This window comes from Peromyscus californicus, unplaced genomic scaffold (assembly GCF_007827085.1).
Source record: "Peromyscus californicus insignis strain IS unplaced genomic scaffold, ASM782708v3 Scaffold_4__1_contigs__length_199733344, whole genome shotgun sequence".
NCBI classification, from domain to species: domain Eukaryota; kingdom Metazoa; phylum Chordata; class Mammalia; order Rodentia; family Cricetidae; genus Peromyscus; species Peromyscus californicus.
Window position 1 is genome coordinate 38,732,763 of NW_026294562.1, and position 144,179 is coordinate 38,876,941.

The 144,179-nt window shown below is 41.4% G+C and overlaps 1 protein-coding gene across 1 annotated transcript; it reads left to right on the forward strand.

The window, feature by feature from the left end:
- The first annotated feature begins 3,128 nt into the window (after window positions 1-3,128).
- On the forward strand, window positions 3,129-101,004 carry Cfap95 (cilia and flagella associated protein 95). The gene is made up of 6 exons (XM_052713059.1): window positions 3,129-3,335; window positions 36,979-37,084; window positions 59,533-59,651; window positions 60,527-60,595; window positions 80,173-80,230; window positions 100,695-101,004. The coding sequence occupies exons 1-6, from the start codon at window positions 3,184-3,186 to the stop codon at window positions 100,875-100,877; spliced, it is 687 nt and encodes a 228-aa protein (XP_052569019.1). The 5' UTR covers window positions 3,129-3,183; the 3' UTR covers window positions 100,878-101,004.
- The last annotated feature ends 43,175 nt before the right edge of the window (window positions 101,005-144,179 follow it).

The window sequence follows — 144,179 nt, forward strand, 5'->3', positions numbered from 1 at the left end:
AGTAGACACTGAGGACAATATAGATTGGGAAGGTTAATATAAAGAAGAGAAAATACATGTCTGGAAAGACAGCTCAAACGGCAAGAGTGTGTACTGTCTGCATTGGATCTGATGGCTCTGGCCCCTTGAGCACTTGAACTCATGTGCACATACCTCCCCAAAGCCATGCACATAGTTAAAACTAAAATAAATCTTTATGAAAAGAGATAATAGGGGCTGGAGAGATGGCTCAGAGGTTAAGAGCACTGACTGCTCTTCCAGAGGTCCTGAGTTCAATTCCCAGCAACCACATGGTGGTTCACAACCATCTGTAATGAGATCTGGTGCCCTCTTCTGACCTGCAGTCATACATGCTGTATACATAATAAATAAATAAATCTTAAAAAAAAAAGAGATAATATAAAGCATATTCACTAACTCAAATGGGCAGTCAGCTTGGCTTAAAGAACTCCTAAATAAAACTGTGTTTGTTTTGCTGAACACTTCTATGCTGAACACCTTTTGAACCTCCAGCAGGACCCACCAGGCTTCCCTCCTCAACACCTTCCCAGTCTCTGCAGCCATCCACTGCATAAAGAGCGTGGTTCTGAGTCTCTTCCATCTTTGAGTCAAATTGTCTGCAGAAACTTGTCATGCTGGCTACATGCATATAATGTCACCTCCATTTGAAGCATAAGTAAAATGAACACAAAGCTATGATAGCAGTGAGATGTGGTGGTGTGAATAAGAATGGCCCTCGTAGGCTCACATATTTGAATGCTTAGTCACCAGTGAGTAGCACTACTTGAGAAGGATTAGGAGGCATAGTCTTTAGAGTAGGTGTGGCCTTGTTAGAGAAAGTGTGTGACTGGAGATGAGCTTTGAGGGTTCAAAAGCCTGTGCCTGGCCCAATCTCACTCTCTTTGCCTGTCTCTGAGTATGGGTCAGGATATAGAACCTCAGCTACTTCTCCAATATCATGTCTGCCTGCAGGCCACCGTGACTCCCACCATGATGATAATGGACTAACTTCTGAAACTGTAAGCAAGCCCCCCCCCAATGCTTTCTTTTATAAGAATTGTTTTGGTCATAATGTCTCTTCACAGTCATAGAACAGTGACTAAGATGCCAGGGTGTCCTGTGCTGTGTGAATTAGTCAAAGAAAAAAATCACTCCCAGATAAATGTTTACTTCTGTGTCATCTATGGTGGGTTGGAGCTCAAATAGCGTACAAAGGCATATTTATTGATTTGTTACACAAAGTTGTCTTTTAGGTAAAGTGTTTCCTCATACCAAGGCCCCTAATCTAACCTATATGTCTCTCTAAAGGAAAGCATCACATGCTTCTGCTCCTTTAGTCCTTATTGTGTACCATTTGCAGCACCCAATAATCCAAGAGCTTCAGGGGTGCCAGAAGCATCTTGTGACCAAAGTCATGCAAAGGCTCTTAAGCTCCCTCAGGAAAAAAATTCTACAAACCCTGGAAAACAATCATCGTTTTCCACAATGATTCTTCAAGGTCAAAGTGCTTCTAGAAAACAACTCTTCACTCCAAAGTTTACCCTAGACACAGTGAAAACAATTATTCACTCTACTGTTTACCCTGGATACAGTGGCTCTGCTAGATCCCTACAACACTAAGACAGAACGGGAATGTGGCTGTGTTCTTTTGTTCCCCTGCGGCAGCACTGTTCTCTGCTTTGATTGGACAGAATTGAATATGTGGTGCTCATTAACCCTTTTAAAGTCCACTTCTCTTTCTCCTTCTATCAAAAAGGAAAGGCTGAAATTGCAGCATTTGACACTTGGCTGGCACTTAGCTCATGATTGGAGACTATGCATTTGACTTCAGGTAGTATGGATTGCCATGGCTGTGAGCAAAGTAAGGATCTTAGCCTACCCCTGGTATCCACGCTATGACCAATGGTCCCAGGAAAGCACCTGGAAGATGTATGTAATCACATTTGTGAAATCAGATCCAGAAGAACTCCTCAATATAGACATCAATATAATGCATCTTTGATAAGTGAATCTATTTGTAATGTGAATTATTTCTTTATAGCTTCTTCATTAATTTTTTGCGTGTGTGATTTTTTTTTATGAAAATGGACTCATTTCAATTTTTTTTCCAGATTGTATATTTGAATCAGGAACCAAATAAGTTCTACTCTTCTTGATTGGTTCATATGAATTTTAAGCCCGTTTAAAAATATTTGTTTAGTTAGTTATTAGATGGAGCCTCACTATGTATCCCAGGTTAGTCTCAAACTTAGGCTCCCCACCTCAGCCTCCTGAACACTAGAGAAGTCTATCATGCCTCACCAGACAGGCGAACTTTCAGTACCTTCTGGGATCTGTGGAATTCTGAGTAAAGGGTAGCCAATATCATACACATTTGTCCATTTGACACTGGGAAGACACAACACAATAATGACAAGAATTAGTGTTGTTATAAAATGTCAGAAGTTATAAAGATCTTGGTAGATCTCTGGGAGTTGAATTCCAGGTCCTCAACTGCCTAGCAGTAGTTTGGTCTCCATATTCCAAAGGCACTAAGTCCCTTCTCTGCTCCTCCCCTCTCCCACACTGCACAGTTCCATCCTGGCGCTGTTTGTCATAGGAAGAAGGCGGTGCTCGGCATCTGGGACTGGAACCGAGCCTTTGGCTGCTCAAACTGTTCATCTCATTTGCTGAATGGCTCTACTGTTTGGCAGGCAATAGATCTGTACAGGGAGGTCATATTCTAGGACGGGGGTTTTCTCTTGCTCTCTTTCAGTCAAACATAATTGTGAGCCGTAACAGATGTGGCCGTAACAGATGGCCAGTCAAAACAACTGCCACTGCTATTTCACCTTAACTGATTCCCTGCACTACCTGCCCTTATCCCCTTGTTTAGGTTAGGCTAGCCAGCCAGGGCAACTACAAATCCTTAGCATGCAGCCCGCCTTCCAAAGTCTGTGCAGACTGTTACTTTCACTGCGTCCTGGGAAATGTAGTTCAATCAGTAATCAGAAGACAGGTGATCAGGTTAGTAAAGCCGGAGAAACCCCACCTTCTACTGACTCCGCCTTCTCTATTGATCCCCCCCCCTCCGCCCCCCGTTGCTTTGGAGACCAGAGACGCAGAATCTTAGTCCTTGTTACCAGAGCAGGACTGGTGCTGAGGGAAGTCTAACCCGGTCTGTTCTCAGCTTTGAGCGCAGGCATGGGGACCTTTAGAAGCGCATGTCTGGACTGTTTCGACAGTAAAGAGCACTGCTATGAGATTGGACCCACGAACTTGCTGGAGCGCAAAGGCTCCCTAACCCTCCGCTCTCAGCACAAGAAATACTCGAAGCCAGTGTTGGTGTATTCCTGGTGAGCCAAATACTCGCCGTTCATGGGTCCTAGGGAGGGAGGAGAGGAGAAGGATCCCGCAGGAGGTGGGAAAAGACTAACAGAGTAACAGGAAACAAAAATGGAGAAGAGAGAATGGGGAAGAGGAGAAGAAAAATCAAAGAAAAGGGGAGTGAAGAGATAAGGAAAACGAACAAGAGAGAAGTGGTACGGAGATGAGAGAGGGGAAACGGATCTTCCACATAGCAGGGGCCATATCAAAGTGAGCAGAACTCTCCAGGACTGCTCCCCAGCACACACCAGGACCTGCCCCAGCCAGAGTTGAGCTGTCTACACAGGGGAAAGGAGTGGGAGTCACTTAACAGGCTTGAGAGTCGCCCCCTTGACACAATGCTTACTTGTAAATGGAAGTCTTATTAGAAAGCCAGGCAGAGGAGCAGCAGCACTGCCAATGCTTGGGGAGGGGACACATTTGAAAGAAGTCGCTCAGCTTCCCGCAGGCCATCACTCATGAAGACCCTTCCAGCCAGAGGTGGCAAAGTTTAGTCTCACCTTGGGTAAGGCCAGTGCAATTTGGCGTATACTCTGCTTAATTTCTTTTTTTAATTACTTGGTTACACTTAAAATCCACATAAAGATCCAGGGTTGTTGTGTGTTCTCCTGGAAAACTGAACAGCCCAAAGGACTTTCTTCTATGTCCATCTTCTGAAGATGGTACTCTCAAGACTTCGGGAAGCATTTTAAGCATTTGGCCTTCTGTGATTTGGAGATTGTGCCTAGAATTCACTTAGGTTCTCTCTCTCTCTCTCTCTCTCTCTCTCTCTCTCTCTCTCTCTCTCTCTCTCTTCTCACTAAAGTGGCCAATAGCCACAATGCCAGCACTAGAAAAAGTGGATAGTTGTTTTTGGGGGTGTGGGCATTTGAATGTAATTGACTGTCATAGGAAAGTGGCACTGTTAGGTGTGGCTTTGTTGGAACAGGTATGGCCTTGTTAGAGGAAGTGTGTCACTGTAGGGGAGGGCTTTAAGGTCTCTTTTGCTTAAGCTTCGCTCAGTGTGACACTCAGTCAACTTCCTGTTGCCTGCAAGATGTAGAACTCCCAGCTACCTCTTCAGCACCATGTCTCCCTGCACGCCGCCATGTCCCACCATGATGATAAAGGACTGAACCTTTGAACTGTTAGCGAGCCACCCCAGTTAGATGTTTTCCTCTCTATAAGAGTTGCCGTGGTCATGGTGTCCCTTCACAGCAATGAAACCCTAACTAAGACGGTCAAGTTTCTTAGAAAAATTACTCTCGGGATATTTGTAATATTGGAGGGAAGTGAGAAGACCGAAATGGAGAGAAGTCACAACTCTTGTCTACCCTACACTGTTGCCTTTGAAGAGAGATGAACGATGTCGACTTTAGGCCTGGTTGGACACAACCATTCCTGCGCTGTTGGTGATGCTGCCATTTCTGTTCTTCAGACTTATGAAAGCCTGTCTACTCACTATAGTTCCAAAGCCCACTCCTTCCTCCTTTATTTCTCCTTCCAAAGTGTTCTCTCTGCCTACGCTAAACTCAGTGTGAGAGGTTAGATAGGCACAAATTCCAAAGCTACCCAGGGAAACAGACCCTTTCAATAATACAATTCATTATGGGAACAGACTTCTTCACATTGATGGTGTACTTGCTTACGGCAGGGGTGGAGTCCTGAGTACCATCTTTCGGCTTCATACATATCTTATTTCATGACCGTTAAGCAGAACACTTAGCTCTTCCATGGACCTGTTATGCCACAAGGATTTGGATCATAATAGACATCATCTCTATAAGTTATTGATGAGGAAAGGCTGCCTTCTGCATTACTGCTGCTTTGGAGAACTTGTAAACAGCATGGATATCAACAGCAGAGCAGCAATGTGCAAGGTGTGGGGCCTGGCAAGAAAGAAGGGTAGGAAAGGACTAGAAGTCACTTCAGCCATTCCTGAACATGCATAGAGCTCTCCTTTGGTTCAAATGGAGAAGAATTAAATTCAGCTCAGCAAGTATTTATGTGCCATACACTTTACTACATATTAGGATGCAGAAAGAGAAGCAAAGATCATTGAGATAATTTTTGTAAAGCACTTTGTCCTCCATACGCTATCTATTACTATGAGGAAAAACCATGACCAAAGAAACTTGGGGAGGAAAGGGTTTATTTGGCTTACACTTCCACATTCCACAGCTCCATCATTGAAAAAAGTTAGGACCAGAACTCAAACAGGGCAGGAACCTGGAGGCAGGGTCTGATGTTGAGGCATGGAGGGGTGCTTTTACTGAATTGCTCCTCATGGCTGCTCAGGCTGCTTTCTTATAGAACTGGGACCACCAGCCTAGGGATGGTACCACCCACAATGGGCTGGGCCCTCCCACATCAATCACTAATTAAGAAAATGCCCTACAAGCTTGTGTACAGTCTGATATTGTGGAGGAGGCCTTTTGAGGCTCCTTCCTCTCTGATGACTGTGCCTTGTGTCAAGTTGACATAAAACTAGACAGTACACATTTACATCTAGAGCAGAAAAAGTGAACAATAATACATGATAATCAACCCTATGCAGTATAGCACAAGAAAAAAAATGTGTTAGATAAATTGAGCTCTGGATTTTGATGACAGCCCTGTGGCTATGTGATATGACAAGTGATTTGACGGCTCCGGACCACTTCTGCCATTGTAGAACAGTAGTTTTAGGATTATTATATGAACATAACTCACCCTTTAACATTAAGCATGGTATATAGTTAGCACAAAATTATATATATTAAGACATTGTCAGTGTTCTCAAGGGATTTAACAGGCTAGTACAGGACTTCCTTGATTTCTTGTGTAAATTCACCTACTTGGTGATGATTACTTGCGAATTAGAATCAGTACTTGAGAGACCCCCTGTCCCCGTCTTTTTCACATGTGTAGAGAGGCAAAAAGGTTCAATTTTTTTCCCTCAACGTGCATGTTCACAAGTGAGGTCAAATAAGGCAAAACTCTGCCTTCTTTCTTCTCTCACAGATGTCGTTCTTGTAGTCTGTTTTATGCTACCTTCTCTCTTTCACATGTCTGTGCTTTTTGGTGATGTTATTGCTAGCATGCTCATAGACACCAGGATGAAGTGCTTCCTGGTGCCTCCAAGCATGAGAAGGCTGTGTGTGATGTGTCTTTTGAAGAAAACGTGTTAGACAAGTTTTGTTTGTGTGTGAAGTCTAGTTGTTGGTGGCAAGTTTAATATTGATAAAGCACCCACATATGTCAAATAAGATGTCTTTATACAGGTGGACAAAGGGGCTGGGAATGTAACTTAGTAGCAGAGTGCTTGTCTTGTAAGTGGTAGGCCCTCGCTTCCATCCCTAAAGTCACAAGAAAACAAACAGGAGCCCCTATAAAGCAAGGCTATACACTGTGGGCCAGGAGGTCACAGGAACCTGAACCTGTTTCCTCTGTGAGAGATGCTCATGAGTGTTTTGAGACCCCTCTAGAACATGCACTAAGGAGAATCTACTGTAAAGATTCAGACATAGTAGCATCTTCTGAAGTTGGCCACACCCTGCTGTCCTTTCACAAAACCAACCTGTCATTTACTATCTATGCTAGCAAGGCAGCATAAAATTGAGTGTACACTTAGGAATGAACAATGTCAGCAAACATGATCGTTAGCTTCTGATTGCCTTATTTTATGAGACAATTAAACTCTTCTTAAATTATACTTAGTAGTGTTTTTTAAATTCAGTTGTTACACACCTAAGGTCTATGATTACCATTTTGGTGACCTCTCAATGGAGAGTTTCATCAGGGACCTTTCATACTTGCAGGTACAAATGAAGTGTGCAACTAGGAGAATTTCTGATTTACTCTTCATCATTGTTTAAACATGTGGGTTTTTCCTGCATCTTTCTATCCTACATGTAATAGAAGTCTGTTTGACCTCCCTAAATATATTCAAAATAGCTGTGTATGGCAGACATGATCAAGGATTGGAGTTGAGGGATACCTCTAGTCCATGATTGGCCTATGACATTGCCTAAGACTCGCCTCCTCCTCCTCCTCGCAGCTAGAGTGGGAATATATAGAGCCCATCACCCTTGTCTCAGCCTGCTGCTTCTGAGTTAGAAATACCTTCTCTAGAAGTCATCTTTGCTCACTCCTTTCTGTAGCATTTATGGAACCATATTATAAGATGTTTCCATTAGAAGTTACAAGCTGAGAGAAAATTATCTCCTGGGATATCTTCCCACTCATTGGAAAAGTAAGAAACAGAACAAATTATACTTGCCTTTAATAATATCTCTCATGTAAGATAAGTTCATTCACTCATTCATTCACTCACTCACTCACTCACTCACTCACTCATTAATTTTCTTCTGTTCCTTGGCCAAATTGACAACTGGTAACAAATGATAATAATTTAAAGGAAAAAAATCATCCAGATCTCCATGGAGACAGATCCTGCTCCGGTCTCCATGGCAATATCTAGTTTTAAGGACTCAGATTAATTTTATGCATTTGTAATTTTAATTGTTTTTCTTTCTTGCCTAAGCTGCAGACTAAAGACCTTGAGGGTTATACTTTCCCCGTGCCATCCCCTACCTCATAAGAAGAAGAAAATGAAAATGAAAGGGCCCGGGGGAAGTCAGATATAATCTTTGTGGGGACAGGGAAGCACCTCATTATAAAGGTTTTTACAAAAGCTAATTTGGGCATCGATAATAAATTAGAGGTCAAAGGGAAATTACTATCTCTCTGAAACTCTTAGACTTTTGCAATGCTCTGTTGGCAGAGCAGGGAGTACATGTGTCCATAAAGCCCTCCCCTGAATGGGGAGAGCCATTCCAAAGCACCAGGCCATGCTTGTGTACTTAGATAGAAAGCAAAGTGCCTGGATTCTTTAATTTAATGTGTCACTCTTTTTGTGTTTAATCCATGATTTTCATGGGTGCTGACCTGGAAGGATTTAGAGTCCTCACATCACTGAGGGCCAAACTAGAGTTGCATAAAGCTCTGTTGCTAACAGTCTTTGCCCTGTGCATCTCCATATCTCCATTACACAGGAGGACAAAAAGGCAAAGAGAAAGAGCCTTCCCAACCATGTGCTCTAGCTTGGGTGTCACTGAAATTCATAAGGGCCTCTTCTTCCAGCATGCCTCCAACTTTAACAGAGACCCAGCACCCACCTCAAGAGGAAGCGTATTATTAACCCTTTCCTGCACATTTGAAAAAGATCCAGTTATATGGTTTCCACACATGAAGTACATAATTTGAATTCAAGTAAGGAGGCATTTAAGGGGGTGGGGTGGACAGACCCTGACTTTGAGCCACACCATTCCATAGCCTGGGTACAGGACTGAATGAAAAGGAAATGGGCAAAATGCTGGTAGTCCTTCCTCTGACTTCTGATTGTCGCACTATGCCTCGTTGTCCCAGCTCTTGTGGCCATGCCTTCCCCACCCTGCTGAACCATATCTTTTCATGGTAGATGGCCAAAGAAATGCTTCTTGCTTTAAGTGGCTTTTTGTCTGGTCTTTGGTCACATAGAAGAGTAAGTAATGCAGCGGAGGAGAATTAAGAACCAGGGCTGAACTTGGGCCGATCTCTGTTGCAGAACTTGACGTAATCAGGGACGGGTAGATCCTAAGGAGATTTTGAGTTAAGGTAGGGACAAGTACTTATATTGTAAAGAGCTATTTTTATTTCTTGTAAATGTTCGAATTATAATATTGCATGTGCATATATTATAATATAAAGTAGACCGAGGACATGGAAATATATTCACTATCTAGTGGGTAGCAAAATCCAAACTTTGCATACTGGTGGGTATGATGGCACACGCCTGCAATCCTCACACCTGGCATTCTGAGGCAAGAGGGTTTCTCTGTGTAGCTTTTGCGCCTTTCCTGGAACTCGCTTTGGAGACCAGACTGGCCTCGAACTCGCAGAGATCCGCCTGCCCCTGCCTCCCAAGTGCTGGGATTAGAGGCGTGCGCCACCACCGCCCAGCGGCAGGAGGATTTCTATGAGTTCCTGGTCTCTCTGGGCTACATCTAGAGACAACTGTTTCAAAAAAAAAAAAAAAAAAAAAAAGCAAAGATTTGCATATGATCCAGATGCATATGGTAAAATTTATTTTCTACAATTAATCCTCAAAACTTTTCAGCTGTTGGCTACTACAGAAGAGTCTGAACATGCCAGTTAAAGCGTGTCTCTACCTTTCTAACTTTAAATGGCTTGTTTTAGGTTAAAATAGTCAATTTCAGAACAGTGCCCGCTTTTTCCAGGTCCTTCCTCCCCTACATTCTCCTTCCTCCTGTTCCATTTGTGTGTATCAAGTCCTCCCGTTCCGTTTGTGTGGATCGAGTCCTCCTGTTCGTTTGTGTGGATCAATCAAGTCTTCCCGTTCCGTTTGTGTGGATGGAGTCCTCCCGTTCATTTGTGTGGATCAATCAAGTCTTCCCGTTCCGTTTGTGTGGATGGAGTCCTCCCGTTCATTTGTGTGGATCAGGTGCTCCCGGTCTGTTTGTGTGTATCAAGGGAGGAGAGTTAAGTGACAGTTGGTAGTGGAGGTAGGTTTGTCTTTCAGAACTGTGTAGACATCCTTTTCCTTGTTCTCTTCATTCTTGTCCCAGCCCTATGCTTGCTGCTGGTGAATTTATTCTTTTTTGAAGACTTGGTCCGTCTGCTCGCAGACACATTCCCACCTTGGCTTTTGCTGGTTCTGAAGATCTCCATGCCGGTCTCGTTCCCTCCGGCTCCTGAAATGGACCTATCACTCCATAACCACGGGTGGCCTCCTCTGTCCTTCAACGTGGTCACTGATAGCTCAGATTCCATATACGTGTACTGCATATGCTCTATTGTGTTAGCTTTTCTCAGCACGGTCACCAAATCTGTGACAGAAACAAATTAAGGAAGGAGGGGAGGATTCATTTTGGTCTGTGGTTCAGAATGTACAGTTTGCCGTGATGGCGAAGGCATAGTGGCTGCGGACTTGAGCTTGAGACACAGCTTGCTCACATTTGAGGGAGCCCCCCCACCCAACACCAACAATGATCTACTTCTCTAGCTTTGCCTCACCTAAAGTTCCCACAACTTCCTACGACTTCTCCAGCAGCTGGGGACCACCTGGTCAAAAATACAAGTCTGTGGGAGACATTTCACGTTCATGCTATAACACCTGATTTGCCCAGGCTAGCTCCCTCCTGTTGGCCTACATATATCAAAGCCTCTCATTCAATTTCTATAGTGTTCCTCTTTGGAAGACAAATTTTAAGGTCACTCTATTTGGGAACTTCCAGCTTAAAAGAAATTAGTTTTCTTTTCTCAACAATGCTGGCTTTTAAGTGTCTCATTTAGGACTAAAATTCTTAATTTATTCTGTCAGAAGTTAATCAGCAATGATTTATTGCTTATCATATTTCTGGGGAAACAATCCTGATTCATCCCACGGCAGATGTGGATGCCTCCGATTATCAGAGTAGAAGTTATTTTAAAGAGAACTCCGCAAGGCATGAAGATTGGTCCCTGGAAATCCATGGTCCTTATGAGAAAGTTTGAAAAAGACAATGTTTGGGTGGAAGTGGAGATGTCATCATGCTATGTGAACTCAATCAGACTCAAAAAATAAATTTTACATTTTCTTGTCTTTGTGGAATGTTTTTTAAATGATTAAAAAAAAAAGAACTGAAAGCAGAGGGGGCAGGAAGGAGGTCAATGGGAAGGGAAGGAATGTCCAGAGAAAGAGGTGGAGCCACAATGTGACCAAAGTACATGACATACATGGGTGAAAATGTCATGCTAAAAATCCATTATTTTTTGTACAACCAAAGTATACTAATTAAACAAAATGAACATACTTTAGAGCCTTTCTCTGTGTAACATATACATGAATCTTCGTCAGAAGGCTAGTGGTTACAAACTACAACGAAGTATGTAGTACAGACTGTTTGGCCTCGTCTTTCCCTCTCTCTGCTACTTCTCTGTTTCCCATAAATAGTACGTATTGTTTTCATAGTCAGAATCAAGTGACAGTCCTTTTAAACATTGACAGCATTTTCTAGAGCTTTCCCAGGAAAGCACACATTCTTGAAGTGATCAGAATGTAGGCATACTACTTTACCTTTTTCAGGATACAACTCACTCTAAATGGCTTATTATGACTCTTTAAAAATACCTCTTTAATTGCTGGTTTTTGCTGGGTAAGAATCATGATGCACATTCCTCTGGTTTAGCCACTCTTCCATTCTTGTCTGTGTGCTGCCTCGGTAGCTCCTACGCCACAGTTATTTTAAGTCTCATCTACGTTTTCTTCCCTCAATATACTCCTGCTGCCTCCAGTTGCCTTTTGAATGAAGTAGTTTGGGGGGGGGCAGAGTGCAAAGCGCTTTCTTTTTTTTCTTTCTTTCTTTTTTTCCTTTTCAAACAAAATTCAAGAGGTCCTGCCTTCTTCACCCTGGCTCCTGGCTCCCCACCCTGATGCTTTTCTCTTTTATGCAATTCCAATCAAATGCTTTTTCAAAAACTAGTGGTTATGGAGTTGTGATGGTGCCACCTGTGTGAAAGTATGTTTCATTAGCTGGCATTTTATGAAAACGCAACAGTTTTGCAGGAAAAATTGCTATGGTTTGAATGTGAGACTGTCTGCCCCAACCTTTGGGATCCTGGTTTAAACTCTTCTCTGCAGCATATGGTACTGTTTTGGGAGGTTTCTGGCATCCCAGGAACTAGGACCCTGATGACTGGCCTTTGGAGGCTATCTTGTTCATGCCCCCTTACTGTCTCCCTCTTTATTACCTGGCTGCAGTGAGGTCAAGAAGCCCCTTCACACATGGCTCTTCCTGCCACAGCATCTTGCCCCAGCGTTTGGGTCAAGTAACCACAGACTAGAGGTTCTGGAACTGAGCAGAACACATATTCCACCTTCCTTGAGATGTTCACGTCAGAGATTCTGCAATAGGGGTGAAAAACAACAACAGAAACTAAAACAATGTCAAACCCTAGAAAGGCAGAGTGCAGGTGTTTTGTCTTGTGGATGCACTTGAAATTAGAACCATCATTGATTGCTATGTAGAGAGACCTCTGCCTCCAGTCAGTTCCCTATCTTCATGATATCCTAGTTGAGCTGACTGTGGGATCCACTGGGGCCCCTCCTCATCATCACGCTGATGTAATCTTTCAGTCTCAAGTCTGATTTCACCAAGCTTTGCTGCCTTTTACACTGATGATCTCCTTCTAGATGAAGGTGTTGAGGCAGAGGAAGCGGTTGAGGAGAATGTGGCTATGGACACACACACACACACCTAAGTCCAGGCTCAGGCTTTTGAGACACAGTCTCACTATGGAGCTCAGTCTGCCCTAAAATGCATTCTGCAGACGGTGCTGGACTTAAACATAGGATCTACCTGCCTCTGCCTCCTGAGTGCTGGGATTGAAGACCTGTACCACTACTCCAGGCTCAGACCATTTTTCTTTTTCTTTTTCTTTTTTTTTTTTTTAAATGGCACTAGAGCTATTAAGCAATTATCTCTAAAAGTCCCCCATCCTTGGTACCGTTTCACGTGTTCACCAGCCAGATCTCTTTTGGTTATAAATGGCAAATAGCTTGCACTAGCTTAAACAAGGAGAATGGATTAACCCATGCCATCCACCACGGTTGGCTTAGGATCTTAGGAACACAGGGGCAAGGGGCGCTAGTTCCTACTCATTGCTCTACTCTTGATGCCTGTCATTTGTCTTCTCATAGAAGACTAGGAGAAGCATGACTGCTGCCGTAGCAACTGGTAATTTACATCTCTATCTCCAAAAGAGAGTCGGGCTTTAAAGGTATTTTCAGCTCCAAATTTTAAAGATCTGAAGTCAGTTGTCCGTCCCTGGATCAAGTGTCAGTTTGGGGTCATTTTTCTAAGCAAGACCAAACTGAAACTTGGTGCCTCTCCAGTCGCCATGGAGACGTGTACACAGGAGAAAGAAGATATGATGAACTTGAGATCCCAGAGACAGTTCCTGTTCCAGAAAAGGATTCCATATTCCATGCGTTCAGTTTATAGGAAATGTTTAGAACAAAACACATTAATATTTTAGATATAATGAGCAGAAAAATAAATCTTGTACATAGATTAGGTAAGAACATTTTTCTGGTGCTTTGAAAAGGTTATGAATAAATTTGAATATTGTGATATTGCTTTTGATAGACATTAATCTTCCTTTGTTCTGTTTCTTTTAATTCATTTTGAAATACAATTATGCTTTAATTGTTATTAGTCACGCTATATTTTCTTTTTTTATTTAAGCTTTGGTGCATTAACAAAGATAATTGATTGGCAGGAATACAACATGCTTCTTTGGTAACATATTAGATCTCTAATCAGATTGTTAAACCTTCAATAAAATGGAAGAATTAATATAATGCTATTTATCTCTAAATAAATTTTAATGCAAATAATTTAGGCTCCTTACGTAGAAACTATTGAGAAGATTATTTTTAAATTAAAATGTAAGAGTAAATAACCTGTCACAACTTTTTCAAAACAAATTAGGTGTAGTGGTGCAAGCCAGGGACCCTAGCATTCTGAATCAGGAAGACTGAAAGGTCAGGGCCAGCCTGGGCTACAAAGCAAGACCTTATCTGAAGCAAGCAAGCAAGCGAACATATAAAACCCACCCCGGAATAGAACAACCTCTCACCTTTCCCAACACAACCAAAGCAAAAGGCCACAGCCAAAGGCAAGACAAAGTAACTTTTAAACATCTAGGAAAACTCCAAATTGCTTACCCAGGAGCCGGAAGTGTTAAATGAACTTAAAAAAAATCAAACTTTTCTCCAACTATGTTCTCCTTAGATAAAGAGCTATTTTGTGAGTATCATTTATTTAAAATATATTTACTGGGGTTGGGGCCATAACTTGTTGGTAGAGCATTTTCCTAACATGTACAAAACCTGATGTTGGATTTGTGGCACTGAAAAAAAAGTCAAAATATATTTATTGCCATGTGTATCAAAGGCACACTGTGGGTTCCAGACCTCACATTGACCATTCTCCCTGTCCTTAGGATGCCGGGGACTATTACGATGAGACAGTGTGGTGAGGGCTAAGTTAGCAATTATAATGCCTTCAGCATGTGCTACAGTTAAGGCTAAAATAAGTGGGGTGTCCTGGTTATTAGGCACGGATCAGAGTCCAGACCCCACCCACTGAGGTTTCTAGGTGCTGTGACTCCAAACAATGAATCAGAACAGAGACAGACAGATAGTGACAGCAGCAGACAGTTTATTAAGAAAGGGAAATGGTTTTCTTGAGGGTGGAAGCCGGGCAATGAGCTGGGAAGACAGATAGATGCTCAAGAGCCAGGGCCAAATGAGTTCTTGTGCTTTATAGGTTATTTTCATAGTGCCTGCCTTGTGCTTGTATCCTGGGGCTGTTCTACCTCATCTCTGTTGTGATATAGCCCAGGTAGAGAAAGGTTTGTATCTGTGCCAGTTGGCTTCTTTTGTATGTAAGTCTCACTGCCTCTCTCTCCATATGCCTACTCTCCTCTCACATAGGGAACAACTAGGAGAAGCATGTGTCTTGGGCCTGGTGGATGAAATAAAGCTTCTCCGTGGAGATCATCTTGCCCCTACCATCTGTAGAAGAACTAATGTATGATATAGTAGTTCTCAACTTAGGTTGATATTACTTCTTCCCCAAACATTTAGAAATAGGTGCAGATATTTTTGTTGTGTTATGACTGCTATCTTATGTTATACATGATCGTAAGACTGAGGACTCTTGGTCCTAGGGATGGCTATGACATCTTAAAATTTATCCATCTATATGATACCTCATATCCTTGGACCTACAGCCTGATGGGTGGAAACAGTACAGCTAGTGTGCATCTAGGGTTATCACATTGAGGTTAACTAGTTTTTATATGGCCATTCACAGAGTGAGAATAGTAGCATTGTTAATCAATCCAGTAATTCATTCACTCATGACCAGGCAGTTCCCCTCTCCTTATTGTACAAGAATCTTTCACTTTTAGAACTCCATGGCCCCTGGCCTTCCTGTAGGGATGTATGTCATAAACAGCCAATGGGCCTCTACAGGCCTTCCCAGAGAGGGTAAATTATTATGGCCTTACATCAAGATCTTGAGAAAGATGAATGAATTATTTTAAAACTTGGGGGAGTTCATGGGGTGACTAAGCAGACAGAGGTGATTTTTTTGCCATGCTTGACATCCTGAGCTCAATTCCAGGAGCCTGTGTGCTGCTGGAGTGTGGCAATTGATTCTTCAAGGTTGTCCTCTGGCCATAGACATGTGCACTGTGGCCCATATGTATGCATACAAGATAAATGTATAATTATTAATTAGGGGCTGAAGAGATGGCTCAGTGGTATGAGTGTTTGCTGCATAATTGTGAGAAGCAGAATTTGGATCCCAGTACTCACATAAAAATCTGAGCATCCTGTGCGGGCCTGAAACTTGATCTTTGAATGGGGTAGAGATGGGAAGATCTCTTCCAGCCTAGCTGAGAAAACAAGAGTCCTGGTTTTAGGTAGAGCTTCTGCCTCAAAGAAAAAGGTAGAAAATGATAGAGGAAGGCACAAAATGCTCTTTTCTGGCCTCTGTGCACACACATAGATACACAACTGAATACCTGAATCTCTCTCTCTCTCTCTCTCTCTCTCTCTCTCTCTCTCTCTCTCTCTCTCTCCCCTCTCTCTCTCTCACAGACACACACACACACACACACACACACACACACACACAAATAAATATAAAAGAGGAAAAAATTGTCTGGAGGATGTAGAGTTCTTGCCTAGCATGCCCAAAGCCTGGCTTTGGGTTTGAGACTCCGCAAGGAATAAAATTGGGTATAGTGTCCCAAGCCAGAACTCTGGGGGTGGGGAAGGGAAGTTTCTCTGCCGCATAGCGAGTTCGGCTGCCCCGGCCTTGCCTTCCTGAACCCCAAAACATCAGTCTACATGGATGGCTTCACTTTTGAAATTGGAGATTTTCTTTGTATGTTAAACAATCCCTTAAAAAATAGAAGTGTTCTGGGGAGCTACCTTTGGTTGGCATGTACTTATGTCAAAGTCAGGGTGAATTAAGCTTGATTTACTGGCCCATTGTGCTGGCTAGTTTTATGTCAACTTGACACAGCTAGAGTTTTCTGGGAGGAGGAAACATCACTTCAGAAAATGCCTCTTTAAGATCCAGCTGTAGAGCATTCCCTTAATTAGTGATTGATGTAGGAAGGACCAGCCCACTGTGGGTGGTGTCATCTATGAGCTGGTGGTCCTGGGTTCTATAAGAAAGCAGGCTGAAGTTGGGTGATGGTGATGCACAGCTTTAATCCCAGCACTTGGGAGGCAGAGACAGGTGGATCTCTGTGAGTTCGAGGCCAGCCTGGGCTACAGAGTGAGTTCCAGGACAGGCTCCAAAGCTACACAGAGAAACCCTGTCTCGAAAAACCAAAAAAAAAAAAAAAAAAAAAAAAAAGAAAGAAAGAAAGAAAGACAAAAAGAAAAAGAAAGCAAGCTGAGAAAACCACTAGGAACAAGCCAGTGAACAGCAACCCCCATGGCCTCTGCATTAGCTCCTGCCTCCAGGTTCCCGGCCTGCTTGAGCTCCTGTAGTGTCCATCAGTGATGGCCTACAATGTGGAAGTAAGTGTAAGTCACATAAACTCTTACCTTTGCTCATGGTTTCATCAGAGCAATAGAATCTAGGGCACCCATCCTCACTGCTCCAGTTCCTGACAATGCCACTCCATAAACAGGCTGGAGACGACATGGCAGATGTCTTGTCATGTGTCGGACACAAAGTTCAAGTGTCTTACCCCTAGAGAACCTTCTGGGACTGATAATGTCCTGAAGGACAAGTATTTGCTACTTAAAAACTTTCTCTGTATCTTCCTTAGTAATCATCCATTTTGGCTTTTTGCTTCACAGGGGGAAATGTTGGTAAATTTTTTTTTTTGCAATTTCTGTGTATCATCTAGTTTTCTAATCTATGCACAGAATTATGGAAATGTAGGCTTTAAGACTTCTATTTTAAGGAATATGTATTCCATATACACGCATATATGTGTGTGTATACATATGTACATGTATATGTATCAGGCTGACCTTGAACTCCTTACATAGCTAAGGATGATCTTGCACTCCTGATCCTCTTGCCTCCATCTCCTGAGGTCTGGGATTATAGATGGACATCCCCACACACAGTTTAATGAAGTGCTGTGGATTGAACTCCGAGCCTTGTGCCTATCAGACAAGCACTTTATCATTTGAGCTATATCCCATCCCTTTAAATGATATATTCAGTCCTAAGTCCCATAGACACAGATTACTCCTTTAAAATACAAACTTCATTGAGTTTTGATATCTTCACAGAGTTGCACATCTACCACCACGACCAGTTTCCTGACTCTGTGATATGAATGTACTATGATCTTTCTGGAACCATGAAGCCACAATTAACCCTTCTTTCTGTAAGTTGGCTTGGTCATGGTATCTAATCGCAGCCACAGAAAAGTAATTAATACTCTCCCCACCTAAGCTCTTTTCCTCTTAGCCTTTTCTCCCAGACATTCCCCAGCCCTTAACCCCAAGCCCCAGCGAGCACTAAGCTATTTCCTATTTTTTACAGCTGCCTTTCACTTCATAGAAACGGAACTGCAGAATTGATGGATTTTTGTGACTTAGTATAATGTTTCTAAGGTTTGTTTCTTTTTTTCTGCTTGATTGTAATCTATAGCATGGATATTGTGCCATTCAGGTTCCAATCTCCCTGCTTTTCCTTGACTCATTAGATAGTGACCTCTGCATTTTATTTCCTACATTTTCTTGGTTCTGCTGTTCTTCCACGTTTTTTAATTTGATGTTTTATTTTGAAATTTCCCCCTGTTTATATTTAGTGATATTAGTACTTACTTAAAGCTTTGATATTTTCTCTGGGTAGATCATATGCATTCTTGTAAGTGTTGTTTTTTTGTTGTTTGTTTGTTTAATTTTTTAGGTAAGGTCTCCTGTAGCTCAGTCTTTGAACTCACTATGTAGACAAGGAGGACCTTGAATTTCTGACCCTCTTGTCTGTACCTCCCAACTGCTTGGGCTATAGTGTGCATCACTACACTTGGCTAACTCGTGATGGCTTTTACTGTCTGCATGGTCTCATGGACATATGGTTTGTTTTCTTCTACCTGAGGTGATCAAACAGCTGACTATCCTTCCTAGTCTCATCTTCCTGTCAACGCTGTATCCTGTAGATTTTTGTAACACTGTGTCTCTCCACTTCTGCTTCAGATTCCTTCTCTAGTTTAAGTTGGGATTAATATGTGATGACAATCCCCCCCATCTCAGTGGCTTATCATATAAACATTTATTTCATGCTCCCACAACAGCCTCTCTTAAGTTTTTGCTGGGGTGGGGGTAAACCACTGCTCCCTCTGAGGCCAGTTCCTTACTGGGGTTTAAAAGGCTCCTCCAAAATGCATGTTGAAATTTAAGTGCTACTGAGATGGTAATGGAAAGCTCACTGTTTTCAGGTCAGGAGACCCCTGATTGAATGGATTGGTATTATCTTGACAGTGGCTCTGTTATAGAGTAGGCATTCATTCTCCTCCTCCCTCTCCTTTTCAGACTCCCCTCCCCCTCAGTCTTTCTCTCTCCCTCCTTTCCTCCCCCTCCCAATTCTGTCCTGTGATACCCTGTGACATGTTATGACAACAAGAAATTCTTCATCTTCAGCTTCCCAACTTCTCCATGAGGAATTTCTTTTCTTTATAAATTATCCAGTCGGAGATAAACTGTTACAGCACCAGCGAGCAGGCTACTTGATCATCCAGAAAGGCATCTCTCTGTGTGACAGGAGGAGAGCTGGATTTAAACCAGAGCTTCCTTCCACTGTCTTAACCCCCAAACCGTGTAATTTCTGCTCATGGTTTTCTATTGGCCAGATCGAGTCAACTATTACCACTAAGTGTAGGGGCTCGGGCATCTTTTTAGTTCATTTATTTTTATTATGTGTGTTGATTATGCGTAATAATGGGTTTCATCATGGCATTTTCATAGGTACATGTAATGTATTTCTGTCATACCCACCCCCACTCCTGTTGATCTGCTTTGTCCTCCCCCTCCTCTTCCATGTCTTCATTATTTATTTTGATGACCCAGTGAGTTTCATAAGGGTTGCTTACTGGGCCCTGGTTGAAAGATTATTTATAGAAGCATTAAGTGACCACTGATACTCAAGGATGGGTGAGGCCTCTTGAGGAATCCTCTCCCCCATTCCCATGATCTTGGGTATAGGTCCTGGGAGTGCGGATCTCAAGGGCCTTTCTCTTTGCTGTGAGGGATGTTGACAGGTCCAGTCTTACACAGGTCTTGTGCAGTGCCCTGCCTCACTCCACTCCTTCCTCTGCCTCTTACATTCTTTCCTGTAGCTACAGTTTTCCTGCCTGGCCCACAGTCAGGACAAATCTCTCTCACTTGCCAGTCCCACAGTCGCTCAGACCCAACCAAGTAAACACAGAGACTTATATTGGTTACAAACTGTATGACTGTGGCAGGCTTCTTGCTAACTGTTCTTATATCTTAAATTAAGCCATTTCTATTAATCTATACCTTGCCACATGGCTCGTGGCTTACCGGCATCTTCACATGCTACTTGTCATGGTGGCGGCTGGCAGTGTCTCTGTGACTCAGCCTTCCACTTCCCAGAATTCTCCTTTCTCCTTGTCCCACCTTTACTTCCTGCCTGGCCACTGGCCAATCAGTGTTTTATTTATACAGAACGATATCCACAGCACTTTCTACTCCACCTTCTGTGATATTTGTTGTCCCTCGGAGTGGGCGATACAGAAATCCTATTCATGGCTGAGTTCCAGAAGTCCCAGATTCTCACACTTGAACCATTTAGGGATCTTTACAATTACCACTGAAGGCCTTGGGGTTCTGGTCTTCTGTATTCCCAGGACAGAAGGAGAAATTGTAGTGGTGAGCACCATGCCTGTCACGCACAGAAGACTGTCTTGTAAACCTCCCCTGGGGGGACTCTGGGATAGTCTTGTATCCCTGTAGCGTTGGTGTCCTTGAGCTACTCACCCATCCCCTATGCTGAAGAGCAGTGTTGGAAAACACTCTGAGGACGGGCTTGCCCAGAGGTTCTTCTTATCTCTCTGACCACAGGCTTTCATTAAAAAATCAACCTGGATTTTCAGCTCTTGAGAATTACTCGTGTGTGAGACAAAATTTAAATGTCTTCTGCCGAGCATTTTCCAATGTTTACAGTGAAAGAGTCCGTGGGCACAAATGTCTGAAGTGTGATCTGGTCCAGTCAGAACTTTGCAGGTGCCCACCTAGGCGCCACTTGATGACTGAGACCTTGTCTTAGTCAGGTTACTATGCTATGATGAAACATCACGACAGAAGGACGGTTAGGAGAAGGGTTTATTTGGCTTACACTTCCACATTGTAGTCCATTATTGAAGGGAGTCAAGACAGGGACTCAAACAGCAGGAACCTGGAGGCACAAGCCGATGCAGTTAGCTATAGAGGGTGCTGCTTGCTGGCTTGCTCCCCATGGCCTGCTCAGTTTGCTTTCTTACAGGACCCAGGACCACCACCTCAACGATGGCCCCACCCACAATGGGCTGGGCCCTCCCACGTCTATCACTGATTAAGAAAATGTCCTATAGGCTTGCCAGCAGCCTGATCTTCTGGAAGCAGTTTCTCCGTTGAGGCTCCCTCCTCTCAGAGGACTGTGGCTTACGTTAAGATAAAAGTAGCCAGCACAGAGATCTCTTTCCCACGACCTCTTCTCATCCCATCTCCTACTTGGTTTTCACTGGGTCCTGGCTCCTTTTAAGAAGCCCACTCACTCATGCCGGGCGGTGGTGGCGCACGCCTTTAATCCCAGCACTCGGGAGGCAGAGGCAGGCAGATCTTTGTGAGTTCGAGGCCAGCCTGGTCTACAGAGCGAGAGCCAGGAAAGGCGCAAAGCTACACCGAGAAACCCTGTCTCGAAAAACAAAAACAAAATAAAAAAACCAAACAAACAAAAAAAAGAAGCCCACTCACATTAAGTAGTCCACGCACATGGTGCAATCTGGGGCTGAAAGTTCCTGCTTCTGCAAAGATTTTAGTTTTGCTTTTAAGTCGCCCGCTTTTTTTCCCCTGTTTTTGAATGATTTCCCATAAGAAAATGGGAAAATGGACATTCTTTAGCTTTGTTTAAGATGAAACTGTTTTAACTCTAGATCCTATTTACACAGAAAATCTCATTTGATTTGGTTTTGAGTTTCTAATGTGTTGAGGAATCTGCGTCTCCAGGGTAATTTTCTTTTCAAGTCTTAGATAGCAGAGGATTAGAAATAAAATGAATTGAAACCAAATAACCTTATATTATCTATTCACTGTGCACAGCCCACGGAATCGCAGAAAAACACACTAAAATGGACATCAGACTCTCTTAATATGGCCGTCTGGTATTTTCTCGAATGATATTAAGATAGAGGGAGGGAGGGGAGCTTGCATAAGGAATCAGATGCCTTTTGCTTGTTTGCAGCTAGAGGGGCAACTAATTTCCATGCCCGTTAACACTCCCCAGAGCAGTGGTTCTCAACCTTCCCGATGCTTCCACCCTTCAGTATGACTCCTCACGTGTGGTGACCCCCAACCGTAAAATTATTTTCGTTGCTACTTCACAACTGTGATTTTGCTACTGTTAGGAATTGTAATGTCAATATCTGATATGCAGGATATGTGACCTCTGTGAAAGGGTCATTTGACCCCTCTGGAGGGGTCATGACCCACACAGGTTGAGAACCACTGATCTAGATGTATGTCCTGTGCACTACAGTGAACCATAGTGAGTGTGTAATCCATCTTTAAAATCTTCAAGTCTTTCTCTTGAGTCCCTTTCTTCCGCCACTCAGAATATCTTTTCATTTCGTTTTGTTTTTTGAGTCATGGTCTCTCACTATGTAGCCCCAGAGCTGGCCTCGCATTCACGAACCTCTGGTTTCCCCCTTTCAGATGCTGGGATTACAGGCCTGAACTACCACACTAGGCTCGGGGTGTCTTTGGCCAACTAATACGAGCTATTTTTTGGAGGGAAAGGTCGCAGAACCCCCGAGAAGTGTACTAGAATGTGGAGGTAACTGGGGGCTAGTTGTCTTGATTTGAGTAGGGTGGTTGTCATGTCTTCTGCTGGACGTCATATCATGAAATGTGTCCCAGGTGGTGGAATCAGTTGTACTGTCCCCTTGCCTGAGACATGTTTCTTCAGCTATCTGTAAGCCAGGTGTTTGGCAGTCAATCAGACTGACATTTCCTTAACTGTTTACGCCTCCGACTGCTGAATTCATTTCTTTCCTCACAATATCCTCTGTGGAATTTCTTGGTTTTGAAGATTTTCTATGTAGGAAATTTATAGTAGTGATGACTCTTGATTTGCATGCCAATATATGTTGAATGAAGGCAATATGGCATATTCATCTTCATCAGGTAGTTTTCTCTAGAGCATGGTTTAGGTTGCAAATTTTGGGACTGTGGTGCAGATGTGCAAATCACATACAACATAGGATACACTGAAAAGGTCCCTGTTCACTACTCTAAGATGTCGCGATTCCTCTCAAGAACACAACATTTCCTTATAATGCTGCAAATATATCTAAATGTCCTTGTTGGTTTAATGTATAAACCACTGAATAACACTAGCTTGGCCTATACATCTTTTTGCCTATGAAATCTTAAAAGGATCGTCAAATCTCTTTGCAGCATTTGCTTCTATTGGCTTTAAGTTTCTAATGTGTCAGGGAATATGGCTGACTCTCCAGGGTAATTTTCTTTTAAAGTCTTAGGTAGCTGAGGATTATGAAACTTAATAGCAGAGATCTCTCTCTTCTTATTTGCACTACATTTACATCAGAAAATACAATAGCTGACAGCATGGCTGCGAACTACATTAATAATTCTAAAGCTTAAAGTTAATGTATTCTGCCATCTGGAGTCTTAACTAAACATTTCTAACGTCTTTGAAATCTGCAAAGAAAATGTGTCTCTTGTCAAGCAACCAGAAGCTGAAATTTTATTGTTCTCATGTCAGATACTTCTCATATTCAAAACCTTGGCAATTGGTGTTATGCATATGTCTAGTGAGAGTGCTCCCATTGAGCAGGTAGATTTATAATTCCTCCGGAGACAAGCTGGTGTTGCAGAGAGCTAACTTGTCTGTATGCATGATCACTCCCTCCTGATGGGTGCTTTTGAAGACTGAGCCAGGATACTCTTTATCTTTGTGGACACGTTTGAAAGCCTTTTTCTTTCCGCATTTATATTAGGGTGACAGTAACAAAATGTAGGAAGATTCAACTCGTCCATCAATCATGAAGGAGCTAATCATTTATAACGTGTCAGACTGTGCGAGTCACCAGATCAAAAAGATGAATCAAAAATAATCTCTATGTCTAAGAAGCCCTCTGCCTCGGGAGAGCTGGATTCTATAATGATCATTACAGACAGTGCAAAATGTGCTACCGTGAAAAAAAGTTTCTTTGCAAACTTCCACTTCCTCCCCACTCCTTATAGATACAAGACCACAGAAACCCTAGAGTGCAACCTGCTCCCTTTGCTGTGAGAGGAACCCTAGGCCCTATCTCCACCCCCTTTTTTTTTTTTACTAGAAGGAATCGGGGTTCCCCTGTGGTGGGGTGGCCTGAACAGAACTGTGGCTTCCTGCTAAAGCTCTGGGATAATTTGTTGAGGCTCAAAACTCATGTGGAGTATCATACAGGCTTGCATAAGAAGGGTTTAGAGACCCACAGGAGATAGAAGATCCACAGGAGATAGAATCATAGACTGGTCATGGGCGAGTCCTCAAATTCCCATATAGTCCTGGGTAACAACTTGGCCTGGTCCTTTTGATGAGATAGTGAATTGCAACTGAGTCAGGCTCAAGATGCAGAATGGGAGGGCTGGAGGGTACAGATGATTGTCAGTGACTAGATGGATCTTCAGGGCATCATCCAGCATGGGATCTACTTACACTGGCCTTTGCCTGAGCCCTCGATCACTGACAACAAGGTCCGAATTCCTGTTGTTAGGCTGCTTTTTTATATAGCTTGTAATTTGGACTCTGTCTCAGCAGCCCTCTTTCCATTCCTAAGTCTATTTATAATGTTAAAATACAAAATTACAGCAAAATCGGTGTAAGAATCAAGTTGGCTTTACTTATAATTCTACAACTAGGCAGTATCTCATTTTAGGAAACAGTGTTCAGTCGATCCTAGTATAGAAAACTGGCTCTGTGGGGAAGAAAGAGTTGATAAAACAGAAACAGAATAAAAGATCAGAATAAAAGGTCATTTCAAAAACTTCTTTAGAACATTAAGATGGAGGGCATTTGTGACTTCATACTGACTCAGGTGGCCTGGGTTCTCCCGTGATTTGGAAAACTGACTTGTTTTAAAGCTCGGTTGGATTATATAGCTTGTGGCACGGTGATTCCATTCTTGTTTGCTCTGCTGGAGGGTGGTGCAGAAGGCTAGTCCAAAACAGTGGCCTCCTGTAAACTCTGATGCTTATCAGACAGCTTGTGGTGGGGCTTCTCTCATAGAAAGGCAGAGCCAAAACACCTCATCTACTGCTGACTAAGGATAGCTCAGATAATTCCTTTATTTATTTGTTTGTTTGTTTATTTGTCCGTTTACTTGTTTACTTGGCGTGTGTGTGTGTGCGTGCGTGCGTGTGTGTGTGTGTGTGTGTGCGCGCGCGTGTGCGTGTGCGTGTGTTGCACGTGTGTGGGTGTTGCACGTGTGTGGGTGCCCATGTGCTGTGATGTGAATGGAAGTCAGAGGCAGTCTGAGGGAGTCATTTCTCACCTTTCACCATGTGGGCTACAGGGGTGGAACTCAGATCATCAGGTTTGGCAGCAGGTGCCTTTCCTGGCCCTCACATAGGATTGCTGTGGTGAAACACCTCAGAGTCATCAAAAAAAAATTGCCGGGCAGTGGTGGCGCACGCCTTTAATCCCAGCACTCGGGAGGCAGAGCCAGGCGGATCTCTGTGAGTTCGAGGCCAGCCTGGGCTACCAAGTGAGTTCCAGGAAAGGCGCAAAGCTACACAGAGAAACCCTGTCTCGAAAAACCAAAAAAAAAAAAAAAAAAAAAAAAAATTGGGTGGAAAAGGGTTTATTTGGCTTACACTTCCACAGCACTGTTCATCATTGGAGGAAGTCAGGGCAGGAACCTGGGGGCAGGAGCTGATGCAGAGGCCATGGAGAGGCTCTGCTTACTGGCTTGCTCAGCCTACTTATAGAATCTAGGATTACTAGCCCAGGGGTGGCACTACCCACAATGGGCTGGGCCCTTCCATATCAATCACTAATTAAGAAAATGCCCTACAGGCTTATCTATAGCCCATCTTATGGAGGCATTTTCTCAACTGAGGTTCCCTCCTCTCAAATGACTTTAGTTTGTGTCAAGTTGATGTAAAACTATCCTTTACAATTAATTTCTTATAAAGAAATAGCCATAATGTGTATATTGTGGTTTCCATTTTTAATGGGATTTCTGTGTGTTCGAATATGTGTCTCTGTGACTATATGTGTTTCTTGTGATTTTTTTTGGCTCCTTTTCTTCTGTTTGTTTTGTTTTGTTTCTATTCTGGCTTGCTTGTTTTGTTTCATTTTATTATTACTTTTGGATGTCTGTTTTCCAATGAGAGAGAGAGAGAGAGTGAGAGAGTGAGAGAGAGAGAGAGAGAGAGAGAGAGAGAGAGAGAGAGAGAAGAAGAAGAAGAAGAAGAAGAAGAAGAAGAAGAAGGGTGTGGATTTGGATGGGAAAGGAGGTAGGAGGGCTTGGGGGAGGGGAAACTGTAATCAGAATATATTGTATGAAAAAAAGATCTATTTTCAATAAAAGAAAAATAGAAAAAAGTAGCCATAGCTACCAGATTTGCTCGGTAGAACATGGTCTTTTAGAAGAAACAAGCCCATTCTTTTTTATTTTTAAGCATAGTTTTTTTTTTTAACAGATTCTTTAGGAATTTTACATTAGGACCCAACACCCCATTTTCCAGTCCTCCATGTCTGTCCTCCACCCTTGTCACCTTCCCTCTAAAAAGAAAATAAAAATAAATAAACAAAACAACAGAAAACACTTCACTCTTCCCTCTTTCCCACCTCTCCATCACATGTCATTTGTTGTAGCAGCCTCGGGAGCTGTGGTGTGTCACCAAGTACACCCTCCTCCTGCCCAAACAATTCTACTTGTAAATGTCCATTGCAATGAGTTGCTGGTCAGGTCCAAGGCCTCTGGCTTCCGGTACACCATCAATACTGGGCCCTCACTGAAACTTTTCTCAGATATCCTGCTGTTGAGTCATGGAGATCCTGTGACTGTGGTTCCACAGGACCAGACCGGTCCCTTCCTGAGCTCCAGCAGATCATAGGTGGGGTAGATGCTAGGGTGGGCCAACTCAAAGCCCTGGATGTGGTCCTGGGTAGTAGTTGAATTGGTTAGTCGAGGCCTCCGCCATGACCACCCACTTCAGGAGAGGCTCACAGCCGGCTCTTCTGTGCACACATTATTAGGGTCAGTTCTTCCTCCATGCTTATGGTGAAGGTTAGGGCCAACTCTCCCATTGTGGCAGATGGTAAGTGATGAGGGCAGTTCTCCCATGCCCAGGCTACTAGGGCTAGCTCTCCACTGATGTGCAGGGCCATTTCTCCCAGGGCTGGTCAGGGGCTGGGTCATCTCTACACATCCCTCAGACATCAACATGGCTTCAAGGGGCAGTCTAGACCATATGGCATCTACATGGCCCCCAGTTGGTAACATGAGATCTCGTCACAGATCCTGGCTATAGTAGGACCATGGACCCAGACATGGCCCTTGGCTGCAGTTTGGGCCTGGACATCACCATCACCTTGAGTGGCAGCACATGCCACTCAGATTAGTATGGCCCCAGCAGCAGCATGGCCCTTGGACATCAACATATGCCCATTTTAAAATTAAATTTCATTGTGTATTTTGAATGTACATGATACTGAGTTTCATGAGGACATTTTCATCCAAATGAGGTACTTATTTAAGCATGTTCTCCACAACCCCCTTACCTTCCTCTTCATCAACTGGTCCTGATTGTCTATTAAGATTGGCTTCACTTGTTCATTAAGCAAATGCTTAATGTTCATTTGCTTATCTCCAGTTGTCTCCATCTTCCTGCAAACAGTTGAGCTTCATTCCCTATGACTGACATCCATTCCTCTGCTGCTGGACACCTAAACTGGTTCCATGACTTCACTACTGTGAATGGTGCTACTGTGAACACTGGTGAGCGCGTGTCTCTGTGATGTGTTCACTTAAGAGTCCATTGAGCAAATACCCAGGAGTGATAGAACTGGACCATGTGGCAGTTCTATTCCTAAGTTGTTGACAATGTCCACTCTGTCTTCCATAGTGACTGGATAATGAATACCCAGGGTCCGAGGGATTTCGCTACATCTGGCCCGGGATATCTGAGGGAAAAACAAATCTATGTACACTATGCTTTTATGTCTGTTAACTTTATTCCTCTAAGACAAAATTCTATCAATACAGCTATAGGTCCATCAGGCATTCAGGGCAGGAATAATTCTAGATACATCAAGCTCTTTATCCATCTACTTTATTTCTCTGGTCTGAAATCCTGTCTACTTAGCTTTAGTTCCATCTGGTTCCTTCTCATAGTCCTGTTAACGACTAAGCTCTTAAACTTCCAGCCTCATCTTTGTCCTCCGTTTCCTTGTTCTCCATCTCTACTACTTCTCTATTCCTGGTACTAATGGACACTACAAGAGTTCTGCCTTACTGTCTACAAAACTTCTGTCTTCCTCTCTCTGGCCAAGCCATTCTGTCTGCTCTACAGAAAATGCCTGTCCTTTCTTTCTCTGGCCCTTGGTTCTCTGCCTCCTCAGAAATGTTGCTCTACCTTCCACCTTTATATGTAAAAACTTCTTTTGTTCTCAGTCAGTTGCTCTGGAGAGCTGCTAGGTCTCCAGGCAGGGGGATGGTCTGAGCTTCATTTGCACAACAAGCAAAGCTATGTGTCTCCAGCCAGCTTGTCTCCTAGCCTCAGCAGGGTGAGTTAGTTACCTAGAAGTTCAGCAGGTCTGGGGAGCTGAACTGTTAGCCAAATGGTCTGTGCATGTAAGAATTTCATAGCAGAAGACAGCTGAAATATTAAGAGCTGGATAACACCAAATATTCATAATAAATGGCTTGCCTTTTGACAGACCCTTGGTCAGTCAAAGTGTAGCTTTAATACATAACTGAATCTCTATAATAAGTTCTTGTGGCTTGCCACAACTGGACTAGTTTACACCCTCTCCAGCAGTACATAAGGGCTCCGTTGTCTACATCCCTGCTAGCATTTGTGGTTATAACTGTCATTCTACTCAGATGAGACATAATACCAGTGTAGTTTTGATTTGCATTTCTATGGTGACTGGCCAAGTTGAATGCCTGTTTTGTTTTTTTTTTTTTGTTTGTTTGTTTTTTTTTTTGAGACAGAGTTTCTGTGTAGCTTTGGAGTCTTTCCTGGAACTCACTCTGTAGTCCAGGCTGGCCTCAAACTCACAGATATCCACCTGCCTCTGCCTCCTGAGTGCTGGGATTAAAGACATGCACCACCATACCTGGCTGAATGCCTTTTTTTTTTTCATGTGTTTATTGATCACTTGTTTTTCATCTTTTGATAGCTGCCTATTTCATTATGTTTTGTGGTCTGAGTTTCTGTTTAGATTTTTGAGTTCTTTGTATATGCAGTTATAATGAATAAAAGCTTCTGTGTGTTTACTTGGGTCTGAGTGGCTGCAGACTGGATGGGACACAGGAAAATTTTCAACTACAAGATAATGCTACTCCTTTGTCAGATGAATAGATGCTAAAGACATTCTCCCATTCTTCACTTGATGAACTATTTCGAATTGACAAGTGGGAATGGGATCCCATGAAATTAAAAAGCTTCAGTCTTATTTCTTGAGTGACTGGAGTCTTATTGATAAAGCCCTTCCTGTCCCAATACCATGAAGTGTTTCCTCTAATAGTTTCAGACTTTCATGTGTTATATTGAGACCTTCTATATATTTGATTTTTGTTCTGGAGAGGAATAGGAATCAAATTTCTTTCTTTCTTTCTTTCTTTCTTTCTTTCTTTCTTTCTTTCTCTCTCTCTCTCTCTCTCTCCCTCCCTCCCTCCCTTCCTTCCTTCCTTCCTTCCTTTCTTTCTTTTTTTTAAATAGTAAATACCCAGTTCTCCCAGCATCATTTGTTGAAATGATTGTCTTTCTTGCCCTAATATGTGTTTTTGCCTTCTTTGTTACAAATCGGGTGTATATCTGTGTTGTCCTACATACCTGCTTGTGCCAGCACCATGCTACCTTTTGCTGCCATGACTCTACATTAAAGCCTGAAATCACATATGGTAATGCCTGTAGCATTACTCCCTTTGCTGAGAACTACTTTGACTACACAGAGTCTTTTGTGTTTACATGACTTTTTAGTGACATATGTTGCATTATATTTCAGATTTTAAAATAGTCCAGTGTTGAAAAAAATTACTCTGTTGCTTTTCTATTCTGTGTTTTTATATTTTTATTATAAAATCCTTATAACATGTAGTGAACTAAAGCCAAAAAATTATTTATTAAATTTGAGCTTAAAAACAACATGTCCAAGAACTTTAAAAAGCTTCTTCTTTTAGAACCAGAACACCTCCCAGGTTTGGGACACTTTCCACTATTTCAAGGTGGTCTAGTCCACGAACTGTGTTGCCCTTAATTCACAACAATATCAGTGTACTTTTTCCTTAACTATAAGATGAATCAAGATTTTGTGGTGCTTATACATTTGAAGCAAAGTGGATAAGGTTTTGATAATGCTCTGATAGTTTCTGAAATACTCTTAAGAATTCAATATTTACATTGTGAATCAGTTTTATCTAAAAAGAATTTTAATCTCTTTTGTTAATTAAATTTGTTCTTTGACATTTTCATACATGTATAAAATGCATTCTAATTACTCCCCCACCCGACTCCTGTGAACTTCTTCCCTTTTTCCCAACAAATTCCTTCCCCACATTCATAACTTTTTGTTTTGTTTTGTGATCCATTGAGTTTAACTAAAGCTGCCATTACGATCATAGGTTTAGAATTATCCACTGGAGCCTGGTGGATTCACCAGTGAGCATGCAACTGAAGGAAATGATTCTCTTTGTCACATAATCTTCAGTAGGGAGAGGCAAGTTTCCATGATTGTGCTGGCTAGTTTTCTGTCAACTGGACACAACCTAGAGTCATCAGAGAGGAGGGGTCCCCAGTTGAGAAAATGCCTCCATAAGAATGGGCTGTAAGTAAGCCTGTAAGGTATTTTCTTTTTTTTTTTTTCTTTCTTTTTGTTTTGCTTTTCGAGACAGGGTTTCTCTGTGTAGCTTTGCACCTTTCCTGGATCTTGCTCTGCAGACCAGGCTGGCCTTGAACTCACAAAGATCTGCTTGCCTCTGACTCCCAAGTGCTGGGATTAAAGGCATGTGCCACCACTGCCTGGCAGTATTTTCTTACTTAGTGTTTGATGGGGAAAGGCCCAGCCCATTGTGGTTGGTGCCACGCCTGGGCTGGTGGTCCTGGGTTCTATAAGAAAGGAGGCTGAACAAGCCATGAAGAGCAAGTCAGTAAGCAGCATTCCTCCATGATCTCTACATCAACTCCTGCCTCCAGGTTCCTGCCCTGTTTGAGTTCCTGTCCTGACTTCCTTCAATGATGAGCAGTGATGTGGAAGAGTAAGTCACATAAACCCTTTTCTCCTCAAGTTATTTTTGGTCATGGTGTTTATCACAGCAATAGTAACCCTAACTAAAACAATGAGTTTCCTATCTTTTTACAGTAATTATCGACAGGGCCAGTCTTGCTCAGGCTCCGGTGTGAAGAATCATGGCAGCTATAATTCGAGATTGCAATGGCTATGCCATGCCTAGACATCCATCTCTCACACTCTTTCTGTCCTTCCCTCTGTGACGTTCCCTGAGCATTAGAATGGGTGGTATAAAATATGTCTTGTTTAGAGCTGAGCTCTTGTCTGCTCATGCAAAAAGAATGGCATTGGAATTTTGATGATGACCTCACTGAATCTTTTGATTGGTAAGATGGCCATACAATATTAACTCTCAGTTATGAGCATGGGCGCTCTTCCCATTTCCAAGTGTTTCAAAGTTTTCACAGTAGAGGTCTTCTTTCACTTTAGATTTGCTCCAAGGTAATTTTTCTTGAGGTAATTGTGAATGAGATTCCTTTTCCCAATTTCTTTTTCAATATGTTTTCATTGGTATATAAGGATACTGATTTTTTGTGTTTTGATTTTATATCCTCCCACTTTTTTTTAATCAGATCTGAGAGTTTTCTGGTAGAGTCTTCGTTGTCTCTTCTGTGCAAAGTCATATCATCTGCTCATAATGAAACACATTTCTTCCTTTCCTATTTATATTCAGCTTTTCCTTGTCACATTGCTCTAAGACCTTAAGCACTATGCTGAGTGAAAAGGGAGGAGTAAAGCCATTTCTGGAGGAGCATCCTGGCACTGTTGGCAAGAGGCTGTGTGTCCTCTTCTCAGTATGAACTTCAGTCTGTCTTCCCACCTGGCCTGGAAGAGAAAGCCCTTCTTTGTTCATTGGTATAGAATGCCTATATTCAGATGCCTTCGGCCTTGAGCTAATTGCAGGCCAGCTCTTGTCATATTCCTGTCTGGATGGGGATCTACAAAAGACCCTGGGCCTGACCAGTGCTGGCCAGTGACATTCTTCTTGGTAATTCAAGTTGCTGTGCAGGCTACAGTGACAGTGTAGAGTGCGTTTCTGATATGGTTGACTTTACTCAATTTGAAAGAATGTGATTGTTTTATTTTATGCTGATTTTTTATGTTAAAGGTCTTATTCTTAGAGTTGATAGATGACTGTTTTATTTTGAATGTTCTTTTCAAGTCAAGTACTTGGCAGCTTTGTATGGGTTCCACCCATTTCAGGGGAAGCTTGATTGCTCTAGGAAGCAGAGATTTGGGTACTAATGACCTAAGAGTCAGGGATGCATTGATTCTCCACAGCTGTCTCAACCTCAGTGCTAATGACATGTGTTACTAGATGCTTCTTTGTGGTGGGCACCTACCTGGGCTTCATAGGAGTTCGGCAGTGTCATGGGCAGCTCCTTGCTAGATCCTGGCAACATCCCAATCTACCTAGGTTCTAAGACTAGAAATCTGTTTTGTTTTGCTTTGGAGGCAGAGACGAATTCAGGATGTCTTCACACTCATCCATCCTGAGATTACAGATGAGTGCCACTATTTTGAGCTTTAGATACTATGAATGAATGAATGAATAAATAAATAAGTAAATAAATAAATAAATAAATAAATAAATAAATAAATAAATAAATAAATAAATAAAGTCTCTAAGCACCCACAAATGTTTGCATTATGTTCAGGGAGTTGGGGTGCAGTTTAAACTCGGACCCAAAGTCTACTAAAAATTGCTAGTCTAGAACAGTGATTTTGAGATCATAGTCTCAGTGTGTTAATGTGTTGTGAACTCAGTTTAGAGCATTAATATCACCAGCTCTTTAAAAGTGAAACGTGAGAAAGGTTAGTGCTTTCAGTTAAGGTGCTGGGGAAATGGGGTACGCACATCCAGAATATAAAACTAGACCTCGATCTTACCAATTACAAAAACAAACAAAAAACCAGAATAAACAAACAATCAAAAACCAACTGCAACTGGATTAAAAATCCCAGTGTGGTAGCATGTGCCCACAGTCCTAGCATACAAGAGGTTCAGTCAAGAGGACCAGGAGTTTGAGACCAGCCTTGTCTCTAAAAACAAACAAACAAACAAAACCAGTTAAAAAATTAAATTTAACTATAACACCTGAAAATTTAAACTACAAGAAGGAAAATACATCAGAAAAATGCTTCAAAACACTGAAATGGGCTGGGAACATTTTGAAACAGACACTCCCCCACCCCTGCAAAATCACAAAACCCAAAACAGACAAACCAGATTACATCATTTGAAAAGCTGCATCGCAGCAGTAGAAACAGCAGATCAAGGGGAAAAATATTAACCAACTATTCATCTGGCAGAAGGTCCACATCCAAAATATACAGGTGTAGCTAGAGTTTTCCTGCCTGACCCACAGTCAGGACAAATCTCCCTCACCTGCCAGTCCCACAGCAGCTCAAACCCAACCAAGTAAACACAGAGACTTCTATTGGTTACAAACTGTATGGCCGTGGCAGGCTTCTTGCTAACTGTTCTTACAGCTTAAATTAATCCATTTCTATTAATCTATACCTTGCCACATGGCTCGTGGCTTACCGGCATCTTCACATGCGGCTTGTCATGGTGGCGGCTGGCAGTGTCTCTCTCACCCAGCTTCCTGTTCTCTCAATTCTCCTCTCTGTTAGTCCCGCCTATACTTCCTGCCTGGCCACTGACCAATCAGTGATTTATTCATTGACCAATCAGCAACACATTTGACATACAGACCATCCCACAGCATACAGGGAACTAAAAATCTCAATCAGAAAAAACAAAATAATGCAATTTAAATAGCACTGGACCTTAACAGACATTTCTCAGTCATACAGATGGCCAACAGGTACACGAATACCCAGCATGCATCATGGCTGGATCCATACTGGCAGATCTTAGGGATCTGGGGATGCTTCTGCTGCTGAAGTGACAGCAAAGAGGAATTCTGGGTGCCATAATGCCATCAAACCCCTCATAGCTGGAAGAAATTGGCCAAATTAAGGTTTTCCCTCATAATTACTTAGGTCAATTTCTACAGAAGCAGGGAGTAGCTGAGGGTAGACTCCATTAGGTTTATTCCCCTGCAATTTTGTGCCTGTTGCAAATGTAGCCCAACGAAATGTAGCAGACACAGTACTGGTGGTTGGGTACACTAGTTATTTTCTTGGCTGCTGTGGTGGGTTGAATAGGTATGGCCCCCATAGACTCATAGGTTTGACGGCTTGGCCCATGGGGAGTGGCACTATTAGGAGGTGTGGCCTTGTTAGAGTAGGTATGGCCATGTTGCAGGAAGTGTGTCACTGCAGAGGCGGGCTTTGAGGTCTTAGAAGCTCAAGTCTGGCCATTGTAACACAGTTTTTCTTTCTGTTGCCTGTGGATCAAGATGTAAAACTCTCAGCTCCTTCTCTAGCATCATGTCTGCCTGCACACTGCCATGTTCCGCCACGGTCGTAATGAACTAAACCTCTGGAACTCTAAGTCACTCCCGTTGAAATGTTTTGCTTTGTGAGAGTTGTCATGGTCACCGTGTTTCTTCACAGCAATAGAAACCCTACATTTCAGTGACCAAAGACCTGACAAGGGGCAACTTAATGAAGAAAGTTTGTCATGTCTCACAGTTCAAGGAGATACTGTATATTATACCAGAGGAGGCATGGGGCAGGAGTGGAGGAGTTGGTTAGAACATGAACTGATGGTCATGTTATATCCTCAGACAGGAAGCAGAGAGCAGACAGGAAACAGGGCCTACATGTCAAACCTCAAGGCCAACCTGCAATGACTCACTTCCTCTAGCAAAGACCCACCTCCTAAAATGTTCTATAACTTTCCAAACAGCTGGGGACCAAGTGTTCAAACACATGAGCCTATGGGGGAATTTCATACTCAGACCACAATTCTGGGTAATGTATAAAAGAAAGCTCATAGCACCTAAGGTTGGAAGTTCAAGATCAGATGATTGCCCCTGCCAAGGACACTAGGCTTCACTGTAGCATCGTCGAACAGGAGGACCAGGAGGAGCATGTGAGTACAGAAGAGGCGAGCCAAGGGGTAGTTTTCCATAACAGTCTGCTCTCCAGGTAACTAAGCCAGTCTCTCAGGAGCAAGAATTCACCTAGTATTATGAAAACCATCTTCATTATGGTTTCTATTGCTGTGAAGAGACCATGACCATGGAAACTCCTATAAAGGAAAACATTTAATTGGGGTAGCTTCCAGTTCAGAAGTTTAAGCCATTATCGTCATGGTTGGGACATGGCAGCATACAGGCAGACATGGTGCTGGAAAAGAAGCTGAGAGTTTTACATCTGCAGGCAACAGGAAGTGAACTGAGCATGGCTTGAGCACAGGAGACTTCAAAGCCCCCCCCCCCCCCCACAGTGACACACTTCCTCCAACAAGGCCGTACCTACTCCAACAAGGCCACATCTCATAATAGTGCCATTCCCTATGAGCTTATGGGGGCCAAGTACATTCAAACTGCCACCCTAACCCAGTAAGGAAAGGCTCCATTGCATCTTAATGATCTAATTACCTCTTTTGGGGCCCACCTCCCAGCACTGCCACTGAGGAAATCTAATTTATACCAGAGTTTCAGAGGGGACACACTGTGTTCAAATCTCACCAAGCAGGGCCTTACAAGTTGTCCAACCGATGGTTGGATGTATTTTTGGGTATCCCATGCACAGCCTCTGCCTTGTGTCCCTTAGGGACCCTTCTGCAGATGCTTGGTCTCAACTTCCTTTATTTAATCTAAAAAAGCTCTGGGAAAATTTACTTCTGCGGCCAACCACAGCACTTCCTTTTCATTTCTTATCACACCAAATCGCTCTTTCTCTTCCCCCACTCCTTTTAAAATTAGCCCTAACATCTTTTAGCCAAGATGATTGGAATGCTTTTTCTTTTTCCACACATATTCTAAGAAGTGGGACTTTGGGGCTAGAGAGGTGGCTCAGCAGTTAAGAGCACTGGCTGCTCTTCCAAAGGTCCCAAGTTCAATTTCCAGGAACCACATGGTGGCTCACAACCATCTATGGTGGGATCTGATGCCCTCTGCTGGCATAAAGTCATACGTGCAGACAGAGTACTAGAACACTAATACACATAAAATAAATAGATAAATCTTAAAAAAAAAAAAAGTGGAACCTTGTTTGTTTTTTAGCTGGTGGTTATCAGTTTCTTTGCGTGCTCTTTGGAAACAGGGACTATGCAGGCTATCAGTCTTGCCTTGTTTGAAAAACAACATAATTAAAATTCATGGAAGAGAGAATTTGTAAAGTAACAAGCTGCCTTTTAAAGCTGTTCCCATATCTTATTTTTGAATTTACTGTCAATAATTAATCTACATTATTAAATAAGATCCAGTTCACTGGAGCCACTGAATAATTACTGTGTTAGTTAAGTAGTGTTTCTGTGACAGTGTAAGTTGTATTAAATATGCCAAGTTGTTTTTAGGGAGCAGTCTCCGAATTCCTTGAGAAGGGGTGAGAAACACATCATTCATCATGAATCTGACAATTTATGATTAAGATAATAGCATGGAATATAGCAAATTAAAAAATTTAAATGCAGCCGGGCGGTGGTGGCGCACGCCTTTAATCCCAGCACTTGGGAGGCAGAGGCAGGCGGATCTCTGTGAATTCGAGGCCAGCCTGGTCTACAGCACGAGATCCAGGAAAGGCGCAAAGCTACACAGAGAAACCCTGTCTCGAAAAACCAAAAAAAAAAAAAAAAAAAAAAAAAAAAAAAAAAAAAAAAAAAAAAAATTTTAAATGCAATACATGGCCAATAAGGATTATTCCTAAGGAACTTTGATTTTTTTTTCCCCTAAAGGCACCGTGACAGAGAAGCTTTTCCCAAAGATTATGACATCGAGGGTCCTGAGACAGTGAAAAAACTGTGTAATTCAACGTATTGGCGACTTGGGACTGACTGTCCAGTAAGTAGTTGCTGTTAATTTCTTTGGCCGAAAACGTAAGGTGTGGAGTATCTTTTCCAACATTGTTACTCGTTTGTGACATTAATTAGGTGACTTAGTTGCAGTGTACTTAGCAAACCTATACAATGCACCTACTTCTTAAGGTTACAGGGTGCATTAGATGCAACAAAGTGCTTAGCATGCTATCTGACTGTATTAGTTAGCTTTCTGTCGCTATAACAAGATATCTTACACAGGCTACATATGAAGTACAGCCATTTATTTTGACTCTCAGTTCTGGAGGTTTAAGTCCAAAATCAGGTCACTCCACTGGTCTAATAAGGGTGACTGGCGTGTCATTGGGGAATGCATGTCAGGGTCAGTAGCCCCATTTTAAGTCAGGATTAAGAGGGAAACTGAAACTGGGCCACCCAATTTCTTTTGAGAGTATACCCTCAAAAGAGTCTCTTACCTCTTAAAGATCCCCCATGCTTCCCAGTTCTACCACTGTGGGAGGATGTGATGCTATGCGACAGCAGCAGCATCTTGCTGGAACAGCAGCAGCTTGCTGGGTAACTTCTGTCTTCCAGACAACCCTGTGAAGCAGGTGTTTATCTCCACTTTGTAGAGGCAGGGAGAGAGACTTCCGAGAGTTGAGCAGTTCATTCAGAGTCATGTAGCCAGGGAATGGGAAAGTGAAGTTTGAATCTAGGTGTTACACGAATCTTAAAGGTTCTTATTAATAAAAACAAACCTGGAGCTGGGTAATGGGTTGAATGCTGGGAGGTCAGAGAAGCAGAACAAGCCACAGCTTCCTCACGTCGCCACTTCCTCAGCTGCTCCTGTTTCCTCAGACTGGAAGCCTCTGTGTCCTCATACAAATGGATCTCAGCTGAACTGCTGTTAAAAAGCCTAAAAGCTTAACAAAGGCTGTAGTTCCTGGTTTTCATGCCTTGTATACCTTTCTGCTTCCTGCCATCACTTCCTGGGATTAAAGGTGTGAGTCACCATGCCTGGCTGTTTCTAGTGTGGCTTTGAACTCACAGAGATCCAGATGGATCTCTGCCTCCAGAAGGCTAGGATTAAAGGTGTGAGTGCCTTTATGTCTGGCCTCTATGTCTGTCTAGTGGCTGTTCTGTTCTCTGACTCCAGATAAATTTATTAGGATGCACAATATATTGGGGGACACAATATATCACCACACCCAGGTCTCTGATTTTTTTCTTTTTCTTTTTTAAAATACTTTTCTCAAGATAGCTGTTACAAGAAATTAAACCTATTAATATGATCACAAAATTTTGGGATCCAGATACAGAAGCTTAGCAGTCTAAAAACTCCTCACTTGCACTGTACAATGGCAGTAGCTTTGGGGCTAGATAAAAGCCTGTTTTTGGGGGATGGAAGAGATGATGAGTGATTGAGAGCCCTTGTTGCATAATCATGAAGACCAGAGTTAAGATCTCAGTACACACACAACAAGCAGGACATCTGTCACTCACCTGTAACTCCAGCTCCACGGAGGACAGACACAGGATGATCAGCCTGGCCAGAAAAAAAACAAGTGAACTCCAATGTCAGGGAAAGACTTTGTCCCCACCCCCACCCCCCAAAAGCGGGAGAATGGTAGAGAGAAACATGTGCCCTCTTCTGGCCTCTGTATTGGTAATGAGATCTAAGGCATGGGCACCTGAGCATATGTGTACACACACACCATGCACTCACACACGAAAATCGTATGCACACAACTAAATTCTGAAGACCCCATCCAACCCATTTAAACCTTGGGCTGTCTTGTTGGCACTCAGCCAGCATGTGGGTGGAGCTCATGTGTCTGATGTTGAGCACAGTCAATGACGCCTCTGCTCCAATCCCTCTAACCCAGGCTTCCTTGAGCATCTCTTGACAGAGATCCTCAGGTTCTGAAGAGCAGCTTTCTTGACACACTGAGAAGCAGCGGAAGGTGAACACACTGAGAACACTGGGTAGATCTCATGCTTTGCCCCCAAAGGCTGATACTCTCAGATGGCTCTGTGAAATTGGCAGGCCTAAGAAAAGGCATGATTATACGTTGGAAATTGTTCTAGAATATTCTCTGTGCTCTATGGTAGATGGAATGAATTGACTTAGCATGGCAGTTTGGCTTCCTTAATTTCTTTTAGTTGTAATGAGTACAGGTAGGATGACCTGGGAAATATGAGATTCAGTATAAAATTACAGCTGGCTTGATGTGGAATGAGACAACTTTCAGGACCCAAAACAATGATAAAGAAGACATTTCCCTCTGCACTGTTCTCATTCATACACATGGGGTTTTCTTGACATATCTATTTCTCTGTTCATATATATATATATATATATATATATATATATATATATATATATATATATTTTACTGTTCCAGCCCAAATCACATGGGCAGTATGAGATTTCTGTTGCTTCTTGCTCTTTGCCCCTAAATGTCTCATTGACAGTCAGCCAGCACGTGGGTGGAGCTTATGTGTCTGATACTGAGCTCAGTTATCAGCACCTCTGCTACATTTCCCCCAAACCTGGGCTTTCTTGAGCAGGTGCGTGATTAGAGCAAGGAAAAACTGAGCAAGATGCACATTGGCTCTGGGTTGTAAGAGACGAACTGAAATTGAGACTACACCATACATGGTCTTAGACACTTCTTCCCTTGGCTTCTATATACTCTAGTGGTCAAGGCTTAGACTTAACGGGGATGTTTGCCTTTCCTATACATTTGGGGATGATCATGAAAACCCTGCCCTTCCTCTACCACCTTCTGAAGAAAGAAAGAAAGAAAGGAAGAAGAAAGAAAGAAAGAAAGAAAAAGAAAAAGGGAAGAAAGGACATGACTGCGCCTAGGTATGATGGAGGAGAAAGTTTATTATAGATATGTGGGAGAGCATAGCCAGAGGCAGAGATAACTGTGAGAATACTGAGTAGACATGACGCCGAGCTGGATGAGGAGAGGGGGAGGGGAAGAGGAAGAGAGAAGAGAGAGGGGAGAGAGGGGAGCCAGGTGATTCAGCCAGGAGGCCCAAAAGAGAGTACATAGTAAGACCCCATAACCAAACTGGCTGGATTATACGGGAAAGGCAGCCCAGCCTCCTGGGCTGGAGAGTTCACAGTAGGGGTGGGGTATGCAAGCCAGGAGAACACTGTAACAGGTAGGGACTGAGGCATGCTGGGAGAACCCGGTGGCCAGATCTGCTTTGATATATTAAATAAGCACCTCAGCTGTTTGTCCCTTTGAAACCCAACAGTTTCTAGTCTGTTTTTCTGATGGTTTTGTGTATAAAGTACTGATCCATCCATTTTTGGTTTTGTTTTTTACAGCAAAGCTACAAAGTTGTATTAAAAGCTACAAAGTATTAATTATTACTCTCATTCTAAACCTAACCTAATCAATCTTAACATCACTTACTCAATGTCCCAAGTGTCCAGGGAGAGGTAGACACCAGTTCAGGGCTTCCCGGCCATCATATGATGAATTCATGAGTTCCTTTTCCTGTTTTTACCGGTTTTGACAGAGGCCTAAAGTCTGGAACACTTTTTAAATTTTCTTTTTGAGCTAGCATTTTGTGTAGCCCAGGCTGGCCTCAAACTTCCTATGTAGGTAGGGGTGACCTTGAACTTCTGAACTTTCTTCCCCCACCTCCCAAGTGTTGCTATTATACCCAGCTATGAACACCCTTGATAGATGTTGAAAAGCACATTGCCTAAGAAGCTGACTTGCCTAGGCAGCACCATCTAAGACCTTCAAACCAGAGTAAAAGTATTTGCTGTTACATTTTTGGAGAGTGCTGCCCAAAGATTTGAAAGAGGATTTGTTTACCTGGGGATTGCTAGTTCCTTTTTCTCTGGTTGAGAGGGATTTCCAAGAAACTATTTAGAGAGACATGTGTCCTGGCATTTAAAAAATGTAGGGACCCCAGTCTGTGACACCAGCTTGAGAACCTTAGTGTGAGGTGCTGTGCCTGATGTGGCAGAAGAGAGGAGAGAGGGAGCAAGCTGCCCTCAGAGTGGCCAGGTTATCTTTGAATGTGCTTGCCTGGTTAAGTCACAGATAAAATCTGCTGGAGTCATTTGATTGTAGGACCGGAGCAGAGAGCCAGCAGCCCAGCACAGGAGACCTACTCAAACCCAAAGTTCAGGAGAGGAATTGCTGTTCCTGCAGTGGTAGGTCAGAGGACTGACTGTGTGGCGGTGGTGGTGGTCTGGGACCTTCCTAATAGACCACGCTGCCTCCAGAGTCCAATCAGAGACATGTGGTGATGGCAGGAAGCAGTGTGGTGTTGCTGCCCTCGGAAGGAATAGTGAGAGAGTCATCCTAAACTCTCACCAGGTACCAATGGGAACTTCGGGATTATATAGAATAAAAGGATGGGTCAGGAAGTATGCACAGTCAGTCTTGGTCAAACTGTGGTCTTGTGGATCATGATCTCAGGTCTAGTTCCATGAGGTCCTGCTGGCACAAGGGAAATCGTTATTGCATGAATGGTGGCAAGTTCACTTCCAGTCACGAAGTGACTGCTTCTGCCTGGAGGTGGGGACCAGCCTGGCTTGTCATAGCATGTAGGCAGCAGGGCTATTACTGCAGAGATTTGAGATAAACTGGAAAGGATTCATATTATAAGCTATGGCAATAAAATATAATCAGTCAAGACAATGACTGAGTCTTCCATCAGGAAAATAAATGATGAATGAGCCAGTCTCCACCGTGGGCTTGAAGGCCATCTTATAGTAAAGACAAAATAGGTGCATTGCTTTTTGTGGTTAACCCTCTGTTTCTCAAGGATTGGGCTATGTTCTACCTATCACCTTAACTACAAAGGGTTCTCTGCTGCCTATTCTGGAATGGCAATGGTGTCTTTGTTTCAAAAAGTTGTTATGACCATTTTGCAACCCTGCCTTTGTTTCCAAAGGTTATTAACCGCTTGTTGTTATGACTACTTTGTTATGTTCTGTGTCTGTAAACCTTCCTATTGGTAAACTTGCCAATCCCTCCCCCCATTTGGAAACTCCCTACTCCTGAGCTATGAAACCCTTACCTTTACCACACCAAATGCTGACCTTTTAAACCCCTCCCTGCCTTATGGGGAGGCAGCCCGTGTACATGAATAAAAAGCTTGCTTTAATTCATTCCTTGCTTTAGTTTGGCGGTGGTGATCTGGGTCAGTGGTCCTTCTCCTTGCATCTTTGGGATTGGGAGCTCCTGCTGCCTTGTTTGATCCTGGGAAGAAGTGGATAGGGAGTGTGTGGGGTGGGATGGAGCTCTGCCCGTCCCCAGCAAGCAGCAATTGGAGATCCTTAGTGAAAGAATGCCCAAAAGCAATCTCAAAAATGTCCTAGCAGAGGAGTTGGTTTTGAATGTCAGCCAAACCCATGTTCATTGGCTCATGTCAGGGGAGTAAGGGCCACATAGCATTACATCTTTCCACCCAATCTCTGCCCCTCAGCCAGACCTGGCAGGCATCTATGAGTAGAGAAGGGAGAGAAGTGCTGGTTTCACTGAACTGGGGACTTTCATAAATGGAATTAAACTCTTCTCGAGACTTGAAGGGCCCAGAAAAGCTACAATACCGTCCCAAGATGTCTATCGAACTAAAGGTGAGAATGCACTGGGAGTGGGGAACTGAAGGGGCAGTTTGGCTAAGATAGTTTTGTGACTTGTCCTATCAGTGTTCAGTGTCACAGCTCAGTTCACTACGAAAAGCACCTGGTTTTGCCCTCTGCATGACTTAGGCAGGTACCATCTGGGACCTGTAGTATACAGAGAAGGAAACTGAGACCGTGTGAAATCAATCACTTGTTCAAGGTCAAATAACTTGACAGTATATTCAAGTTGGCACTGAAGTCTAATGTCTGAAATATTGCTGCTGTAAGGACCAGGCTTCAGCAGCTCAGGGATCGGGGATCCACAGAGTGGGCGAACTAATCACTCACTTGACTTTCCTATCTGACAGAGTAAAACTTGATTCCCTGGGGCTGGCAGAAAAAGGGAAACACACACACACACATCTCCAACATGTCAGGACCTCACCTAGGGTGCTGATGACTGGCAAGCCTTCAGCAGGTCAGAGAAATTGAAGAGGAGATGCAGAGCAGGCGAACTACTGGACAAACAGACACAGGAAGGTTTTTCTGAGGGCCAGAGCTTAGTTCTTCATTTTATTCTTCTTTCTGTTGCTTATTCTACTCTGTTCTTTTTCTGTCCTGTTCTTCTACCCTGATGTTTCCCTTCTGTCTCTCTTAATGTCCTTTTTCTAGCTACTTCCTGATACCTTCCTTCTACAGCTTTCCTGGTGTTTTCCTTCTCCCGTGTCTTTATTTTTTTCCCTTACAGCTTATATACCCCAGCAGAATCTTTCAAGCAGTATAAAAAAATTGCCATGTGGTTACATTCTATTTTTTAAGTGAATGATTGAAATGAATACAAATAAAACACAGCATGTTTTCCATCTGCCTTACACGATTAAACATTTTACATATTATAGGTGAAAAACAAGTTGTCCCAAGAACCCACATACATTCATACCCAAGTAACTTGCTTTAGATTAACAGAGTGTAAGCAAGCAGGGTATTTTTATCAGCCAGTTCTTTTGCTGGCAGGCTGCATTTTGCAGTTACAAATAAAGGACCAATTTTTTATTATTTGTCTCAAAAGGTAATCTTATAAAAATTCTTAAAGGAATCATAAATCTAAACTTTTATATATGAAAAAGAACCAGTCAGCTCTATTTTAAATCCTCAGGGTGCATACCCACTCACCAATAGTTTTTTATATCAGGAAGTTGAGGGCAGAAATGGGTACAAAGGATTAATCATCACCTTTGATCACCAACCCATCCTAGCAAGAAAAGTATGTCAGCCAGCTATAGCCAGGCTGTCATTGTCCTTGTTTCTTGACCTCAAGGATTCCCTCACTCAACTATGTGCCTTTTTAAACTTTAAATTGTTCCCCAAGATTTTCTACCTCAAAGCCATCAACAGAAACACCCTAACCTAACCTTACTAACAATTCTACATATCTAAATTCTTTCTGAAGGTGGTGGTTGAATCATTAATTTGTTTCAGCAGCAATGCTTGGAAGAAGTCGATCACTATTATCATAAGTACCAGTAACACTGCCCAGTGAAGGGCCAGAAACCCCTGAGAGTTTTCACACAACCCATAGATTATGAGGGATATGATAACCATGAAGGCAGCAATCAGAGCTATGCTCAATAACATCATGATGTCCTCAGGACATGTAGTCCTTGGCTCTTTGCCTCTCCAAGGCTCACTCAGGCGTGGCTTTGCCAACCACCCAGCCATGTTCCATGAGTTCCAATGCTGCCTGTTAGTCTCCTTGCATGGCTCCCAACACTAAGATACTCTTCCAGTGTAGCTGAAATTTTCCAGTGTCCCGGCCTGCCGGCAGTCAGGACAAATCTCTCGCACTCGCGTTCCCCAAGTAAACACACAGAGACTTATATTACTTATAACCTGTATGGCCATGGCAGGCTTTTTGCTATCTGTTCTTATATCTTAAATTAACCCATTTCTATAAATCTATACCTTGCCATATGGCTCGTGGCTTACTGGTATCTTACATCATGCTTCTCCTCGTGGTGGCTAGCAGCATCTCCCTCACTTCGCCTTCTTCCTCCCAGAATTCTCCTCTCTCTTGTCCTGCCTACACTATACTCCCTGCCTGGCTACTGGCCAATCAAGATTTTATTTATCCATCAATCAGAACAACACATTCACAGCATCCCCAGCACTTCCAGGCTGCCACTTGCATTTGCCACACTGCTCCACAATGAGTCCATTAGCTTGTTGATCCCCATACAATGCATCCTGCATTCTGTAGTCTTGCTTGAAATAATACACATTTCACTGTATATGTCTCTCTCTCTCTTTCTTTCTTCCTATCTATCATCTATCTATCTATCTATCTATCTATCTATCTATCTATCTATCTATCTATCATATATAATGTATCATTATATGTTAGGACTTTGATGTCCTGCATCTGAGCTTCAGCTTTGTCCCCGTCCCTCAAGTTATGTGTATGAACATGCTGGCTAGCTCTTTCCCATCTGTTCCCCCTCCCCCAGAATGCTTTCTTAGCATTTTCCTTTTTTTGCAAGATTTCTGCTGAGTGGTTGCTTCTTATGTCCAACAATATTTCTGTTTAGCTAGTTAAAAGTCTGTATGCTTGAATTCCCTGGCTGTAGGGATTACTGTGGGCATCATTTATTTGTAGGAGTATCCAACAGGACTCTGTCTATATTTTGGCTAAGGCTCTAAGAACAAAACAAGTTTCACAAACTGAAGTGAAGCATGAACATACATGTACAAGGCTCTCATATAAGTTGGTACCATTAGGCCCCCATTCACATGAATGGTACAAGAAGCTTGGGATCCAAGATGCCCAAAGAGGAGTTTGAGAGTTTGGATAAGTTTGTGCTCTAGGTTACATCTGTAAAACTCCTTGGATGGTGTGGAATTACAGACACAAGGCTCTGATGATCTCCCCAAAGAAGCAGAAGAGAAGGAGAGAGCCGGCTACATGACTGCCAGGGGTGGAGCAAGGATGTCCTCGGGCAGGAAGTGGCTTTTGTGAATCAAATGTGTGCCACAGGAAGGGAAAAATGACATGTGATCATTTCAGAGCCTGTCCTCAGGTGGGATGGGAGGAAGAACACCTGAATTTCCAGGGATTGAAGTAGGATATTACTTCATTTACATTTTTTTTACAGGATTTTTGCACAGGAGTACTGCATTGGCATGATTTCCATCCCCTCTAACTCCTGTTTCCTCCCCACCTCAAATTCATGACCTTTGGAGCAGCCTTTTAAAATCCAGCCAGAGTCATCCTGCATCATGAGATATACCTTTTATTCTTCCCAGAAAGGATCTCAAAGCTACCAGAGCATTCCAAAGAAGGTCATCTTTGAATATTCATAAATGTCAGTAATGGATGGTGAAACATAGACATTCCAGATTGCATCCTGCCCTTCTTCTGTCTGCCTCTCTTCTGCCCCACATCCCGATACCCTTCCATCAGCACCTCTCACCCCCACTCAGACAAGAGGGGTCCGGAGAGTAGAGACCAGTTCCAAGAGTGCAGTAAGACAATTGTGCCTCCTGTTTCCACTGAAGTAGATCAGGCCAAAGCGAGCCCAAGAAAAAAGGTTCTTCAATTTTAAACGAAATGTGACCTTTTATAAGGGACTGAGCATTCAGTCTACCCAGCAAGATGCTTCTTGGGAAAGAAACAGCCAGAGCAGGTAACCAGAAAAGTCCTGGGGCTAGTTTTATATTTCATCAAGCACAAGAAAGGACTAGCCCCTCCAAATGACTGAGCAGGGGCAGCGGCTGGAGGAGGAAGGACGTTTGATTTCTAGTTGTTCCCAGGAAGAAGTCCTGTTTTCTCAATGACCAGTTACAGATTTGCCTGTAAAAGGGCGGCTCAGGCTCTGAACCCCTCTATTCTCTGTCCTCACTTTGGGTTTCTTTGCAGATCACTAGCCACATTTCAGACTTAGCTTTTGTCTGTTTCTACTAGAGTACAAGCTCTATACATGTAGGGTCATTGGTCTGTTTGGGCTCCTGTTAGAGCCCCAATTCCTAGAGCAGTGCCCAACACATAGTTTGTATTCAATACATATTTGTGAAAGGAAGGAAGGAACGAAGGAAGGAAGGGAGGAAGGAAGGAAGTGAGGAAGGAAAGAAAGAAGGGCTACATTAAATAACTATGTATTGAGGCATCATCCTCATTATTGTTATTGTTATTATTATTATTATTAGTGTGTGCATGCACACACATAAGCATGTGCACACATACTTTTACTTGGTGAGCCATCTTTGACATTGAGGTAGGAGCCACTGGATAAAGGCCACTTCACAAGAAGTGGTTTGTGACTGTCCTTGAACTAAAGATCTTATTTGTATGTAGAATTGAATAAAGTTGAAGGAGAGAATAAGGCACTCGTTATCAGAGGTTTGGAGAGGAAAAGTGGGAGTGGGAGAGGGTGGGGAGAGTGAGTAACTAGTACCAGGTGCCAGTTAGGTCGGGTGAATGAGTGCTGGTGTCGTATTGCACAGCACCAAGGCTATATAGTTCATAACAATGGGATTTTGAAATAGATAAAAAGAGAAGGTTTTGCCAGTCTTTAAAGATATGGTAAACATTTGAAGTAATGGCTATAATAATTATGTAGATTTGGTCATTGTACAATGCAATGTGTTGAAACATCACAGCCTATAAATTCATGTAATTAGTATTTGTCTGAAAAAGTATTAAAGATTTTAAAAAGAATAACTAATATGCCTAAATATGAACTATGTTGGTGGAAAACATGGCATTGAAAGTTAATGACCCTAAAGGGGAAATAAGAGGGAATAATTATATCAGATCTCAGACATTCTGGTATAACTCACTTGGTTAGTTCAGAAATCTGCCTTTGACTTAGTAGATGGTAATTGACAGTGTGACTTTAAAGACACTATAGTTAGAATTTCTTTGGACTGCCAGCTCCCAAATAATGACACAGAGACTTCTTATTAAGGATGAAAGCTTGGCTTATTCCCAACTAGTTCTTTTATTTTTTTTTTAATGATTTATTTTTATTTTATGTGCATTGATGTTTTGCCTGTATGCATGTCTGTGTGAGGGTGTCGGATCCCCTGGAACTGGAGTTACAGACACCCAACTAGCTCTTAAAACTTAAATTAACCCATTTATATTAATCTACGTTCTGCTGCATGACTCTCCTCAGCACTGTACATCCAACTTCCTCCATGTCTCACTGGCGAATTCTCCATGCCCCAGATTCTTCCCAGAGTTCCTATCTCTCTCCAGAAGTCCCGCCTATCCTCTCCTGCCCAGCTATTGGCCATTCAGCTCTTAATTAAACCAATCAGAAGGTGCCTTTCCCCCTACATTGGGTACCAAGTGTTGTTTTTAACTAAGTTCCTATTGTTCTATTTACCAATAAAGACTCAGGAGTCAGATGTTGGGGTGAATACCTGTAGTTCAGAGAAGCCAAACAGCAACCAGCTTACCTTCCTTTTTGACTGGAGATCCACCAGGAGAGTGTCTCTCCAGCCATTCCAAACCAAAAATAAAAAAAGACCGTGAAACTCCAAGTCCCTTCCTACTCCTTCCTGTGTATCTCCCTATCCATATTCCTGGCTCCTCTGTACTCTCTATGGCTAATTCTTGTCAACTAGTTGCTGGTTCTGCTGCCTGATCCATGATTGATTTTATTAACATAGCCTTGGGTATTGGTGAAATTAAGGCCACTCCACGTAGTTAAAAGGAGATTTATTTAATGGTGTAACTTACAAATGAAGGGATAGGTAGGTCGCGGGGTCTGGGGAAGGTGTATTGCAGTCCAGCGGTGTTCTCTGGAGCTCTGCTTGGTCCACCTCCACCGTCCAGGGTCCCGGAACAGAGAGAGCACTGGCCCATCCAGATCTCGGGTCTCCAGGCGCTTCCCTTGGCCCCACCTTGTAGGTGTGACAGTTGCCGAAGTCTCAATGGGGCTTGGAACTTCCAGATCAAAGCTGGAATGGCTACCCACTACACTTGGGGTTTCACAGTGTGATCAAATACCCTACAATAAGATGCCTCTTGTCCTTCCTGCCTAAATATCTGAAGGAAGCACACAAACCAGAATCTTACAGATAAGTGACTTGAAGTGCTGTTATCAAAGGAAGGCATTGGGCAGTGGGCTGCTGAGCTGGGCCAGCTCTTGTTTCCTGCCTCTGCATCCTCCTAAATGTTGATGGCAGCCTTCTGTGCATCCTCCCCGGAACTCCTTTGGCTCGTCTTCCCTAGCATCAGCACAACTGCATCTGCCTTTCCTCTTTGAGGAGTTCTATATACATTCTGGCCCACTGAGTGGTCCTTGCCTGATTTCTGCTGCATCTGTGGGTTTATTTCTTCTGCCAAATATCTTCTCTGCAATTTCTAAGGATTTGGGACAGGAATGAAAACAGGGCACACACCATGTAGATCACATCACTCTCCTTTGATGCTCCATTTCTGCATCAGTCACCATGCCTTAATTTAGCACAGGCATGAACTAGTTTTTTTCTTTAATGCATATCAGTTTGTTTAAGCAGGTATAGGGTTGCATTTTATTAGTGGTCACAGACATACATACATGAGGGAACATGCACATATCTGTAGTCTTTTGCCTCTACCACCTGTTTATACGGCTTTGTGGAAGTACTTTTTCATTATGCTTATAAAATCATGAGTTTGAGAGGTGGGGGGTGACATGAGAGGAGCCACAGAGGGGAGAGGGGAGGCTGGGAATAATATAAATATAGTACTCATATATGGAATTCTTGAAAATTTAAATTAAAACATTCAAGTCACAGTTGCTCCATCTTCAGCTTACTTCCTATTATTGAGTCTGTGTCTACCCAAATACCCAAAGTAGGTCATAATTAATCCCTAATATTTATTTTCATTATTTAAATATTTTATTTGTTTAAAATTAGCTTATAAAGCAACAGCTGGAGAGACAGCTCAGTGGTTAAAAGCCCTTCCTGGACCCAGGTTCAATTCCCAGTGCCCACATGACAGTTCACAACTTCCTGGAACTCAAGTTCCAAGGGATTCTTTGTCCGCTTCTGACCTCCGCAGGCACCAGGTGTACACATGGTACACAGACAAACATGTAAGCAAAACACTTACACACATAAAAATGTCCAAACAAATAAAAAACCAAAAATAACAGATTTGGGCATGGCATTTTCATACATACTTGATTTTGGTCAATTCTATGCCTGTCCACCAAGTCTCCTCATTCCTCTGCCTCCTTTCTCCACTGCTCCCCTTTACCTCATTGTCTCTCTTTCCCACTTAGTTCTGTTGCCTTCCCATCCCACCCCTTTCCTTAAAGCTTCTTCCTTTTTCCTTTATCATTTCATGGGCTCCTTTCTAGTTTCCTGGCCTTTACATATTTACTCCCACCTAGATATAAATATTTAACAGCTGTAGGCTAGAATCTGTATATGAGAGAGAGCACGTGGCATTTGTCTTTCTGAGCCTGGATAACATTGCTTGATACGATATTTTCCAGCTTCATCCAGTTTCTTGCTAGTTTCATTTTTCTTTATGGCTGAATAAAATTCCACAGTATATATGTAAAATAATATCTGGTGCAAGTCCCATCAATTTTATGGTCAGATCATAAAAAGCCTATTGGTTGTGTTCCAATAATTAGAGTATCACATCAAAGTGATGAATTTCACGTAAGGCCAAAGCTTTTCTCTATCAAGATAAAGAGATCACTCTGGGTCTAGAAAAGGCTGCAGAAGGGGATGGGAAGGTGAAGTACAGGATGCGACCGACTGACGTTTTGTTTTCCTACCTGCTCCACTTCCCCCCACTCCAGACAACTCAACAACTGGAAGGCACTTTTGTGATGGTCTACTCTTAACCACTTAACCAAGGCTAGTTCATGACAGGAAATGGTTTTGGTATATGTCAGAATGATCAGAGAACAAAATAGAGATTACCCAGGACTTATTTCTTTTAGGGATCAAGAAAACAACAAAATAGAACAAAACAAACAAACAAAAAACCCACAAAAGCTTCCTTGAACAGATAGCAGGGAAGATGAAATTTTTTTTTTCTGATTGTATTCTGAGAGTCCTATCTGTTCAAAATAATGTTGGTTTTATTTGTGGGGATCTCCCTGAGGTCCTTCGGATTCTGAGTTAATCTAGAGATAGAAGCAGAGCCAGGGTCTCCAAGGACAGCACAATGGTTGAGAAACAAAGATGACCTTTCTGGTGACCTGCTATTTATTTATTTATTTATTTATTTATTTATTTATTTATTTGATTTCTTGGTTTTCTTGAGAGAAGGTTTCTGGCTCTGCTTCTATCTCTAGATTAACTCAGCCTTGGCTGTCCTGAACTGGCTTTGTACATCAGGCTGGCCTTGAATTCACAGAGATCTGCCTGCCTCTGCCTCCCGAGAATTAGAATTAAAGGCTTCTTTTTCTTTTAAATAGATGAAGCAGGTTGTATTTTTCCATTTTCAACTTCTTTTTAATTAAAAATATTTCATTCAATATATTTTGATCATGTTTTTCCACCCCATTCCCCTCCCCATCCAACTTTGTGTACTCTCTCTCTCTCTCAAAAACAAACAAGCAAATAAACAAAAGCCACAAGGAACACAAATGAAAATAACAAGAAAAACAAAAATTAAGCAGATAAACCCTACGAAACACAAAAACTAAAATCCATACAAATAGGCAAAAGACCAATAAGACAAAAGAATGCCAAAGTACAGAAAAGTGAAAAAAGTTCACAAAAATAGCATTTTTACATTGGCCAACTGCTCCTGGGTGTGAGACCTGCCCTGAACTGTGGTTAATATACCTAGTAAAACTCTGCTGGTGAAAATCAGTTTTCCCTTTCCTGCAGGTGTTGGTTGCAGATAGCTTCTTGGTTAGGGTGGGACCCTGTGTCCATTTCCTTCTCTTGGTACTGGGACCCTGTCTGGCTTGAACTTGTTCGGGTATTAGGTATGCTGCTACAGTCTCTGTGAATTCATATATAGATCAGTCCTATTGTGCCTAGAAGACATGCTTTCCTTGAAGTCATCCATGACTCACCTCTAGCTTTTACAGTCTTTCTGCCTTTTATAGCTCCCTCAGACTTGAGGGGAGGGCTTTGCTGAAGAAATCCTATTTATGACTGAGTGTTCCAAAGTCACTGTCTTCACACTGTCCGGTTGTGGCTCTCTGTGTTAGCTCTAATTTACTGCAAAAGCTTCTCTGGTGTAGGCTGAGCAAGGTATTGCTCTGTGGGTATAGCAGTATGTTATTAGGGATCATTTTAGTGCTATGTTCCGTTAGGAGAATAATAGTAAGAGAATTTCCTTTAGGCCCATGACCTATCTAATCTCAGGTTCTTGGCCCCTTTAGCAGTATGGGTTTTTATCTTACAGACTGAGCCTTAAATCCAATGAAAAGGTTGTTGGTTACTACCATAACACTTGCACCCCTGTTTCACGAGCATATCTTGCAGGCGGGTCAGTTGTAGGTCTTAGGGTTTGTAGCTGGGTTGATGATCATCTTTTTCCTCCAGTCGTGTGCAGAGTGACTTCCAGTACCATGAATGCTAGTCAGTAGGGGTGAAGCTTCTAGTTAGGCACCAGCTTGGTTTCTCTGTGTCCAATGACATCCATGTCGTCTTCAGCACTAGGGCCTTACCATGAGTTGCTGAGCAACCAATAGACTTGGCAATAATCTGTGATGTTTGGGGTCCCATGGGAACTCTTGTAACCCATTCCTGGAACAGGAGGTTTTACTTGGTGGCTTGAGATTTCTAGTTGGTGCATTTTCTTCCCTATTATTTGGTGACTCCATTAAGATTCTTTCCATATATGCATATGTTCTAAGAAGCTTCCACAATAGTAGTTGTTCATATTTTTTTCAAATGGCCTTTAGTGGTAGTTGTTCCTCCCTATATTTCCTTCTTTACCCTTCTCTCCCACCTCCCTATTTAATCCTGCTTTTCTAGTTTCAACTTTTTGACTCCCTAGCATCATATTTTAATTCTGCTTCCTACGGAGATCCTCTCCTCCCACCTAGTCCCTTACTAGGTACCTGGACTCTGTGGTTATTCAGGTTGTAGCACACATATCGAAAGCTTATATAAGTTAACATCCACATATAAGAGAAAACATACAATAATTGTCTTTTGGGGTCAGGGTCACCCCATTCAAGATAACTCTTTTTAGCTCCATCCATTTGCCTGTAAATTTTATTTCTTTAATGGCCAAATAATATTCCATTTGCATACACATATCACATTTTCATCATCTATTCATCAGTTGATGGGTATGTAGGCTGTTCCCAACTTCTAGCTATTATGAATAGAGTATGTCCTTGTGATTCTCTGGATTTCCTCGGTCTCTTTGCAATGACCCCTTTTCATTTCTGATTTTATTAATTTGGATCTTCTCTCTTTGTCTTTTGGTTAATTTGGCTAATTATTTGTCAATCTTGTTAATTTTTACAAAGAAATTCTTTCTTTCTTTTCTTTTTTTTTTTGGCTTGTTTTTTTCTAGTTCGTTGATTTCAGCCCTGAGTCTGATTATTTCTTTCCATCTACTCTTTTTGGGTATGATTTCCTCTTGTTGTTCTAGAACCTTCAGGTGAGTCATTAAGTGGCTAGTATGAAATCTCTCCAGTTCTTTTATGTGGGCTTTTAGTGCTGTGAACTGGCCTCTTAGAACTGCCTTCCTTGTGTTCCATAGGTTTGGGTATCCTGTCATTTGATTTTCATTTAGTTCTAAATGTTTGTAATTTTCTTCTTGATTTCAGTCTAGAGCCAGTTTTCCTTCAGTAGTGAGTTGTTCAGTTTCCATGAATTTGTATCCTTTGTTTCTTTTGTTGTTGTTATCCAGCTTTAATTTATGGTGGTCAGAAAGGATGCAGAGAGTTAATTAGATTTTTCTCATATGTTGGTCCTTTCTTTGTGTGTAAACATGTGGTCAATTTTGGAGAAAGCTTCATGAGTGACTGGAAAGAAAATATATTCTCTGGTGTCTGGGTGGGATGCTCCATGTCTGTTAGATCCAGTTGATTTATGCCATCATTTAACTCTGGTATTTCTCAGTTTAGGTTTTGTCTGGATGACCTGTCCACTGGTGAGAGTGGAGTATTAAAGTCCCCCACCATCACTGTGTGAAGACCAGTATGTGGTTTTAGCTGTAGTAGTGTTTCTTTTATAGGCTTGGCTGTCCTTATGTTATGAACATAAATGTTTTGAATTGTAATATCCTTTGGTAATTTTTTAATGACTATGCAGTGTCTGTCCTTATCTCTTCTGAGTAGTTTTGGATTGAACTCTATTTTGCCAGATATAAAATGGTGACACCTGTTTGCCTCTTGGATCCATTTGCTTGGAATACCTTTTTCCCTTTTTCTACTTTGAGGTGATGTACATCCTTGATGGTTGAGTATCTTTCTTTGATCATCAGAAAGATGGATCCTGTTTTCTAATACAGTCTGTTAGTACATGTCTTTTTATTGGGGAAATTGAGACCATTAATATTGAGTTATTAATGAGTTGTATTTATTGATTCCTGTTATTTTGTTGTCATGGTATGGATTTCCCCCTCCTCTTTTGATTTGCTGTTCTGGGATTATTTATTCCTTGTGTCCTCTTGAGTGTAGTTAACCTCTTCAGACTAAAATTTTCCTTCTAGTGACTTCTGTAGAGATGGATTTGTAGATAAATCCTGCTTAAATTTTTTTTTATAATCATAGGATATTATTCTTTCTTCAGCTATTATGATTGACAGTTTTGCTGGATAGAGTAGTCTGAGCTGGCATCTGTGGTCTCTGTAGAGTATGTGTGCAGGCCCTTCTGGCATTCAAAGTTTCCATCAAAAAGTCAGGTGTTAGACCAAATTCACTTTCACAATATCCTTTCTTTGTTTTGAATATTTAGTGCTTTAGTTATTATGTATTGTAGGGAATAATTTTTCTCATCCCGTCTGCTTGGTATTCATTTGTACCTTGAAGGGCATTTCTTTCTGTAGATTGGAGAAACTATTTTTCAAAACTATATTCTGTGCCTTCAACCTGTGTTTCTTCTCTTTCTTCTATCCCTATTATTCATAGGTTTGGTCTTTTTTTTATAGTGTCCCAGATTTCCTACATGTTTAGTGCCTGGAATTTTTTTAGACTTAACATTTTCTTGGACTTCTTCTACCTTGTTTCCAGCACCTGAAATTCTCTCTTCCATGCCTTGTAATGTGCTGATGAGCTTATCTCTGAGGTTTTTATTTGGCATCTAAGGTTTTCATTTCCATTTTTATTTCAGTTTGGGTTTTCTTTAGTGATTCTATTTCTTTGTTAAATGTACTTTCACGTCTTGAAATGTTTTCATTATTTCATTCAACAGTTTGTGTTTTCATGATCTTCATTAAGGCATTTATTCATATTCTCTCTGAAGTCTTTGAACATACTTGTAATTATTATTTTAAAGGACTTGTCTTGTGTTTCAGCTAAATTGCCTTTCTCTTAGCTTATGGCAGTAGAGTTGCTGTCTTCTTCAAGAGCCATATTGTCTTGGCTGTTCATGTTTGTATGCTTTTGTGCTGGGATGTAAGCATCTGGAGTTAGGATGTTTGTGGTATTTCTTGATGTAGTTATCAGGTCTTGTCTTGGTCGGGTGAATGTTCTGTTCTTTGGTTGCCATTGCTCACCCTGTATCCTAGGCAAGTGCAATGATTGGCTGTGGGTGGAGAGTGTTTCTTCAGGTCTTTAAGTGACACAAAGGAATGGAGTTGGGCTAGAAGTCAAGGCTGAGAGGGGCGGTAAGAAAGAACTCATGGCATCCTGGGTCCACACCAAGAGGCAGAGACCACAGGGAATGGAAGTGGAGTGGGTGGTAGGGCTCCTGGAAGTTACAGAAGGATTAAAAGGAAGTCTGAGAATACTGAAATGAAATAGCTGGTGATTTTTAAATAGAGGACGTTTTACAATGTCTTGGTATTATCTGATGATGACAGTGATGATGAATTTTTGGCAATGATGCAAAAAACTTTATCCTTGTTCATAAGTGCTATTTAACAGGCTTAAATAAAACATTCTTTGTTAGTGACTAAAGAGCTAAGATCTCATCTTTATTCCAGAGATGACGTGCTACTCTTGTAGACCATGCAAAGTATTTGGGCAATAACTAGATCTCAGTGTTTTGGTCTCTTATTCACCCAGAGTATTTGAAAATAAACAAGTAATTGAAGAGAACTGGCTAGAAGTATTTGGGGGTTGGAGGACTTATCTGGAAAGAGAGTGAAGGTAGTGAGCACATCTGAGAAGAGGGCCTGGAGGATATAACCGAGGCAACCTAAGTGTTCCCTGTAGGTTGGGATTTCACTTATACTTGCCAAAAGACTACAGGATAGAAAGTTCCAGAAGCAGCATGTGGTATCAGGGGGGAAAAACTTGACTTGGCAAGTATTTTACTTCCTTCAGAGGAGTCAGAGGAGTCAGCTTTTCCAGGCCCTATAGGAACCAAGAAAAAGTACCAATGGAGGAGCTTCTGAAATGAGCTGAGCCACAGGGTGTGAGCCACACTGAGCAGGGTGCTGGCTCCCCTCGAGTGTCATGTGTGGGGAAGTTCTAAGTGAATCTTCCCATTCCCTCTAACCTGTTAGGCAGACTTTGTATCTACTGGGTTTTCTTTTTTTTTTTTTTTTTTTTGGTTTTTCGAGACAGGGTTTCTCTGTGTAGCTTTGCGCCTTTCCTGGGACTCACTTGGTAGCCCAGGCTGGCCTCGAACTCACAGAGATCCGCCTGGCTCTGCCTCCCGAGTGCTGGGATTAAAGGCGTGCGCCACCACTGCCCGGCTCTACTGGGTTTTCTTAAATGCAGCACACATGGGTGAGTTTATTCTAGAAATTTAGAAATTGGGATCTTTAAAAGAATTGACTCTCAAGAAAATAGGAAGTATTTATGATGTTTTGAAATGAGCTTCTTGTAAACATTTGATTTTTAAAAAGTATTATCACTTGACTCAAGCTAGACTTTATTATGCAAATCAAATAGAAATTTTAGGGACTGTCCTGTGAGTTTGTGTTGTGTTAATTTAGCTATCTCATGTACCAAACTGCCAGTCTCCAGTGTGAGCATATATATGTAGCTGGAGTTTTCTCCAGTCCTGCCTAGCCCACAGTCAGGACAACTCTTTCTCACCCACCAGTCCTGCAGCCACTTAGACGGAACCAAGTAAACACACAGAGACTTATATTGCTTACAAACTGTATGGCTGTGGCAGGCTTCTTGTTATCTAGTTCTTCTATCTTAAATTAACCCATTTCTATAAATCTATACTTTGCCACATAGCTCATGGCTTACCGGTATCTTACATGTTGTTACTCAAGGCGGCAGCTGGCAGCGTCTCCTGCCTCAGCCTTCCACTTCCCAGAATTCTCCTCTCTCCTTGTCCCGCCTATACTTCCTGCCTGGCTACTGGCCAATCAGTGTTTTATTTATTAACCAATCAGAGCAACACATTTAACATACAGAACATCCCACAGCATATATGTATATATATGCATATATATGTATATATATAATTTTAAACATATGGAAGTGCTTTTATGAATCATGCTTATATCAGGTTATAAAGCAATTTTCACATTAAGATGGTTTAGGATTAGATTTGGGTATGAGCTTCCAAATCCAGAAATCAACAGAGGCTGTTCACATAAGGTTTTTCTTCTCTCATGTAAAAGTCTGGGGGATAGCAAACCAGAACTAGAATGGAAGTTTCACAGATGGTCACAAGAGCTCTTTCCTCATAGCTTTCTGCTCTGCCATTCCTTGGGTAAGATCCAGAATGGCTGCTGGATACCAATTACAATGCTCACCTTCTGTGTAGCAGGAACAGGATTATAAAAGATTGTCTCAGGAAGCTGTATAAATGATTTCCACTAATGTTCCATAGTGCAGTGTACACCTTATCTAAGTGTGAAGGGAGCCTGGAAAACATCGTCTATATAACTTGATGAGTCCAGCTGAAATGTGAGATTCTAATATTGAAGAGGAAGAAGCAAGACCTAAATTTGCCTCTCTTACACAGGGGCTTTGAGTAGGCTCCGTGGCCAGACAGCTTCTTTATCTCTATGTTCTAATTCTGGTGTGGAGTCTTGAAACTTTCTATTCCTGGAAATCCCTGTGCTTCATACAGCCTTCAGAAAGTTGGAAAGTTAATTTTTAAAATCTTATACCTTTAAACAAAGGGGAGGGCCTCTAACTCATCCCCCTCCCAAGAGACATTTAAATATTTCTTCTTTTTGTTACAATGTACAAGGCCCAATTTACTTTTCCTTGCTCCTGATTTGTGAGCAGAAAAACGCAAGATAAAAAAGAAGAACCAAGGTAATGGCCTATGGACCAGCGCAGGGAACGTGATGTTGAGAGGCCATGTGATTCAGGAGGTTGTGGTCTTCTGAGATCAGTGGTCAGAGAAGCCAAGAATCCAGACAGCCATGGCCTCAATCAGGGAACCATGACTAGAGACATTAAAATTTCCTTGAGTAGCCACAGCAGAGCCTGAGCTAACCTAACTGTACCGAAACCTTTGTCTATAGCTATGATACTCCTGCAGTGAAAGACTTCAAGTTTCCTAAGATTGGTTCCCCCCACTGTTTTCTTAAAAAATTATTTTTATAAACAAATTCTTTGGGGTCTAATGTATTCTGGAGTTCGACTGGCTGTCTTGGGAAATCTAGTCTTCTGGGTTAGGAAAATAATGTATTTTCTTGGTGATACATTCTGCTCCACTGTTCTGGGCTTCCAGAGTCCTGATCATCTAAGTTTGTGTGGTAAAAATACTGAATCCTTAGCTCACCACAGTCTTCCAGCTCTTAGGAACAACAACTTCCATTCCTAAGGTCCAATAGATGCTACCCTGTAAGATGAATTGCTAAACGGTCTTATTAATAAAAAAAAACAAAACCCAGTGCCAGATATTGTGGTGAAAACTGAAAGATCAGAGAAACAGAACAAGCCACAGCCAACCTGACCTTGCCAGTTCATCAGCTGATCCTGTTTCTAGGAATCCTCAGACTGAAAGTCTCTGAGTCCTCATCTCTGAGGGTCTCAGTTGAACTGCCTAAAAGCCTTTAGTTTCTGGTCCTCACGCCTTATATACCTGTCTGCTTCCTGCCATCATTTCCTGGGATTAAAGGTGTGTGTCCTTCCCAAGCAAAGACATGAGATCTCAAATGCTGGGATTAAAGGTGTGTGCCAGCATTGCCTGGCTCTGTTTCCAGTGTGGCCTTGAACTCACAGAGATCGAGATGGATCTCTGCCTCCCAAGTGATAAGATTAAGGGTATGTGCCACCACTGTCTGGCCTCTTTGTCTAATCTAGTGGCTGGCTCTGTCCTCTGATCCCGAGATAAGTTTTATTTGTTTGAGCACAAATAAAATATCACCACACTACCCACAATGCTTCTGTACATGGTCTAAGTATATCTTTTAATTTTCAGATGATCCTTCATAGTAATAATTGATTGATAATCCACTGAATTATCCTTTGGTAATAACGCTGAAAATGATGACAATGATGTTTGAAGAACTTGAAATCCTTTAGGGTTTTCTTAGGGAAGTTAAAAAATATACTAATCCTGAAAAGATTAAAGAAGGGGGAATTGGGAAGAATTAGTACCTAGTTGAATGAATGCTTCCCATTTTATGTGAGAAAAGAATTATTATTTCCCAACAACATACAGATATTGCTATTTTTGGATACTTATGATGAAATAGGCAGTGGCTATGAGCTACTTTTTATGTTTGAAATGTCAGCTGGAGTCAGTAATTAAAATCAGAAAATGCCTTAGTAGGGAAATATTTTAGTGCCTGACATTGATGTTGATTAATTAATTTTTCTTTCATGTGGCTTCTATTTCCCCAGACCTGTGTATCAGAAACACATGAACAGATGTCCCAAGTTTTTTTAAACAAAGACTTGGTGCAAAATAAGAAAAAGGCCTTGATAAACGCGGAAACAATATGTCCTGGGATTTTGGAAAGGTATTCATTGTCTCTTCTTTTGTTTGTAGAATTCACACATTTCAGGAATGGTTTATATGCACAGGAAAGAGGCAAGTATGTTCCAGCTACGTGCCAAATACTTTCCAGCTAGGACTGGGTCATAACTGTCTCTGCTTCCTGCTTATTCTCTACCCTATTTACAAAAGGATTCTTCACCCTTAATCATTTGCCAATGAAGGTTTTACTTATTCAAGGTTCAACTAAAACTCACATTTTATTGGTATAATTTTCTGGCTCAGGGTTCTTACTGTTTGGGTTTGAACTTCACTTCTACAATTTATTTGTCAAAGTTCTTTGGCATCTATGGTCCTGACTGTACATGTGTAAAATGGGAATTATTTAAATACTTACGTCAGAGGGTTGTTCTGAAGTTTGGAAGGAAGAAAGTAGGAAGCATGCCTAGAACTACCGTTTGCCAGTCAGAATTCGAAAAGTTGTCACTGATCAAGTTTAGTGTCTCTGCTGTTCTTGCAGTCTGATTCAGGTATTTTTAAGTCTGATTCATGGGGGATTGCAGGTATCTCTTCATGTGTATTTCTCCAGAAAGAGACAGAGTTCTTGAGGGTAGCAGCTATGTGTAGCCATACCTGCTGTCCTACACCAGGCAGAATACCCCTCCAGAGAAGTACATAGAATAGTCTTTGTTTTATATTGTAATTATTGGGAAATGCTCAAAGTAATGATGAAAATATTAAGATCTCTTGTTGGCTTATTTTAGTTTTTGAAGTATATAAATATTGCAAACTTCAAAAAATTTTCTGAAAGTCATTGGCTCCATATTAGTTCTGAATGGCTTTGGTATGTCAAATGTGGAAGTCTGATGTAGTTCTTAAAAGACACTGTCTTGCTTACAGGGATCCTGAATTGCCTCCCACAGGCTTTCGGCATGTTTTTATGGGATCCCCACCAGATCAGAGAAAACCGTAAGTTGTCCCCAAACTGCTGCTGATTGTACAAAATGTTGATTCAACAGCTTTGTTTGCTGGGGTGAGGAGTGTCCCAAGGTCAACAAAATGCCCTTTACCTGATGTTTTGGACTTTCCTATAACAGCAGACGTTTTGTCCATAAAGAGTCACAGCATCAATTGACAATAATGACGGTAGTAACAATAATGACCACAACAAGCGCTTACTTGTGAATTCGCCTACCCTCTGACATTCCTTTGCACTCTTCAAATGATGGCAGCATGGCCCATGCTTACATTGCCAGCACTTGGGATGCTGCGGTGAGGGTGTTGTGAGTTCTAGGCCAGCTTGGGTTACATAGTGAGACCTTTTCCGAAACAAAAAATAAACATGCACTGTAAAAAAATAAAATAAAATAAGATAAAAAAAAATCATCTGTGGCACGAGCAGATAATCGTGTCACCTGTGCACACACTTGTAGCTGAGGTAATAAAAGATGATCTCTGTGCTGTTGCAGCTCTCACGCTATGAACATGTGTCCTTTTCACAGATTGCTAAGTATTAGGCTTTGCTAACTTTCATGCTCTTTGTCAGTTTCATTAAAAATGCTGCCTAAATGTAGAGCTGGAGAGGTGTCTTGTGGCATGCCTTTTGGCGGGAAGAAAATCCAGGCACTAAGGAAGCTTCATTCACACAAGAGTTACAGAATAATTGGTGGTTAAATTCAAGGTACCTGAACCACAAATATATTCTAAATAAGCCTTTTTTAAACAGAGACACTGAAAATAAGGTTGTGTGTTGATCAGCTGGTCAAATGTAACCAGAGGCTTACAGGCACTTCATTCACACCTGTAATCTTGGCAGTTGTGAGGCAGAGGCAGGAGGATTGCATGTTTGAGGCCATCTGGGTTAGACAGTAAGGTTCTTTCTCCACCAAAATGAGAAGAAACCTGTGGTGATATTTAATTTGTGCTCTTACAAATAACGTTTGCCTGATCAGAGGACAAAGCCAGTCATTATATTAAACATAGAGGTCAGGCAGTGGTAGTATACGCCTTTAATCCTAGTATTCGGGAGGCAGAGATTCATCCGAATCTCTATGAGTTCAAGACCACACTGGGAACAAAGTCAGACGTGGCAGCACACACCTTTAATCCCAGCACTAGTTAACCATAGAGGTCTGGAGGTCTGTACAGACAGACAGGAAGTGATAGAGCTGGGCAGAAAAAGGAAGTGATGTAGGTGGGCAGAGAGAGGAAGTAAGATAGCAGGACACACAAAGTTATATAAGGTGTGAGTATACAGGAAGCAGCTCTCTTGGGCTGAGGATTTCCTAGTGGTAAGAACTTGTGGCTGGCTTGTTCTATTCCTTTGGTCTTTCAGCTTTCACTCTAGTATCTGTCTCTGGGTTTTTTATTAATAAGACCACTTAGCAATTTGTGTTACAGAAACCAAAACCAAAACACGCCTGAGCCCTGGAGGCTTGCAGGAATCTGGCCTCACCTTTCCTCTCCTGACGGTTCAGTACTTGCTAATTTGGTGTTTGTGGCTGTGTCCTAGAGCATGGCAGTGAACAAAGAGAATCCACTATACAGCAAGCAAGACGTAAATATTTTTATGGGTAAAGAAAATGTACTTATTTGAGGTTAGCAAGAATTGTCATGGCAAAAACAGTTCTGACCCACTCATCTTTCTAAAGATGACACAATGTTCATAATGTATAAATATGTGGAAATAGACTCATGAGCATGATGAGATTCTAAGTGTCTGGTTCCGTATTACAGGACTCACTATGGTAACAGATGTGGGCCTCGTGTCCACTCTGCTAGATGCTTTACTCTATATCTTTGCCCAATGTCAGGAGCATTTCGTGATTTATCTCTCCTTTTCTGCACTCTAGTTTGCAAATCCTTTGTTTGGAGATGGAGTTGCTTGTCTGGGTCCTCTGATTTTCTTAGCTTTTTTTTTTTTTTAACTCTCTCTTACTATGTTTTGTTTTGTAACATCTTTCCTTTCTTTTGAATTCACCTTTTGTTTCCCAAGTTCACGCCCACTGGATCTTTTTCTTTTAGATCTAGAATATTAATAACTATTTTTCTTGATTTTTTTTTCTTTGTGCAGGTGTTCTGTTTTCTCCAAGATGCTTTTTTTTCTTTCCATTTTTTTCACTTGTGAGTTGTCTGTCTATCCTGGAGACATGTTTCTAGGCTGGTAATCAGTCTTTGGCATTTATAGACATGATCACTGGTAGGATTCAAAGCCCGTGAGACATTCTGACATAGAGCTTCACTGGAGGGGACTATGCAGGTCATTGTTTCCTAGCAGCATCATGGTCAGAATCCTAGTGGAGGCTCCCAGTCTTTCAGCTGAAGAGTGAAAGGCCTTTGTCCTTGAAGGCAAGGGTAATCATGCTGGGACATCATTCCTAAGTCTACCCGATAGAGTCACAGGATAAGGTTGTTGACCAAGGACTTTCTCTTTTACCCTTTCCAGTGAGTGAGTCTCCTGATGAGAAGGGACGAGGCAGTTGCTCTGCAGTCACTTGGGAGGGAGGCAGGGATTAGAATTTTACCACTAAGCAAATATTTCCTCCCAACTCTTTTTGCTGATTTTAGATTAACTTTTCCAAGCCAGGTTCCTCTTCTTTTGAGCTCTTAAAGGTTGTTTCTCCTGTTTCTTCTGCTCTCTCTGTTCTTGTGGGCTCTAATTTCTAAAATATTCTAAAAAATAAAGTTTTTAAAGTATGTTTTTATTTTTTGAGATTATAATATAATTACATCATTTTCCCCTTCCCTTTCCTTCCTCCAAACCCTCCCATATACCCCTCCTTGCTCTTTTTCAAACTCATGGCCTCTTTTTTCATTAATTGCTATAATATGTGTATGTATGTATATATAATTGATATATATGCATTTATTTATGTATTTAGGAATATGCATATTCCTAAAGTTTTAACAGAGTCTTTGAAGAATCAGGATTGATGTGCATGTTTAAGCCCAATTCTGAAGTCATGCAGTCTCTCCTGAAAGATCATCTTTTCCTGAAGACCTTTTTACACTGTGTCCCCATCCCCATGACCTGGTTAGGTCCCTCCTTTTGGATATCCATAGCACTGTGAACCTCTTTTGTCTAAACATCATTCATCTTTTCGTGTAATGATTTGGATCTCCGTCTTTCTTGCTGAGTTCCATACTCTGAAGGGCAAGGCTGCCATGGCTCCATCCCCTATATGTTCTGGGATGTGGAGAGGCTGATATGCTGTAGCAGTAACATGGTTACAAATTGTTTATTTCTAATGTTCAACAGCAAATTATAAGGGAAGAGGAATGTCAAATTCCTATCTTACTTGATTTAAGGATTCAAGGTCTGTAGATCGAAGTGTTTTCAGTTTTAGTAAATGCTTTTGAAGACAAATCTTTTAGAAACCAATACTTACTCCTTTGAGTTGCAAGAATTACTTGTTTGTGTAATTTGATTTGTGAGTATGAGCAAGGAAATAAACATATATACAACTCCAACCCTCTTCAACTAATTCCATATGTAATTCTTCCTCTCGGTGAATGTATATTAATTATAGGATGGCACACAGTAGAATCCTGTGGAAGTTTGAAATCCACTCTCTTGAATATTAAAATTTCTTGTGCTGTTTGCTAGCTGTACAGCTGTGGAAGTTAAATGTCAACTTTAAAAGGCAATGAATAAAAATGAGTTTGCTCAATGGACCAAAATAATGTGCTTCAGCTTATAAAAGTAAAGCTGTATTCATAATGTAAATTTAAACTTCATGTTACCTCTTAAGGAAAAAAATTAGAAAGTGGGTATAGCCTTGCTATTTAGGACCTATTGTTACCTTAATTTCTAGATAACACCATTTATGTTGTAATGGTGCTAGACTGTTTACTTCATTTTCTCATAACTCAATCCATGGCTGCTATATCACTTTGCACCAATATGAAGAAAACACTATTTATTCATAAATTGGTAACAATACTTCAGTGAAACACTGGGTGTAAGAACAACTACAGTATTTCATGGCACTGTCTTGACACTACTAACTTTAACTAGGCAAAGAGGCTCCATTAATAATGTCTTCTTCACATGCCATGGACTAAGGAAAAGGGGAAAATTGTACTAGAGAAATGAGGTAGCTAGTCTTGATCTGTCAATTTGGTGGCATCTGGAATCAACTAAAACAAACTGCTGGGCACTCCTGTGAGAGAGTTTCTTTATTAGATTATTGAAAGCAGGAAGACTCATACTAACATGTAAATAGTGCCTGCGAGTGACTGCCTTTCACTGATGTGAGAACCAATTCCTTGTAGATCAAATCAAACCAATCCAATATAGATCAAAACCCAGCATCTCTCTAGGAATTCTCCAGGTCTTTGACTCCATATTGGGACCACTGGAACATCTAGCCTCATGTACTGAGCAACTACCCGATTCTCATCCTCTCCAGTGTGAGATGACCATTGTTGAACTACCCAGATCACATCCTGTAAAACAATCTACGAACTCCCCTTTTAACATACATATACGTTCTGTCAGTTCTGTTCCCTTAGAGGACCCTGAGTAATACAAGAAAGCAGTTAGATGGAGATGAAAATTTTTATCAAAGACATAAACCTGAAATGACATTTGTAGACTTGAAGGCTGAATTATATAGTGTTTCCCTTGAGATCCAGCCATACTTTCTTACAAATGAGTTTCCCAAGGCATTGGTCATGGTTGGTGATAGGAGTGTTGAAAATTAAGGATGCTCAAAGATCTCTTAGAAATCAACAGTGCTCTTTTGCTTTCAGTGGTTGAGATATATCTTGAATATATATTATTTTTACTCCATGTATACAGACAAAGTTAAGACAGTTGTGGGAGGCACAGCTGCTTAAGGCACATAAGGAAGAGAATGGGAGCACGATCTACCAAGTATGCTAATTTTGAAGGCTCCAGGAATATAGTAATATAAAATTGTAAACCTAAAATAAAATAAAATAAAAGTTGACAGTCATCAGCTCTAAAGATAAACTTCTAACAATGGCTCTCTGCTTTACAGCCAGCTCCTCTGTCAACAGCCAGGGGTTAACTTTTAACAATAACCTCCTTGCCCCTTATAGCCAACAACTGCCTGGACCAAAGTTAACTTTTTTTTTTTTTTTTTTTTTTTTTGGTTTTTCGAGACAGGGTTTCTCTGTGTAGCTTTGCGCCTCTCCTGGAACTCACTTGGTAGCCCAGGCTGGCCTCGAACTCACAGAGATCCGCCTGGCTCTGCCTCCCGAGTGCTGGGATTAAAGGCGTGCGCCACCACCGCCCGGCAAAGTTAACTTTTAATAGTTGTTTCTCTGAGACTCCCAGCATGTATCCAATGTCTGATGCTAACTTTTGCTATAAAAAAGGGCTTGAAACACACCCCCTTTGCCACAGCTCCAAAATCCCTGACTCTGTGGTCCCAGTTAACTGGTAAGTTTTTGTGCCCCATGGTGATTTTTTTTTAAATAAACTTTGCTTCTGGTTTAACAGACTTTGGTGGTCTGTCCCCCATTATTGATCGACCCTGGACCCAACAATTTAAGTTTTTCTTTGCCTTTCCACCTTATTCTCAAGCCTCTAAAGTAAGTTTAACTTAATTTAGAAGTATTATTTATGAGGCATGGGAAACTAACTTACTTGTAAGTGGGTCCTTAACTATCTGATTATTTAATACAAACTCATTTTATGTGAGGATCTTAGTTATCAGAAGCCGTGCGTGCGTGCGTGCGTGCGTGCATGTGTGTGTGTGTGTGTGCGCGCACACAACTCTATGTGGTCTTGTGATAAGAAGCCATAAGAGAAATCAGGGCTGCCTGCCTGCCTGCCCAGGCCTTCCTTCCTTCCTTCGTTCCTTCCTTCCTTCTTTCCTTCCTTCCTTGATAGAGAAAATTCAGTTCTGGCACAGGATATTTGTGGAGTGAGAAGCATGTCCACAGGGGCTGGTGTTCGTTTGAGAGAAACCCAGTACTGAACACTGGTTGCTGGGTGAACAAATACCCAAGAAGGACTTTGCACAAGGTCTTGTCATTGCTATCAAATTTTATTGCCTCCTGTAGTAGTGATTGGTGCCTATTTGTTGAAATTTTGTAATAAATGTGTCTTGTTTCCAGAATTTAGATGAAAAAAAAAATTAACAGTGTATTGGTCACTGGGTAGCTTTTGACACTAAATGACTTCTCTGAGAGAGTACAATTTGGGAAAATAGGGAATATGGGACTTTCTTCTGGGACTGCCCAGAACAGACTAGGTGACCTTGCTCTTGGCTAATAATCCTCTCTCCCTTCCATCTGGAACATGAGGGGTTGAACCAAATGATCTGTAACATCCTTTTCCTGTGCTAATGAATGGCTATTAGGGGAAAGGTATCCAAACAGGCAAATTAAATGAGACCTAAAGGTAGTTGAGGCAGTTAAGTGTCCATTGTTGGCAGAGAGCTCCTCTCTCTGTGTGTGAAGTGGTCTCTTCTCAGAAGCGGTAGCAAGCTCAGGCCGTAGTTTAACTGCTCACAGTTCATTCCTCTCACGGGGCAGCTAGCATTTCTAAAACCTGCCTCACTCTGCAGAGGAAAAAAGGACTGCATATAAATCACAAGAGTGTTTTTGCTCTCTTTGTCTTTTCCCCTCTGAAAGTATGAGGCAAGGCATTTATTTTCCTTTCTACTTATGGTGACAACTTGTCTCTTGGTGAAATACCATCTAGTTGCCGAACATATTTCAAGAAGGGAAACACTGTGAAAAATGTCCCTGTGAGAATGTAGAGTAAATAATAATAAGTTGTGACACGGAGAGTGGGGGTGGGAAAGACCACGGAATGGAAGGGAAATAGATCTGAACTTCGTTCTCATCTCCATCTTTTGTAGAAGAGACATTCACTTCCGTGTGTCTAGGCTTGTTCTATGGGGCAGCATCCTTGTCTCCATTCATTGTAATTCAGTTAGGCCATGTGACAACCAGGCTGATTCTGTCCATTTCACCCTCCCCACAAGCCCAGGTGTTGGTCACATGATCCAGAGTTGGATATTTGGAGAACATGTTATGATAGGAAATGGAGTTTGTGGGGAGCGGGGCAAGGCCTGTTTCAGTTTCAAATCAGCCACTTTATCATCTCTGATCATTTGGTAGAGTGAATGGGCTCACTGGGGTTTCTGCTCCATGTGATATCAGAACCACTAGGCTATCCAAGATGGCTCACTTCCACTCTTGTGGGTATTCTTCTGATTGTATAAGAACTCAGCTGGAGATGCCAATACAGTGTGTTGTCACCTCCGTGTGACTGCCCTATGCATCTTTAGTTTCACAGTATGTCAGCTGGAGTCCAAGAATCAGAAAGCAGAAACTGCGAGTTTTTAAGGTCTGCACTAGAAAGTTTGAAATCTCGCTTCTGCAGCGCTGGTTCTCACAGCCATCACAAAGCCAGCCCAGCAGCAGAAAGAAGCAAATATCTTCCGCCTCTTCCTGACACATGCAGAGAGGTGGGATGACTGTAGCCACCGGACAGGCTTGCAACTCAAGAGGTAATCAAGGATGCCTAACTTTATCATTCTTGATTGCCTCATTGAACAAATCTGGAAACCTAGGAAACCCAACTTTGTTGATGGAACTTGAAAAGCTACTGTAATGGACTCAGATGTAGAAGACACATTAACATTGGGGAACAAAGGGCAGTATGAATTAGCCATTGTTTGTTACATCAAACCTCGAGAGCCAAGAGACATTCTATCACATGCTTTGACCTAAGTTTTGTTATCAAACTATTTGAATTACAGTGCAATGATAGCAAATGGAACAAGATATTACTAGGCGCTAAAACATCTTGCCAAGGCACACAACCCAAATTCCAGTACCACTGCCCCAAATATTGCTATAAGGAAAAGCATCCCACTGATTTGGCAGCAACATATATCATCTGAGCAAGGATACACTATACACAGGAATAATGTGAAGAGACATAGTACTTAGTTGGCTCTGAAGTCATTTCAGCAAATTCAGCCAACTAGAAAGGCACCATCACTCAGTACTCCAAGCATCGCACTCCAGGCCCAGAAGGATGTTAACATAATCCCTGCCTCACAGGGGAAAATGTCAGGCTAGAGTCTATGCATGTTTGAATAATCAGTATCCCCACTCGTTAAAAAAGGAAAATTTTCACTTGAAGTTTAGAAGCTTGGTGCTCACAAAGGTTAATTTTGTATGTTAATTTGACTGGGCCAATGGCTACCCAGAGATTTGGTAAAACGCTGTTTCTGTGTGTGCAGGTGGGGGTGTCTATGAATGAATTTAGCATTTGAATTAGACTAAGTAAGGATGCTCCCCACCCATGTGAGTGTACATCCTCCAGCCCATGGACAGTCCCAACAGAACAAAAACAGAAGGACCAGATCTGTTCTCCTTGTTCTAGCATGTCATGGTCTCCTATCCTCAGACACCAGAGCTCCTTGTTCTCAGGACTTTGGATTCTGAACTTATATTCCATCCCACCCCAAGTTCACATGCCTGATGATGGGTTATACCATCAGCTTCCTTGTATGCAAATTGCACCAATGGCTTTTCTGGTTCTGTGGCTTGCAGAGAGCAGGTTATAGACATCTTAGCCTCCATGTCAGCCAATTCCTGAACTAAAATATCCTCATACACAACAGGGTCCCTGGGCTCAGGGTTTGGCTTGTCTAAATGTAGCAATTATTAATTACCTCCGTGTTTACAAAAGAAAGGGATGTACAGAGAACTATATATCAAAATTCTAGTTGTTCTTTCATCCTAATTAATAATAAAACATCTCAGACCATAAGTTTGGGTGTTAATAAATTTTTATTGCATTTATTATTTTGTGTGTGTGGTGGGTGCACTCACATGGCATGTTTGTGGACATCCAGGAGTGACTTTTGGGAATCAGTTCTCTCTTTCCATTAAGTGTATCCTGGGGATTGAACTCAAGTTGTCAGACTTGGTGGCAAGTGCTTTTACTTGCCGAGTTCTCTCACCAACATCTTAGCTCAAATCCTGGCTTGTTATTAAGTACCAACTGTGGGAGTTTGGACGTATTACTTTAGTCTCTGTGCATATGTTTTACCCTGTACAGAATGTAAACGATGAAATCAATTTAGAGAGCTCTTAGGAGTAATTAACATATACAAAGCTACTGGAATAGTGTTGATATATAATTAGCTATTTGGAAGTATTTGATCTTATTAGTTTTGCTATCATAATTATTACAAGTTATTGGAGCCCAACTCAAACTTGAATAATAAAGGGAAATACTAGCATATACAACAGGATATCTTCAGAACTCTTGTTTTGACTGACAGTTAGCTCTTCTTCTGATACAGAATGTTGCAGAAGTGAGATTCCAAACTTTCCAGTGCAGACCTTAAGAAAACTGGCAGTTTCGACTTTCCGGTTCTTGGACTCTAGCTGACATACTGTGAAACTAAAGATGCATAGGGCAGTCACACGGAGGTGACAACACACTGTATTGGCATCTCCAGCTGAGTTCTTATACAATCAGAAGAATACCCACAAGAGTGGAAGTGAGCCATCTTGGACAGTATAGTGGTTCTGATACCACATGGAGCAGAAACCCCAGTGAGCCCATTCACCCCACCAAATGATCAGAGATACTAAAAAAAGTATCCTGTTAAGTAAACTATATATACAAAAATGTACTGCACTATCTCATTTATATGTGGACTCTAAAAGGTTGAATTCACAGAAGCAGTTGTACAATGATGCTTACTAGGCACTAGAAGAATGTTGATCAAGGGGTACAAAGTTTCCATCCTGAAGAATGAATAAATTCCAGAGAGTCATTGACCAGTTAGGGGTTGTAGTCAATACTTTAGGATTGCACATGTGAAGTTTGCTAAGAGAGTAGATCATGAGTATTCATACCACAAAAATAAAAGGCACCAGTGGGAAGATATTTTTGTGAGTTTGACTGTATTAATTCACTGTGTCCAAGGACAGCAAAACATCATGTCACGCACCAGAAATATAAGCAATCTTTATTTAAAAAGCAACCACTACAAAGGCCAAGATGAGTGAAAATCTTCAAATTGTCACAATGGGGGAGTTCACACATATCTATCATTTTCTTATGCCCCATGCCAGAGTTCCAGGTAGAAATGACACCTGAGCTGCCAGATCAATGGGATAAAAAGATAATCTAAGCAGAGCATATAGGCCCCCCTTTCCTTGCCTATGTTGGGGTGAGCCTACCGTCATAGTGTAAGCTATATAGTTGTCATTTACAAAGTATTTATAATCACTTGAAGTCTTCAGCTTCTCTCAGTGGATAGAACGTCTTTAAGGTAGAGATAGAGTTTAAATTCAATAAGGACTTTCTAGAATTACAGAAACCTTTGCTGCTGTCTATATTTAAGCCTGCGCTTTCATTTCCATAAAGTAATACTTAAACCTGGGTGCTTTATTCTTTCAAATGGCTTCCAAAATTTATTAGGCTTGAGGCAATTCTTCCAACATACCCATTTGATGACTGTCTACTTTGCAGCAGGAAAAATTGACATTGGTAGTATAGATCCAAAAGATATCATTTGTCTGATATCTGAGGCAAGAGAAGTAATCAGTCCTGGTGCATTGGTAAGCAATCAGCTAAAAGTAATAGAAAACTTAGCTAGTAGTTCCTGAGTAATTAAGGGATACATTTGGCCACCTGGTATGAACTCTAAGAGCAAGGAGTCCAAGGCTGGAATGATGCTAAGCAACATCTTAAGGGATCTGAGATGAGCTACTTTTCATCTTTATAGCCTCAGGGTGGTTCCTATGCTGCAAACACGAAGCTGTTCTAGAAGGGACAAAGTGACGAGCTGAATGGCAGTCCTCTCTAGAATCTTCATCCCATACCTCATGACAGACTCTGGCAGGGTCACCTTGACTGCAATATTGTTTTAGGCTTCTAGGTAGAGAAAAACGAGAGGGCAGGCTGGAATAGTGTTGAATGGACCAACTTGCAAGGTGTTGCATGCTGTGAGTAAACAGGATATAAGGGAGCAATGTAACTCAGTTTGGGAAGGTTAGGAGAAGCTTCCAGATAGAAGAGACCCCTGAACTGCTAGACCAATATGAGAAAAGGACATTCTTCAGCAGAAGATATAGGACATGTGGAGACAGGGCCCATCATGAGTGAGTCTACATTCATGACAGCGGAGTGAGCAGGGCCTGAAAACGGTGTGAAGAATTTGGGTTTGATCATGTCAGTGATGGGAAAGGTTTTCAAGCACAGGGAAAACATCAGATATTGATGTTTCAGAAAGCACAAAACTGGTAGACCACTGAGGCTGCCGTCAGGAGACTCTTGTATGTCTCAAGGGAAGACGAAACAAGATCCCACTCTTTGACAATGACAGTGTGGCAGGAGAGAAGGGTGCAGCTTTTTGATGCATTGAGAAAGAACTGACATTTACCAGACCGCTGGCTGATTATGGGGGTGAGGTGGCTTCAGGTTGGTTCCTAGCCTTCTTGCTTAAGCTTCCAGAGGGGCATGAGGCCATGAGCTGAGGCAGCATCAGAAGCTTGGAGACTGAGACTGGAGAACAGACAGATCCAGCCCCAGTTGCTAATATCAGTATCAAAGTTGGTTCCCCTTCCCTCCCCCATCCCAGCCTGTCCCTTTCATCCATTCTCCAGCTTACAGATGAATACTCTCTTTTAGTAATGTCATTGCAGGATACTTTAGATGCTACAACAATTCTCACCAAACAGGACTCAGTAGGATGTGGTAACTTTCCAAAAAACAGGAAGGGACCTAGAAAGCAGTAGAATTTGACTTTTATTTTGTCTGGTTCAGTTGATGGCAGAGTGTTTCACCAATCAATACACTGTGTTTCATGCTTAATTATGTATACCACACCTTGTCCTTCAGAACTTCCACAGGTTTTGTCTGCAGTCTGTCCTTCCTATCAGCCATCCAAGGTCATTTGGGTGAGGTTGTTCTTAACTGTGTAGAAGAAGAAATTAAAGCATGTGTCTGATTCCCCGTTAATTAATCCACTTATCTATTCCATAAATATTTATGAAATAAATATGAATGGGAGGTGTTTTGATTCAGAGTGTTTAAGTGACTGTCTGAATGTTCCAGAATGGCTTAAGGGCAAAGCATAAAGGAGAAAGAAAACTTGGGTCATATCACTGTGTTCCTGATAGGAGGGGAAGAATGCTTATAAAGATGCTAGGGATTTTTAAGCCAGTACTGGCTTTGGATCAGGAGTAACAGTAGATTCCAATTGTCCTGCAGTTCATCATTCATCTCCATCACGTACTCATGAACTTTTTAGGAGGTAGTTTCTAAAAATCTGCCTGTATTCGGAAGCTGTTGAACAGCTACTGAATTCCATCTGGCTTAATCAGAAGGAAGAAGAAGGAAGAAATGACCAGGGCATTCATATCAGCTCAATACACAATTGGCAGAGGAAGTCAGTGTCTCGTGTCTCAGACTAGTCTCCAACTTGTCATGCTGCCAAGGATGGCCTTATCTCCCTCCACCCCCCAAGTCTGGTATTATAGATAGACTCGTACCATTGCATCTAGATCGACATGCAATGTAAAAGAAAATGATGCTTATGAATAGGATTTGATTTCCCAGAGTGCAAAAATCTTCCACTTCTCACCCATAATATGGAGACCCATGGCTGCCAGTAGCTAGACTTGTCTTAATAAGTCTTTTTAAAAAAATCAATTATTTGTTTCTTTGAGTCACTCATATTTAAAAGACACCATATGATATGGTAAGTCCATTGTATGCTTGTTCTACCTCTTGGGAAAGGAGGTAAGAAAATAGCTCCCCTTGCCTTAGACAAAATAGAAAACAAGCAATAAACTTTGAGGGTTTTGCAAGCTAGGAGAACTCTGTGGGTTGGGGTGCATCATCTTATCACCCATTCCCATTTTCACCTCATGTTAATGCACATGTAGGTATTTTAACTAATGTCATGGATCTAATGATAAATATCAGCCTTGCTCATCTCAGAAAACATCTTTAGTTATTCTCTGCACCTGTTAAAGGTCAATGAGGGTATGTGTGGCAAATTGTGGGTGATACTGGATGAAAGCCAGCTGTCCAACTTCCAGACATCCTGACAGCGTAGCATTGCCCTCATGAATCTACCAGCATCTGGTCTTCAGTTTTATACTTCCAGAAAGGCCGTTTTTAATCTGTGCTTCAGCATTTATCTGACTCATGGAGACTGATTTGTGCTTATAACTTTCTCTCTCTCTCTCTCTCTCTCTCTCTCTCTCTCTCTGTGTGTATGTGTGTGTGTGTGTGTGTGTGTGAGAGAGAGAGAGAGAGAGAGAGAGAGAGAGAGAGAGAGAGAGAGAGAGAGAGAGAGAATTCTAATTAGTTAATTTATAATGAGAAATAAAAATTTCAAACACACCAGACAGCCTAATGAAAGCATTCTCCCTCTGTGGAAACCATATGGGAAGCCAGCTTTTGATCAGAATGTTTGGACTCAGAGCAAGGGGAATTGGTTATATGATTACAGTGATTAATGGCCACAGACTCTACACTTGCAGTTGTAGGTGACAGAGACACAAGGTCATTTTAGGCAAAGAGAAAGTTTGTTAAAAGACTCCATGGCACAATTGGAAAGTCTGTGGGGGAGCCTGCATTCAGGACTCCAATCCTCAGCATCGTCTTCCTGTTAGCTTCTTCCATGAGGTGGAGACACTACATTCTATGGCTCCTGTCACAGAAGAGTGACTGACCTTCTGCTAAGTTGCTATCAAGTTTCTACTAAGGGAAATCCCAAAGGAAATCCTTGATACTGTGGGTGTGGATCTGACTTTGGGCCTATCAGCTCTAGATAGGGAAGGGACTTCAAGTCACTGTAGGCTGCCATTGAGTCTGATTAGGGTACTGACACCGAGGTCCTCCAGCTTGACTCTAGACCTGACAGATCTGCCTATAACCCCAGGTTCACAGGATTCTTGACACTGGTAAGTTCCAGGAGTATAGGGATACTTATTCTTTCATACCTTCAAAACATTATAAAGGTTTTTAAGTAATAATCTAATGGAGATAAAATGGTACTGCACCATTTCATTTTGCATTTCACCAATTACTGGATTTATTATCTAACAGCAATGAGCCTTCCTGACTTTTTGCGAATTGCCTATGTGTTACCTTGGTCAATTTTCCTTTGGTATTTTTTTTTTACCATTGATTTACAAGAGTTTAAAATTTTTTATTTGGATATTAATTCTGTCTTGGTAAAATTTATGCAAATATCTTCTGTAACTTTCCTTGTAACTTTATGTATGGTATTGTTTAGCCAGTACAAGTAGAGACATACTATATGAAACGCCAAACTTACATGTTGCCACTCTTTGCTAGTACAAGGGTAAACTGCTTTGTATGTGATCTTGTATCTGACAACCTTTTTGGGACTTGCTTGGTACATTTTGTGGATTCTCTTGGATTTTTTAATCTTTTCAACTTTGGGAAGTAAAATTTCTCATTCCCACTCAATTGTTGTAGGACACTCATTTTTTTTTTAATTTCATTTCCTAGGCTCTGCAGTACATCTTAGAAGCTGCCCATCTCTTTTCTGACACCCATGCACTACTTGTAACGTAAGACTAGCTATTGTTACAGCATCATGTTGTTCATTGCTTAGTCATTATGCCCTTTCTATCATAGCTGCACAGCCATGCACAGCCATGCACAGTCATGCACAGCCATGCACAGCAGCTTGATTTCTGAGCTCTGGAGTCTATCCTGCTGGCTTATTTGTATACTTCTGAAGCAACAGCACTGTCTTAATTGTTGTGACTTCATACTGCTCCTTTGTACCTTGGTGGAGTTTAATCGTCCATTCTTCTTCTCCAAATTGTCATCATTACATTGGCATTTTATAGAATTCTATGTCTATTAGAATTTTTTGCCAAGTTCCAAGAAATACTTTGTGTTTTGATTCATGACACTTCATCAGTTAGATGGAATAATGATCACCATCAATGATTCTTCTCATTCTTAAGTAAGAAATTATTCTATAACCAACAAATTTTTGTAAATTTCCCTTTGTATATGTGTTATATAGCTTTGGTTATATGTATCCTTCTAGGAAATTTAGAGAATGTGTTACAATTGTGAGAGTTTTCCACTTATATGTTGCCACTCTTTGTTTACTAGTACAAGGGTAAACAACTTCGTATAATGATCTTGTATCTGACAACCTTGTTGGGACTTGCTTGGTACATTTTGTGGATTCTCTTGGATTTTTTGATCTTTTCAACTCTGGGAAGTAAAATTCTGCATTCCCACTCAATTATTGTAGGCCACTCATTTTTTTGTTTCATTTTCTAGGTTCTGCAGCACATCTTTAAATAGAAAGGCTCAGTCAGTGGTTGGGAGCATTTCTGGAAGAAAGGATCTTTATGAGCTTAATTTTGATTCTCACTGTTTTTCTTATAGTAATGTTACCTATTTCTGCTTCTTTTAATTGTTGGATTTTCCTGGACTAGCGAGAATCACAGGTAATCCCACCCAGGTAATCCTACTGAGGGAAATGAGAAGTGTTGGACATTTGCTCATTATCTTAGTTCAAGAGTGCCATCTTCTGTTAGACCACTGAAGCAATGTTTGATTGACACTGGGGCGGGGTGAGAAGTAGGGAGCCTGCTCATGCTGTGATGCTGTCTCACAGTTCCAGCATCCTTAATTTCTGGTGTTTAGTTTTTCAATTTTCTTGACTGTCTTGGTTGTCTCTCTCTGTTCTAGAAACAGTGCCTTCACAGAACTGTTGTTCTGGTCCTTCCTGCTGGAAAACTGTGGTTCAATTTCTCTGATCTCAGTATCTCCCCTGCCAGGGTAGGATGATATTTCTGGAGGTGATGTCTGTGGTGTTCTGCCTAACCACAGGCACTTGTCACTATCTGTCTTCCTCTAATCCCTGCCAACACTCTGGTCCAGTGTGGGATTTGGTCTAGCCCTGTGGACAGGATTGTTAAAACTTAGTCACACACAAATTGAAACTTAGAGTAAAAAATCAATACTATTACAAATGTAAAAGTTCCATCTGGCTTTTATTTATAATTCTAGAATCAGAAAATACCTCATCCTATAAAATAAGAGTGTTCTGATGAGCTGAGTGGACAAGGCTGTTTTGATAGATAGTGCTGAAGAAAGCAGAAACAAAGGAGCTGAATTGGCTGCTTTAGGTTTTTTTCCTTGTAAAGGTAAAATGGGATGGATCCCCCATCTCCTTGAAATATCATATGAGCAACTTAGTTGGGGCTGGCTGGCACAGAATTTAGCATGAACAGTTCCACTTTGATTTGGTCTGTTGGGTCTGGTCCAGGAGTGCCTATGAATTTATTTCAAGTACTATTTTTCATGCTCCATTATGTTCTCCTTAGGGATGAGTGTGTAACTTAATTCTCTTTGTTGTTGACCTGTCTTTGTTTGTGGTTTTGGAGGGTATGGGTAGATTTAGGATTAAGAAACCAATGGTGGAAGGATGTTTTACAGTCTTCCTCTCACTGTAGATTTATCGCTTATCTTTGGGGATCCTGCCTTTCTCTGCTTTATATAGCTTATACATTTAGAGTCCTAGGCATATTATTGGTAAGTTGCTCTTTTAATCATGAGTAATGGTCCCTATAAACTAGTGATTTTTAAAATTTTGTCTTTTACATATGCTATTACCAGAAGAAAATATCTCTTGGCTAATACTTGTACGTGTGTTTGCATATTTTTACTTTCAAGATTGCCTTGAAAATAATTTTTGTTAAGTATTAAAGCATACAGATGGACCTTTAAGAAGTTGTGTGATATTCAATTTAAGGCCAAAAAGTCTTAAATCCCTCACTTTTTATTGAGATTGCTAAGTTTTTCCTACTCTTTTAGTTTGTTTGTCCTTCCTTCCTTCCTTCCTTCCTTCCTTCCTTCCTTCCTTCCTTCCTTCCTTCCTTCCTTCCTTTCTAAGTTGGTCTTTAAAATTTCATTTACTGATTTGAAAGTTAAGAAGTTGAACATCTGATTCATTATAATTTTTAATTATCCTTTGACAATTTCATGTGTGTATACAATTTATCTTAATCACATCCAACCTCATCACTAGCCCTGGATCCCCTGCCATATATCTCCCTTCCACCTTCATTTTGTTTTCTGCTTTTGTTCCCTCTCCCTCCTCATCCCTCTCCTATTTTTATAGCGACCCCACTGACCACTGAGCCCACTTAGTGCTGCCTCAGTTCTCATTAGTGTGAGGCCACCCACCAGAGCGTGGCCACAGCCACAAAGAGGAATGCTGGCCTTCCTCTCCCAGCAGCCCCAGAGCCAGCAGCTCTTCTCCCATTCATGCTACAATGTTGACTGACTTGTTCTTGTGCAGGGCTTATGCTAGGAACCACAGCTGCTGTGATTCATCAATGCGGTGACTATGTCATGTTCAGAAGGTAGCGTTGAACAGGACTCCTCCCCATCTTCAAGATCTTAAATCCTTTCTATCCTTCTTCTGGGATGTCCTCTGAGCCTTGTGGGAGGGGGCTGATCCTTAGCACTTTTGACCAGTTAGGAGACTCTGCATTGTCTGCTACCCACTGCAAAAAAGAAGCATCTCTGACTGAGGTTGAGAGCTGCACTGCTTTATGGGCATAAACATAAACATTTACAAGGCAGTTTGACAATATGCTTACTTAGCAAAACAATAGTAGGTTCCCTCCTGGGGCCTTTGACCTTCACACCCATGGGTTTTTACCAGGTTTCCAGAACCAGGCATGGAGTCCCTCCTGTGGAGCAGACCTCATTCCAACGTGCAAGTTATTGGTTATTCTTATAACGGTCATGCCCTATTGCTCCAGTAGGGAGGTTGGTGTTTTAGGATACAGAATACACTATCAGTAAGTCCACTGATGGCTTTTCTCCCCAAGTGACCTATGTAGCATCTTCCAGGGCTATGAGAGCTATCCAACATGAAGAATATCCAGGTTGGTTCTTGTTTGGTTTCCTCTATGTTCTTCAGCCAAAGTGTATTGTGTCTTCAGCAGTGTGATCTTACCATCTAGCTATAGTGGACAATAAAGAGCTGTAGCAGTAGTGTGAGTTGTTTTGGGGCCTCTGGGGCCTCCCTGACCAATAACTTCAAAGGGGGTATCCAACACAATACAATTTTCATTTAATATCCCCTGTCTTCTGGACGAAGCACTGGTCCCCCTTGCAGGCTCCCTATGTTCAAACTTCTTCTTTAGTTGTATATTTTTAAATTAGTTTACAAAGCAGTGGGTTTTCATAAGGCTTCTTCATAAAGTCTTAGTTTTAGTTAATCCTCCCCTCCACCATCTTCCTCTTCATCCCTTTGTCCCCACTAAGACCTAACTACTATCATGCATTTCACATCTGTAGATTCAACCAATCATAGACTGAAAATAATTGAAAGAAAAACAACTCTTTGCTGAACATGTACAGACTTAAAAAAAATTATTGTTCCTGAAACCATGTAGTGTCCAAGCTATTTACTTAGCATTTACATTATGCTAAGTAGTATAAGCAATCTAGAGATGACTTACAATGTGTATGAGGATGTACATGTGCTATACACAAATACACATTTACGGAAGGGACTTGAGCACCCATAGATTTTGGTATCTACTGGGGTCTTCCTCCAAAATGCAGGGAAGACTGTATTCTCATAACTCTCAGGCTCCCAGGTGCTGCTGCTGCTGCTCAGGAAGCATCATGAAATTACCACGTGACTAAATCTACCACCTGTACCCATTTGCCTACCTGAGTTGGATTTTGTTATTTTGAGATTTTTGTTGAATGCTCTTGCTTTCCAAAGAAACTAGATATTTTCTTTGACCATCCATTCCTATAATATTGCAGGGAACACAAGTGCAGCTTTATTTCTATAGAAGAACATCTTCTCCCTTATCCAAAGCTCTAAACAGAGAAACGCTTGTAAGTTTCTCTGGGCTCCTAACTGGGGTTTTTCTAGTCTCTCTATTATGGAAGTACAGTAAATCCAGGATCACTTCTCTTGTTCATTACCAGTAGTTAAAACTCTTCTCTGTAGGCTTAGGGTGTCAGCTTTTGTGATTCCCATAGCATGTGTCTTTTCATCAGCACCCCAAGGGCTTCCTTTTGAGCTTGGCTAGGCTTATATATTTGGCTGAAGGCATATGATTCATCTAACATTTCTGTGTGTTTAGGAGGTGGGGGAGGGTCCTGGGGATAGTCTGTGATTTCAGCCACCTAGGTGTCTTCCAGATCTCTTTAGTTATCATCTGGCAGAGAATGTAGGACATGGAGTCAAAAAGATCTTGAGGTAGGAAATGGGTGATGTAGGGAATCTGGGAAATATAGAGCACCTAAGATGTGGACATGGGACTTGGTAGCTATAGGTGTTGATAGTATAGGCTCACAGAAGGTTGTAAGGATTTGGAAGTAATTGAAGGAATGCTTGCTAGGGATAGGCAATACTGTGAAGATGCCTGGGAAGACTGGACTTAAACACTATCAGTGCCAATCTTTATTGAAATGTTTGTTTCATGTCAGTGTTTTTTTTGGGGGGGGGAGTTATTCTTTTTCTGACATCTTGGCTTCTCCTTAGGTGTGCTTTAACAACATACTCTGAAGACTATACGCCACAGTATAATTATCCACCACCTGTGAGTACAAGAATCCTATTCTAACTCTACTCCTGTAGGTGACTCGTCACATGTAGTACATAAGTGGAGAGAAGGGATTACTGAGACTTATAATGTCTTGTATTTATTAAGAAATACTTGCTGCTTGTAAGAATCAATGATGTTTTATATCTATGATTTATTTTTGGAAATTAATGGATTTTTTAAGGGAGAAAATATCTAGGGTTCGAAGTATTTAAGACATATTAATCATTTTCCCCCTTGCTTATTTATTGTCTCCACCCTGAATTGAACTTGCAGGGAATGAAAATCACCTTTCTATTTACTTTTATCTTATGAGCACATAGAAGTATGGAACTTAATTCAGCTCTGGGAAATGGAGTGCTGATTTTTTTGAAGTCTACTTTATAGCTGGAATATATTTATATTTTAACGATTAAACAACAGGACAAGAGGGCAAGGCCTCACATTTAAGTTACTTGAGTAGCCAGTGAAAAGTCTTAGGCTGATCTCACATATGAAGAGTTGGGGTGAGAAAGGGGGTGTAGAGATGGGGATGGGGGTGGGGGGCGGGGAAGAGAAAATATACAAGAGAAACTAAATAAAAGTGGCTTCCTACTGGCTTTACCTTGGGCATCTTAACCAGTAAAATATCTATGAGATAAAATTAAAATATTTAACTACTGACAAAGAAGATTTAAAAGTGCCATTATTGTCTCAAATAGTGGGGTTATCTACTATTAGAAGAGCCAAGATATATTAAACTGTGAAGTAACAGGATGAACAAAATAAAAATTTTCCATCTGGGGGGTGGTGGCACACGCCTTTAATCTCAGCACTGAGGAGGCAGAAGCAGGCAGATCTCTGTGAGTTCAAGGCCAGTCTGGTCTCCAAACCAAGTTCCAAGAATGCCAGAGCTGTTACACATGGAAACCCTGTCTCGAAAAAACAAAACAAAGCAATTTTTTTCTTCATGCAACACTAGTCAGTAAATTGTAAAAGATGAAAGCATACAAATAAAGCAACACAACATAAAATAATTTCTTGGAGAGAATTTTTCCAAGCCCAATGCAAGAAATGTGGTGACTTAGTACCCCATCCCCCCCAAAAAAAACCCCAAATTTTCTTCCTGTAGAGGCTCCTCTATTACCAAGAGATTGTTTCTCTGTCTCCAGAATCAGAGCTGTCAGGTGACTGAATTGGTCATCAGAACATGACAAAAAGGACCTTGTACTAGCTACTTCATCTTTTACAGGCTGAGTGACCGGGCTACTGTTAAAGGAGGGTGGGGAAGGGACACTGAAGGGTTTGGCTTGAGGTAGAGGAAACAGTCTCAGGTATCCATCTTGGTTAAGGCGGGAGTTGATTTACAGCTTCTGTTGGCTCCAGCTACTGTGGACTCAAGGGAGGAAGGAGTTACTGAGTTTATTCACTTACTTGCTAACAGCAAAAACAAAGATCCCAAGAGCTGATACAGGAATAGTGACTGAAAGAGACAAGACTGAAAAACTGATTATAAATGAGATGTGTAAGTTTAATATAACTAAAACCTCAATGGAGTTTTGCTTTGTATCAGAATTGAACATTGTAAGAATTATGTGAAAGAACAAATAGACTAAGCAAATAGAAAAATGTTTTGAAAAAGTTGCAAAACCAATTTAGCTTTTACTAGTTTAGAGAAACAAAATTTATGATACTATCTTTATCGTATGTTACTTTCTTGCTATCCTATTTCCTTTTGAAAATAACTCTTAATCCATAACAACAGAAAATATGATAGCTTATGGATGGATATTTTTAACACATACAGAAACAATTATTGCAAGAGAATTGTTAAAGGCCTTAAAGAAATGAACAATGAACATGTATAGATAATTCATATGGTTGGAAATACAATTAACCAAATAAATATAGGTAAAAGATAGAATTTAAAAGTAAGAAATATGAGTTAAATTAAGAATTTTTGCTAATAAAATTCACAATATTTTTTAAAAAGATGAGACTGGGATAAGGATGGGAGGAGATGGATAGTTTTGTTTGGTGTTAGGCAGGGATACATTATTTCATCTTCCTGGGAAGGAGTTTGCCAGTTTATATTAGGTTACTATTTAACCCTATAAGTCTCATTTAAGAAAATTTCATAAAAGAAAAATAATTCAAAATTAGGATAAAGCCACATATGCTGGTCAGTATATGATTTTTAATAGTAAAACTTGGAGAATGCATGAATATATGTTATTAGGGATAATGTTAATATATTACGATCACAGATGGCATTGTACAGTTTTTATATTGTTCATGAACAGTGCTTAATAAAACATTGAAGGTTAAAAAATTAACATTAATATGTATAGTTCATCAAAACTACATGAAAATGTACATAAAATTAAAAACTTGGAGAAGCTCTCAAAATGTTGGCAAAATTGGCCATTGAATATAAAATTTTGGTGATTTTTTTATCTTTATATATTTTTTAGAATTTTCTAATACAACAGGACTTATAATTTATGATAAAAATTTATAGTCCACATACACATGCCAAAACTTGTTTTCAAAGGCTAATGAGATGGCTGAGTAGGCAAAGGCTTTAGCCATCAGGCCTGACAACCTGAGTTCCCACATGGTGGAAAGGTAGAAGGAGAGGATTTCCACCCAAAAGTTGTCCTCTGACCTCCTCCATACACATCATGATACATGATTTTCCTCTCCACAAGAAATAAACACAAGAAAAAAGCATAAGGAAATACATAATTCCAAAATGAATTTCAGGCCTGTTTTTTTATTTTTCACAAGACCTGGCTCTATCTTTAAACAAAACAAAGCTGTGAGTTCTAATTCCGTGTCTGGTGCTGTGATAAAATACTAACGTGAGTCCTGACTATAGCCCATCAATGTGAGGGAAGTTACAGCAGTGGGAACTTTGAAAGAACCAGTTATATCACATTGTCTTAGTTACTTTTCTCTTGCTGTAGTAAGACACCACACAAATAAGAGTTTATTTGGTGTTTAGTGACAGAGGCTTAGAGTACATGGCTAGAAGCGTGGCAGCAGGCAGGCAGCTCAGCCCTGGAGAAGTAGCTGAGAGCTTACATCATCTTGATCCACAAGTGTGAGACAAAAACAGACAGACAGACAGACAGACAGACACACACACACACACACACACACACACACACACACATACAGAGAGAGAGAGAGATGGGGGCGATAGACAGAGACAGACAGACACACAGAATGGCAAGCATCTTTTGAAACCTTAAAAACTGCTCCCATTGACACATCTCCTCCAACAAGGCCACACCCCTAATCCTTCCCAAACAGTTCCATTAACTGGGAATCAAGTATTCAAACCTATGAGCCTACAGGGGCCATTCTCATTCATGCCAGCACACAGGTGCCCAATGGCTCGAGTTTCCACCTTAAACCTGACAATATTTAATAACCAATTCTAAACAGAGCCAAAACCAGGTTTCTGCTTCATGTCTCATATGGCAGCTAGACCCCGCAAAACGTGGGTTTGAAACTACTGGCGGGTTCCTGGCCTGCGCGTTTGACCGGCAGTATGGCGGCAATAAGGCGTCTGCCACCAGCACATTACGCTGTGTGGTGGATGTAGTCTTTACTAGTATATATATATAAAGAGGTTTCTGGGCTACACACTACTTTGATAAAAACGTAGACCCACTATTTCTGAGAGTTACGGCTCCCAGAGCAGGCGGAAACGGACCACCACCATGTTGGGAAGCTGAAGTGGGTGGAGCCAGCAGCCACAGCGCTGTTTCAGTCTTAGAATGCTGCAGTTTAAAGCAATAGGTTCACAATAAGACTGATTCAGATGGAATAGTTTACAATGTGTGTAAAATGTACATAGGCTTAAAAGAAAAAAAAAGAAATATATACAGTTATATAAACAAATAGTTTTTAAAAATAAAGTCTTTAAAGAAACATTAAAGGTAATAAGCCACGTAAAGATGGCTATCACACAGAGAATCTGGATTATGTTGTCTTTGATATTCATAACTAAAGAAAAACATTTGATTGTAAAAGCTGTTCAGTTATGCCAAAATGTAAATTTTAAAGGTACCTTGACTTCAAATTTTGGATATAAAGATATGTTGCTTTGGAAAAGAGTCTCTGCTTTTGTTTCCACAGAAAGCCAGAGGCTATGGATTTGTTCCAGATTAAGATACATCAGGTTTGACCAGTCAAGACCCCCCTGAAAGGTCTCCAATGACACCATGGCCCAGATGATCCAACATCCAAAACGGTTTCAGGCAACTGGCTCAGATGATACACCCTCACGGACTACTCCATAATCCTAAAATTTTCTTTGTGTCCCCATAAGATACAGCGCCCCCCTCCAGCAGGAAGTAGTAAAAGAAGCTACACCCAAATTCCCAAATATACCAAGCTGGCTTTAGAGATGGAATTGGCTCACTCCCCCTCTAAACCCAGATATATTGCTTAAAAAAAAAATGGTTAAGAGATTCTTGTGTCCCAAATCAGAAGAGCCCTCTGATGTGGGACAGAGAAAAATCAATATTTTTATTTAAAGCAGGTTGATTATAAATACAATCTCTTTCTAAAGAAAAAAGGAGATAGTTTAGATATGATAGGATAAAAGGATAGATTAATGAACCTACTTTTAAAGAGTAACAACTTGTTTAAAATGTTTTACATTGCTATAGATTTTAGTTTATTGATACAAATTTAAACTTAATTTTGTTATACTGTATGTATATTTCTATTCTTGTTTGAGGTATTATGCTTATGTAACTCATTTAAAATTGTAATGGATAATTAAAAAATAGATTAATAGTTAGTCATCTACAATAATCATATTTGTAGCCATGTTAGTTAAGTCTTCTAGGTATACATAGATATATTTCAGATAGATAGGTAGTCTTCAAACACTTCAAAGACCTACAGGATATGGCATTTAAAATGTTTTAAAAATTTAGACTTTCTGGACAGTGAGACATGTCTGCTCCTGACAGCACCGATTTACTTCAGAGAGGAGTATGGGCATCGAAGACACTCCATATGGAGTTTATCTTCACCTTGACAAAAATAGCCATTTGGGCAAGAAATTGTTCTTACCTGGACTTCTGAATCAACTTGACATACAGGACCCATAGAAAGGTGACCACTGAACTTTGCTTGACAAAATGGTCCTTCAGGTTCCTGCTTCACAGAGGAAACTGCCAGACATTCTACAGGACACAGAGAAAAGTGAATAAGAGACTCTAGGCCTGTGGGCTGAAGACAGATGCCCCAACTTTACAAGAGAACTTTGAATGACTGTCCAGGCTGTCAGCTGTCTCTGTCTACCCTACAAGACTCCTAAAAGTTGTTTGCATCTTTCTCCCATTTCTCAGGTAGTATTATATCCTTCTGAGGTCTTTGATGTGGTTAAAGACTAGATACTTACAATTTTCCTTAGTTATGATAAAAGATAAGTTAGATATAAAACCTTAAACTCACAAATATAAGATAGATATCTTCTTTTATATTGTATGTATATTATATTTATATTATATTACTATGTTGAAGTTAAAACCTTCCTTTTTGAAAAAGAAAAAAAGGGAAGTGCTGTGGATATCGCTCTATATAAATAAAGCACTGATTGGCCAGTGACCATGCAGGAAGTATAGGCGGGACAAGGAGAGAGGAGAATTGAGGAAGGAGGAAGGAAAGAGAGACCGGCTGGAGCCACCGCCAGGACAAGGAAGATGTAAAGTACCGGTAAGCCACAAGCCACGTGGCAAAGTAAAGATTAATAGAAATGGGCTGAATATAAGAGTGAGAGCTAGACAATGATAGGCCTGAGCTAATGGCCAAACAGTTTAAATAATGTAAGAGTCTGTGTGTTTATTTTATAAGTGGGCTCCGGGACTGGCGGGACTTGGAGGTGGGAGCTGGAGAAAAATTCTCCAGCTACACACACACATTTACAATTGAAGGCAGATGGGACAAATGCTGCCATGCTACCTGCCTGCTGCTTTTGCTCAGCTAGCTTCCCTCACTCTTCCACAGTTCAGGGTCCAGTCTATAAAATGGTGCTGCACACGTTTAAGGTGGATTTCCTATCTCAATTAACAATAAAGACAAACCTCACAATCATGCCCATATACCAACTCGACCTAGATGATGCTTCAGTAACACTCTATTCCCAGATATTTGAGTAACACAAATTGGTCTTTAAGGGTTTTTAAAACAAAGAAAAGCAACACAAGTTTGAGTGTGTAAGGAAGTGAAGGTGGATCTGGGAGGAGCTGGGAGCGTGAATGTGATCCAAATATATTGTACAAAACTCTCAATTTGGAAAAAAAAAAAAAAAACCTCTCCAAGGTGATTCTATTTTGTGTCAAATTGATAGTGAAAACACCTATTAAAAACAGACACCTAATTAAAAACCCACAAAATACGAAGGAAAAAATATAAAGAATGTGGCTGTGTTCTTGGAGCATGTAAGTGTTTGGCCATTCATGCTTTTCACATTGTCAGCATTCTTGCTAATATTTCTCACTTTGCTCCAAAGTTTCCGTGGTGGCTGCACAGCATGCCAAGGCAGTTGTCTGGCTTTAACTGCAGACTTCTGTTCATTCACTTCTCCTTTGATGCCAAAGTAATTGACTTTGAGGCCTGGTTCTAGCACTGCTTTTCATAACACATTAGTAAGTGTTTACAGTAATATATTGTGATAAGATGTTTTAAATTGTAACAGGCAATGGTTAAAACACAATGGAATAGCACTGAACTCTTACAATGAAATTAACATGCACACAAACAAGTGTATGATTCACAAAATACTGACAAGGAAAGAAGAATATCTGTTACCCTGTTAGAGACTTCACCACGTGATCTTTGCATGCGTTACTTTCTCTACTCATTCAGTCTATAACCTTCACATATGCAATTATTGAACAATTTTGAAAGCGTTTACACTCACATTATTTCAAATGCTTGTGAATTGAGACTTTATTTTTATACTGGTCTCTTACATCAGCTCAACTCATATTTGTAGGGCAGAATGTAGAAAATAAAGGGAATGCAGTTGGTGAAGAACAGAATCAACATTCTTGGGGCGTGTAAGGAGATTCTCTCTTCCATCTCCTATGTTCTGTTGGTAAGGTTTGCCTCTGAGGTTCCTGTTTGAGTTCCTAAATTTTCACTCCCAAATTTCCCTCAGTTTTGGTTTTCTTTATTCTATTTCCACTTTCAGGTTATGTACTGTTTTACTCATTTCCTTCCACTGTTTCTTTATTCATTTCTTCTTTAAAGACCTCTATCATATTCATAAAGGCTATTTTAAATTCTTTGTCTTGTGTTTAAGCTATGTTGCAGTACTCAGGGCCTGCTGTGTAAGGTTTCTGGGTTCTAGATGAGACATATTATCCTGCTGTTATTGATTTTTGTTTTTACATCAGCGTCTAGGCATCTGGGTTTGGATGATTGTCATTCTAGGTGCTGATATGTGGTCTTGTCTTTGTTAGGCGGGTGTTGTTTTCCTTGGTTTCTGTTGCCCCTTCTGGTTCTTAGGAGAGTGTGGTGGCTGTGTGTTGCCTGGCAGGGAAATCCTCTGGATCCTGCCAGGTGTAGCCACTAGGAGTCTGGACAAAATGTGTTTTTAGATATTGGGAGCTGACACTTAGAAATGGGGGTGGGCTGGAAGATGTGATGGAGATTGGATTTGGAGGAAGGGAGAAGTGAAGATCTGTAGTTAGCCTATGTGTTTCCCTCCGAGTTCTCTAACTCTTAAATTCAACGATTTGATATGATGTGACTCTGTCTCATTGATTCTGTCCCATTATAAATCTCATGACCAGGTGACCTTCTGGAGTAAAGACTTTGGCAGACATTTCATTCTGTCAGTTTGAAAACTGGATAATCTTTTAATTCCCCCATGCACCTGCTAAGTCACTAATATTCTAGGACTGTATTATAGGAAAGTCAGGTTCTGAAGTGCCATAGTTTTCCCACAAAAAGATGTTACCATTGTTCTAATTGCCATGTTCCTCCTAACAGTAGTTAGGTACCATACACCTTTGCCTCTAGCTCAGTTCTGTTTCAGAGAATTTGGGGTTAGGAGAGATTTTACTTTCTTCTTCTCAGTTGTTGGATTTCTGCAGAAAACACGTGGTTTTTATAAAGGAGAAAAATATTTTAAAAATTGAGATCCTTAGGCTTCAAATTTACATGTGATACATTATGTCATATGGTTATAAATACAAATCATTGTCAAAGATGTCCTCCTATAATCCGGACTAAAGAATAAGAAAAATGATTCGTGTGTTTTGTATGATGGAATGGTAGGATTAATATCAGTAGCCAGTATTTCATAGGCTGCTGTGAGTGTTACTGCCTGGACCTAAGGTGTGAAGTTGCTTAAAAAGGTCAATTTATCTGTCAAAGTGAATATTCATATAGATCTTTCTATTTTTCCTTATAACAAAACCTTATTAAATTGGGTACATGTAGATGTAACCAACCTTCTTATTAAATAAGAAACACAGAACCAATGCAAAGAAGAAAGCCAAGAGGTCAGAGCTAAGAGCTAAAACCTTACCCTTCCTCCTGCGGTGGTCCTACCTCTCCGAACCAGAGCTACCCCTGTGTTAAAGTCTTTATATAGAGTTCCTGTCCTGCCTTCTCATTGGTTGTAAACCCAACCACATGACTGCCTCCTCAAGGCCTGTCTGTATAGGCCTCCAGGTTTTCCATGATTGGCATTGAGATTAAAGGCATGTGTGTCCAATAATGGCTGTATCCCTGAACACACAGAGACTTACCCAGCTCTGCCTACCAAGTGCTGGGATTACAAGTGTACACCACCACTGCCCTGCTTTCCTATGGCTTGCTAATAGCTCTGACCCCGGGCAACTTTATTTATTAACATACAAATAACATTTTAATACAAATAAAATATCACTATAGGTACATTTGTTTGTTGTGTAGCAATTTATATTTGCACTCACAGCCTCAGCTCCTTTATACCTCTTGTGAAATTTCCTTGTGGTTGAATGTCTAGAATTACACAAATGCTGTAACTGGAGTTTTCTCCAGTCCCACTCAGGCCTGCAGCCTCTCAGATCGAAGTAAACACACAGAGACTTATATTACTTATAAAGTGTATGGCTGTGGCAGGCTTCTTGCTATCTAGTTCTTATATCTTAAATTAACCCATTTCTATTCATCTGTAAGTTGCCATGTAGCTTGTGGATTACCAGTACTTTACATCTTGCTTCTCATGGTAATGGCAGCTGTCAGCATCTCCTGACTCAGCCTTCCACTTTCCAGAATTTTCCTCTCTGCTTATCCCACCTATACTATACTTCCTGCCTGACTACTGGCCAATCAGTGTTTTATTTATCAATCAATCAGAGCAACACCTTTGCTACATACAGAAAGACATCCCCAGCACCCAAGCATGTTGTTAAAAGGAAAATGCAAAAATCTCTGTATCATGCCAGAAGAAAGAGCCGTCTTCTGATACGGTACAGAAGAAAATGAAAAAGTTAAGGTACTATTCTATTGCTACTAATTTCAGTTCTTTGATTCTATTTTGAATCTTTAAACTTTTCTTAAAGTATGATTAAATCTTCTTTAAAAATTTATAAAATTAATATATATTTTAAACTTTTGTTATGATATTAATGGCTTCAATCAGCTGCCTATATGTGTCTTTGTGTTCAAGTCTCTATCAGTTTTCTGTAGGGAATCATGACCAGGCCTAACATCGAATTTGAAGTCTCCAGAAAGATGATGGGGCCCCACAACAACAATTCCACGTGGACAATAATAATGCCACTAAGTTGACAAACATCACCCACAGACCAGCTTTGGACTACAAACTGCTCAGAACAATTTCAAGATGGCTAGCTAAAATGATCCAGTTTCACAGACTACTTGAATGAGGACTTGATTTGATAAGCCCTGAACTTTGGCATTATGCAGAGACTGGACAACAAATGATATTGCTACCTTTCCTAGAACTTGACAATTAACCCAAAATTTTTCTTTTCAGAATAAAGATGCCTTTGCCTACAACCAGCAGGAAGCAATTTTAAGAACACGATACCCACATTCTCAAAAAGGTGGTGTGGGGCAGGTAGTTTTTGGTCTTTCAGTGGGTTTCGGGTCTGGGATAATTTTCATTGTTTAGGAGGGTTGGTTACAAGTTGTTGTTGTTAATGGTTAGGAAAAGGGCTAAGCAAAGGAAGAGAGGGTAGATTATTGAATCTACTTTTAAAAGACAATTACTAGTTTTAAATACTTTACATTGGATTGGATTTTTATATATTGTATACAAATTATATATATTGAGATTGATATTGTTAGAAAATGCTATATGTATATTTCTAATCTTGTTCAGGATATTGGACTTAGACAGTTCATTTAACAATGTAATGCAATTTACTAATCCTTGAATGTTATTATTATCAACTATTAGGATATAAGGAAGTGAAAGTTAGTAATTAGACATTACAATCAAACTTGTAGTCATATTAGGTATGGTTTTAAGGTCAGCAGAGATATTTTAGATAGACAAGTCATCTTCAAACCCTTCAGAGATCTACCGAATATTGCATTTAAAATGTTTTAATAACTTAGAAATTTTTTCTTTTCTTTTTTTTGAGTATGAGACATGTCGGCTCCTGGCAGCACCAATCTACTTCAAAGAAGATATGGGCATTAAAGACACTGCATATGGAGTTAACTTTCATTGTGGCAAAAGTTAGCCACTGGACAACAAAGTGTCCTTGAATCGACTGCTGACAATCAGGACAAAATGGACAGACAGGACACGAAACAAAGGACTACTGATTCTTGCCAAGACAAGCGTGGTTGTGGCTTTAGCAACAGGCATCCTCTGAGGCCAGGACAATATGGCACCATTGTTAAAGTGGCCTTTGCAATCCAGAAAAGGTAGAGTGTCCCATTCTTTGAAGGTAGCTGAACAGGCAGTGGACCAATGGCTTCTGATGTGCAGAGGAACAGTAGCTGAAACAGTTATTCTTGAAAGAGTAAGTAGGTTGACAGAATCTAACCTCTCTATGGTAGACTGGCATTTAATAAAAGAGATAAAGCCGCCCACAAGCCAAGAAGAATGGGATTCGGAAAAGAATGGGATGCTGAGATGAAGCCACCCACAAGCCAAGAAGAATGGACAGCTGAATTCCAAAAATACCAACCATTTCCAGAATTTAAAATCCTGAATCATGACAGGACACTAGTGGAATTCAGGTTTATCTGGTACATGGACTACTCTCACTGAATGTGAGGTTGAACTGTAGGCCTTGTGTACATCCTACTTCACAAATGAGTCTGTCAGATATGCTAAGCCTATAGGCTGAAGATGATGCCCCAACGTTGCAGAGAAACCTCAGGTGACTGTCCAGGCAGCTGGCTGTTTCTGTCAACTCACATTTTTTTGGAAGCTGCTTGCTTGCACTTCCTGTTTTACTAGGTAATATTATTTTCTTCTTGGGTCTCTGAGGGAGTTGAAGATTAGATAGTTATAGTTATAGTTAAAGATGGTGGCGCATGCCTTTAATCCCAGCACTCGGGAGGCAGAGCCAGGTGGATCTCTGTGAGTTCAAGGCCAGCCTGGGCTACCAAGTGAGTCCCAGGAAAGGCGCAAAGCTACACAGAGAAACCCTGTCTAGAAAAACCAAAAAAAAAAAAAAAAAAAAAAAAAAAAGATTAGGTAGTTATAGTTTTCCTTGTTAAGAATTTCAGAAAAGAAACTCAATAAAGAGGTGTAAGTGTATGAATTTGAAAGACATCATAAGATAGTTCTCTGTTAGTAATATAAGTTAGGATAGAAAGTGAATCAAGTACATTTTGGACTTACCAAAATAGCATAGATAATGGAATATTTTCTCTGAATCTGTCAAATGCAAATGGACTAGACATTGTTGAGGTATTTATTGCTTGTATATATTGTATATAGTCATTGTACTTATTGTATATATTCTTTCTTATATTAGTTACAACTTTTTTTTTTCTTTTTATTAGAATAAAAGGGGAAAATGTGGTCATATTTTAATTATGCTGAAATGTGATTTTATTTGTATGCTAATAAATAAAGTTTGCCTGGAGATCAGAGGTCACATAGTGAGGTCACATAGCCATAAACAGGAGTCAGGCAGTGGTAGCACACGCCCTTAATCCGATCACGTGGCAGGCAGTCTCTGTGTGGTCAAGGACACAGCCAAGCATGATGACACAAGCCTTTAATCCTAGTACCAACCATAGAAACCTGGAGGTCTATGACGAGGCAGTGACGAGGAAGTCATGTGACTGGGCTTAGAACCAACGAGAAGGCAGAACAGGAAGGCAATAAAAACACAAGTTAGATGGGAAGAAACTCTCTCTGTGGAAGCAATGGTGGTGAGGTGGTAAGATAAGGTAGTTGTGGCTCTTTGCTAGTTCTCTGATCTCTTTGGCTATTACCTCTGTATTTGGCTCTGTGTTTCTTATTTAATAAGACTGTTTAGAACGTCATCTACTTTTAAATGCTTTTTCCTTTATTAAATGTATTCAGTAAAAAGAAATAGGAAATTCTTCTTAAATGTATAACAAAATGCATCCCACTAGTTACACATTTATTATTGCTGCACCAGCTGATTACTATTATTTTTCTAATACAACCATTGAGAGGAAATAACATCCAGTGGGAATCAACTCACTGAAGATTAGTGAAGAACTGAGTAAGGTCTGTCACCCAGTGTCATCCAGGGTAGGTAAGGCAGATTCTTGCCCATTTCCTCCCATGCTGCTCTGCATGTGTGCTTTCCCAGGGGGAAAGTACGGTCTTCATTCGGGTACATAGGAGTCATGGAGTTTTTATACATGATGTATATTAAAAATAAAAAAAAGAAAACCTTACAGGCAAGCTATGAAAATATGTACTTTGGTTTTGTCCAATGTGACATTCACATCAGAATGCTTGCTGCTTTGAATGCCTTTTGAGAGTAAATGAAGTACCCCAAATGAGTGTCCTTATGGGCATACAAGGGAAGGCTAGCCTTTGCTGTACTAATGCTGGGTGGGCAATGGCTGTCATTACAGTACACACCGGGTAGTTCACAGTGGCTGACTTGGCCAGGAAACAACCCATTATACATGTTTATGGATGAGCTGGGTGGATGGACAGAGACTGTTTTCAAATTACAGTACACAATTAGGCAGCTAACAATGTTTCAGAAGACTGGTCTCCAACTGAAAACTGACCTTGAAAAACAAAACTATCAAATAAGAAAGGAACCAAGGAAACAGAATGAAATCAGTGAGAATAGACCCTCAGAATGGCCTGTTGGAAGGTTTGGAAAACTTGACTGAGGATTAGGTACACATGTTGACTAAGAAACAGCAATGTCATTTTTATCAGGGAAAAATGATGCAGGAGATAATGGCACACAGGGTTACCCACATAACTTCTGGGAGAGTCAGTAGTAGTTTATTCTCAGAATATAGGTGACTGAACCATGCTCCTTTATTTTAAGAAATAAGAATATAGCACCCAGGAAGCATAGGGTATGGGGGTGCGATGGACTATGAATAGTGTGTATCAGTCTACATGATAAAACCTGTCACTTGTCTTTCGAGTGAGTGAGGGTCGGTTGGGAAACTCCTCACTAAGAAGCGTATTGTAACATCCTAGGCTGCCTGCCATGATCTATAAAAGAGAAAGAAGGATGCAGAACAAAAGGATGGGGAGAAGAAACCTCCTCAGCCAGTTTTGCCCAGGCTAGCCTTCTGTGTGCCCTCGCTGCAGCTTCAGTGGTTTCCAGCATGTAAGCGGGCTCTTTAGCCCTCGGCATTGCTTTCCTCTTTGCCCTTTATCGGCATGCTTTATTGAACTCCCTTAACCCTTTTTCTGAGCAGCACATGCTAAGGTGACTAGAAATTGACTCATCTCACTGTGTTTGGTTAGGTCTGGCTCTGTCGCTTCTTTCCGAATTAGTGTGATTGCTGTCCACTGAATTCTTCAACCTACAATACTCTCCTTGCTGCTTCTTACCTATTTTCCATGACTTCTCTTTTGACCCAGCCATCGGCACCACTGACATTTGGGTTCCAGAACACTGCTCCTCCTCCTATTTTACCCCATCTCAGAGAATTCATCTGTCCCATTAGTTCTGCATCCATCATTCTGGGTGTACAGTTTTTGATTATATAATGTAAACCTTACAAGAACATTTCAAGAAATCCACAGGGATAGCCACATAACTTCTGTTAGAGTCAGCCAGTGCTTACCCTCTGAAGAGGGGCAACTAACCCACTCTCCTTTATCCTACATAAATCAACGTGTAAACCAGAGCAAGGACACATAGCTATGGTACAGTTTTCAACCTCAGGGAAATTCACGGAGTACAATTATGTAATCCACAGTCCATAACAGATAGGATCCATGGTCCCTGAGATGTTCTCTACAGCTATTTTCTCCCTGCCGATGATCACTGCTGCGTGTAGGGCACTGACTTCTCTCCAGGCCATCTGTCCCATCACACCGTCTTCCAAGTAAACATTTTGTACCGAAGCCATCTCAAATTAGAAATGTCTAAAATGTGACTCATAATTTCCCCATAAAAAAGTCCTCCCCCATCCCTGCATCTTACTCTTTTTAGTGGTGTTACAACTCTCCCCACTCTGCAGATTTGATGCTATGAATCATCTTTGATTCTTCGTATGCAGTTAGCCATGAAAATGCTCTAAGCTCTTTCTGTGAAACGTCCCTTCTCTATATTCTGCAGGAGCCTCTGTGCAGTAATGCTTATTATGTACACATGAAGCACTAGTTCCCAGTTATCCTTATCTATAAAGGGCTCAGAAAGATCTTTCAAATCCTAATCCTGCCTCAGAGAAACAGGCAGAAATCATGGTCTGGGTAGCACTGAATACTGGGCCTGCCAACAATCTGTAGTCATTCGAATGTCTGTTTCTACATATAATTCTAAACACTCTTCCCACACCCACTAAGGAAACATTAGACAAGAATTTTAGGTATTCTATTGGGATGCTGAGCATATGATAACTGTCTGCAGCTTGTGTTGGAAGAGGAAGTGAGTCTAACTGGTAGGCAGCCTTCTTCCCAACTCTATCACAGTGGAAAACAATTCCTCTCTCCAGATAAAAACCTCCTTTGGATGCCACTACTTAGTTCTTATAAGGAGATTGAATACTCCCCATTTCTCCCCTTCTCTCTTTGCCTTCTCCCCCTTCTCTATCCACTTAAATTTTTGTAGACAGGATCTCACATGGTAGCCCAGGTTGACCTCAAGTCAAGGCAGTCCTTGTCCTTAGCCTACTAAGTATGGTTATTCCAGAAATGAGCCACTGTGCCCAAATCAATCTCTCTCAAAAATACTCACTTTCTCAAAGATCATTTCCCATGCCCTGCGCAGTGAAAAACTAACAAATAAGAGCCTAGACTACTATCCTTTCAAAGTCCTGTTCTAAGGTTGTCCTGGCTTGCATCTGGAGACTTGGCTTTCAGGATCACAATTCCCTTATCAGAATGGCTTCCTGTGCCAAATCTAATCATGCAACCCACCTGGTTTATGCCAAACACCTGTTTTTCTTCTGGAAGTATAAAATTTTGGTGCATGGAGACCAGGTTGGATGTGATCAGCACCCAATAAAAACCCTGGGCATGCATTTCTAATGAGTTTCCTCTGTAGAGAGGCTTTAACCCTTGTCTGGGATAGCAGTCCGGGGGTCTGCACCTGGTATCCTCTGGGCTTTGGCCCAGGCACCTGTTTTCAATGCTCATTTTGCTTTATATCCTTTTGAGATAATAAATCACAGCTATGTGCAGAATCTAGATACACAACCGTGTGTCTTCCTAGAAAATCATCAGACTCAAGGGGGATTGGAGGTTCCTGACCCAACTTAATCTTCTCCCTAAAAAGAGGAGAGAAAGAAGTGTATTAAAAATGACTATAATCCATGCTCCACCCCATGTGGATGGATGCCTTTTGCTAAAAGCCAAGTCTGCTCCCTAATGTGGAATCTACATGAGCTGTGTCTCTGCTGGAAATGGTGCTGTTGGACTTTTGAGGCTAGATAATGAAAAGTGATGCATATTCCTCCTGATTCACTTTATGTCCTTAGTGGCTAACATAGATAAACACTGAAATTCTCAGCCCTTTCCCTTTCTAATCTTGGTTGGAGATGGCTTGGTCTCCTTCCACTCTCATTGGTACTGTAGATGCCACAGAAGCCTCTGTGACTCACATTCTGTCTCTACTCCAATGCTTATCTCTGCTGTCTTTATTAATACCCCCTTTTCAGAACTGCAGCTCCTTCCAGATCTTGGCCTTACCGTGATACACAAAGTGGCTCAGGATAGATGAATCCTAGAGGTCTTTTCTGTCTGGCCATTGAAAGCAAGTGAAAGGCAGTATGAGAGGTCACCAATTTTAAGAGTTCCCAAATGGATTGGGGCCAGGAGACCTCTATGTTTTTCTGTTTTTATTATATTTTCCCTACTATACTTCTTTCTGTCCAGAACAAAGGGATCCTTCATGGTTATAAAGAGCAGGGATGGGGAAAACATTGGCCTTTTCTGATGTCCTGATTTCCTTCTCCTTCCGTTTTTCTTCCTAAGGTTCCTCAGATGCTATCCTCTCTCCCCAACTCTTCTGTAAGCCATCAGAGTAAAGGGCACTTTCTGTATACATTTAAGGGAACCCCATCATCTGCTGTTTGGTGACTGCTGTTCGGACTCCTCAAGCCTGGTCATTTACAACAAGGCTAATATCTTGCTGGGGAAAAAAAAAAACCCTTGTTTTGCATGCTGCAAGCCAACATTACTTTGTTCTTTGACTGGTGTTGTTCTGAAACACATTTTATACTTCCCTTGAGCGAATGGGTGGTTACATACACTGAGGGGAAACACATTAATGATTTGTAAATCATCTCCCCCTGTGTATCGATCTGCCTGGTACTCCAGATTGCTTGCTTGTTCAGGACTCCCACTAGCCCAGCTTTGCCTTTGGGTCTGAGCTGCCGTCACTGTGGGGTACCTGCTTTTTCCATGTTCTATCTCAAGGTGTTTGAATTATACTTTGAAAAGGTGTCTCGCCGTACTTCCCAGTGAGGAATTTAATCTCCCCAGTTCCTGAGAAATTGTTTTTGTTTCTGAAGGCCTATGTTGTTCACCTGTTCTGTGTTTGGATCTTTCTGCTTTCCAGTCATCTCCCTTGCTACAAGCTCACCCACCGTTTGCCTTCACTACCACTTTTTAGAGTATGCTCTGCTGCCATGGTTCTGACTCATTTCCTTGGTCTGAGAGCCTAAGTGTTCTGAGAAATTATGTCAAGATGCTTTTAGCAAGATGCACAAAATCCAGCTTAACCTGAGTCAGGCAGTAAAGGCAATTAATTGGCTCACATTTTTGAAACATTAAACTTTGGGAAAGGATCAATACAACAATGTGTCCTGTTTCTTAAAGACTCTCCAATCTCCTCTTTACAGTGTTGCCTTCGGGGGCTGGAGAGACCCTGAGTTTCATCCCTGGCACTGAAAATAAGAAAACAAAAAAAAAAAAAACTTAATCTCATGATCTTCCTGTAGGGAAGCTTCTAGTTGCAATCTGGTCTAGAAGCTTCCTCGTTTAGGTTGGCAAGGTCCCTAATGATTTGTTCTAATCTTTGACGACCTGCTGACTTGAGAATGGGGTGAAAATATACCAATTTTCTTAGGTAAATTAGATTCTGCCCCTACTTCTGCACTGAGGTCATCCTGCTTCACACTGGCAACTTCAAACTGGGAAAGGGAACTCGGGGAGAGCTGGGGTGAGCTCTCAACATTCTGTGGGAAAGATTAAGCTCCAATCCTTATTTCCGACCTCGCTCTGGTCCCTTGAAATGGGCAACAGCAGGGGTATTTATACCATGGAAACTGGCTGCTGTTACACAGTAGCTCATTTGTTTAACCGGCAGGCATGCTGCAGTGCATGTTAACAGGCAACAATCTTTTTAACTAGTTTCTCTAACTTTGGAGTCACTCCCATCAATGCACATGTTGATTTTAAACAACGCTTTTACTGAGATATAATTTACATGCCACAGAATTCATTTTTTTTTAGATGTTTGGCTTGTTTCACTTTGAGTAATGTTTTCACCCATACCACAGTAACTATCTGTATTTTATTTCTCTTGGTACTGAGAAATATCTGTTTGTCCATCCATCAGAAGATGCTGTGTGAGTTGCTGAGACCCGTTCCTAATCCAGTTCCTAAATCCAGTCTTTTCTTCACCAAGTGCAGCAGTCTGGAGAGAAATCCTGTACCTTGCCTGGGCAAAACCATAGAGCTGGCCCTGGTGGTGTGAACGCCATTGTGCTGGACTGAGAGTGTGAGAGCAGGAGAGCTGGCCCCTTGCTGTCTGCTACATTGGGTGAGCTAGCTGAGGCAGTGTCAGAAAGCTCTACCTGGTGGTGACAATGAGGGAAAGCTGGCAGGCTGACCAAGCCAGCTACCACCCAGTCCCAGAACCAGGACTACGAGGCAGCCCACCCCAACACCCACCTCATCTATGAACTGTTGGATTATATGAAGGGGCTGGACCTGCAGATCCAAAGCTGCAGGATCTCCATGACACAGGGCAACAATAGGATGTCCAAGAGGAGTCCCAGTGAGGGCCCAGTATCGATATTGTAACAGAAGCCAAAGGCCTCAAGCCAAACCAATGACTCATTTCAATGAACACTTGCAAGTAAAGATGTACTGACAAAAGGGTAAACTGTGTGACTCATTGGGCCACACTACAGCTTCCATGCCGAGATTTTGTTTTGTTTTATTTTTTTTTTTTTTTGGTTTTACTTTTAAATTTTGTTTTGGGGGGAGGTTGCAAGGGCAGAGGGTGATGCAAGGGGACAGAAAGATGAGAAGATTGGGATGCATAATATGAAACCCACAAAGAATCAATAAAAAGTAAAAAAAAAAAATTGTCCTTTCTGTCTCTAGTCTTTTAATACTTATGCTGCCAGAATCATTTCCCTAAGACATGACACTTTGACTTGTCATTCACCTCATAAAAATACATTGCCTTCTCTGTCTGTGAGATGCTGAAGGAACACACTGACCTTGCATTTGAAACTCTTCAGTTTGACTCTAGTAAGGAAAGGAATGAGAAGGTCCTTCTTCCTCTGAATGGGTAGTTTGGACCAATAATACAAAATTTCATTAAAAGTACTTGTATCTGACTGATGGACCTTGTATTCCTCCATCCTTCCATCTAATCTTCCATCCACTCATCCATCCATCCATCCATCCATCCATCCCATCCATCCCACCCATCCACCCACTCAACCAACCAACCAACCAACAAACCAAACAAAAACAGAAAAATCCTTCCACCCTGAAAATAGCACCCAATGTCAAAAGCCAAAGTCCAAACCATGTGGAGCAGCATCATGGATTTATTGTATGGCTGTATGATATCATTGTTATGCTTCTGAAATGACACTGGGTCTTAAGTCAGACAGGTTTGGTTTATAACCAGCCTCAGCCACTTAGCACTGGCTTCCTTTACCCTCTCCTGGGGCTTTAGGAAAGTCTTTATGTGCAAAACGGGAGTAAGAATCAAACCCCAGTATCCAATTATTGGATCAGAAAACATCGACTCTAAAGTATTGTGCTCAGCCTCAGCCCTTAACGGGCACTCCACAGATAAGTGGACATTGTGGTTGAACACATGGTTAAAATGTCAATAAAAAAGAAAATCTGAGAGTGTCTTTGGTGTTCTTTAAGGGTTTCATAGCTTTCATGGCTTCATTTCCATCTGGTGCTTTAAAATTAGAACTGGTTTAAAACAGAAGTCCGATGATCAGTTTTTATCAGGCCTTCTGTTGTGGATCTGCCATCACTCCCGGTACAGTTCCAAAGAACCAGTGCTTTCTTGGGAAATGGTCAACAATAGTATCATACTTTATTACTATGAAGCTTTTTAACAAAGTGGCCTAAAGATAAGCATCTTAAACTCTATCGGGCTGTTTTGAGTCAAATTTCTCATAGGAATGAACCTTGGTGATTGGCCTTTACCATTGTGGGAAGCATGATTTAGTAATTATTAAAGATTTAGCACAAGATATTGTTCTTCAAAATAATCCTGACTTGTCAATCAAAGATGTTGAAAGTAGTTAATCCTAATTACTTTGGTTTTATTTAGATTATCATAATGCTTAAATTGGCCTCCGTACTTCCTTAGTTTAGGAAATTTATACACGCATAATAATGTACATGTTTAAAGTCTTATCAAACCACTGTGAGCTAGATCTTCTTTCAGGGTTGGAACTACTTGTAAATGCCAGCCAGCGTTTGATTGTTCTTCACTGAGACATTTGGTAAAACCAAATTAATCCATTGTTATTGTTGAAAATTCACCTTTACTCATAAGAACCAACCTTTGGAACTTGCTCCTTTGAACATATACTTCAATCACTGAATATTATTTCTTTTTTCTCATTGTAGGCTTGCCCTCGTCAAGATGAGTACTCCATAGTCTACAGGAAGTGCCGTTCACAGTTCACAGACCTAGATGGCTCCAAGAGATTTGGCATCAACACATGGCATGATGAGAGTGGGATTTATGCTAATTCAGAGGCCAAGCAAAAACTCTACTCATTGGCGGGCAATCCTATTATCCCACGTTAAAAGCAATATGTATGCAATCAGACTCTCAGGTTAATGAAAAATAACAAATGTAGCAGTAATAATTTCCTTTAATAAATACAAGGTCTCTTGATTCAATGAAATGTTTATGTTCATATTCTCATGAGCTACTGTAGGTAGAGTTTTCCTGCCTGGCCCACAGTCAGGACAAATCTCTCTCACCTGCCAGTCCCACAGCCTTTCAAACCCAACCAAGTAAACACAGAGGCTTATTTTGCTTACAAACTGTATGGCCGTGGCAGGCTTCTTGCTAACTGTTCTTACAGCTTAAATTAACCCATTTCTATTAATCTATACCTTGCCACGTGGCTCGTGGCTTACCGGTATCTTCACATGCTGTTTCTCATCGTGGCATCTGGCAGTGTCTCTCCGACTCAGCCTTCCACTTCCCAGCTTTATTCTCCTCCTTGCCCCGCCTACACTTCCTGCCTAGCCAATGGCCAATCAGTGTTTTAATTATTGACTAATCAGCAACACATTTGACATACAGAACATCCCACAGCACTTCCCCCCTTTTTTTTTTTTTTTAAAAAAAGGAAGGTTTTAACCTTAACAAAGTAAAATTACATATAATTTGGGAATTTGGGCGTAGCTTCTCTTACTACTTCCTGCTGGAGGGGGGCGCTGTATCTTATGGGGATACAAAGAAAATTTTAGGATCATGGAAAAGTCCATGAGGGTGTATCGTCTGAGCCAGTTGCCTTCAAACCATTCTGGATGTTGGATCATCTGGGCCATGGTGTCATTGGAGACCTTTCAGGGGGTCTTGGCTGGTCAAACCTGATGTATCTTAATCTGGAACGAATCCATAGCCTCTGGCCTTCTGTGGGAACATAAGCAGAGTCTCCTTTCCAAAGTAACATATCCTTATATTCAAAATTTGAAGTCAAGGTACCTTTAAAATATACATTTTGGTTTAACTCAACAGTTTTTACAATCAAATGTTTTTCTGCAGTTAAAAATCCCAAAGACAACACAATCCAGATTCTCTGTGTAATATTCATCTTCACGTGGCTTATTTTTTATATTAATTTTACTGTCTCTTTAAAGACTTTATTTTTTAAAACTATGTGTTTGTTTCTATACTGTATATATCACCTTTTTTTGTCTCTTTCAAGCCTACATATATTTTACACACATTTTAAACTATTACATCTGAATCTGTCTTATTGTGAATCTATTGCTTTAAGCTGCAGCAGCTGTGGCTGCTGGCTCCGCCCACCGCAGCTTCCCAACATGGCGTGGTACTTTACCACCAGCTCTGGGAGCTATCGTGGGTCTATGCTTTTATCCAAGCAGCGTGTAGCCCAGAAACCTCTTTTTTTGTTTTGTACTAGCAAAGGCTAAATCCACAATGTAGCTTAATGTGCCACTTGCAGAGGCCTCATTCCCGCCATACTGCAGGTCGAGCGCGCACGCCAGCAACCCGCCAGTAGCTCAAACCGGCAGCTGCCGCTCATTTGAGAGAGACAATTAGGAAGCTATTTTTCGCTCCGTTTTAGAATCTTTTCTCAGTTTTTAGGTGGAAACTCTTGCCACCACGTTGGACGCCATTTGTAGGTAGAGTTTTCCTGCCTGGCCCACAGTCAGGACAAATCTCTCTCACCTGCCAGTCCCACAGCCTTTCAAACCCAACCAAGTAAACACAGAGGCTTATTTTGCTTACAAACTGTATGGCCGTGGCAGGCTTCTTGCTAGCTGTTCTTACAGCTTAAATTAACCCATTTCTATTAATCTATACCTTGCCACGTGGCTCGTGGCTTACCGGTATCTTCACATGCTGTTTCTCATCGTGGCGGCTGGCAGTGTCTCTCCGACTCAGCCTTCCACTTCCCAGCTTTATTCTCCTCCTTGCCCCGCCTACACTTCCTGCCTAGCCAATGACCAATCAGTGTTTTAATTATTGACTAATCAGCAACACATTTGACATACAGAACATCCCACAGCAAGCTACTCTATATTTCCCCAAATTTAGCATATACGCCACTAAGGTGAGGCACACAATTCTAGAATGTATTTATGGCTGCTTTCTTTGTTGTATGGAATATGCATTTCTTTCATTGTTACAAAAATGTATAAAACTAGCACTATCCAACTTGTAATTGTTTAGCATGTAGCTAATATTTATTTATTTAGTCAGTTAGTTTGTTTGTGTTTACACCCTACTGCAGTTTCTCCTCCCTTTCTCTCTGCCCAGTCCTTCTCCCTTCCTCTCCCCCTTCTGCTCCTCCTCCTGTTTCTCTTCAGAAAAGGGCTGGCTTCCCATGAATATCAGCCAGCTATGGTATATACGTTGCAGTGAGACTAGACACCTCCTCTTCTATTAAGGTGGAACGAGGCAATCTGGTAGGAGGAAAGACTCTCAAAAGTGGGCAACAGAGTCACAGATAGCCCCTGCTCCCACTGTTAGGAGTCCCACAAGAAGACCAAGTCACACATTGTAACATATATGCAGGGGGCCTAAGTCAGTCCCATGCAGGCTCCTTGGTTGTCACTTCAGTCTCTGTGAGCCCCTGTGAGCCCAGGTTAGCTGATTCTGTGCGTTTGAAGGCGATCTGGCTGGGACATCTATCACTGCATTGATCGACAGGATTGATTCTACTGATCTGGTTGGTTAGGCGTGTGTCTGTCTCCTTCTTCCCTCACCACCCCATGTGTGTTCCTCCCCAAAGCTGCATGCTTTGTCAAAGAGGATGAAGAGGATGACCTTCCTAGAATAGAGAAGGACCTGTCTTCGGCCAAGGGTAGAGGAGTAGCTATGCTCCCCTGCTAGAGCTTCCAAAGAAGCTAAGTTTTTCAAAAGTGAGTCAATTTTATTTCATTTTGGTGGTTCTGGAGATTACATGGAGGGCCTTGCACACACTAGGCAAACACTCTACTACTGAGTGACATTCCTAACCAATTTCTTCCCACTTAAAAAATTTTAGTGGAGGCCGCACGGTGGTGGCGCACGCCTTTAATCCCAGCACTCGGGAGGCAGAGGCAGGCGGATCTCTGTGAGTTTGAGGCCAGCCTGGACTACCAAGTGAGTTCCAGGAAAGGTGCAAAGCTACACAAAGAAACCCTGTCTTGAAAAACCAAAAAAAAAAAAAAAAAAAATTAGTGGAAACACAGTAGTTGCTGCCTGTTTCTGCCATATAATATGTTTCAATACAAGTATACCATGTACAACCTGGTGTGGTAATACATGCCTGTGATCCTAGCACCCGGGATTGAAGCAGAGAGATGCAGTGTTGAAAACCAGGCTACACAGCAAGTCCTTGTCTCAAAAAGCCTAAACCAAAATAAACCAATAAAGCAAACAAAAAAAATCAAATAATGTATAATATTCAAGTTGAGTATTTTTTTTAAAGATTTATCATTTCTTTATTTTACAGACATTCAAAATTCTGTACTCTATTTTGAAGTATACAACTAATTATTGGAACTAAATTTACCTCAATATGCTATAGAACACTGGGCTGGCTCTTCTGACTGGTCCTGTTTTCTGTCCTCTCTCTGTCCCTCCTCTCAGCCCCTCCTAGTCTGGTGACCACTATTCTCCTCCCCACCTTAAAGATAAGTTCTACGTGTGTAAAAATATAGGTTAAAGACCAAGAGTTAAGGTTTGGGCAGCACTGATCCTATAGTGATGGGGTGTGTGTGTGTGTGTGTGTGTGTGTGTGTGTGTGTGTGTGTGTGTAACCTACAGGCTTTCATTTTTTCCCGTGGTAGCTAGCTGCAACCCGTTTATTCAAGGTAAAAGCTTTTTGAGTCTGTAAGATAGGAAGGATCAGACAACGAGACCTTTGGAGGTTGTTGGGAAATCCAATCATCTAGGATTAGATTGAAAGAAATCTTAAGACTGTCTTGACTTACCCTCCCATAAATTAGTCCCAGCCACCTGGGGCTGCAGGACAAAGTGGCTTATACAATAGAAGTCTTTTTTTTTTTTTTTTTTTTTTTTGAGGCTGAAAAAGCCCCAAATGAAGTTTCTGACAGGCTTTGTTTATGGCAAGGACTCATTTCTAGTGCTTTGCTGTGTCTGCTTATGTAGGAGAAGGATGGAGTTGCTCTCTTTCTATAAGACCACGTATAGTTGGGATAGAGCCTACCCTTATGACCTCACTTAAGCCTGATTACCTTCTAAAGACCCTATCTCTCCAATAGTCATGCTTGAAGCTTAGAGTTCTGCATACGAATTTGGGCAGGACATAGAATAGCACACAACCGTCAGCCAGGGTTCCATTAATATCATATTCTGTATTCTGGCTGATTTTTTTTAGGTGAATTTGAACTTTGATTTCCTCTGAGGATGGGTTCATTTTGTTAACCTGGCTTTAATTTCCCATCACTATTTTCTATATTCATTTTATTTTTAGTCGTGTGTGTGTGTGTTTGCAGGGTTTATGTGCACATACATGCAGGTTCTTGTGGAGGCCAGGACCAGGAGTTGAAGTTATAGGCAGTTGTGAGCCACCTGAGGTGGGTGTTTGGAATTGAACTGGGGTCTTCTGCAAGAGGGCAGTTTTGGTGAGCATTGATTTTTCTCTCCAGGTAAAACTTACCAGAATCCAAGAATGACTCTATTGTACTCAAAGAACACACATTGGTGTTGCCTATATTGTGTTAACTCTTTTATCTGTTAGTTACTCTAGATCAGTGTTTCTCAGTCTTTGGGTCATGCCCCTTTTGGGGTCACATATCAGGTATCCTGGATATCAGATATATTTGATTCATTGTTATGGAATAGTCTCGTTGTACATTGTGAAGATGTGTTGCTCTCATTGGTTTAATAAAGAGCTAATTACCAATATCTAGGCAGGAAGACTTAGGTGGGACTTGCAGACAGGGAAAAAGAGAGCTGGGGATGAAGAAGGGTGGAGTCATTAGGAGATGCAGAGAGAAGCAAGATGAACTTGCCCTTCTGAAAAAGGTACTGAGCCATGTGGTAGTACACAGATAAGAAGTGTGGATTAATTTAAATAGTAAGAGCTAGTTAGTAACAAGCCTAAGCTATCAGCCAATCACTTATAATTAATAATAAGTCTCCATGTTGGTTATTGGGGAGCCGGCAGTCCCAACAAAAAACCCCAACTACAATTCAGAACAGTAGCAAACTTACAGTTATGAAGTATCAGTGAAATAATTTAATGATTGGGGGTCACCACAACATAAGGAACTGTATTAAAGGGTTCCAGCATTAGAAAGATTGAGGCCCACTGCTCTAGTTGCTACCTGCTTAGGATGGCTTTTCCTTCTACTTATTACAAATTCAATTTAATCATTACTAATATCCATTAGTATGCCCAACCTGAAATAAAGATGACCTTCTCCTTCCAATTCCTGCTATAAATAGTATAAAAGCTCTGGTGGAAATGGTTGTTTGGAAAATGGGTATCTGAACACCATACTGTGCCATCATTCCTTTCCATGAACAGAAAGTTTTAATGTCCACATCCTTACCTTAGAACTCTGTCACCTGTGCATACCATTGCACTGGCAAACATCATACTTTGAGTAAAAGACTTAGGTCTGCTATGAAGGATAAGCTTAATAACCAATTTTATTGTGGATTGGCATAAGAATGAAATGAGAGATTTCATTTAAAATGATTGAGGAAAACATTGATTTCAAATGATGGTTACTTCTTCAACTAATCTATTCAGTTTCTCAGTGAATGAATGGGCATAATGAGCTTATACTGTTGTGAATTTCTTTAGATAATTGATCTGGACACAAGAAATACTTGAGCTCAGAATTGATGGTTATTGGAGAATGTCCTTTTAGGAAGGGACTATCCTGCCTCCTGATTGGTCCATGTCAGCATTAGAATTCTGAGACTTCCCAACATTTGTTGTTTTTAACTGTCTTGATTGTAGCATCCTAGTGGATATGAATTGATTTTATTTGTGATTCCTTAATCACATGATATTGTGTAGCACGAATCTTAACAGGTCGTATTAATAAAATCAAACCTGAAGTCAGGTATTGGGGTGAATGCTGGAAGATCAGAGAAGCAGAACAAGCCACAGCGTCCTCACCTCGCCAGTTCCTCATCTTATCCTGTTTCCTCAAACTGGAAGCCTCTGAGTCCTCATCCAAATGGATCCCAGCTGAACTGCTGCTCAAAAGACTAAAAGCTTAACTAGACTGTAGTTCCTCACACCTTATATACCTTTCTGCTTCCTGCCATCACTTCCTGGGATTAAAGGCTCTTGTTACCACACCTAGCTGTTTCCAGTGTGGCTTTGAACTCACAGAGATCTGGATGGATCTCTGCCTTAGGAATGCTAGGATTAAAGGCATGTGTGCCACCATTTTCTGGCCTCTATATCTAGTGGCTGTTCTGTTCTCTGACCCCAGATAAGTTTATTAGGGTGCACAATATTTTGGGGAACACACTATCACCACAATAATGGACATCTTTAATTGTATTCTTTGGCTTTTTAAAATCTCTTCTTTAGAGAATTGTCTTAGGGTTTCTATTGCAACGAAACACCATGACCAAAGCAACTCGGGGAGGAAAGGATTTATTTGGCTTAAAATTACATGTCATTGTTAATCATCAAAGGGAGTCAGGATATGAACTCAAACAGGGCAGGAAACTGCAGGCAGGAGTTGATGCAGAGGTCATGAAGGAGTACTGCTTACTGGCTTGTTCACCATGCTCTCTCAGCCTTCTTTGTTATAGAACCCAAGACCGCCAACCCTGGGGCAGCCCCACTCATAATAGGCTGGGCCCTCCCACATCAACCACTAATTAAGAAAGTGCCCTACAGTCTTGTCTATATCTGGATATCATGGAGGCTTTTTCTCAACTGAGGCTCCCTCCTCTCTGATGACTAGCTTGTGTCAAGTTGACATAAAACTCGCCAGCACAAAAGTCTTTATTTAGATGCTTTGCCCATACTTTGGTTAGGTTATTTATCTTTCAATTCCTTTTTATATTAAATTATGTGTAAGTGTCTATGGGAGTTTGTGTACATCAGTGAAGCTGCTTGTGGCGGCCAAGAGGGAAGCAGAATCCCTGGAGCTAGACTTAGGAAGGGTAGTTTTGCCCAATGTGGGTACTGGAAACTGAACTCCAGTCCTTTATAAGAGCAGTCTGTGCTCATAACCTCTGAGCCAACTCTCCAGCCCTGTTATTTATTTTTTAAGATTATGTATTTTTGAAATATAAATTTTTAAAAATGGAACATAATCTGAAAAATTTTTTATTTTACTTTAGAAGCAGCCTACATGACTTTATTTAGAAATAATCGTTTGAATTTCTGTTAAAAAATGACAGGAAATTTGAAAGTAGAAGTCTGGAAGATCTTAAAGGTAAAGATGCAAAAATGTATAGTACATGTGAATATGTCAATATTTCTGATAATGGTGATGTGGGCAGTCAGGAAAGGAATATTAAGATTACTCACAAAATTCTGTGGGAACATATTCTTTACTTTTTCATCATATTCCTGTTTCCTTTGTCAAGTAACTTTAGATCTGATAAAGTTACCAGTATTTCTGTTGTGACAGAGCACTAGGAAATCCACATTACTGTGTAAGGAAAGCTTGCCTTTCATTTTAGAAGTGTGAACACAGAAGAAGTAGCTATAAATTTGTTCGTCTCTAGAAGATAATATGCATGTATGATGTGTAAGTCTCTCTGTACGTATGTCTAGATATGCTCTCACATACATACTGTATAATGTGTTATGTAGTGTGCAGAAAAAGAGGGCTTGTGATTTCTCTGCTGGCTTTCTCTAGACACCCGGAAACACACTGACCTGGAAAAACAAATGAAATTTCTTGTTTTGGGAATCCACTAGGTGGGTTTCCTAGTCTTGTCTCACTGGATGGGGATCTAGAACGTTCTCACCCTGATAGAAGTTGCTGACTCAAGGTTGACAACGCCAAGGGTGTCCTGGCCACGTGTAACCATGCAGCAGAAAAGGCAGGTCTTGAAGACACAGCGTGATGACAGGGCTCCCAAGAGCAGTGAGCAGGGAATTCTCAGTGTCTAAGGCCTCTTCTAACATCTGTTTGTCACAGGCTTACTGAGGCATGGCCAGAAAAAGTCCTGAGACCAGCCAAGCCAGTGGGGGCTGACTTTGCAAGCATCCTGTCTAGAAGGAAGGGCAATTGGCATTTTTTTTTTTCAGTTAATCACAGCACTGCTGCACATGTCTCATGACAAATCCTTCTTTGTACAAAAACTATGCTTCCTCCTATATAATATTTCAATCAGAGAATAGAGACAGACTTCCCCCTTTGTCTTAAATTAGTGACATGCTTTGGTCCTTTTGGGTGACTCCAGGATCACCAATCTTGCTCTGGCTGTTAGTGAAACTTTGTTTAGGGTCAAGACAAGGAGTGAAAAATGTTTGCCATGATCATACGCTGCTATGAGTGAATGCTCAGGTAATTAATGAAAGCACAATCTGTAGGATTTGCTTAAAATACTTGGTTCATTAACATGCTTAACCTATCAAGGATTTGATGATCTTGCAAAAAGAGAGTAGCTATAAGCATACCTTAAGACAATCTCACTTCCTGTACAGCAAGCCCGAGTTTTCCAAAGCATTCAGTCTGCTGAGATCGTATGTAAACTAAAGCATGGATGGCATGTTTGTGTGGTACAGTTTGCCTCCAGAATGTCTCACTGACATTCCTGCAGCAGATAGACATACTTGTAAGTTTTCAGAAGGCTGTGGGTGATGGTTGCTCTCCTCTGTACTTGTGGTGCCATTTATTCATTTTATAAGCTTGAAACTTATTTGTGGACAAAAGACAGAATTTTGTCATCGCATATGTATAGTCTTCTGAACTTAAGCTCTCTACATTTTTCTTACAAGTTACTTTCCTATCACAAATAAGCAGTGTACATGAGCTGAACCCATGAAGCAGAACAACCTAAATAATATGTGGACCTAGATGCAAATTTGATTTACCCATGATATTTATAGATATAACTCCATAGATGACCCAAGGTTAACTATAAAAATGGATGCCCACATAGCTGCAGTGCCTTCAGTTTCCCTTGGCACCTTCCTGCCGTCTCCAGCACCCTTTTGCAACTTCGGCTTCACCCTCAAAGCTTCATGGATTGCCCTGCTATGGGCTCTCCATGGGACATCTGATCAGACAGGCTTTTCTATGGAACCGTAATGCCTCTCTTTTGCACTCTGCCTGCCCATAAAACCAGTACCATGTGAACAACAGCAAACTCTGATGTCGATTGGAGTGACAGCCAGGCCCCCTGGAACCATGGCTGCCATGGCCTCTGACTGACTGTGAACCTTGGAAAACTGGCTTCCTGGGGTGGCCCCTTTCCAGTAGGGCCCCCTTTCAGCTGTCTGCATGAACTATTTTCAGGCACTCTCCTTTTGAATGAAAGTCTTTAAACTGTGTCTGCCTTTTTGTATCCTGGAGCCTCTTTTGAATGAGGTCTTGCCATCGACACACTTTTCCTACCGTCCCAAAAAGTAAAGCTTCTCTAATGACACTAATCTCTAATAACTACAATCGCCTTGTCTGCAGCCTTAATGCACTTAATCTCTTTTTCTCATTAAATTGCACATTTTTTTTACTTCCTTCTGCTCCATTTTTTTTCTCCCTACTCTGAAAAGCTGACTAAAAGCAATGAATAGCAAACATGTCATAGCCTGAATGTTATACTGTCTTAAAATTTATTTGCCTAATAAATTACGCCATTGTTTTGGAATTAAGGCTCACTAACATTTTCAGGTCACTAGTGAAACAAAGCCTGATTCTTGGCCAAAAAATAAGACAAACAGCCTTTACTCACTCCAAAAGAGTCCTTCTTTCTGCAGGAGTCCTTATGAGGAAGGTCTTTGCGGGACACATTCTGACAGCATTCTGGTCTTCTGGATCTCACCATAACAGGTTGGTCCATGAGTTCTGCCTACAGCTCTAAACCTTTCCAAATCCCTCCCACAGACCAGTCTAAAGACTTAAGATCACATGTTCAACTGTATGTTTAGCACAGCAATGACTCCAGCCCTGGTGACAATTTTCTCATGAGTTACTTTTTGTCTTGACAAAATACTTGACAAAGCAAGTTAAGAAAAAGAAAGATTCGTTTTTGGCTTATGGATCCCGAGGATCACAGTCCATCATGGAGGGAGGCAAAATGGAGTGCCTTGGTCCTTGCTGGTGGGAGTGTGGAGCATCAACTTGCTCACGTGGCTATGAACCATACGGTGATTTGAATGAGACATGTTTCCTGTGGGCTCATGTATTCGAACACTCGGTTCCCAGTCACCAGTGCTGTCTAGGAAGGTCTGAAACTTTTAGGAGGTGGAGCTACTGGAGGAAACCTATCACCAGGGGCAGCCTTTAATGTTTTATAAGCTGGGTCTACTTCCTGTTCTCTCCCTGCTTCTGGTGTGTGGATACAAAGTCAGCTTCCTGTTCCCGCCACTATGCTTTCCCTGTTTGTCACCACACTTCACCCATCACGATAGACTGTATCCCTTCTGGAGCTATAAGCTAAAGTAAACCATTTCCTCCTTTAAGTTGCCCTTTGTCAGGTATTTTATCAAGCAAACAAAAAGAAACTAATAAATGCCGGGAGGCAGAGAATAAAGAAACAAACTAAAGCTTAGATATAACTTCAAAGACCTTCTCTGAGATAACTGCAAGGCAGGCCTCAACTCCTATAGGCTCCATAGCCTTCACAGAGTACCACATTGGAGAAGAAACCTGAGCCTACAGTGGGATCATTTCAGATTAAATCCATGGCACCCTGAATCTCAGAGTGCTTTGAACAATATTGTAGCTATGGGATATTTTGGACAATGACAGGCTGGTTATGAGATGGGTATGTATGGGAGCCCAGAGGCTATCTAGTGAGACCTTACTCAGGGTCAGAGAATCTGAGCTTGCTTTACCCAGCAGGGCTGCATAGTGGGATGATTTGGCTATGGGAGTGGGAACCAGGTGTTTTAAAGGGTCTACACTTGACTGTACATTGTACTTTGACCTTGCAAGGGGGAGGTCTTTTGCCTCTCCCCTGGGTAGTGGATAAAAAGCCCTTTGGATTTTGTGTTTGTTAGTTTGTTTTTGTTTTTTTTTTTTTTTTGAGACAGGCTTTCTCTGTGTAGCTTTGGTGCCTGTCCTGGATCTCGCTCTGTAGACCAGGCTGGCCTCAATCTGCCTCCCGAGTTCTGGGACTAAAGGCATGTGCCACCACTGCCCGGCAAAAAGCCCTTTGGAATAAACCTCAAGGTAACTGCGTATTGACCCAAGGCCCTCCCAAAGCTATCCTGTGTCTCTGTCTTTCTTATCTTCTCTTTCTATCATTTCTTCATTCCTCTCTCCTCTCCACAAAACACTTCTTGGAGCTGGACTCCGGCAGACTCCCACAGGCATAAACCCTTTGAGGACCAGGGACAGAACAGTTTAAAGAGATATGTTTGGATATCAAGTTGACAAGGGGTGGGCTTGATTCTTAATCTTCATTGTCAGTTTGGCTGAGAAGTGTAGCTAGAGTTTTCCTGCCTGGCCCACAGTCAGGACAAATCTCTCTCACCTGCCAGTCCCATAGCCGCTCAGACCCAACCAAGTAAACACAGAGACTTATATTGCTTACAAACTGTATGGCCGTGGCAGGCTTCTTGCTAACTGTTCTTACAGCTTAAATTAATCCATTTCTATAAATCTATACCTTGCCACGTGGCTTGTGGCTTACCGGCATCTTCACATGCTGTTTGTCATCGTGGCGGCTGGCAGTGTCTCTCTGACTCAGCCTTCCACTTTCCAGAATTCTCCTCTCTCCTTGTCCCGCCTATACTTCCTGCCTGGCCATTGGCCAATCAGTGTTTTATTTATACAGAACGATATCCACAGCAGAGAAGTGCCTAGGAAAGCAGTAGAGCACACCTCAGGGTCTTTGTGAGGATTATATAAGGAACTAGGAAGCTTTTAAATGGGAGCTGTGTCATCTGATAGGATGAGAAAAAACCAAAAAGCTCCTTGTGCAGATATTCTCACTCTGCTTGCTTGCCACCACGATGTGAGTTGTTTCCCATGCCACCCCTGTGACAAGGGGTGGACACCTCTGAAACTCTGAGGTCAAATAATGCCTCTTTTGATTTGTACATATGTTACTCTATCACAGTGATAGGCCTAACACAGACATTAACCCATTCTTGAGGGCAGACTACTCTGATGACAATTTCATTACCTTAAGGATGCCAACTCAATATTATGATGCTATTGTCATTAAATCCCAACATAAATTTGGGAGGGGACATTAAAAGAGAGAAGGCAAATCATCTGAAGTCTTAATGTGCAGCACGTGAAAAGATCTATTTATCTGGGAAAATAACAACTTTGACGATTCTAGAAGATAAGAGAGTTACTTTACTCTCCTGAGTTTGTTAACACTAATGAACACTGTAGTTAAAAGTTAATTATGACATCTTAAAAATATCATGTATCTACATATTTTACTGTTTAAGATCTTTATTGTCCTAGAATCCTTTGTAGAGTTTCCGGGGCACTAACTAGAACAAAAACAAAAAAGTAGGTCACTTTGGTTGGAAGAGAAACATCCAACTTTCACAAGTCAAGAGGGGAAGTATTCTGGCTGCTCCAAATATGCTCATGAGTGGTCCCTTCTGGGCCCTGATGGTGCTTAGAGGCTCTTGTGTAGGTTTAGAAGTCTTCTGGATTCTACTGCCAAGACTCAGCCAGTAAGAATGAGGGATGCATGGTTACATTTGAATTGCAGATAAATGTAGCTTTTTAAGGCAGGTGTGTCTGGTATGTATATAGTATAAATACATACACTTACCTGAATCCCTATTCAACTGGATGTCTTGTATTTTATCTGGCAGTCTCACTCTGGCTGGTTTCCCTTGGCATGATGAGAGAATCAGCGGGTGACATAGGAAGTGGACTGAGAACAGTTTTTCCAGCATGTTCCCTTCTGGCTGATTGCATTCCTTGGCAAATTATACCTGTCCATCAGTCCTCTGCCTTCATGTTATGGGAACATCGTTTTCTACATGTTTCTTGTGATCCAGGGGAAATACATCTAACATGCATGCTCTGGGTCCTATCTTGTTTCAGGGCAGAATTAACTATTATTTCTCTACTTTGTTACATTTCCTGTACTACTTCTATGCCATATTAAATATTTCTTAAATAGCTTGAGCAGGCATACTATTTCCTGCCTGCATACAGAAACAGATGATCTTGTAGAAACGGAGTCTCTGGAGTGTCTTTCTGGTGTTGACAACTTCAATTTCTCACAGCATTGGAAATATTGAGTCTCAGGCTTGCATGAACTATCATGCACTGCCCCTTCCTCTCCAGAATCTAGACCACTGGTTTCTTTATCATACCTCCAATTTTCCAGCAGTTTTCTAGGGCTAGACTTGTTTTGCTCCCTTTATACAATGTCTTGGTTTCAGTATTGCAAAGTTTATGCAAAATTGTGATTTTGTTCTTTTAGTTAGCATAACATTAATGAGAGAAAATGTTTATATATAATGGCACAAAAGCTTTGGACATTCCAGAGTGTGATAAGGTCTCAAGAAATTGGTTATGAAACTATACAGAGGTTATGATGGCAATCTTATGTGTTAAATTTGCTAAGTCGTAATGCCTATATAGTCAAACATCATTCAAGATGCTTCCACAAGGGTGTTTGAGATAAGACATATTTAAACCTGTGGAGTTTGTGTGAAGCAGATTGATCTCCTACATTTGGATAAGGCTCAGTGTGCTGGTTAGCATCTGCCAACTTGACTCAAACTGGAGTCACCTGGAAAGAGCAAAACACAGTCTTTTACCAGATTGGCCTGTGGACACATCTGTGGTGGCATTTTCTTGACTGACAGAGGGCCCAAACCCCTGTGGCTGTTGTCATCTTTGGGCAGGTGGCCCTGCATTGTATAGGAAAGCAAGCTGAGCAAGTCTTGGGGAGCCTTCATAGTCTCTGCTTTGGTTCCCGCCTCTAGGTTCCTTCCTTCTGTTCCTTGCCTTGGCTTCCCGTGATACAGACATAAGCTGAGTGAACCCTTTCCTCCACAGGTTTGCCTTGATCAGTATTTCATCACACAACAGAAACACTAGGACAACTAGCCAACCGACGGCGTGAATAGCACAAATGACAGAGCCGCAAGCAGAGGAAGTCTTCCTTAAGCGGTCCTTGGACTTGAACTCCAGTGTTGGCCTTTCCCGGTCTCCCTGCTAGTCCATCTGCTGGCTGCAGACTTCCAGGCTCAATTACTACTACAGGATACACTAGTTTGCACACTCTTTTTCTGCAAGAGGTAGAATTCTTCTACTGGGTTAAACAGTGTGCACACTCATGATCTCATGCCACAAGGAATCTAGGAGTAAGGTATATGTCTACCTAGTGCACTGTCCAGGTTCTGGAGTTTTCTTGCCTCTTCCCTCAGATTGGCTATATAACAGTTAAAGATGTTTCAGGCCTCACATTCAGACCCAGAGTGTTCAGAGAAAAAAGTGTGATTGAGTTTGTTTCTTACATCTGGGAATCTTTTCCCAGGAGCTTCCTCAGCATGCTCTCTGCCTCACAGTTTCTGTGTTGATTGGCCTAACAAGACTGGAATCTACTTATCTCTGGCTAAGGACAACCAGCTTTCTCTAGATTCTGTTGGGTGGTCACTTGAGGAGAAGCAGAGTACTCCTGACAGGAAAGAAAGGAGCAAGCAGATTTTGGCAAGGCAGCCAGCAGAAGCCTCCTGAGGGCTCACCTAGATGTTGAACTTTGCTTGGTCAATGTCTAGAGTTGAGAGGAAGAGAGGCACTCAGAAGAGGGGAAGGTCTGGGTATGAGTTTCTGGAAGAGTTTTAGAAAGGAAGATATTCCCAAGTATGGACATGGGCACCTCAAAATTATCCAAATACTGTTTTAATGTAGGTGAAATCAAGTACTTATAGGTTATAATTATTTTTATTCTATATACTTGCAGTAGTGTAAGGATTTAATATGACATATTTACATTAATATTTAATGGCCTGAATTCATATAGGTACCTAGTAAGTGTACCTTTATTGGAAATGTGAAAAATATGGATAAGTTCCCAACTGAATCTCAGGCACTATCATAAAAAATGCATCTTTAATGATGCACCTTGGGCCACCAAGTATAATTCACGTTGGCAAACAGAGAGAGGTACAGAATGAATGTCAGTAAAAGTGTTTTCTCAGCATTGTATTCTTTAGGTGGACTTGATTCACATCTTTATTAAAATTTTTCATAAACTCACAAAAAGTCCAATTCAAATAATGCTTCACATGGCAGTTGATAAGATATCAGTAATTAAGGGATGTTTATATGAGTTAAGAGTTGCCCACATAAAGCCTTTAGTCACTGTTGAAGGAAACAAACTGCATATTTATATCATAGATTTTGTAAAATTGAAGTCCATCATATAAAGGAATGTTTCTAAAGCAGCACAAGAAAATACAGAAATCTGAAAGTGGTTTTCTGTTTAAGTCAGATGAAAGAAAAGAATGTTGGGAAACCATAAAGAGTGTTTCTTGCAGATACATCTTTCTTGTAAGTAGTTTAAAGTCCAACAGAGTGTGTGAAAAGCTGTTTTGTAACACAGGGGATGAAGCACTTTGGAAAGTTTTGTAGTTTGGGAGAATGACAGGAAGAGGCGGCGGCTAAGGAGGTAGGGGTAGGAAGGGGTGAGATTACGAAAGGCCATGCAGGTAATGCAGAAGAGAAAGTGGTGATGATCCTGAACTGTTTGGTAACATGGGAAGAAATGTAAGTAGAGAGATGACTCAGAGGTAAGGAGGACAGTGGTTGGACAGGAGATGGTTGGGGAAAGAACAGCAGTGAAGAAGCTACTGGAGTGTTCAGGGAGAGACAAGAGTGTGGAGAGAAAGCAGCACACAGAGCTACGTAAGACGTAGAGTTCAACGGTTTTAATGATGAGTTAGATGGGAAGGGGACCGCGTAGGAATCCATGATGAAATCGATGGAAGCATTAGTGGTGAGAAAGAACATCAAGGGAAAAGTGAGGATATGCATAAAAAAGCATCCTGCTCCAGGTGTGTGCAACATATACTGGGACATCCTGACAGCAGGAATCCACAGCCAGTCCAGGTGCCTCCTCTATGTTCTTTGCCACACCTTAAAATCAAGCTTTTCTCCAAGGAGTTATAGTGCCACAAACACTTTTAATGTCTCTATCATGTCAAGCTGAAAAGCAGATGTCCGCTTTCAATGTTAAAAGTCTAGAAAGGTTTAAAAGTTTCATCATTGCTATTTGCCTATGAATAATCTCCTTTCTACCCTTTCAGCAACGACACTTTAGAGAAAAAACAATTCTGTACAGTCTACCCAGAAAAAGTCCTCCCCAGTCCCCAGGCCTTCAACTGAGGTTAACCCACTGTTAGAGACATCCAAGATTCTTCACCATGTCAATGGCTTGGGGTCATTTTCTCTGGAGTGAGAGGCATCAGGATTATTACCTCCATGTCCACTTCATCTGCTTTTTTTATTGTCTCATTCTGCCTTCCAACTACCCATCTCCTTGAGTTCTTTCACAGCTACTGTCTTGATACTTCATAAAACCCAGAAAGTCCAACAACTTCTTTTTATATGTTTCTGTGTTATGAAAGAGTTTTTTACACACTCCGTTAAACTTTTTTCTCTGTTTGATTTTTTGGAAACAGGGTTTCTTTGTATAGCTCTGGCTATCCTGGAACTAGCTCTGTAAGACCAGGCTGGCTTCGAATTCACAGAGATCTGCCTGCCTGTGCCTCTCAAGTGCTGGGACTAAAGCCCACTTACCATTGGACTTTAAACTATTTATTGAGGAAGCTGAAAGATATACTTGCTATGTTCTTTTGGTCACCTGGTTTAAACAGAAAAATCTTTTCAGATGTCTCTATTATATATAATGGGAATGGGGCCTGGAACAATGATCTGGATCTAGAGGAATTTGCTGTGGTAGATACACAGTCTTCAATTCAAAGAAATGAGGTCTGAGTTTACAAAAGTCCACGAGAGAGTCATTTAGGGATGATGCTGTGTAGACAACAGAGTTGAAGGGCTGGACCTTCTGGAGTTGGTCACATGTTTGACCAAGGAATGAGTCTACCTTCTTTCAAAGTAAAGTGTGGTTGACTATGGTTTCCAGGAAAATGAGGGTCCTATAAGGTGCCCTTCTGGGTCTCAGACAATCAAAGGAATGGGGACATGTGACAAATGAGTTTAAGGGTCTGTTAGTGGAACTTGATTTCATACTGTGTCAGTTCTGAGCAATTAGGAGAAGTTCAACAGAGGTGGGAGCATTTCACTTCTGTATTCCCCAAAATACTCAGGAAGGTATGCTTCTTAATCATTTAGTAAATGTGTAAGTGATGTATTGCTGAGGTCAACTAGGAAGTTAATGAGATGGATGAGATAAAGGAAGTCTCAATATTTAACAAATACCGAAGACACGATTTTGATGTGTTTTAGGAGTTCATGTCTTACAGCTTCCTGCATGGAAAGTAAATTGATAATTACATTCAGAAAGTGTCTATTTACTGAATAATGGACATACTTGGGCACCTTTTACTATTCTCTGCTTTAGAGAGAGGGAATTTCTATGATACAAAATGTCTATGGGATACGAGAGTCAAAAGCATTCTATTTTGAGGACTTCACCAGACTCCATTTAAAACTGTTTGCTGTGAAACACGTACCATCACCTGTGATGTGCTCTAGCTAAATATTTAACTCGAACACATAAGCTGTTGCTTCTATTTTAGTCAATTGGAGATACAAAAGATAGAAATGCAAACATAAATGATACCACATGGAAATACCCAGATAAATATAGAAGACGGGACATTCTGTAAAACAGTTGGCCCAGCTTATTTAACAAGTTGTTGAGATTTAAAAGAAAAAAGGGGGAATTTGGACTGGATGACTGGTTGGACTAAACAATTTCCAAGAGCATTTTGTAATGTTCAAAGGCACTGAGCTATAGACTGGGTATGAGAAAAATTAAAATTTATTTTTGTGGAAGTTGTGTATCATTTAGCAAATAAATCAGTATTTAAAGATTTTTTTGTAAAAATGTCATATATGCTTATAATCCTATAAAAATATCTGGAGGATAAACTCTTCACAAAGGTTAGGACTAGTTTGTGTGAGTGGTTTTAGTTTCTTAGTTTTGTCTAGTCATGTTTCCTAGTATTTAAACTGCATTTATATTTCTTTGGAATATTAAAAACCTTTTTTTTTGTCTGAATAATTAAAATGAAAAGCAACTGAAGGTGTCACTTAAGAAGACACGTCTGTCCTTTATGCCACCAAACAATAGAATAATAGCCCGTGTTAGTTTTCTGGGGCTGCCGTTAGATACTACACAGTGAGATGTGTGGACAGCAATGGGGCTTTGTTGTCCCACTCTTCTGGGGGCTGAGAGGCTGAGATGTTGGGGGTGTGTAAACGGCGAGTCTGTGTGTCTGGTTCCTTCTGGGCGCTGAAAGGCTGAGATGTGGGAGAGGTGGTAAACGGGGAGTCTGTGTGTCTAGTTCCTTCTGGGGGCTATGAGGGAATCTACACTATGCCTCTCTCTGGCTTCCAGTTGCTTCCTGGCCTAACTCTGCGCTCTGTACCCATCTTTCCACAAGCTTGACACACATCTGTGTCTGAATCCTGCTGTTTGTAAGGACCTCAGCAATGCTGAATTAGAGGTTCTCCTACTTCAGCATGACCTGTCCCTCCTAATTAAACATACACCCCGATGTACAAGTAAGTCCACTGCATTTTCACTGCCTGCAAGGGTTATTTGAATGCACACTCAGACACCCATAGGCTAACCCATACCTGTCCTCTCTCTCAGCATCCTCCACTTCTGATGACCTCTAACAAGGGATCCATCTGCTGCTTTGCTTTGTTTTCAGCACATCTGTCACTAGGGGAAAAACTAAACCTTCGGGGAATTAGTTTTGACCCTATAAACAGTTTTTGCTTGTTATATAGGACCCAGACAAGAGGACTCAGTATCAATTTTTTTTTTCTTTTTAGCCCCAGCAAACAATTCCTTCAAATGTTAACATTTAACTCTGTGGCCTGGTTAACATTTAAGTCTGGCTCCCTCTACTGGGTGATACGTTAGCTTCCTGCCCTACTCTTAACTGGAGTCCAAAGAGCAAACAGCGAACACAGATGGAGGTTTTCCACTCTGCCTTCCTTCATCTGCCGAGTCCACTTCATTGACCAGCTGTGGCTCCTAAGTGTGGGCAGCTTCCTTCATACACTGCCCATCTCTGACCCACCATAATCTACCTGAAGCAGTGCTAACATTTCACTCAGTCCTTAAGGTAAATACACGTGAGCAAGACCTTGACATCTACTCTTCCCTCCAGTGCGACAGACGCTGCTGGTCTGAATAGACTTTCTGAACAAGGAAAAAAGCCCTAGAGATTTCCCCCGCCTAACTCTCCATTTTCCTAGCAAGGAAGCAGAGATGCAGAGAGAAGTGATTTCCTCCAATTGTCCAACTTTAAGATTTTCAGCGTTGCGCATATCACAAATGTAGGATGCACTTCTCAAACACTTCACAGCAACTAATTAGTGAATCCATTCAAGTTATCGTGTTTTGACTGCCTCTCATATGGCAGATGCTCGGAGACATGCAAAGGCTTGTGAGAGGCAATCTTCACACCTCAAAAAGCTTACTGTTATTTAAATTGTTTAAATGAAGATTTTAGGTTAAACAGAGCTGCCAGGTCTACAACTCCAAATGGCCAATTACATGATATTTCTTGTGTTAATAAATACTAACTCTTGACACATGATTGGTAATTTATTTGCATAATCTCCTCCGTTAGGTCTTAGCCCTAATACAACAGGTTTTGGATTTTGACCATTTTTTTCTTGTACTAGAAATTGATGACTTTTGAGTAGGGTGGTACCGTCATACACTTGCTGAAGTGGGGTTTCAAAAATTTTATCTTAACATATAAAATGACTTTAGACTGTCCCGGTAAATGATCTAAAAGTTGCTTTTAGATGGAGCTATTAGAATCTTCCTAAAGTCACTTCTTCTCCAGAAAAAATATCTGAATATCTAGTTGCTGTTTATTGGTCTAATTGTCTCAGCCTAAATCCATCTTACAATACTAAGCATCTACTCAGAGCTGGGCAGTAGTGGCACATGCCTTTCATCCCAGCACTCAGGAGGCAGAGGCAGGAGGATCTCTGTGAGTTTGAGGCCAGCCTGGGCTACAGAATGAGTTCCAGGAAAGGCTCTAAAGCTACACAGAGAAACCCTGTCTCAAAAAAAAAAAATCTACTCAGGTGTTTTGCAGTCTGAGTATTAATTTTATCTGCCTACCATAGTGACAGAATTCTTAGACCCTGGTACACATATATAGACCTTCACAAAGAATTAATTGGTAAGTAGAGAAACGAAGATCAGAAGCAATTCTGACTTTATTGTTTGGACCACTCTACTGATCACTCATTCTGCTGTGCAAAGAAACAATATGATTGTTGTTCACATGGCAGTAGTGCGTTGTAGGGATTCTCAAGCCTCAGACTCCAGCTCTTCTGCTTGGCAGCCCCGTTACCTTGGACACTAACTTGATCCTTTTGTGTCTCATAGTCACTGGGATTCTTGTGATGAGTAATGAGTGAGCATGAGATCCTGGTCCAGAGTTGGCATGTATACGTGTTCATTAGCATTATATTTGCTTAATTTTTATGTGCAAAGAACACAAGTGTGTACATGAATTCTAAGGAAGGATTTAAAAGTTGATTTACCCCATGAGAGGTGGCTAGGTAAATGCCATTGCCTACTGGCTTCAGATCTGTAGGAGGTGGAAGGTATTCACCAGGGAGAATGTACTTTGGTAACCATAGGCACCAGGGTGAGAAATCTTAGTTCTAAACTAATGAGCTAAATGTCAAGCTCCTGCTGTTCCCATATCTTCTGCTTGGGAGATACAAAAAGCATTTATAGAAGGAAGTCCAAGTCCATCATGAGAGAAAAAAACAAAAACACTCTAGTGTCAAAAGTCAAAGAAGATGCAGTGGAGCAACCCAAATCATTTCCTCCTGTGACATCTTTAGAAATCACAGGTGTCTCTATTTCCAACTCATTTATAATTCTTGGATGTTAGCATCAAAGGCAGAAGCAATCGCAACAAAAGGACTCTGTTCTTCCTAGTCACCATGTAAACACAGGTGCTTTCATCCGCTCAGCACCGAGCTAAAGACTGCATGATGTGAAATTCTGGAATCGCAAATTATTCTGAGGTTCAGCGGTACTTCATTCTCATCAAGGTAGATGGAAATGGGATTATTGCAAAGGGCAAGAGCTTTTATATGCATTATGCTTTTAAAACTCAGATGAGACTTAATCAACAGTTTCTCATTTGACTTCACTGATGCCTCTTTCTCCACACAGCCCGGAAGTCAAGCTGAGCTCAAATTAAAATCCACTTTCTAGGCTGCTTCTGAAAGATAAAAACGCTAATTGGTTTGCAGCTTCTTGGAAGCCCATCCAACAGGTTGGGTTTTAGATGTTTAATCAGGTGTGGTCTGGAACAGTGTCGACCCAATTACCGGCAAACCCGGGCCTTTGATGAGTTGTTTTCTGTTCGTGCCTGTGATCTTGCCAGAGCGGATCACTGGTTCTGCATAAGCACCTTGTCACTATTAATTGGAGATCTTACCCCATGTCACCATTGCTGCCACCCTATTTAGCACTAACGAAGCGGGTGACGTAGGTGCCACAGCCCTTTTGCTGTGCTCCAGCAATGAATAAGCCCATCAGATGAAGAGGCACTGGCTTCCTGGACTGCTGTGACTCCTTCTGAGCCTCCATGGAGAAATGTTAAAAATAAATACATGTGATGGTCCTGAGGGCAAAGAGCAAGTGAAATGAATAGTCAAGAATATCTATAAAAATTCAACAAAAAAAAGTGAGAATCTATGGTATCTAAGTGAAGACCACGCTCTCCTTCCCGCAGCCGGCTAAGTGAAGCAGAAACGTCTACACGTGGGAATACAAAGGAGTTTTCTCAACCTGAAAAGGGGCACTGTGCAAAGGCTAGCTGGCTAACCTCATTACTAGTGAAGGAGCAGTCGGGTATGTGTCAATAATTCTGACCCTCACCCCTCCGACCTAACACTGTACTAGAGATTCTATTTAGGGACACTAGGCAAGAAAAAGAATTGGGGAGGAAGAAGTCAAGTGTCTCTATTCACAAATAGCATGCTCTTCTATACAGAAAAATTTAGAGAATCCATCAAAAGCTATTAGGACTAAAATAAAGTCAATTTTCAGAACATAAACTATGTTTAAAAATTGTGTGTGTGTGTGTGTGTGTGTGTGTGTGTGTGTGTTGTATTGATGTGTGTATCTGAGTGTAAACACACATGTGCCACTGAAGGCTTGTAGAGACAGAGAACAACTTTCAGAAGTGGGTCCTCTCTTTCCACTCTACCAGGCTTTTTCTTTTGGGCCACTAACTAGCTTGCAAATCATGACACCAAGACTTATTATTAGTTTTGAATGCTCAACCTAGCTTAAGCACACTTCTGGCTAGCTCTTTTAAATTAATCTGTTTATTTACCTTTTGCCTTAGGGTTTCTTATCTTTTCTTACTTTCTTGCTGTTTGGTTGGCGGCTGCCTGGCTTCTGGCCCTGGGAGTCTCCTTTTTTCTTCTTCTCTCGAGCCTAGATTTCTCCTATTTATTCTCTCTGCCTGCTGGTGCTGCCTATCCTTTCCTCCTGTCTAGCTATTGACCATTCTGCTCTTTATTAGACCAATCAAGTGCCTTAGGCAGGCAAGGTGAAACAAATGCAATATATCTTTTTATAATTAAACAAATGCAGCACAAACAAAAATAACACATCTTTCCACAGTTAAAGTAATATCCCACAGCATAAACAAATGTAACGTATCTTTACACAGTTAAAGTAATATACCACAACACTCCACTACAGGAGTCAGGGGTCAAACCCAGAGTAAGCACCTTTATCCCTCCAGTCATCTCATTGGCCCTCAGCTTTATTTTCATACAAGTGCAATGAACAATCTGAAAAATAAGTTAGAAAACAACTCCATTCATGACTATATCAGAAGAATGAAATACTTTGGGACAAAATGAACAAAAGAATCGCAGAATTTCTACTCTAAAAACCATAGCACATATTTAAATGGAATTCTTGAAGGTCTGAGTAGGTAGAAAACCATCCCATGCTCTAAAAAACAGATGGCCCACACCATTGTGAAAAGGCAGTGCTCTCCAAACTGAGCTACAGATTCAACACCATTACCTTGAAAGTCACAGAAAACATCTTTGTATAAAACCAGGTAGAGTTTCAAGGGATCAAAAACAGTCCAAGAAATTCTGGCAAAGAATAAAATAGGAAGATGCATACTTTTTGCTTAAAATTTACTACAGAGGATGGATACAAAATCTATATGATGCACACACACACACACACACACACACACACACACACACACACCAAGCAACATACACGCATACAATGCGCCCCCTCCCCAAACTCAGTATAAGATTCAGAGTCCAAAAAAATGTATATGTGTCTGGTCAACTGATTTGTGACAGGTGTGCCCTAACCATAGTGGATAGAATGGTCTTCTTGGCAAATGGTGCTGGCATCCAACAGTGTAGCCACATGTCGAAATGTAAATTTGGACTCTTATTTCAATTTATGTATAAAACGCAGCTCAAAACAAAAGTACCAAAGACTATTGGGGTCCAGCCTGTCTATAGTCTTCTCCCAGAGTTCCAGAAGAGACACTACCAGTGGCGAAATAATCTGAGGGATACTTGAATAAATCTACATACACGAAACTCTTTAGTCCATTCACTTTATTCTTCTGAGTCAATTCTCTCTCTACACAGCTTCTTTTCTGCTCTTATCCATAGCTCATTTTCTGCCTGATATTTCTATCTTAATTCTCCCATCTAGTTCTTCCCCTTCTAGTTCTTCCCTTTCTAGTTCTTCCCCATCTCCTGTTTTTTTTTTTTTTGTTCTAGTTCTCAATCTAGTCCTCCTCAAGTCTCTGAGGTTTACAGTTATATACCCATGCAATAGCAATGCTCTGGCTAAGGCATGGTCACCAGGCTTGAATGCCCTCAGGGTCAAAAGGAGGGGTGATAAGATCCACACAAAGTACAGTAATTGTCAGCTATCATAGCAACCCAAAAGGGAAGTGGCTAATGGGGAAAGAAACCAACTAAATGCTAAATTCGGTTAATAGATCTGAAAAGGAGGATACATGTTCTCAAACTATATTCTTAGAAGTGGTTAGGTAAAATGTTAGGATTCTATAAGTGTCTGAGTGAAAATAAAACTGTCTTTTATTCCTATGGCCTGAAATCTATCTTGGCTGTGCTGTTCTCTGGCAGGGTGGGGGAAGTGCTTGGTAGCTAGGCAACCTGAGTCACAGCTTGACATACCTGGTATGTAAAAGCCCTTTAGTTCTGAGTTAATTGTTAAAGGTAGATCTAAAACTGAAGATAGCACTTGGAAATGGAAGGCTAAGCTAATTAGCATATCTGCCAGGCCTTCACTAACAGATAGTCTGGATGCTTATCTGTCTGCAGTCAGTTTTTAGAAAGTCTGGGAAGTATCTCAGATAAGATACGTTCATCTGGAGAAGGTCCTGGCTTGATATTGCTAATGACAATAATTACACAAAGGCCTGAAACTAGGGGTCTGGCTGTGTGACTGCTTTTAGAACAGTTTGGAGATGTATATCCAAATATTTTAATTGTATAGGGAAAATTGTGCCCAATGAATGATCAAACACACTGTTCTAGGAATGGAAAAGTTACAATAGCACACCAGAAATTTATTTCAGGAAATAGCTAATATTCAAAAGCCAATATCACCAAGACTCCTTAAGCCTTGGCTTTATCCTCTGGAAAGGCCCTTGGCTTCTTCCAGGGATAGCTTTGTCACAGTCAGCTGAATTCCTTCTTCATATGTCTGTGGCCTGCATCACAAAAGATATAGGTGCAAGGTCTAAAAGTATGGAGGAAACCTTTAGAAGAAAACACAGGAATAAATTTTATGATATTAATATTCATGACATCAAAACCATGAAAGACAAAAATCAGAACAGATGAATTGGGCTTTGTCTTGTTCTCTTCAAATTTACAGTCACTTTTTCTTTAATTGCTGTTACATAAATGTGTGTGTTTTTACATAAATATAACCTGCTTAGTTTGTATAATGTTACTTGTGCATATGTATTTTCAGACTGACAACTGGTTATTGGAAACCAATGTGCTCTTCCCTGGAGAGACAATTTCTCCCACTCTCAGCAACCTCTTTGTCTGGGGTTGAGGCCTCATGAGCTTTCCTCCATCCGCAGACTTTCTTCTTAATGGGATGTATTTGTCGTAAGATTTACTTTGGAGAGAGCTGCACACAGTTGTGCATATACTGAAGATTTAGATGTAGCATGAATTTACATGAGAGAATTGTGCTGGCTCATTTACAGAACTTGATATCTGTGTTTGGTACAGGACTCATACCTCCCTGAGAGCAAGGAGCATGTGGTGGATCAAAGATACTCACTTCGTGGCAGTAAAGAGGCACAGAGTGAGGGGATGGTTACAGGATACACCCTCCAAAGCCACACCCTAGTGACCTACTTCCTCAAACTGGATCCCACTTCTGGGAGTTTCTGCCACCTTCCAGTAATCCTATCAGCAGGCAATCAAGCCTTTAGCTCAGGACCTTGGTGGGTGGGTTTATGATACTTCAATAATGCAATTTTCAAACAGAAAAAAAGCCCACTGCAAAGGAATCAAGAAACACAGAAATGAAGTGTATTCAGCAAAGCAGCACCCAGGAAGATTCTGGCCTCTGCATTCTGAATAGCAGTGAGTTAAGGATGCATGGCCATCGGGTTACTCATGACAGGTACTGATGTGCTCAATTCACACGGAAAATGATAAATATACCTCTATATTTTTCTCCTTGATACTTTGAAATAGAAGAAATGCAAAGCCAGAGGCTATAAAGCATTTTGGTTTTATTGAAATTTTTTTCATATAATATATTCTGATCATGCTTTTCCGCTATCCCAACTTCTCCCAGATCCTCCTCACCTCCCCACTCACCCAATTTCATACCCTTTCTTTCTCTCCACAAAGCATTCTTAAGAGGGCACATTCTACTTAACATTCTTTGTGTTCTTCTAAACCTAGTAGCATAGAGTAATGATCACTTTGCATTTAGAGAAAAGAAACACAGGAAACGTGTGATTGTACCTTACCTATGTTCCTAATTGTATTTTAAAATCTTAGTTTGTCTCCCAGTAGAGAGCAAGCTCTACAATCCATTTATGCAACAAATGTCTATTGGGTCTTCCCAGTATTCCAAGCACTACGCTGGGAGCAAACTGCAAAATTTCACGTCTTTATAGAATTTATATTCTGTTAAGAGGAAATAGATCAGCACACTTAAGTAAATCATGGGGTGTGTCTGGGGGGGGGGAGTTACACGGAGAAAACAAACTATGAGACAATGATTCAATATGTTCCCACCTGCTTCCAGCCTTGGTGTCTGGAAGAGCTTCTGGCTCAGGGAAGCAATAATGAATGAGTAGGTGCATGAGCATGGCTCAATCTGCATGCCGTCTAAGGCTTTGTGGTTTGCACTCTGGGCTGATTTGCTTTCCTTTTCTTCTCAGGAACAGAAAGTTTAATCTCTGTCTCCCCACTGCCTGAGTTTGCTCTCTCAGAGGAGGGATAATGGATTGCTTAAGCACAAATGTCTCTACAATGTCTGCATATTCTGTCTTCACAGGTCAGCTTTGCTTATTAGTTCTGAAAACTTGAATGATATTTATCTTTCTTTAGAATAATTTTAATTACACTGTCTTCTTTCACTGTGGCTTGAGGTCTTTTGCTCTGAGGAGTTCCCTACTATAGCTAATTCTGATGCTGTCTGTTAACTCAATCCTGGTGCTTCCTAGTACTTTTATATTCAGTCAAGATCTATTACATGTTAGTTGTTTTCAAGGCACTGTGCCAGTCCTAAGGGTATTAAATAATGATGGGCCCATCACAGGTAATGCTAGTGATCTTTCTCTGCTGTCAATGGGAAATGTGATATCTAGGTCCTCTGCAAGATTCAGATCTCTGGTAGCTAAGACTGTTTCATTCACATTCAGCATCCTCAGGACCTTTCCAGTGGCTGGCACATGAATATGTATAGCATGTTTGTTGAATAAATAAAAAAGTTGTTACCTAGTAACATCAATCAATTGTATATGCAAATAGCATGCCATTGTAACTGATTGAAGGTACAGTTTAGAACATCTCTGGATTGCTAGAGATTGGCTCACATTTTATGGATTCTTTCAGAAGAACAGTATCGTTATGGAGGTTGATCAGATGACCCACAGCTTGACAACAGCTCAGGAGCATGTTTCCCTACTCAGACATCAGTCAACAAGATGAGTTAAGGCTGGGGAGCAATTCCTTTCTTCCTCAGAAATATTATTTCAACCACTCTCTTAGCCACCACCTCCCAGCTCTGCTAGCTGGTCCTTTATCTTTTAAGCCTTGCTAGATAATCCCATTTCTTCCTTTTGTCGTCCTCTTTTAAAAGTAAACCAACAGCAGGGTTTGTTAAGGCATCTCACACAGACAGTAATATAGTAGGTATGATATCAGGGTACCAGTAAGTTCTTTGGCTGTTTATTTCCCTCATTGTGGATGGAAAGAGAAAATGTGGCGATGTCTCCTGTTGCTATGGTTACCAGGCATTTCAGCTAGTAAAATCCAGTTTAGTGAGACGACTTTTCTCTTGAATGTTCTATCTACCCAGCAAACTTTTTAATAGAATAAATTATAAGCCACATTAGAAGCCGTTATTTACATTCTCCCAACTTTTTCCTGCAGCTTTACATTGCTTAAATCTCCTCCATCCATCCTATATCAAAAAAATAAAAAGATGAAGTGAAGAAATAAACCACAGCTCTACTTTTCTTCCCATCAAAGCAGGAAACCAACACAGTTAATTCTACACAGTTTTATGTAAGGGTCACAACAGGTTTGGCCCAATTGTGATAATTGGCTTTTTTTAAAAAAATCTTCAAAACCCTACTTAATTATAAAAAGCCATACAACCACCTTTTCATCATTCCATTGGCTCATTAAGAGTATTTTTAAGGTGTGTGAAATGGAACAAAGCACTAAGCAAATTGGTTGTTGTAAGGGAAAAGAATCAGAAAGACTTCAAAAGAAAACTCAAAAGATATTCAAGGGTCAAAGAAATATCTGTCCCTGTGTGTGAGAGCAGTTCGGCTCTTTCTAAGAATACACACTTCCAAAATGTAAAATGCTGGTTAATCTTCATCCATATGTTGTAGATGAATGATTTTAAAGATTTGTAACAGCAAAACCGGACACTGGGTCAGAGGGATGGCTCAACAGGTAAGGGGGCTTGCCTCCACATCTAAGAACCCGAGTTCAGGTAAGGGGGCGTGCCTCCACATCTAAGAACCTGAGTTCAATTCCTCCAACCTGCACAGTAAACAGAGAGAACTGATTCTGGCAAAGTGTCTCTTGACCTCCACATGTACACAATGGCACGGACTTACACACACACACACACACACACACACACACACACACACACACACACACACGTTTGAAACTCTTTCTTTGGTCCCTCATAATCTTTTGAAGGGGCTCAGGTTCATTGTATACATTGAAAGTTCTGCACAATAAACATTTTCTGGACTATTTTTCTGAAGGCTGCCATGTTGGAGATGAAAGGGCCAGTTCATGTGTCACCGCAACTGGATTTTAGCCACAGCTGTGCTTCCAGCTGTGTGGCTTGCGATGAATCATTTAACCTCTGTGGTCTTCATTTCATCATCTGAAATTAGAGATCAGACTATGTTATTTTCGAAAGCCCCCTGACATCTTCAAATATCTACACTTCTTTGAAATGTATACACATCTCCATTTTTATTGATACCTAGCCCCAAGGTTAGAAACTGTTCTTAAATAGGCTTACTAAGTTCAAAACCAAATTTAAAAAAAAAAATAAGTTTCAAAGGTGCAAGCCTGCCAGCAACTTGATTTCCATCTTGCACAGCATTTAAAACACTTTTACATTTACAGTGGAAAATAGGAATTAGCCCGCACTGAGGAGGATGGCTTCCAAACATTCAGCATTCGTGATGCTTTCCCCAGCCGGGAAGTATGTCATCCTAATCCTGGGTAACAATAACCATCATCATTTCTTAGGACATGCTGGATATTTGTTAAGTGCTTTATGTGGTCCCGGGCACCAGCCCTCACAGTGAACTGTGAAGCAGGTTTTATCGCGTCTGTTTTACAGGTGAAAATGGACACGGTAAGAACAAGGGGGGCGGGGGGCCTCTGTCCTAAGGTGTCTGGCTAGTGCATGGCAGAGCCAAGATTTGATTCCCTCCTGGCGCTTTTCTCCAAAGCATAGAAACACCGCTCTGCATGGTCTCCAGTCTTCTCTGTGTGTGACTTTTCCGTGCTTTCTGCATTTAAATGGAAACTCCTCTCTCCCGTGTACTCCCCACCCCAGCAGCCCTCCGAGTGTCTGACCTCATCGAAGGACATCGTCTGTCACCCATGACAAAACTGGGAACTATGCCTGGTAGTTAGCTCATTTTCCCCCTCACCCACCTTACCGGCCCCTCTCACTAAGTTCCATTTGTAGCATTTAATAACGAAAAATGGGTGCGTGGTCAGAGTCCCAGAGCAAACCTGACTTAGTATTAGGTACTTAGATGAAGGTGTAAGAAAATCAGGCTAGGCTACAATAACCGCTGGAACATGGAGGGACTAACAGCAGTAAAGGCTGATAACATCTGTAATGGGTTAAAGTGTGTCACACACACACACACACACACACACACACACACACACACACACACAGATATATCATGGTATCTGAACACTCAATATCTTGCCATTTGACCTCTTTCCAGAGCTAACTAAGCTAAAATGAAATCATGAAGGTAGACCCAAGTCCAGGCTGACTGGCGTCTTTAGAAAAAGGGGCAAATTTGACACAGATACAGCCACCCACATGAGAGAAAGCTGTGCGAGCTCAGAGGCAGAGAGCTGAATGGGTCCTATAAGACAAGGAACTCTAGATGTCCATGACATCTAGAAACTGGGCCACGTGAAGCAGATTTTCTCTGAAAGCCCTGAGAATCAGGCTGGTCCGTTCATCTCAGCCTCTAGTACTTTGAGACACTATCGTTCTGGTGTTTGATCCACTCGGAATGCTCCTATAAGAGCCTCAGGAAACGTGCAGTCTCCTTTGGTCTGAAAGTGCAGGAGAGAATACAGGATTCTAGGAGGCAAGCAGCAGCCATGGCTATGGCAGAAAGGCCACTTTCCGTGAAACCTGGACCAGGGAATACATTTCCCAGCTTTTCCATAGACTGTTTGCTTATGTTGAATAAGAGAATTTATATGGAAAAGCTACAATACCTGCTTGATTGATTTTCTTTGCTGATTATTTTCCAGAATAATAGGTTGTTTTACTAATAACCCCTATGTACGACTTGCTTTTTGATACATGATAAACAGTGTTTTGATGTTTTAACATACTTTGTGTATTACATCTCCTGCAAGCTATTTTAGTCTGTTTTTTTTTTTTTTTAACACTAATAACTACTTGAGATAAGATCGGGGCTTAAAAGAGGAAATGTTTATTTGTGGTGAATTTGGATGGTTTCAGTCCGTGTCAGTCGGCCAGCTGTTTTGGAAACTATGCAGAGACTGTGCACCATGCCAGTAACATGTGTTGGAGGATTCTCCTCATCTCATAGTGGCCAGGAAGCAAAGATGATGGAGGTGCTGGGATCCTAACATTCCCTTTAAGGACACACACTCAGCGACCTAGTGCCCTCCTACTAGGCCCCGCCTCTTAAAGGTTCCACCACTTCCCAATAGTTCTATAGGCTGGGACCAATCCTCTAACACATGAGTCTTTATGGGACACTTATCCAAACAATACGATTGCCGTGTTCTTACTTAAATTATCTCTGGTTTGGGCCCAAAATGTCTCTTCTGGTTAGGTCTTTTGTGATCTTTACATGCCCTAGAGCAGCAATTCTCTCAACCTGTGGGTCATAACCCCTTTGAGGGTCAAATATCAGATATTTACATTACAATTCGTAAGAGTAACAGAATTACAGTTATGAAGCAGCAATGGAATAACTTTATGGTTGGGGATCACTGCAACATGAGGAACTGTATTAAAGGGTCGCAGCATTAGGAAGGTTGAGAACCACTGCCTTAGAGGTTTCTGACATTCTCTCACCAGAAGGACAAAGTGCCTAATCTCATCTTGGACATTTCTCATGCTGGACCTGAGACGAATCAGTTTTCCAAGGAGTTCTGGCTTAGTTTTGTGTTTTGTTTTCTTTCTCAGGAAATGACAATGAATACAGAGTGGACATTGTCTTCATCCCTTGGAAGAGTCCATTCCCTTTCTGGAGGACCCCTGGTGGGAGGGTGGTGGAGATGACTTGTCTCTGCCTTTGCAGGATACCCAGCCTTCCTTCTGCTATCAGGCACCTGGCCTGTTGTCATGGCCTTGCTTTTCCTTAACAGGACCACTGGGCTATGTCAGAAAAACAAAAGTCTCTGTGACCACTTAAGGTATGAATCTTTTAATAAGAAGAGGCTACAGGTGGAATTCCATAACCCTCATTCAGATACTGAAGCTCTCAATTTCCAGTGTGGAAGCATTTGAGAGTTAAGGCATTTTGTAAAGTGGTTCTTTTTACATGAAGTCATAATAGTGGGGTGTCTCATGGTAGAATTAGCACCTGAAGAAGAGACAAGAGCTTTGGATGTCCTCCCTTGTCGCCCCACCAGTACACATTGAGAAAAAGCCACTTGAGAATATTTTGAAGACAACTGTCTGCAAGACGAGAGGATATCCTTGCCATAACGGAATTACCTGATGCTTTAATATTGAGCGTGGCTTAGTTGGAGATATGTCTTAGAGGTGCAAAAAGTAAGGGAGGGGCAGCAGGAGATTTACATGTTCAAGGGCATGTGTTCTTTCACAGTGACATGAAGGGATGTAAGCTTTGTACATGTGAACGAAGCAAGTGTTCTACAGCGAAAATGGAAAGGAAACAGCATGGGGTTGGGATTCGGTGTAATCTGCGGAATGGGGTGGGGGCAGGTCTGTGGAGAAGAAATCCCCCTCCCTTCTCTTCCACCCAAATGTAACTCCAGAGATTCAGGGGTGGGATATGAGCTAGAATGACCATTTATTTAGAATTTTTTCATAAAATGACCCGTTTCATCTCAGACGCTTTCTGTAATAACAGCTGTAACCACAAACCAAAAATCTTTATATGTGGTTGTCAAAAATCTATGTATTAATGTACTGAGTAAGATATGGATCTTACCCTGTAAAACTTCAGGCTTGGATTCTACTCGGCCAGTGGAGCTCTCCTACTGTCTCCAGGCAATGAGAAGGGCCCTGAGGTAGGAGTCAGCCAGGGGAGTTCAAATGGCAACAGGAAGACTGCAGCATTATGGAGATGAAAGACAAAGGGAGACGGCATCTAAGGCTTAGGAGGATGACACAATGTGGAAGCCATTTTAGGCCACGGTAAAAAGTGTGAGTTTACGTGGTGGTATTTTACTTGTACTGAAATGTGATTTTAATTGTACGTTAATAAATAAAGTTGCCTGGGGGTCAGAGCTATTAGAGCCATAGCAAGTGTGTGGCGGCGGTGGCACACGCCTTTAAGGACCTGGAGGGTGGTACATGCAGGCAGTGACGAGGCAGTCACGTGTTTGGGTTTACAACCAATGAGAAGGCAGAACAGCTAGACATACACAGAGGAAGTAGGTCCTCCTTTTTCGGAGAGCTCTCTTGACTGAAGAGGATCGCTGAAGCAGGAAGGGTGAGGCTCTTAGCTCTGACCTCTTGGCTTTCTTCTCTGAATCGGCTCTGTGTTTCTTATTTAATAAGACGGTTGGTTACATCTACAAGTTTACTCTAAGTGTGAATGCCCAGGTTGGGTGGACCCAGGAGAGTCCTGGAATCTAATTTCCCCTAGGAACACACTTCTTTGGCTGTCATTCAGAGAATAGGAAAAGAAGACCTCCATTCAGGAGGTCGTCACAGCTTGTCCAAGGAACATTGGGGTTCCTGAGGCTGAGGGCTCGGTGGGGTAGATGAAGAGAAACAGTTGAATAAGGAATGTCTTTTTGAAGTAGTGTCAAGCTTTCTCAATGGGTCAGAAACAAGGCTGAGGAAGGAGGGACTCAAATGAAGATGGCTTCCTAGCTCTGGAGGAATTTGGGAGGTGCTGGTGCCTTTCAATAAGATGAATGGGGCGAAGGGAGCAACATCCGGTAAGAAAAAGATGAAGGGTTTTCTTGACTTGTGTGATTTCCAAATGGAAATATTTGTTATGGCTCTGCCTGGAATCTCTTGTTCCAGTTCTGAATCAAATGGCCCTCCCCCACTCTATTCTACAAGCCATGATCCTATTAATTTTTCTAAAGCTTGGCTGGGGTCATACAACCCATCTAATTAAAAATACTGAGCATATCCCTATTGTCCCCAGACTCACACACAAATCTCAACTTGGTTTTCAATACTTACCAACTATGGTCCAGGTATTCCCTTTCTGCATTGCCTCAAGTAACTGTCAGGTATCTACTATACTTCCTAGTCACCTGGGTGACTTTGTCATCACTAAATATACCTTGGACCTTTGCTCAGGTTTCCCTCAATTGGGAATCTCTTTCCCATCAATTTGGATTGTTGCTTATTTTTTCCAAATATAATTTGATGGATGGCAGCTGTCACCAGACTTCAGTAACTCCAGTAGTCAAGTGAGATCACTTTTTCTATCCTTTTACAAGGCATTGTTAAGATTATATGCATGTACTAGGACTCCACTGGGCTCTAAAGTTACTGACATATTCATTGTTGGCCCAATTTAATAGAAAACTCCATGATAAAATCAAATGTGCTTTCTTTTCACCTCCGTATTCTTTGCGTGTCTTTGAGCCTTATAAAATAAAACTCAAAAATAATATTTAGTGGTCAGTGTGCAGTACACACACCTGTAGTTGTAGCACTTGATAAGCTGAGGCAGAAAGATTGCTTGAGTGAAGAGTTTGAGACCAGCCTGAACAACATAGCAAGTGCCTTCTCAATGATAGTAACATTTAACAAATTGAAAAATCAGTCAAATTACCCTCTGAGTCAATAATAGATTTGCATAGCAAACAAATAAATGACTCTACCCAGGTGATCTACCAGTCACACATTTTTAGGCTGATAAGATCCCAAAGACATTTACAGACCAATGATAAGAATATTTTTTTAACCCCCCCCACCAAGATTAGTGTCATTATAATGAGTCATATAAATGAAGACTTAGGATGGAAGAGTCCAGCTTTCACCCACTCCCCAATACCTATCCTAACTATTCCCAACAATTTTAATGTGGACTGTTCACTCCATTGTGAATTCTGTTAGGCCTAACCATAAACAATTCTGTTTGCTAGGAATTGCTTTTCCCTTAGAAGCATAAACCTGTCCCCTGACTACTTTTGACTGTAGGGTCCGTTTCTCCTACTACTTAGCAATCAATCCCAATATTCAACCATGAAAGGGACTGTCTTAGGGTCTCTCACATACTGTGGAGTGACTGGGCTAGCTTCCTCAGCCCCATGGTGTTAGCTGGTCATCTGGAGGTTCATCTAGACTCAGACACCCATATACTTGGTGGTCAACACTGACTTAATGGGAGTTCTGGAGGGATGGCAGTGTCTCCCTAGGTCCTTTGCCACAGTAGCCACTCCAGCTCCACTTGGTTTCAGAGGTTAAGGGTGGCTATTTCAGTCTATCTCCACTACCTCCTGAGCAGTTTGGATAGTATTTCATGCTATCATCAATGGTCAAAGATTCCTGAAGCCTTGATGTATTAACCAAGGGAACATATGTCCGACTTTATAAGGAACGAATGCCTTCTGATCCTAAAATAAAAAAACAAATAGTAAAGGTCCAACTGTCCCCTTCCCCATTGTTCTTTTTGTTTCTAGAACAGCGGTTATAAGGTGGTCCCAGGGCCAGAGAGACATTGGTTAAAGATACATATATGACTAACCTAGAGCGGATCACTTGGGTTCAAAAGACCGTGCTCTTACTGGAAACATCAGACTGTGATGGTTGTTGGTCGGAGAAGATTCAGTGAGATAATAAATGTGATTGCATAACACAGAATGCCTGTTGCATAACAGAATGCCTGCTGCATAACAGAATGCCTGAGACAATTTTAAAATTTTAATTTCATAGTCCTATTACTATTGTTGCCCTTAGTAGTGTAAAGAATTTTACTCTTTTATTTAAAAGCTAATTGCGCAACATTTTTTATTTGGGGTGTCTAGAATTAATTTTGTTAGTTACTTTACATCATATTATGTGCCTGTGAATGGGGCAAACACAATATACCTCATACATTATTCGAAAACTAGTAATAATAAAAGCTGGATGTGGTGGCTTATGCCTAATAATCTCAGCCCTTGGGAGGCTGAGACAGGAGAATTCTATGAGTTTGAGGAGCCAGCCTGAGCTACAAAGTAAGTTCCAAGCCAGTCTGCTACTGTCTCAAAAGAAAGTTAGTCTTAATGCATGTGAAGTGGCTGGCAGACACCAGCATTCAAGAGACCACAGTGTTGCTGTAGCAGGGCAGTGAGCAAGATTTCAAACCCAGGGCTTATGGTCTTGGTTCCATTGTTTTTTTCTCCATGACTTCACTCAACAGAAAAAATTCCTTCACAGTTTTGCCCCCATTTCCCCCATTTGCTCTCGCTGCCCTTCTCAAGGAATGTGCAAATTGGAAAATAAATTCTCAAATCCCTGAAACAGTCAGGTTGTTTTGTTTGTTTGTTTTGCTTTTTGAGACAGGGTTTCTCTGCATAGCTTTGGAACCTGTCCTGGAACTCATTCTGTAGACCAGGCTGGCCTCGAACTGACAGAGATCCACCTGCCTCTGCCTCTTGAGTGCTGGGATTAAAAGTGTGTGCCACCACTGCCTGGCCAGGTTTTTTTGTTTGTTTGTGTGTGTGTTTGTTTTTTAAAGGATCATGATGATAAGACATTGTAAGATGGCATTTTTCAGAGTATGTTAAGGTTCTGGTTTAGAGCTAAAAGAGGGATTTTAAGAGAATAAACAAAGATCAAATGCAACATTTGTAATCAACTAGGTCTTGGTGCAGTCAGAAATTCTGAGGGATTGACACTGGGTCCTTAGGGATACTGGGGTAACAGGGACACCAACTGAGCTTTAGTGACTCTCCCCAAGTGCCCACAGTCTTTCTGGAATTTAAGATGCATTTATAGTTTCAAATGCTCATTAATAAATATGTCATGCCAATGCTGTGGCCAATATAGTCAAGAAAAGTTATGAAGGTTCATAAATGTGTAGAACAAGGAGTCTGTCTCAGTAACCTTTAAGAGTTACAAAACCCACTATTTAAATTTTTATTTAGTTTTAAAATCACATTATTTATTCATTCATTTATTTACTGTATTTGTATGCATGTACATGTGTGTGCATGCCTTGGCACACCTTGGTGGTCAGAGGATAACTTGTAAGACTCAGTTCTTTCTTTCCAGCAGGTGGTTCCTGGGGATGGAACTCAGGCAGCCAGGCAGGCTTGGGGGCAGGTACCTCTACCAACTGAGCTACCTTACCACCCTGACACTCAGCTATTTTAAAGAATGTTTTGTGTAGTTGAATCTAGGGAATTCAAGGAGAGAATGGGCTTTTAAAAATAACATCATTGAATATATTCTGCTGGAGAAAAGAACATGTCAGGTATAACTCTAAGTTGTACAAGAATAAAATTTTAGTGTGTGTGTGTGTGTGTGTGTGTGTGTGTGTGTGTGTGTGTGTGTACGTGCGCGCGCGTGTTTTTCTGGAAGGCATAACATTTCCCCATTTGACTAACTCCTCTTTCCACTGGTACTATTTTAGAGGATCCACGGGTTCACCTTCCCCACGTTAACATGTTATCTGAATGGATGGATGTGAATCTGGACACAAAGGCTCCCTGCAGAGCTCTTGGTAGAGGAGAACTCGTGTCCAGCCTTGAAGCAGACCAATTCCCCTGATGGGCATACTTTTAACCACAATCCCTGCACTGGAGAACCAGGGCTTTCTCCCATCTCTAAGACGATCTGTGTTCTGTGTGCTTGGCAACTCAAGTTGTCTTTTTCTTCTTTCGTATATTCCACTTTTCCAGCTGGGGAAAGGCTCAGAACTCTTTTAGTTCTGGGCTTGGGAGTCTGTCTGGCCGTCCCAACCCCAGAGCCACCGCTTCCTCACAAAGCTGCCTTTGTGACAGGGCTCCTTGACAGCAGAGAAACCACTGGAGCCAGAAATTTCTTTCATCAGCTCTTGGGAGCTGTGACAAGACTTCTGGGAACTCACACCAGTCATTCTGATTGTCCAGTCAGGTTTCTATGGCTACATGATCCACATTTTCCAGTACTGACTTTGGAACACTTGGGGAAAGCTCCAATAAATAATAATCGTTCTCCTGAAAGAAATGTCATTTCAGAAATGATTATAAATCACTTATATCTGAGAACTCAGTGAAATGTCTTGTGCCATGGGGAGAGCTCCTGGCCTTGAGCAGAGGTGCCACATGCTCATGGTCAAGGTTCACACTCACTGATGAAATGGTCTACGGATAGGTGATGCCCACCACATCAGAGTTTCCAATCAAAGTCATCCCAACAGAGTCAGAGGGCCAAAGGCAGGGGTCAAGCCTACGTGAAATGTAAGACCTAGTCCTTAAAACAGTTTGAAAGGGCTGCAGAGATGACTCAGTGGTTAACAGAACTTACTGCTCTTCCAGAGGACCCTTGCTTGGTTTTAGGCACCCACATTTCGCAGCCAGAATCTCCTGTATCTTCAGCTCCAGGAGGATCCAATGCCCTCTTCTGGCATCTGTGGGCATCTACACACACAGCACATACATCACACACACACACACACACACACACACACACACACACACACACACACACACGAGAGAGAGAGAGAGAGAGAGAGAGAGAGAGAGAGAGAGAGAGAGAGAGAGAGAGAGAGAACCACACACACACGTTAAAGTACAGAAACTCAAGAGCTATATGCTGAGTGTTGGCACCTTAAGCTCAGGGTAATAGGCTTCTGCCTTGAGCTCCCAGGGAAGTAAGCCTCTGGTTTTAAAAGCTTGGAGCTACTCCTGAAGACTGGGAAATAAAAACCTGTGGGCTTAGAAGCCCAGCTTGTATGAGACTCAGGGCTATCAACACAAAGGAAGCTGCTCTGTGCCCACCAAGAACTTCTCCCCGGATAGACTGGAAGAGTCCTCAGCCAGCATTTGGTTGCAAACCTAGGGTTGCATTCCTCTGCTCTGTGGTTTCCACCCCAGACACGAGGCTGGGAGTCCGTTCCCCGTCCCTGGGAATAGCTTCAGAACACCCACTGCCTTCCTTTCTCCTACATTTATATTTCACTCCCTCTGGAAGCTAGACTAGGATAACTGAAACTCATGGGCTCTGGAGGACCCTGCCTCCAGCATTCAGTGACTTGATTTTCTAGAAGAGGACAGGCCTTAGGAAGACTTAGGAAGAAAGATAAAGTGTCCTGTCACACACTGATCGACTTTCCAGTTAAGTGACCAGAGAAACACTTGCTGCACTGTCTGGTGTAGCTAGAGTTTTCCTGCCTGGCCCACAGTCAGGACAAATCTCTCTCACCCGCCAGTCCCACAGCCGCTCAGACCCGACCAAGTAAACACAGAGACTTATATTGGTTACAAACTAACTGTATGGCCGTGGCAGGCTTCTTGCTAACTGTTCCTACAGCTTAAATTAATCCATTTCTATAAATCTATACCTTGCCATGTGGCTCGTGGCTTACCGGCATCTTCACATGCTGTTTCTCATCGTGGCGGCTAACAGTGTCTCTCTGACTCAGCCTTCCACTTCCCAGCTTTATTCTCCTCCTTGTCCCGCCTACACTTCCTGCCTGGCCACTGGCCAATCAGTGATTTATTTATTGACCAATCAGCAACACACTTGACATACAGACCGTCCCACAGCAGTCTGGGCCATGGACTGAGTCTCTGTGGCACCTCAGCCGTGACAGAGCTGCAGTCCCTCCCACTGGAGTCATGTCCTCAGAGTGCCTCCTCTGATTCTCCCTCAGACAACCCGTGTCCTCCAGAAGAAAGTGATCCCAAGCATTAACATTTCTAGCCAGATACGATATTGCCTCTGCTTGTGCCTCCTAGCAGGTTGGTGTCAATATTCCTATTTCCTAACATCTCTTTTTTCCCATATTATTTGAATTGATTTTAATGTCTCGCTGGTTTATACATTAATAAGTTACTGTTCCACGCATGTTAATCCTTTATTGTTTTTTGTTTTTTTTTAATTTTTTTTATTTTTATTTTGCAATACAATTCAGTTCTACTTATCAGCCACGGGTTCCCTTGTTCTCCCCGCTCCCGCTTTGAAAGCATGTACTGTTTTAAACTTTTTGAATGGTTATGTTTGAGGTTAAGACTCCAGGTTCGGGGATCTTGCCTGTGATCTTCCTGCTAAAGGGTTGCCAAGCTCACCAGGACTTAATCAAAATGCTAGGGCTACACAGGCCACTTTCAGATGTTCCTGCTTTGATTGGGGTGGTTTGATCCCCTTCAAAACACATGGGAACGTTGTATGCTGCTGCTTTAGAGGTGAAATGAAACAGCAAATAGCTTTGAATGTAGAGAAAGGGCTTGGGGGTTGTACCCGAAACCTCTGATAATACAGAGCAAACTCAATGAATTCTGTCCTCCGTGGCCAGACTCGGAGGAAGACTCCTTTACAGAGACCAAGGGGTTGGACCGCATTACTCTGACCCTTGTCTTCCTGGTCATCTCTCCTTCAAGAGCATTCTATTATTATCTACCATGACCACCATTCTGCTTGGGTCCCTTCAAGCTGCTCAGATTTTTTAAAAAGTATTTTTATTTTATAATTAACTTAATTTTACATATCAGCCATGGATTCCCCTGTCCTCCCTCCTCCCACCCCCTAGCCCTTCCCCCCAGTCCACCCCCCATTCCCACTTCCTTCAAGGCAAGGTCTCCCCTGGGGAGTCAGCCCAGCCTGGCAGACTCAGTTGAGGCAGGTCCAGTCTCCTCCTCCCTACACCAAGGCTGAGCAAAGTGTCCCAGCATAGGCCCTAGGTTCCAAAAAGCCAACCCATGCACCAAGGATAGGTCCCGGTTCCACTGCCTGGGGGCCTCCCAAACAATTCAAGCTAATCAACTGTCTCACTTATCCAGAGGGCCGGGTCCAGTTCCATGGGGGCTCCTCAACCATTGGTTCACAGTTCATGAGTTTCTGCTGGTTTGGCTGTTTGTCCCTGTGCCTTTTCCAATCGTGGTCTCAATATCTCTCGCTCATACAATCCCTCCTCTCTCTCGCCCATTGGACTCCCGGAGCTCCACCTGGGGCTCGGCCATGGATCTCTGCATCCCCTTCCATCAGACACTGGATGAGAATTCTATCATGACAGCCAGGGTGTTCAGCCATCCGATCACAAGAGCAGGTCAGCTCAGGCACTCTCTCAACCATTGCCAGTAGTCCAAGCTGCTCAGATTTTAGTAGTTCTTGAGAACACATGATTTCCTGGACATTTTCACAGCTATGGCTAGGAGTTAAAGCTGATGAGATGGTACTAGATGTCAAGAGAATAATGGAGCTTACAAAATATGGCCTCCCTCATGAGCCCTTGAGAGACCAGGCTTCCCGTTCATCTTTGCTTTGTATTTCTGTCCTTGGGTTCGCACTGCTGGAGATCATGATTGGTCATGTGCAAGAAAGCTCTGTGAGCTTGCTGCAAATACTGGCATTAGGCAATATGGAGACAGTTTGTCACCAGAAAATGGCAGTATATAGGGTCCTACCTCTCCCACATGGTTTCTGCCATCAAGTGTGCTATTTCTTCCATTTCTGCTCCACAGCTCACCTGTGTCATCAGCTGCTATAACAAACACACAGACTCTGGCTTGAAACAACGCAAGTTTATTATTTCCCTGCTCTGGAGGTCAGAATCTGGCACAGGTCTCCCTGGCACCAACTCACAGCTTGGACAGGGCTGCATTCCTGAGGCTCTGTGAGAAAATACATCTCTCCCTTTTCTAGATCTTTAAGGCTGCCCACATTTCTCGGTTCTCTCGTGCATCCTCAGAGTCAGTGATGCCCTTCATTGTCCTCTTAACTGTGGTCACACCTCCCTCTGATTAGCTGGAAAGGTTCTTAGATTTTACCAATGTCAGTGAGTAGGGTCCATCTGGGCAACCTTGCTGAACACCTACCTCATCTTGGAATCTTGAATCACATCTGAAATATCCCTTTTGTCATACAAGGTAATGTTTATAGGTTCTGGAGATGGGGATATAGATGTCTTTGGAAGGCTATTCTACTTATCATGGTCTGTTAATCTTGAGATTCGACAGAGAAAAACCAATTCCACCACTTTGAGCCAAATTTGAAGCAAGCTTTAAATATTAAATACTGACCAAGATGGACTTTGGTCAGAACCACTCCCTGGAATTCCCAGCTGAGTGACCTGAATGTTGTAGGGGCTTATAAAGATCACTGTACTTTCCCATGAGGCTTTGTTATTTTTCAAGAACTACAACTCCCAGCATCCCAGGAAGTTACCTGGTCCTTGGGGAGGTGGAGGTTACAGGTTAATTTCTGGTCTTACAGATCATGCAGACTGTATTTCAAGGGAAGAAAAATTCTACCTAAAATATAAAATGATTTCTGCCTTCCAGGGATATGATGTTACTCTTTTCCAGAGTAAAGCTTCTTGTTTTATTTTAATTTTCTAAGGATAATACCATTTGCTCTTACTATGAGCTTAAATATGATTAGAAAATTTCAGAAAAGGAGAGAGGTGTTCTAGATAGCTGTACCTAAGAACATACATGAAGTGCCCCTCACAGTCCTTGACAACTCATTTACACATTGAAGTTTGCTTTTCTTTCTTTGTTGACAGGGTCTCACTATGTACCCTTGGCTGTCCTGGAACGCACGGTGTAGAACAGACTGGCCTCAAATTCACAGGGATTTGCCTGCCTCTACCTCAAGTACTGGGATAAAAGTCTTGAGCCACCATATCTGGCTTTACACACTGAAATTTTAAACCCTCTAATTTAGGCTTTCCAATGTGACTGAAATTCCACAGTCATTTTTCCTTTGTGGCCGTTTACTGTGGGCATGCTGTAGTAGTAGTAGTAGTAGTAGTAGTAGTAGTAGTATGTGTGTGTGTGTGTGTGTGTCTATTGTGTCCCCCTGATTTCTTTCTCAGTATGTTTGTCATTGGTATATATAAGGTTCCAACTTTTGTGTGTGTCTCAGTTAGTGAGGAGACACCATGACCACAGGAACTCTTATAAAGAAAACATTTAATTGAGGTGGCTCACTTACAGTTTCAGAGGTTCAGTCAATTATCATCTTTGAAGGAATCATGGCAGCATGCAGGTAGATGTGGTGTTGGAGCTGAGAGTCCTTACATTTTGTCTCAGAGGCAACAGGAAGTTGACTGATACCACTGGGTAGTATCCTGAGCATAAGAAACCTCAGAGCCTACCCCCACAGTGACACACTTCCTCTAACAAGGCAGATATCCACTCCAACAAAGCCATACCTCCTAATAGTGCTACTCCCTATGAGATTATGGGGGCCAAATACAATCAAACTACTATATTCCACTCCCTGGCTCCCATAAGGTTGTAACAACATCATAATGCAAAATGCATTTAGTCCAACTGCAAAAGTCCCCATAGTCTATCACAATCTCAACTATGTTTAAAAGTTCAAAGTTCAAAGTCTCTTCTGAGATTCATGCAATCTCTTCACTGTAATCACCTATAAAAAAATCAAATCAAAAAGTGGATCATATACTTTCAACATATAATGGCACAGGATATACATTACCATTCCAAAATACAGGGAAGGGAGCTTAATGAGGAAATGCTGGACCAAAGCAAGACCAAAACCAGCTGGGCAAACTCCAAACTCTGCCTCTCCATGTTTGATGTCAAAACCAATCTCCACATCTCCAATTCCAATCAGCTTTGTTGACTGCAGCCCCCACAGTGACAAACTTCCTCTAACAAGGCAGATACCCACTCCAACAAAGCCATACCTCCAAATAGTGCCACTCCCTATGAGATTATGGGGGCCATATACAT

Coding starts and splice junctions, on each gene's coding strand:
- Cfap95 (XM_052713059.1), top strand. CDS start 3,184: ATGGGGACCTTTAGAAGCGCATGTCTGGACTGTTTCGACAGTAAAGAG. Junction 59,652..60,526: donor TGTCCTGGGATTTTGGAAAG/GTATTCATTGTC, acceptor TCTTGCTTACAG/GGATCCTGAATTGCCTCCCA. Junction 80,231..100,694: donor AGTATAATTATCCACCACCT/GTGAGTACAAGA, acceptor TTCTCATTGTAG/GCTTGCCCTCGTCAAGATGA.